General features: G+C 43.2%; 1 protein-coding gene, 1 long non-coding RNA gene, 1 other non-coding gene and 1 pseudogene across 6 annotated transcripts; 2 read left to right on the forward strand and 2 right to left on the reverse strand.

Moving 5' to 3' along the window:
- Positions 1-7,854: 7,854 nt before the first annotated feature.
- LOC126027705 (uncharacterized) lies at positions 7,855-43,821 on the reverse strand. Its single transcript, XR_007502313.1, has 3 exons — positions 43,735-43,821; positions 9,127-9,168; positions 7,855-7,946 (listed from the first exon to the last, which is right to left on the reverse strand). It is a non-coding gene; the product is annotated as an uncharacterized LOC126027705 (long non-coding RNA).
- Positions 43,822-53,827: 10,006 nt separating this feature from the next.
- Positions 53,828-111,508, forward strand: LSM14A (LSM14A mRNA processing body assembly factor). Of its 4 annotated transcripts, none has more exons than XM_049786606.1 (11): positions 53,828-54,000; positions 74,084-74,247; positions 76,377-76,506; positions 88,193-88,315; positions 92,432-92,608; positions 92,898-92,963; positions 96,877-96,975; positions 98,904-99,086; positions 99,191-99,362; positions 102,813-103,044; positions 109,620-111,508. In XM_049786606.1, the coding sequence occupies exons 1-11, from the start codon at positions 53,880-53,882 to the stop codon at positions 109,641-109,643; spliced, it is 1,491 nt and encodes a 496-aa protein (XP_049642563.1). In that variant the 5' UTR covers positions 53,828-53,879; the 3' UTR covers positions 109,644-111,508. The 4 variants fall into 4 exon arrangements, with proteins under 4 accessions (XP_049642563.1, XP_049642564.1, XP_049642565.1 ...); XM_049786607.1 differs by having other exon boundaries at positions 88,196-88,315; XM_049786608.1 differs by lacking the exon at positions 92,432-92,608.
- On the forward strand, positions 90,620-90,751 carry LOC126029334 (small nucleolar RNA SNORA9). The gene has a single exon (XR_007502949.1). It is a non-coding gene; the product is annotated as a small nucleolar RNA SNORA9 (small nucleolar RNA).
- Positions 97,010-97,172, reverse strand: LOC126028923 (uncharacterized; annotated as a pseudogene).
- Positions 111,509-144,179: the final 32,671 nt, after the last annotated feature.

Below are 144,179 nucleotides of genomic sequence, written 5' to 3' on the forward strand. Positions count from 1 at the left end.
ATCCCCCGGCGTCCCATATGGTCCCCCAAGCCAGGAGCGACTTCTGAGCGCATAGCCAGGAGTAACCCCTGAGCGTCACCGGGTGTGGCCCAAAAACCAAAAAAAAAAAAAAAAAAAAAAAAAAAATATATTTACAAAGTTTCTTTTGCTGCCTAACACAGACTTTATTTGCCACCTCTCTCTATTGTTAAATAAGTCCAAATTTCATTTCACTTAATCTTAGTTTAAGGGCCACAATCAGTTAGCGATGAGGCTACTCCCAGCTCTGTGTTTAGGTGCCCCTGTGGTGCTTTGAATTCAGCATCTATTCTAACCCCCTTGAGCTGTGTAACCTCAGATAAGTTCAAAATTTTAAATTTAAAGAATGACTATTTTTTATGTTAAAATGTACAGGTATTTGTTCTTTACTCTTCTCCAAGTTTTCTACATTGAGACATAATCACAGTATAGGATTTCTCTGTTACCTTGAAATATATATGTAATATTATATTATATATTTATATATTATATACCATATAATATATTTGTTTATTGTATATTTATTAAAAATCATATAATATATTTTCTTATTTATATAATTTACATATTAAACCGAATGTTTATTTATATTTATGTTAATATCATAAATATATTTATATTATAAATGTAATATTTATATAGTATATATATGATTGGGAGAGATAGTACAGGGATTAAGGCACTTGCCTTGCCTGTGGCTGACCCTAGTTTAATACACACACATACACACACACACACACACACACACCACGCAAATGCTGCACAAAGTTCAGCTGCAGAGAAAGTTGTTTTGCCAGGTTGAAGACAAACTCAAGAGCACCAATCAGAGCATCGCCTGTCTGGAACCTCTCAACCACCCCCTTTTACTCAGGCAAGCACTGCTTGGGATTCAAAACAGAATTTCTAAAACTAACTTTTTGTCATAGAAATTCCCCTTGAAATATACTTTGAAGCTAATTTGTCATTTGAAAAGCTGAAGGCACTTCCATGGTTTCTAGAAACCCAACTGTTTGAATAGGTGATTATAGACAAGCCTTGAACTGTCATTTTTGTCACTGAGCGTTGGATCAACTTAGATGTTGTTATTCATCAAATCATAAAAGCATCATGCTGTCTTTCTAAAGTTCCAAAACAGAGTAATGAGACCGATTACTGGGTAAGCTCAGCCCTCAGAGAACAAGTGTGTGGATATTCTCGGCAGCTGTCCAACACGGAGTCTGGAGGAACAGCAGCTGCTATACAAAAGCTCTTCATGCTTGGGAGCCTCAGCCAGGACGCTCAGAATGAGAGGCTTATCCTGGGAGGAAAACAAGGTGCTTCTTTTGGTTGGAAAGAAAAGAACTTGTTCGGGGCCGGTGAGGTGGTGCTAGAGGTAAGGTGTTTGTCTTGCAAGCGCTAGCGAAGGAAGGACCGCAGTTCAATCCCCCGGCATCCCATATGGTCCCCCCAAGCCAGGGGTAATTTCTGAGTGCTTAGCCAGGAGTAACCCCTGAGCATCAAACGGGTGTGGTAGAAAAGAAAGGAAGGAAGGAAGGAAGGAAGGAAGGAAGGAAGGAAGGAAGGAAGGAAGGAAGGAAGGAAGGAAGGAAGGAAGGAAGGAAGGAAGGAAGGAAGGAAGGAAGGAAGGAAGGAAGGAAGGAAGGAAGGAAGGAAGGAAGGAAGGAAGGAAGGAAGGAAGGAAGGAAGGAAGAAGAAGAAGAAAGAAGGAAAGAAAGAAAGAAAGAAAAGAAAGAAAGAAAGAAAGAAAGAAAGAAGAAAGAAAGAAAGAAAGAAAGAAAGAAAGAAAGAAAGAAAGAAAGAAAGAAAGAAAGAAAGAAAGAAAGAAAGAAAGAAAGAAAGAAAGAAAGAAAGAAAGAAAAAAGAAAGAAAGAAAGAAGAAAGAAAGAAAGAAAGAAAGAAAGAAAGAAAGAAAGAAAGAAAGAAAGAAAGAAAGAAAGGGGGCCGGGCGGTGGCGCTGGAGGTAAGGTGCCTGCCTTACCTGCGCTAGCCTAGGAGACGGACCGCGGTTCGATCCCCCGGCGTCCCATATGGTCCCCCAAGCCAGGAGCGACTTCTGAGCGCATAGCCAGGAGTAACCCCTGAGCGTCACGGGGTGTGGCCCAAAAAAACCAAAAAAAAAAAAAAAAAAGAAAGAAAGAAAGAAGAAAGAAAGAAGAAAGAAAGAAAGAAAGAAAGAAGAAAAGAAAGAAGAAAGAAAGAAAGAGAAAAGAAAGAGAAAGAAAGAAAAGAAAGAAAGAAAGAAAGAAAGAAAGAAAGAAGAAAGAAAAGAAGAAAGAAAGAAGAAAGAAAGAGAAAAGAGAAAGAAAGAAAGAAAGAAAGAAAGAAGAAAGAAAAGAAAGAAAGAAAGAAAGAAAGAAAGAAAGAAAGAAAGAAAGAAAGAAAGAGAAAAGAACTTGTTCAAAAAGAAAGGACATGGTTTTAAAGCTTTTGACAAATACAAAGCAATTTCCAACCCTTCAATAATTCTGAAAGTCATTAGCTCCCATTCTTTCAATAAATATTTATTGGGCATTATTTGAGCACTGAAGATACAGGAGGAGTGAGCTTGAAGTCCAGGGAGAGACACAGATATTGAGAGCTGAAAAATCCCTCAAATCATTACAAGACCATGACAAGTGCCCCAAAGGAAAAGTTCAACATAAATGTTAATGTGGAGAGTCAAAAAAAAAAAAAAAGATGCTATGAAGATTTTGTTATTGCTCTTATTATTTTAGTTTGGGGGCACATTCACTGATACTTAGAGGCTACTCCTGATTCAGTGCTCTGTATTTAGGGACCATGAAATGCCAGGGACCAAGCCAAGGGCTCCTGCATGCAATGCATGCATTCTAGACTGTTGTGCCAGCAACTCAGCCCTCATTTGTGAATTTTTGTTAGATCTGTGCATATTGCAAACTCCTGGTGCTGTTCCTTGCTCTCATGGTGCCTGACTTCAATGTTCCTACTCTGAGATCCAGAGAACTTTGGGATTTTGGCTTCCTTTGCCTTGTCTGTCTTAAGGGTCACTATTTGGGGGCGGGGTCACACCCGGCAGTGCTCAGAGGTTACTCCTGGCTCTGAGCTCAGAAATCACTCCTAGCTGGCTCAGGGGACCATATGGGATGCCGGAAATCGAACCACTGTCTGTCCTGGGTTGGCCGCGTACAAAGCAAACACCCTACCGCTATCTCTTCAGCCCCTGAAGGGTCACTCTTTACAGCTAGATGAAGACCAAAATTTGAGTAGGGCCCCCAAACAAAACAAAACAAAAACCATTATTTGTATCTTGGACCCTACCTCCTAGGGCTTTAGCCTGTAGGCAGATGTCACATTTGGAAGAATGTGAGGGCAGTTGCTCTGGTTTTTCTATTCTCCAAAGCACTAGGAACATAGTGTGTGCCTGTGAAGACTCTTCTGCTTCCATCAAAACTGTCTTCAAAACAACATTTTGGAAAATAAAGCTCAAAATATAACACCTCCCCATTCTGGGCTGGGCATCAAGCCACACACACACACACACACACACACACACACACACACACACACACACACACACCAGAAGAAAACCAGTAAAATATAACTCTAACATGTGTCCCAGGGGCACCTTCGTTTCACTAAATACTTTAAAGGGCCTAACAGTTAGTGACAAAGAAAGCTGCTCAAATATTATCGGCATTTCCTAATAGCTCCCAAAACAATTCTCTGGGAGAAAAGAAATGAATATTTTAGATGGCTTCTTATACACCAGGATCTCTTCTAAATAGTTGCCATTCACTGTCTTTAAACCAACCCTTTTAGGTGAGTACTGTCCACACTCTATACTAAGAAAACTACATCTGGGGCTGAAGAGATAGCACAGCGGTAGGACATTTGTCTTGCATGTGGCCAATCCAGGACAGATGGTGGTTCAAATCCTGGCATCCCATATGGTCCCCTGTGCCTTCCAGAAGCGATTTCTGAGCACAGAGCCAGGAGTAACCTCTGAGTGTCGCTGGGTATGGCCCAAAAACAAAAACAAAAAATTACAGTTAAAGGTCTTGTAAGGTGGCCCAGGTAACTGAGAATGTCCAAAGTGGAGCCAGGATTCAGACCAGCCCTATCTTTCTTGATCTACACAGCCCACTAGCCTCACAGGCTCTCAGCAATAGGCTAAACTACCTCTTCACTCTGGTCCATATTTATTGTTTTATTTTGTTTTGTTTTGTTTTGTTTTTTTGGGGTCACACCCAGCAACGCTCAGGAGTTACTCCTGGCTCTACACTCACTGATTTCAAAATCGAGCTTAAAATAAAATTCTGAAGGAAGGAAGGAAGGAAGGAAGGAAGGAAGGAAAGAAAGAAAGAAAGAAAGAAAGAAAGAAAGAAAGAAAGAAAGAAAGAAAGAGAGGGAGAAAGAGAGAGAAAGAAAGAAAGAAAGAAAGAAGAAAAAGAAAGAACAACAGAAAGAAAGTAAGAAAGAAAGAACGAAAGAACAAAGAAAGAAAGAAGAAAGAAAGAAAGAAAGAAAGAAAGAAAGAAAGAAGAAAGAGAGAAAGAAAGAAGAAAGAGAGAAAGAAAGAAAAAGAAAGAAAGAAGAAAAAGAAGAGAGAGAGAGAAGAGAGAAAGAAAGAAAGAAAGAAAGAAAGAAAGAAAGAAAGAAAGAAAAAGAAAGAAAAGAAAGAAAGAAAGAAAGAAAGAAAGAAAGAAAGAAAGAAAGAAAGAAAGAAAGAAAGAAAGAAAGAAAGAAAGAAAGAAAGAAAGAAAGAAAGAAAGAAAGAGAGAGAGAGAGAGAGAGAGAGAGAGAAAGAAAGAGAGAGAGAGAAAGAGAGAGAGAAAGAGAGAGAGAAAGAGAAAGAGAGAAGGAAGGAAGGAGGAAGAAAAGAAGGAAAGGAAGGAAGGAAGGAAGGAAGGAAGGAAGGAAGGAAGGAAGGAAGGAAGGAAGGAAGGAAGGAAGGAAGGAAGGAAGGAAGGAAGGAAGGAAGGAAGGAAGAGAAAGAAAGAAAGAAATCGCTCCTGGCAGGCTTGGGGGACCATATGCGATTCGAACCACTGTCCTTCTGCATGCAAGGCAAATGCCCTACCTCCGTGCTATCTCTCCAGCCCCCTGGTCCATATTTCTACATCTTTTCTTTCATTCAGCAAAGCTGCTCCTCCAATGTAAGTAATTACTTCTAAAAAGTAACATCACACACAAAAAAATCAATTGTCAGGAATTGACGAAGCTGAACTGACACATATTTTACAACCTAGCAAGTATAGTCTCAGGTAAATATCCAACAGAAATAGGTATTATGGCCATGACACTCCATGAGTGTCCCAAGCTTCCCACCCCAACACCAAACCTGTCCCCCTCCACAGGCACAAAATATTTTATTTCATATTGCTTGTTACAACATATATCTCAGGGGGGCGGAGATATAGCATGGACGAAAGGTGTTTCAGTGGTTCGAATCCCGGCATCCCATAAGGTCTCCCAAGCCTGCCAGGAGTGATTGCTGAGCATAGAGCCAGGAGTAACCCCTGAGCGCTGCCAGGTGTGACCCAAAAACACCAAACAAAAAAAAAAAAAACAAAACAAAAAAACATATTCACAATAGTGTTTCTAAGGCCATTTCCTGAGGATTTACTTATGCTAGTTGAGTCCACTGTGTTATTGGTTTTGCTCACTGAACTTAGCAGACTCCTGCACAACTTTCCAGTCTAATTTGCTGAGTTCCTACTAGGTTGTCAGTACTTCAAAGTTTGGAAGTGTCACTCCGGAAGCTGTGCTGTGGAACTGAGATGACTCTGCAGTCTGATATCTCTTTTAAATTACTCATGGAGCTATAGTGAGGGTAAGGATGAGGGGATGGGTTTGTTGAGCCTTCAGGTAGTGTGAGACTTGTCCCACTCCCAGTCAGAGAAAGCTCTAGAAATCTCATCCAGGAGGCCAGGCCTACCTGAAACAATTCAGGGCAGCATATCAGAGAGATTAGTCACAGACATTAATCACAGAGATTAGTCATGGTTGTTAGGCCATTTATATGCTAGAGGAGGTCATATCACCTTATTTCTAAAGACCTAGGCCAGCAGTATTATTGGATCTTTTCTAAAATTCTATCTAAATCTTCTCTGATATTCTGTCTGAAATTCTAGACCACCAAACTTCAAGAAAAAATTTAAATGAATATATTTGTTATTAATTTCTTCTTTTTTCTAATTGTCCCAGGGACTGAATCCAGGGCCTTATGCCTACAAGGCATGTGTGTGGTGTGCTACCATTGAGCTATGTCTCCAGCCACTGAAAAGTTTTATCTTTTTTTCTAGTTTTTATTGTAACACCATGATTTACCAAGTTGTTCATAATATAGTAATTTCAGGTACTAAATTTTTAAACACCAATCCCACCACCAGTGTGACCTTCCCTTAACCAGATTCCCAACCTCCCACTCACCACCCTAGCCTGTCCCTTCGCAGGTACAAACAAATTTACTTCATACTATTTGTTATAACACAAAAAAAATGAAATCATCAAAACTTACATCAAAAAGGGACCATTTGAAAATATTGTTGTATCTCTCCCTGGTGTTACTAAAATCAGTGTCTAAGGATTTACTGGGATGTACTTGGTGCTTGTTGAGTTACCACCATTGAACCTTCTGTGCTTCTGTTTAGGCTCACTGTGCTTGGTAGATTTCTCTGTAACTTTCCCATCCCATTTCCTGTGATCCTACTGAGCTGGCACGACTATAAAATATTGAAGCATGTAGTCATGCTATCTAGGATTCATAGATCTAAAACAAATTTGGTAGCTTTGCAGTTTGATATGGTTAAATTATAGAGCTGAGCCATTTCTGTCAGATTTAGGGGTTGGCATTGGGCTGCTGTAGTTTATGCAAAAAGGGGAATCTCCCCACACACCCCTCTCTGAGAAGGCCACAGTGGTATCAGCCCAGATTGAACTACCTGAGAAGTATTGGAGGCCATTATTTCCCTCTGAAGCTTGGTGGAAGAGCTAAGACTTTTTCTACTGGGGAGATGGTGGCTGGAGACATAGGAGAGGCTACTTAGTTTTCTGAGGGGGGTTGTGGGAGGAGTTCAACCCAATCCCCTTCCAAAAGTGATGACCCGGAGTTGAAAGAAATTACAGAATCCTCCATTCCACAAAACATATATTTCTAAACAAAGGAATCTGATGATACCTTTTATGTGTGTTTTGGGGTCAGACCCAGAAGTGCCCCAGGGTCAAATCCAGGCTTCCTACACACAGGGAAAGGAGAGCCTATTAAGCTATCTCCCTAGCTCTGATTATGCTTTCAGATATTTTTTTAATTATAGATATGAAGTAGATCTGAAGTAAAAATAAGCAGGTAGGACACTTTCCTTCATGATTCCTGAGTAAGAGAGGAGTAAGCCCTGAGCTCAGCTGGTGTGGCCAAAAATAAAAAAAGACAGTTCTTGTCTTCTGGGATCTTGTAATGAGAGATAAAATATAAAAAGAAAAAATAAGCTCCAAATAGTCCCAAGAATTAAAAAGTTAGATCTAGAAAAGTAGCTTAGTGGCAGAGCTGCATGTCTCATGTGGATTATATCCTAGATTTGATCTTTGTTCCCAAAAATAAAAGTAAAGATATACTTTGGGGGGGTAGGGGCCACACTTGGTGACTCTCAGGGGTTACTCCTGGCTATGCGCTCAGAAATCGTTCTTAGCTTGGGGGACCATATGGGACACCAGGGGATCAAACCGCGGTCCATCCTAAGCTAGCGCGGGCAAGGCAGATGCCTTACCACTTATGCCACCACTCCAGCCCCTACTTTTTTTTTTTATTACTAAGAAGCTGGAGAGATAATATGGTGGGTTAGGTGCTTACCTTACATGCAGCCAATCCAGATTTGATCCCCAAAACCCCTATACAATCCTCCAGGCTCAGCCAGAGTGATTGCTGAATGCAAAGCAGCACTGAGTGATCTCTATGCATTACTGGGTGTGGCCTAAAACCAAAATCAATCAATCAATCAATAAAAATTATAAAATAAAACTAAAAATGAGAACATTATCTCAGTGGCAGGGTATAAATGTACGCAGTGGCAGGAAAGTAGCCCGGGATGGATTCTGAGGTCAAGAAGTCCACTTCCGGGGCCGGCGAGGTGGTGCTAGAGGTAAGGTGTCTGCCTTGCAAGCGCTAGCCAAGGAAAGGACCACGGTTCGATCCCCCGGTGTCCCATATGGTCCCCCCCAAGCCAGGGGCAATTTCTGAGCACGTAGCCAGGAATAACCCCTGAGCATCAAAAGAGTGTGGCCTGAAAAACCAAAAAAAAAAAAAAAAAAAAAAAGGGGCCGGGCGGTGGCGCTAAAGGTAAGGTGCCTGCCTTACCTGCGCTAGCCTAGGACGGACCGCGGTTCGATCCCCTGGCGTCCCATATGGTCCCCCAAGCCAGGAGTGACTTCTGAGCGCATAGCCAGGAGTAACCCCTGAGCGTCACCGGGTGTGGCCCAAAAACCAAAAAAAAAAAAAAAAAAAGTCCACTTCCACAACTGCAAAGTCAGTTTCCTATATAATACTAGTGGCTAAAGGCCTTTCTTTTTTAAACACATTGATGCAGTATGTACCACCAGTGGCTCACACATGATATGGTTTAATGCAGACTGTAATATTAGTGTCAACTTGTTAAAGAAAAAAATGTTAGATGGGACACCAGGGAGATACTTCAGAAGTCATGGGCACATGCTTTATATGGACCAGAACCCAAGCAGGGTCCCTGGCTCTGCAGGGACCTCTGGACACTATCAGCTTGCCGAGGTGGCCCTTGGCAACACATGCGCTGAAAAGCATCACATCTTCAAACCTCGCACTGAACCACCAGGTTTAGCTGGCCAAGTATCATTGAAGTTGACCCAGCCTTTCTGAGTACTCTAGAGATCTACACACACACAAACATACACTCACACACACACACAACACACACACACACACACACACACACACACACACGAGGGAAGAGGGACCAGGGAGATGGCTAAAACACATGCTTTTCAAAAGTCCCAGTTTTGATCCCTGGCACCCACGTGATCACCTAAGTACCTCCAGAAAGTAGCCCCTAAGGACCACAGAATGTGTTTCCCTATCATTAACACCCCCCCCCAAAAAAAAGAACTATAAAAGATACTTACTAAGCAGGGCTACTTGTTCTGGCTTCACAGAATGCCATGAGCCTGGAGGGATAGGTGACAGAGAATTCAAATGAAGCTGGATCCAAGATTCCCAAATACTGTTAAGAACGAAGAGTATTCAAATATCATGTTAATGTTCTGGCTGGGGTTTGCGAAAATCACCAACAAGAGGAAACACATCTCTAAAATTGAGCATCTCTTCCTCACAACACACACAATGAATACCAGAAAGTGAATAGATATAGACCCTCCAAGACTACCTAAAGCACTTTGACTAGGTAGAGAAATATTGTGGTACTGTTTGCAAGGAAAGTTTATGATCTGGTTTGTCCTCTATTGCAATTTTTCATTCTGGTCCTTCACATGTTCAACAAATGCCTGAGCAGTTAGCAACAGAGCTAGCATCGGGTGTACATTTGGAAACTTTCACTCCTGCAAATAATCTTGCAGGGCTGAAGAGATGGTTGAGCAGGCTGCTTTCCTTGCATTTAGCTGACCAGGATTTAATCCCCAGCACCTCTATGGTTCCCCACCAGGAATGATCCCTGAGCACTACCCCCATGTGACCCAACCCCTCCCTATTAAAATGAACCTCCTGTTTCCATCTAGAAATAAGTTTTTAAAAGCAGATCTACCATCATAAAAGTGTAGACAGTGACATAGGTATATTTTTGTTTTATTTGGGGGTTGGGGAAATTTTGTTCTTGATGTAAAAACAAATAATATAGATATGTGTTTGTGGGGGTACTCCTGGCAGTGCTCATTACTTACTCATGACTCAGAGCTCTGGGATCACTCGTAGTGGTGCCCAAAGAACCATATGCAGGAATGGGGAATCAATCATGTGCAAGGCAAAAGCCTTACACCCCTGTACACTACTGTCTCTCAGACTCCTAATTCTTTATGGGAGGAAAGGGCACTGAGCCACCCCCAGAGATGCTCAGAGATTACTCTGGCTCTATGCTCAGGGATTACTACTGTTAGATACAGGGGACCAAATATGTTATCAGGGATAGAACCTGGGTCAGCTGCTTGCAAGATAAGTGCCCTCCCTGCGCTCTGGCTCCTATTGACTCCTGGCTCTTTTGTTTTGTTTTGTTTGGGTTTGGGGCCACACGGGTGATGCTCAGAGGTTACTCCTGACTCTGTGCCAGAAATCGCTCCTGGCTTGGGGGATCATGTGGGACGCCAGGGATGGAACGGAGGTCTATCCTGGGTCAACCGCGAGCAAGGCAAACACCCTACTGCTGCGCCATTGCTCTGGACTCCTGGCTCCTGGTTCTTAAGCACTATTGTTCTATTCAGTTTCACTCGTGAAGATCCCTTTGCAGTATATTAAGTAAATCCTTATGTAATAGGAACCTGAAAGAGAAACTGAGCCAAGAGGAGGAAAGTTGCCTCCCAAAGATTTCACACCTGATAAGCAGCAAAGGAAAGATGTGGATCTCAACCTGTAGTTTAGCTTCAGAACTTCAGTTCTTTATTATTCAAGATCGCCTCCAGGCCAGTTTCTTATCAGGTTAGGTGCTGAAGGATTGAACCCATTTCAAGAGCTACCCACTATCCTATCTCTCCAATCTCTCTAGTCTAGGGCATTGATTTAATTTTTTAACAAGTTGTATTTCACTAGCCCATGTAGGAAGGACTGTACCGAAAATTTATTGCTCAGAAAGGAAAGCAAATCTGCTAGGGGCTGTTGTACCTCTGTAGCCTTCACTATTTGGGGATAACATGTAGTAATGGGAATGGAACACATATGGGCAGCTTGCAAGGCGAGCACCCCACTATCTCTCTGCCCCTTCCGAAAACCAGTTGCTCAGCAAATAACCCAAGGCAAATGGAACACACCTGCCTACTTACCGGGTACTCTGAAATATTTGTTTTATTTTGGGTCACACATCCCAAAGTGCCCAGAAGTTCTGACTGCGCTCAGAACTCCTGGTGGGCTCAAGGAACCAAATGGGATGCCTAGGGATCAAACCCTAGGTGGCTACCCGCTGTTGATTGCTTTCGCCCGGGTTCACAACTATTGGGACCAAGTGCCTCTTAGAACCCTTGGGCAGAGAGTGGGACATATGTGTGGCCTTGGGAGGGGCCAGATATGTGACTCCGCCCACCAACGCTTGAGCACGCCCCTTTCCAGTCCACTTCACTGCTTCTTACCTGTTAAGTGGGTTTGCTGCTTTGGCATTTACAGAAGTTTCGGCCTGGCATCTCGCTACTGCTTCTATTTCGTCCCTCTCTAAATTTCCCAGGCTTTGCCATGCCCACCGGGGCGGGGTGTATAAATTTGGAACAAGGAGGTTATTCTCAGTAGGGGGGAAAAAAAAAAAATATATATATATACATATATATATATGTAATCAGTTAAAGAAACAAAGAACTTGTTTTAACTACATATATAGTTATATATGATATATAATCATTTAAAGAAAACAATTTAATATAAATATAATAATAAGGGCCGGGAAGGTGGCGCTAGAGGTAAGGTGTCTGCCTTGCAAGCGCTAGCCAAGGAAGGACCGCGGTTCGATCCCCCGGTGTCCCATATGGTCCCCCCAAGCCAGGGACGATTTCTGAGCGCATAGCCAGGAGTAACCCCTGAGCGTCAAACGGGTGTGGCCCAAAAACCAAAAAATATATATATAATAATAAAATAAAAATAATAAATACAAATAAAATAATGAAATAAAAAAATTTTTTTTGGTTTTTGGGCCACACCCAGCATTGCTCAGGGGTTACTCCTGGCTGTCTGCTCAGAAATAGCTCCTGGCAGGCACGGGGGACCATATGGGACACTGAGATTCCAACCAACCACCTTTGATCCTGGATCGGCTGCTTGCAAGGCAAACGCTGCTGTGCTATCTCTCCGGGCCTTAAATAAAAATAATTTAAAGAAAACAATAATCATTTAAAGAAACAAAGAATTTGTTTTGTTTTAACTATATGGAGAAATTTTCTGCTGGCCAGGCAGGGTAAGGGAATGATCCCTTGAATTCAGGACACAGCAGATGTAGGGTAGGGGTCAGGAAATGCAAACTGAGAAATGAAATTCAAAATGAGACAAAGCTCAGAAGGTTTTGTTTGTTTTAGGTGGTTGGGTGGTTCCTACAGGGTGTTACTGCAGGAGGTGTGGGGGGAGCCAGCAACTGCAGGAAGTCCCCCACCCAAATCCTGCAGCCCTAATCACAGTTCTTCCAAGCCTTTTGAAGAGTTGAGTACATCCACCTATAGCAGACAGTGTAGATAAGTAGTAATCTACACCAGATGACAATTGTCACAATGTAGTGAGGAATGGGTTACATTTTCAAGGTTAGCTAGTAATCAGAAAAATCCTATCTTTAGCCTTGATTGGTTATTTGCTCTGTTACAATTTTAATTGACACTTGGGGGTGGTGCCAATCACTGGTCACTTACAGTTTTTTTAAGGAGTTTGTTTCAAGGAAAACAAACAGCAAAATGGGTACGAGGTGCCTCCAGGGCTATGTCCACTGGTGATCAGGAAGTCAGGCAACAACAGTAATCCCTGTTGTCGATTCTTTAGATTCTTTAGATACCTCTGAAGCAATCATCACAATCAAAGAAATTAACTTGTTACTCCCTCAAAATTTCCTTCCGTCCACTTCTAATTTCTCCAATCATAATCTACTATAAATAATCAAAATAATTATAACTTTGAGTCACTACCAATTAGTTTGCATTTTATGAAAAGACACACACGTGTGTGTGTATGTGTGTGCTCGCGTGTGTGTATAAAGTTTAGGGCCACATCTGGCAGTGCTCAGAGCTCACTCCTTTACTCCTGGATCTGGACTCAAAGCCCCCATGGGACTCAGGAGTCCATATGAGCCTGCTTTGGGTTGAACCCGGGTAGATCACATACAAGGCAAGTGCCCTTTTCTCTGTACTCTCTCTCCAGCCTCCTATAAACATATATAAATGAAATAATGTGACATGTGTTTGGGGGTGCATTCAGACGCAATTATTTTGAGATTCATTCATTCATATTGCATAATTTACCAGTAATCCATTTCTTTTGTTTCTAAGAGTTAGTTTATTTACACCTATACCACAATTTATTTACACAATAGCACCTGTTGGGCTTTTGGGTCTCCAGTGTCTTGCTATTATAACTCTATGAACATGGGTATACAAATTTTATATATTCATGATATATTTTGGTTACTACTAGGAGTTAAATGACTATATCATATGAAAGGCTTAACATTTTAATAAATTGCTGGACTGGACTGGGAACATAGCTCAGAAGTCAGGGGCATATGCTTCAAGTCCTATAGGATCAGAGTTCAAGCGCTGGCACTGCATTACTCATCAACACTCAAACCTCCTTCCCTAGGACATCCTGATTAATCAAGAACCACCAGGGGTGGCCTGGGGACCTGCTGAACTCTGCTTGGAAGCCCAAATCTCCCAAAATAGAAATTATCTGTTTTTCAGTCATTCTTTTATTTTACATCCCTACTAGCAATGAATGAGAGTTCTAAATCTCCATATCTCTATATTGTTTGTTGGTTTGGGGGTCACAAAAACTGTGCTCAGAGTTTACTCTTGGCTCACACTCAGGGATCACTCCTGTTGGGTTTTAGAGGACCATATAGAATGCTTGGGATCAGGGATCCAACCCAGGTTAATTGCATGCAAAGCAAGTGCCCTGTCTGCTGTACTATCTTTCCAGACCCTAGATTTAGATAATTTTAAACACTTGTCAAATATTCCCAAGTGCCTACAGTACTATCTCACTGTGAGTTTATTTTGCCTTAACCTAATGACTAATCCTGTTGACTATCCTTTCATGAATTTATTTTCTGTTCATATATCTTTCTGGTGAACTCATAATTCAAATATTTTCCCATCATTTATTGTTCTGTTTTGATTTTAGTTTTGCAATGCTGGGAATGATCCCAGGATTTTCACCCATGTGAGTTATGTGTTCTGTCATTTCCTCATCTTTCAAAAATAGGTCCCTCATGCTTGAGTAGAAGAATTCAGTTTTACTGGATTTTTCCAGTTTGTTTCAGAGTTTTCTGTTGACTATTTTATTTGGGGGCTACAGGACACTCCTGGAAATAATCAGACCAGCTGTGCAAGCCTGACAATTAAATATTCAGGCCCTAAAATTCTGAGGGTGATCCAAGGCTGTGTCTACCATCTGAGCTACCATTCAGCTTTTGAGAGTTTTTCACATAATGTGGATGTCCTATTAAATATGTGGTTCATGAATATTCTGCCATATTTTCCCTTTTATTCTCTAACACATGATTCTACAGCAAACATTTTTTGTTTTGGTTTTTGTTTTTTGGGCCACACCTAGCAGCGCTCAGGCGTTACTCCTGGCTCTGTGCTCAGAAATCATCCCTGGCAGTTTTGGGGGACCATGTGGGATGCTAGGAACCCAGGTCTGTCTAGGGTTAGGCGCATGCAAGGCAAACGTCCTACCACTGGGCTCTCTCTTCTGCCCCTCATAGCAAAACATTTTAAACTATAACTTTTACTGGCAGGCAGTGCTTTAGGATTCATATCTGGGAAGGGCACTTGCCTTGCACACAGCCAATGTGGATTTGATCCTCAACATCCCTTATGGTCATGCACCCCCCGAGCACTACTAGAAGCAGAAAGCCCAGAGTAACCCTGAGCATAGTCAGGTGTGGCCCACAAACAAAATCAAACAAAAAATAAACCTCTGCCTAGCCCAAGGCCTCAATGACTTTGTCTATATTTTCCTCTAGATGGTGTAGAGTACTGCATTTAAAAATGCCAGGTATTATGCTACATTGATTTTTATATGAAGTTCAAGATATGGGTTATTTTTTTATTATAACAACTTGATTTGCCAAGTTATTCATAATACAGTTGTTTCAGGCATTCAATGTTCAAACACTAATCCCACCACCAGTGTGACCTTTCCTTCACCAACGTCCCCAGTTTCCCATTCAATAAATACCCTAGCCTGCCCCTTTGCAGGCACAAACTAATTTACTGCATATTGTTTGTTACAGCAAAAAGGCAAATGGGATAATCAAAGCTTAGGTCAATAATGGTCAATTTGAAATAATTATATCACACAGTGGTGTTACTAAAGTCATTGTCCAAGGATTTACTGGGCTGTGGTTAGTACTACTGAGTCTTCTGTGTTACTGTTTAGATTCAGTGGGCTTGGTGATCTTCTATGTAATCTTCCCATCAGATTTGTCATGATCCTATTGAGCTGACACCACTATGAAATTTTGAGGTATCATGCACAAATTTAGTAACTTGGCAGTTTGATAAGGTTAAGTTGTGGAGCTGAGCCATTTCTGTCAGAGGATGTAGGATATGGCACAGGGCTGCTATGGCTTCAGGCAGAAAGGGGAATCTGCCCAACCCCATTCTAAGAAAACAACAGAATTTTCAGCCCAAGCAGACTTTCAGGAAAGAGTCAGTGTCCGTCATTTATTTTGGAGCATGATAGAGAAACTGGGCCATTTTTTAAATAGGAAGATGGTGGGTATGGGTGGGGGCTGTTGGCATTTTTTGTGGGGAAGTGGGATCGACTTGGTCTACCCCCCCCCATTCCTAGAATATCCTCAGTTTTCTTTTTTTTTTTTTTTTTTTTTTTTTTTTTTTTTTTTGGTTTTTGGGTCACACCCAGCAGTGCTCAGGGGTTACTCATGGCTCCACGCTCAGAAATCACTCCTGGCAGGCTCAGAAGACCATATGGGATGCCAGGATTCGAACCAATGACCTGCATGAAAGGCAAACGCCTTACCTCCACGCTATCTCTCCGGCCCCATCCTCAGAGTTTTCAACCTGTACTCTGGTTCCACCAGAGAAATTTAAGTTGCTCATATTATTTGAGTTCAGCTATGGAGCTGGGACATTTCTGTCTAATATAGATATAGACATATGCATACATATATACATATACACACATATATGTATATATAGCTATTCAATCCTTTTGTTTGTTTGTTTGTTTGTGGGTCACAGCCAGCAATACTCATAGGTTACTCCTAGCTCTGCACTCAGAAATCGCTCCTAGGCTGAGTGATGGCGCAGAGGTAGTGTGTTTGCCTTGCATGCGGCTGATCCAGGACAGACCTCAGTTCTATCCCTGGCGTCCCATATGGTCCCCCAAGCCAGGAGCAATTTCTGAGCACATAGCCAGGAGTAACCCTTGAGCATCACCTGGTGTGACCCAAAAGCAAAAAAAAAATCGCTTCTGGCAGGCTTGGGGGACCATATGGAATGCTAGGGATTGAACCCAGGTCTGTCCCAGGTCAGCTGTGTGCAAAGCAAATGCCCTACTACTGTGCTATCTCTCTGGCCTCAGCTATCCAATTCTTTAAGCAATTTGTTGAACATATTATCCCTCACTGATCTGTAAGATCTTAACATCAAAACTTTAAAATTGAGTTCATAGAGAAAATATTAGATGCTGACAGAGGCAGGGGAAAGGGGAAAGGATGAAGAGTGAAATAAGTGAAGGAAATCCAAAGGTATTCATTAATAAATTAATAATTAATCAATAAATAAAGGCATTAATTTAATAAATAAGTCCTGATAATATAATACACAACACAGTGACTATCATTAATAGTAATGTGTTGTATATAAAAAACAAAAATTAAAATTAAAAATGTCCGGTGAGGTGGCGCTAGAGGTAAGGTGCCTGCCTTGCAAGTGCTAGCCAAGTAAGGACCACGGTTCGATCCCCCGGCATCCCATATGGTCCCCCCAAGCCAGGGGCAATATCTGAGCGCTTAGCCAGGAGTAACCCCTGACCATCAAGTGGGTGTGGCCAAATAAAACAAAAAAATTTAAAAAATGTGTTGTATATTTTAAAGTTGCTAAAATACCTGGTGTTCTACACACACACACACACACACACACACACACACACACACACACACACACCTTTTTCCCTCCCTGGGCAGTTGCAGTGGTCACTGTCTCATACACACACACTTGATTATTGGAAACAAAGTCTCAGATTCCCCTTGCCAGCTCCCATCCTACATTTTTTTTTTTTGGCTTGGGGTCCACATCCTGTGGAGCTCAGGGGTTACTCCTGGTTTTAGGTTTAGAAGATCCTGGCTGGCTCAAGGGATCATATGGGATGCAGGGAATTGAACCCACGTCTGTCCTGGGTTGGCTGCGTGAAAGGCAAATGCCCTACCACTGTACAATCTCTCCAGCCTTCTCATCTTACATTTTTAATACTTCTACCAAGTCTTGAGCTCTATCTTGTGAAGTAAATAGAAGCCTTTGAAATAGATCCCCTTTGTTTCTGTGTTCCCACTGTCTTTCTTCCAGCTTTTTTCCCCCTCTCCTCCCTGTGGGAGGAATTTTGGTTTTGGAGCTGAATAAAGAGGAGGCAGAAAAGCAGGTGGAGAGGGCTTTTCATCTGGGATTGGGGTTCCACGTGGTGAAGCGACTGGCTTGTGGGTGAACAGCTTCTGGTGTGAATTTTCTTGCCTGCTAAAACCTTCCTATCTGTGTGAATTATTTATCATGAAGTACTACAACCAGACCAACACCCCCTATTCTCCCTGAATAGGAGGTATGGGATTCCCCTTCCCTCCTTGGGGACAGTGGAACAAGCTATCTGTACCTCTTTACTCTCTAATGAATGAGAAGTTAACAATTCTCCAAGATCATAGATTCTGTCCCAGACTTTAGGCTTGGATAGACCAAGAGACAATACCAGGGACTAGAGCGATAGTAGAGCAGGTAGGGTTCTTGCCTTGCAAATATTTGATTGACCCAGGTTTGATCTCTGACATCTCATATGGTCTCCTGAACATCCTCAGGAGTAATTCCTGAGTGCAGAGCCAGAAGTAACCTCTGAGCACCACTGGTTGTGGCCCAAAAACACATACAAAAATTAGGATACAGCGAACCAACACAGAAACCCAATGTCTTGGCTCCCACAACATTATGTTGTTATGAATATAACATACTGTTATGAACAACATCATGTGTTGTTCACAGGATTGTTCACTTTACTTGCAGTGTTTGCACTCGCGGTCACCAAAGATCACACTTAGTTGTGCTCCTGCACATTTTAGTGACAGTGTTCACATTATTCACCAGAGCATACACTCCTGGCCACACTCTTGTTGTAGTACCAGGGTTCCAGACCCTCATTTAGTGCATATAGGCAGCTTTGAGATCAAATTCTTAGCCTCGGGGCTGGAGCAGTGGCACAGGCCATAAGGCATCTGCCTTGCATGCGCTAGCCTAGGACAGACTTGTGGTTAGATCCCTCGGCATCCTATATGGTCGCCCAAGCCAGGAGTGATTTCTGAGCGTATAGCCAGGAGTAACCCCTGAGTGTCACTGGGTGTGGCCCAAAAACAAAAACAAAAAATTCTTAGCCTCGTGCCTACACAGCGGGTGCTTTTCCATTGATTCTTCTTCCCTGGAGCCTGAAGAGTAAATCTTAAATTCTGTTGCCAGGGAAAAACAAACTGTGATTTTATATGATGATGAGTGTTACCTAGATTTATTGCAGTGATTATTTTGCAGTATACTACATATACATATAATCAGGATATTGTACTGCCTTAAACAAATATAAAATATGTCATTTAAAACTTAATTTTTAAAAGAGAATCAATTTCTAGAAGCAGCAGAAAGGGCAAAAGACTTGCACTAACCTTCACAGAGGGAATATCCTACAGGCCAATAAACAGTTGAAAAAACTTTAATTCCATTAGTCATTGAGGAAATACAAATTATCATCATAATTGAGGAGGCAAGAATTATAATACAGCAAGTAATGCACTTGTCTTGCTTGTGGCATCCCATACGGTCCCCCAGCCCAGTCAGAAATTATCCCAGAGCAATGAGTCAAGAGCACTGAGCCCTGAGCACAGATAAGTATGGTCCAAAAAGTAGAGAATCAAAGAAACAACTACAGTTAATAGACTTCTACAAACCAGGATCCCCACCACAGTGCAACCACCTTGGGAAAACTGGCAATGGCCACTAAAGCTCATGGTAGTGGTAGGGCATGGCCATGCTCTACTCAGTGCAAACTCAGCTCCATTTTAGGACATAGAATCCAAGATAAATGAGTGCCTGTGTCCACCAAAGATCATGTATATGAAGGTTCAGAGCAGCATAATTCATAACGAACAAAAGCTGGCAACAACCCCAGGCTCTATTCTATTAAATTCTTGTAACAGGTGGGATGCTCCAGCCAGGAAAAAGAGTCGAACATTGCTGCCAGCACATATAAGTTATAATCAGGGGATGGGGACTGAGGAGATAGTATAATGGGAATACCAGATTTGATCCCTGACACCCTCTGTGATCTCCTGAGTCCAGCCAAGAGTGATCCCTGAGTACAAAGTCAGAAGTAAGCCCTAAGGACCACCTGGCCCAAAACAGACAAAAAAAAAAAAAAAAGATATAGTCACCTTGTTATGTAAGTCATACCAACAAAGATAGCTAAAGAGTCTTGTTTAAATCTGATTACTCAACCTGCTGACTTGTTTTTAGTTTATTTCTGAGTCAAACCTACACCCTGAGATCCCTATGACTTCAATGAGGCTGATGTTCACAGAATAATTTCACCTCTTTTCTTTTTTCTTTCTTTCTGCCTTCTTTCTTTCTGCGTTCTTTCTCTGCCTTTCTTTCTGCTTGCCTTTTGAACCTGAGCTATCTGCAAATCAAATGCTGTAAAGGTCCCACAGCATTGGACGACCTGAGTGTGAGTTCAGAATAATTGGTTGAATGTCTCAGTGGGTATTGCAGGCTGGTAGCAGCAATGAGTTTCAAAGGTCAGACCCTAGATTCATTCCCTTTGCCTAATGGACTTAGAGATGGAGGAGGAAATGGTTGCAAGGTTCTCTGTACAGAAAGGTTCACTTCCCGTGCTCTGATGTGAAAAGCTCAGCAACAGAAGACAGACGACCTAGCATCAACCCTCCTGGGGCAAATGATCCCTGGAGCTCAACTTGATCTATTCTGAGAGGGAAAACCCCACTCAAACCCCAGAAACAGGAAGACTGCAGGAACAGATTCATATCGGCTTGACTGGAACAGCAAAAAAGGAGCCAAAGACTACAAATTGGAAGCGAGGGTGAAATTATGGGGTGGAATTGCCAGTTTTGCTTCCAATTCATCCAAACCTTAATCTGCTTGGAGGACCCCCAAAGAATCAAGAGCAAAAACATCGAAATGTCTGTATCCATTTGACAAGCAGGTCTAATCATGTCTATGTGTTAGCAGTTTAATAGGGTTGGGGACACTAGAAAGAAAGATTAAAGGGGGACGGAGTGATAGCACAGCGGTAGGGCATTGGCCTTACACGTGGTTGACCCAAAATGGATGTGGGTTGGATCCCTGACATCCCATATGGTCCCCCAAATCTGCCAGGAGCGATTTCTCAGCACAGAACTAGGAGAAACCCCTGAGGCCCACGGGATGTGGCCAAAAAAAAAAAGAAAAGAAAGAAGAGAAAAAAAGAGAAGAGAAAAGGAAAGGAAAGGAAAGGAAAGGAAAGGAAAAGGAAAGGAAAGGAAAAAGGAAAGGAAAAGGAAGGAAAGAAAGGAAAGGAAAGGAAAGGAAAGGAAAGGAAAGAAAGAAAGAAAGAAAAAGAAAAAGAAAAAAGGAAAAAAAAGGAAAGGAAAAGGAAAGGAAAGGAAAGAAAAAAGGAAAAAAAAAAAAAGAAAAAAAGGAAAAAAAAAGAAAAGAAAAGAAAAAAGAAAAGAAAAGAAGAAAGAAAAGAAAAGAAAAAAAAGAAAAGAAAAAGAAAAGAAAAGAAAGGTTAAAGAAAGATCTTTTGGGGGACCACCAGACAACATCCTAAGAATCTGACCAAATTTTAAAGGTTCCTGGAACCCGATATGCGTCCTCTGCTGTCATCTAGTGTGCATGAACGAGAATGCATGCACTTTCTACCGCCCACTGTTGGGTTGAGTTTGGGTTTTTTCACCCGCTTCTCCTTCCCTCTATCCACGCGATTGACATGAGAGAAGTCATCTACACTCATGGTTGTGGTGCTCCGGGGGGTCACACCTCAGAGGACACAGATTTCACACCCAATGTTCGCTCTTGCTCTGACTGTGGTGTCCCAGGGCTAATGGCACTGCACCCCTGGAGTTGTTTCTCGCACACAATACACCACACTGCAGGCAGAACCACTCAGCCACCAGGAACACGCAGCAGAGCTTCCAGGATCATGCTTGACCTAGCATTAGCACCGGATGCAACTTTGTGCTTTAAGTTTACAAAGCAAGAGCTTTAAACACTGATCAATCTCTCAGGCCCCAAGAAGATATCTTTTAACTAATAATGAGGGTCCTTCCAGAAACCCCAGGAGCCACAGCCACATCCCACAGCTGCCACCATGTCTCCTTTTCAGCCAACTTCATAGACTCAATTTATCCTCAAAAGAGAAGCAAGTTAAGTGGCTAAAATTAATGGGTGCATCTGTCTCACAGCTGAAAGCTCCAGAATAGTTTTGGGAAAAGAATGGGCCAGTCCTGCCCTGCCCAAACCCCTGCGGCCATATCTATGCCCCACAATTACTGCAACATCAATGGCCCAACTTCACTGCTTCACGCATAATCTCAGCAGAAACATCAAACCTACAACAATTCCCGGTACACCGGGTACTGAAAACTCTGGAGTCTTTTGGGGGGTGGAGGCTGATAGTCTCCTCCCACACCTCCAACTTCCAGAAGCCCCTGCAGTTTCAGACACGTTTCATAACCACCACTATGTCAGCTACTCAGCCAAGCCCAACAGATCCACAAATTCCTGGAGTTCAGTTACATATGCCCCAAATTTCTCAGCACTGACACCCCAGAAGGAACATTCTAAATTAAGTGTGAGTGTAGCACAGAAGCCACCTAAGCGCCACAAATGAAACCAATAATACCAAATATTTACCTAGCAACAAACAGCTAAATATACCTTCAATGTCTTAATGACCCTATTGTGAGATATAATAATTTCCACAAATTTTCTTTTGCTGACGTTTTATTATAAGCCTATTATTTTGTTATAACAAGCAATGTAAAATAAATTATTTTGTGTCTGCCAAGGGGTTGCAGGCTTGGAGGCGGTAACTGGGGACAATGGTGGAGGAAATGTTATAATGGTGATGGGATGGATGTTGGAACATTGAAGACCATAACCAACTGTGTTATGAGCAATTTTGTAAACCACTGTGCTTAAATAAAGTAATCATTTAAAAATCAGAATGGGGCAAGGGGCATCCAAGACTTTCAGCTGGCCTAGATTCAGTCCTCAGTATCTCATATGATCTCCTGAAACCCGCCAGGAGTGATCCCCTGGGTATAAAGTCAGAATTAAGTCCTGCACACTACTGGATGAAACTTTAGCAAGTTTAGCAAGAATTAATCTTTGACCATCTGTCTTTATATGCTCTTATACCCCTTTCATTTTTAGATGTCTTTCTACCCCTTTCATTCTGGGAACTCAAACGATCTTTTTTTTTTTTTTTTTTTTTTTTTTTAGATTTGTGGGGGGCCACACCCGGTGACTCTCAGGGGTTACTCCTGGCTGTGCGCTTAGAAATCACTCCTGGCTTGAGGGACCAGATGGGACATCGGGGGGAATTGAACTGTGGTCCATCCTAGGCTTGCGCCACCACTCCGGCCCCTCAAACCAATGCAAAATTAATTAATTGATTAATTAAAACCATAACTAGTTGCTTCAAAGTTCTAAACATTACTTTCAGATGCATAAAACCCTTGATTTACACGTGGTATATAGGGGAAAGATAACTTTTCTAAAAGGATCAAATCAATTTCACTGTCCTTGCTTGACTTATTACAAACTTACGTAATATCACTTGACTCAAGATGGTTTGAGTTCCCAGAATAAAAGGGGTAGAGACATCTAAAATGAGAGGGGTATGAGAGCATATAAAGACAGATAGTCAAAGATTAATTCTACTTGCTAGTTTCATCCTACTGGAATACAATTTCTGATTATTGGAAAATGTGCTAATTTTAACTTTTCCTGAATTAAAGTGTCATAAGGGTGAACTAGCAGCACCTCTGCTCTAGGTTTTCCTCCCAGAAAAAGTCCAGTGGCAACTATGTAGTCAGACAACTTGCTTTCAGCAAAGTAGCTCCCACCATGGGCAGACAAATAACTCCAGGTTCCAGGAAGCCAAGTTTGGTGGGTGAGTCTCTGGGAATCCGCTCTTGCTGCATCCTAGAGCTGTGCCTGCAAACTTGCTGGGATCAGCTCTGGTGAAGGTGAAGGCTTGTAAATCCGAGAAGCTCCTGTAAAAGACCCGTGTGAGTCTTCAGCAGGCACTTCCTGCAGTAAGAACATCCATTCAGGGGCCGGAGAGATAGCATGGAGGTAAGGCGTTTGCCTTTCATGCAGAAGGTCCATGGTTCAAATCCCGGTGTCCCATATGGTCCCCCGTGCCTGCCAGGAGCGATTTCTGAGCATAGAGCCAGGAGTAACCCCTGAGCACTGCCGGGTGTGACCCAAAAAAAGAACATCCATTCAGGGGCCAGAGTGATAGCACAGCAGTAGAGCATTTGACTTGCTCGTGATCGACCACGGATAGACTCAGGTTCAATTCACGGCATCCCATATGGTCCCCTGAGCCTGCCAGAAGCGATTTCTAAGCACAGAGCTAGGAGTAATTCCTGAGCGCAGCTGGTGTGGCCCAAAAGCAAGGGGTGGGGGGGAGAACATTCATTCACTCCTGGGTCCTGGGAGCTGCCTAATGCCCTGTGCTCCTGCTTTATGGCCCTCCAAAGACCAAGCACGGCCAGTGCCCCTCAGGGCATCTGAAGAGACCAACATAGACTATTGTAGCTCAATTGACATCTTTTTTGTTTTTGCCATCACTGTCCTCATTTCCCTTCTGTCATCATGTGTTAAGTTACTATGAGCCTGTACAGTAGTGAGGAGTAGGGAGAAGGGTGCAGTGGATAAAGGTGAGGAAGGCCTCATCCACATTTTTTTTTTGGTTTTGGGGCCACCACCGGTGACGTTCAGGGGGTTACTCGTGGCTATGTGCTCAGAAATCACTCCTGGCTAGGGGGACCATATGGGACACCGAGATTCAACCGGTGTCAGCCGCATGCAAGGCAAATGCCCTACCACTATGTTATCGCTCTGGTCCCACTCATCCACATCATTTTATGTTTTGGGTTTGAAGTCACACCGGCCATGCTCAGGATTTACTCCTGGCTCTGTGCTCAGGAATCATTCCTGCAGGCTCAGGGAACCATATGGGGTGTCAGAAATTGAACCCAGATTAAAGGCCTGCAAGGTAAGTGCCCTACCCATTGTACTGTAGTTTTTTTTTGTTTTTTTTTTGTTTTGTTTTTTGTTTTTGGGCCACACCCAGTAACGCTCAGGGGTTACTTCTGGCTATGCACTCAGAAGTTGCTCCTGGCTTGGGGGACCATATGAGACACCGGGGGATCGAACCGCGGTCCGTCCAAGGCTAGCGCAGGCAAGGCAGGCACCTTACCTTTAGCGCCACCGCCCGGCCCCCTGTACTGTAGTTTTTAATGAAATTATTTAAAGTAAAAGAAAGTTGTCATGAATATATTTATATAAAGTCCTAGAAAAGCATTCTAGAGATTCACCAATTGTTAATATTTTGTCACATTTACTTTATTTATTTTTATACATATTTTACTATTATTGCTATCATTATGATTATTATTACTTCAGAGTAAACTAAAGCCATACTATTCCTTTCTCCTGTATTTCCAAAAGCAAGATGTCAGTCTGCTTCTCAAATTGAGAATCCACTCTAACACAATGCTATTAATTAATAACCTACAAAAAAAATTCTCTATTATCCCAACATGGTTCTTTTTAGTGTATTTTTCCTGGTCCCAGATCAACTTTTAGTCATCTCATTGCTTTTAATTACATTCTTTTAGTATTCTTTGATAGAAAATAAGCTTTGTTTTGTTTTTGCAACTTGTCCTTCCTTGTGAATTTTTCTTTTTTTTTTTTTTCTTGTGAATTTTTCTGTTATTTCCTCCTAGTTAGATTGAGGTTGGAGCCCCAGTTTTCAGGGAGATTTCCTCTGGCTATCCTCAGCATGGTCCGTGCATTCCATGGACCAAAATATATATAAAAATATATTTTTAGTTGTGATGTTTGCTGAGGGTCACTTCCCTTTTGCTCATACATGCTCGGCTGCTATGTGATGGGAAGTGTCTTGTAGTCCCTGGGGATCACAGAGAATGGAGCCACCAGGATCAAACAACAGAGCAGATGTGGGACACCAAGGATTTGGGCTTGGGAACCATACACTGGCAGGTATCTACATTGCACTATTTCTGCCCACAAACATCTTCATTTGAACAAGAAGTTCCTGGGACCAAGTTAAAGCCCCTGTTGGTGACTTTGTCTCCCTTTTCATTCATTCAACACACCTTCACCCCCAATATCTGTTGCAGCCACTGCCCTGAGTCAGCACAGGTCCTGAGGCCCGTTCCTCATGCCCAGAGCATTCTAACTTATCATCACTGCTCATGTCTAAGACATTCTGTAACTCCACAAAACTATAGACCAGAAAATACAGATTTTGGAAGCAGGGAAATATGTCTGGATAGATAATTCTTTAAAAGGGGCTGTGATAGCATAGTGGTAGTGCATTTGCCTTGCATGTGACTAACCCAGGACAGACCAAGGTTTGATCCCCAGCATCCCATATGGTCCCCCAAGCCTCGTAGGTGCAATTTCTGAATGCAGAATTAGGAGTAACCTTTAAAAAAAAAAGAGTAACCCTTGAGCATCACCAAGTGTGGCCCAAAAACCAAAATAAAAATAAAATGCAATTCCATGAAATACATCTAACAATAATAATATTTTAGTATTAAATGCTGTGTATTACTCTAAATCTTATTTCCAATTGCATAAGGCATCCAAAACAGTCAAATTTAAAACTACTGCTATGTAATTTAAGCAATTGCTACAATGCAGTAACATATAATCTTCTATTATATAATTTACTTTTCACAAACATGCTCAGTTTTCAACTTCTGTCTACAAATTATTGAAGTCTAAAAGTGATCGCCTTTTAATTTTGTATATTTTCCTAATGTGGTGGATCTGAAGTCAAAGCAATTGTTATGAATTTTGCCATAACATATTATCAAGTTTATTGATAATTTTACTGATAATTGATAGCCACAATTACACCAATTACCTCTCATAGCCAATTTGTATACATCTCCACCAACTCAGGTCACCATCCAAATATATAATCTGTCAAGATGTGAAATAATAGGGCACAAGCAGGAATCTTGCTGGAACTGAATCCATCGTGGAGCAGATTATATTTTCTCCTTCCCTGCCCAGTAAGAGAGAAACGTGGGAACACTGCTTCTCCTCTCCACTGCGCAGCCGTATGAAGATCAAGTGATAAAACACCTTGTTAACCATGAAGTTAATGTGCCATTTATTAACTCACAGCTTGCAAGTTCTGATCATTGGATTACACTGTGGCTCACACTGCATGGATACTTTGTCCTTTGGCAGATGGTAGCTGGTCGTTTCCATGCAGGTAGCAGTGGGCTAAGGCAGTCTTGTCTGACTAGAATTATAGAGTAAGTGGATCCAGAAATGTGCTCTATTAGTGGCAAAGAGAATGTCTTGTATGCATAAGACCTGGATTCAGTCTCCAGCAACAACAACAACAGCAACAATAATAATAATATTTTGTTGTTTATTTGGGGGTGGGTCACACCCAGCAGTGCTCAGGGGTTACTCTTGACTCTGTGCTCAGAAATTGCTCCTGGTTGGCTCAGAGATTTGAACGACCATCCATCCTGAATCAGCTGCATGCAAGGCAAGCATCCTACCGCTGTGCTATCTCTACAACACCAATATTTTAGCAAATAAATTATGTGCCCTATTTTTAGGCACTAACCTTGCCTCATCCTGTCCCAACCCTGGTAATTTGGAGAAAGAAATTCTTCCATCACCTGCAGATTCAAAAAAAAACTTTTATAAGTTATAATTGTTTCCTCAGCTGATGGACTCCGATTGCAAAATTTCCATATTTCTCTGCAGTAGCCTGCAGAGAAGTCACTGAATTTTAACTGTGTGTTCAATCTGGTGGTTGTCAACAGAGATCAAGTCTCCCCTTTCTGAAACTTTATACCTGAACAGAAACTTCAGATAAAATTAACATGAGTTAACTTGAAGTTCTGCAGAAGATTCTCTTTTAAATTTTGAATGTGTGGTCTGATGCATCCTACCTAATTTGGGCACCTGAGACCAGGCCTTTGAAATAGTTTTTATTCTTTTGAGATGCCATATCACATCCATTAAACCACCTGATGTTGTCCTAAAGGTCTATGAGACACAGTTAATCTTGTGCCATTATTTTCTCCCGAAACCCCATTTCTCCCTAAACTTCCTTATACTGACCTGTCTTCAAATTGATGGTCTTTGGTTGTGTAGTTCTCATACAATAGTAAGTCTATCCCAGAGATGTTCTAATTTACTAATATTACTAATTTCATTAGTAGGATGTGTCCTTTGGGTTTTGATAGAAAGTTTTAGGATTTCACCAAGTCCCTCCTATGTATATGTCAGACTTAGACTCCAAACTTCTGCCTAATGTTCCAACTAAAACTGTCAGCTGGGCTCCCTGGGCTCCTGCCATCCACAGTTCTCATCAGCAGTCAGCCAGGAATTTGATTTGGACCTCCACTCTATGAGTCATTCTTCTCTAACATGTTTTCTGATTCCTCAATGTCTCATTATTTTCACAGCTCTAAAATCCAACCTGTTTCTTCTGCTTGTAAGACCACCACTGAATATTTTTAGCTCTAAAGCCAGAGACATGGAAGAAGAGATAAGCAGCTTGTTTTGCACACAGTCAACCTGGATTCAATCTCTGGCACCACACATGGTCCCCCAAACTCCATTGAGTAAAAGCCCTGAGCACCACTGGGAGTGACCCCAAAACAAAAACAAATTAGCGGGGCTGGAGCAGTGGTGCAAGCGGTAGGGCATTTGCCTTGCACGTGCTAACCTAGGATGACCACGGTTCGATTCCCTGGCATCCTATGTGGTTCTCCAAGGCAGGAGCGATTTCTGAGTGCATAGCCAGGAGTAGCACCTGAGCATCACCAGGTGTGGCCCAAAAACAAACAAACAAAAATTTAGCTCTATTCTGCTATGTGTCGTATTGCTGAGAAAGGAAAGCACCCTTAGAGGAAAAACCAGAGAGATGCCATTTCCTCCCTTCATACGAGGTGCATATTACCTTCAAATTCTGCCCACATTGGAATGCCTCTAGGCTTTCAAGCAACCGCATTAAAAAAATATTTTTGTCAGGGTTAATACTTGTTATCAACAGGCAAATGGTTTTAATTACAAGAAACTCTCACTTCCACAATTAAATCTCCAAGCCAAAAGAGTTACCGTATTTTCCAGCATATAAGACGACTTTTGGAACAAAAAAAGTCAACTGAAAATCGGGGGTCGTCTTATACGCTGAGTATATCCCGAAAAATGTTTCAATATGCCACTAAACGAAAATTGTCTGAATATTGCCACAAAACAAATTTTCCAACTCGACCCTACACCAATCACTGCCAGGCTGCTCAGACCGCCTAACTAAGCCAATCCAAATATGCATGCAAATTATACAGTGTTTTGTACCCGAATCTACACTGTAAAAAGCCTGCTCAGATTGGCCAGAGTCAGAGAGGACGTCTATTACAGTATAACCTCTGAACCTTTGCTTGTTGTGATTGACTCACTGTGGAAGATACAGTTGCAGCACAGGAACATTCTGTCTTATACAGCAAATATAGGCCTAAACCTATGTTTTAACTGTAAAATTAGGAGGTCGTCTTATACGCCGGGAAATACGGTACTTTTCCCTTAAACACTTAATTGTAGCCAAGCCATACTCAGTGAAGATAGAAATGTTAAATTTTACCTTTCCGGGCCCGGAGAGATAGCACAGCGGCGTTTGCCTTGCAAGCAGCCGATCCAGGACCAAAGGTGGTTGGTTCGAATCCTGGTGTCCCATATGGTCCCCCGTGCCTGCCAGGAGCTATTTCTGAGCAGATAGCCAGGAGTAACCCTGAGCACTGCCGGGTGTGGCCCAAAAACCAAAAAAAAAAAATTTTTTTTACCTTTCCTTCAGAAAAATTTAAATGTAGTAAGAGATACCACATCAAATAATTGAACAAGGAGCCACACTTAGCAGAGACTGAAGGGACAGGGATGTACCCTTAGAACACCCACATGTAAGGTATGTGCTCACCATATGAGCTGTCCCCTGGTTCTATCATTTTAATGTACTGTTCAGGGCATTAAGGACACTCACATTATATCTATTACCCACCCATCTCTAGAACATTTCCGTCTTCCTAAACTGAAGCTCTATACCTATGAAATACTAAAACTCCTTATTCCACAAACCACAGGTCCTGGCACAACATTTTTGTCTATGCCTTGACTCTCCCAGATGCTTCTTAGAGGTAGAAAAAAAACACAATTGTCCATCTGTTGCAATTTCCAAAAAGAGTAAGTGCTTGTGAAAGGTTTCATTGGAACTGTTATCACAATGCACTGCAATGAACTGTGGAAGCTCTGGACATCAGCACAATGAAATCAAGAAAGAAAGGGAGAAAGAAAGAGAGGAAGGAAGGAAGGAAGGAAGGAAGGAAGGAAGGAAGAGGAAGGAAGGAAGGAAGGAAGGAAGGAAGGAAGGGAGGGAGGGAGGGAGGGAGGGAGGGAGGGAGGGAGGGGAGGGAGAGAGAGGAGAGAGAGAGAGAGGAGAGAGAGAGAGAGAGAAAGAAAGAAAGAAAGAGAAGAAAGAAAGAGAAAAGAAAGAAAGAAAGAAAGAAAGAAGAAAGAAAGAAAGAAGAAAAAGAAAGAAAGAAAGAAAGAAAGAAAGAAAGAAAGAAAGAAAAGAAAGAAAGAAGAAAGAAAGAAAGAAGAAAGAAAGAAAGAAAGAAAGAAAGAAGAAAGAAAGAGAAGAAGAAAAGAAGGAAGAAAGAAGAAAGAAGAAAGAAAGAAAGAAAGGAAAGAAAGAAAGAAAGAAAAGAAGAAAGAAAGAAAGAAAGAAAGAAAGAAAGAAAAAAGAAAAGAAAAAAGAAAGAAGAAAGAAAGAAAGAAAGAAAGAAAAAAAGAAAGAAAAAAAGAAAGAAAGAAAAAAGAAAGAAAGAAAGAAAGAAAGAAAGAAAGAAAGAAAGAAAGAAAGAAAAAAAAGAAAAAAAGAAAGAAAAAGAAAGAAAGAGAAAGAAAGAAAGAAAGAAAGGTGCCTGCCTTACCTGCGCTAGCCTAGGAGACGGACCGCGGTTCGATCCCCCGGCGTCCCATATGGTCCCCCAAGCCAGGAGCGACTTCTGAGTGCATAGCCAGGAGTAACCCCTGAGCGTTACCGGGTGTGGCCCAAAAACCAAAAAAAAAATAAAAAAATAAAAAAAAATAAAAAAGAAAGAAAGAAAGAAAGAAAGAAAGAAAGAAAGAAAGAAAGAAAGAAAGAAAGAAAGAAAGAAAGAAAGAAAGAAAAGAAAGAAAAAAGAAAGAAAGAAAAAAGAAGAAAGAAAGAAAGAAAGAAAGAAAGAGAAAGAGAGAAAGGAAGGAGAAAAGAAAGAAGAGGGCGAAGGGAGAAAAAAGGGAGGAGCGAGGGAGGAAGGACAGAAGGAAAGGAGGGAGGGAGGAAAAGAGGGAAATTGAAAGGAAGGAAGGAAGGAAGGAAGGAAGGAAGGAAGGAAGGAAGGAAGGAAGGAAGGAAGGAAGGAAGGGAGGGAAGGAGAGGAAGGAAAGGGAAGGAAGAAAGGGAAAGAAGAGGTGAGGGAAAGAAAAAAAGAAAGGAAGGAAGCTCAAAGGAGGAAAGCACATGTTTTGCATTCAGGAGCCCACTCCTTCTCTGGCTTGGAGACAATACAGAATACCAGAGATCAAATTCAGGTGCCCCACCTAGGCTGTCTCCAGTCCCTAAAGTATCTTAAGGCACTGGAGTACAGGAACCTTGATATGAAAGTGGTTCAGTCCCAAGTATGACATAGGGTCCCCAAGCCCCACCAGAAGTAATCCCTGCCTGAGTAGAGACATATCCAGTAGTAAACCCAGATGTAGCCAATCTCCACCTTCAAAAGACAAAGTATCTTTCATAATCTGCCCTGTGAGGTACACTTTTACTCAAAAATGAAAATATAACAGCTATCTAAAATGCACAAACCAAAATCTGGTAGTGCAAGGGCATTCATTTGAGACAAGAACAATCACCATGGTGAGAGCAATAGTGCCTTGCATATGGCAGACCCAGGTTTGATCCCCAGCACCACATATAGTACCTTGAGCTCCACCGGAAGTGATTCCTGAGCACAGAGCCAGGAATAAGTCCAAGCACAACCAACTGTGGCCACTCACACATCTCAAAAAGAATCACCTCGGAGCTGGAGCGGTGGTGCAGCAATAGGGCGTTTGCCTTGCATGCAGCTGAACTAGGATGGACCACAGTCCTAGATCGCCCAGCATCCTATATGGTCCCCCAAGCCAGGAGCTATTTCTGAGCGCATAGCCAGGAGTAACCCCTGAGCATCATCAGGTGTGTCCACCCCTAAAAAAAGAACTACCTCTAGGAGAAAGAGCTGAAGAAATTTGTTTTTTGTTTTTTTTTGAGCCACACCCAGTGGTGCTCAGGGGTTACTCCTGGCTACCTGCTCAGAAATAGCTCCTGGAAGGCACAGGGGACCATATGGGACACGGGGATGTGAACCAACCATCTTAGGTCCTGGATCAGCTGCTTGCAAGGCAAATGCCACTGTGCTATCTCTCCGGCCCCACAGCTGAAGGAATTTAAAAGGATGATGATCTCTGGAGGACCAAACCAAGAGAGATCGAGCTGCGCCTCATAGGCCCTTCTATAAAACATGATAATATGTGGATTAGAAGTGGGGTTTTTTGTTTGTTTTTTTTTTGGCCACACCCGGCGGTGCTCAGGAGTTACTCCTGGCTGTCTACTCAAAAATAGCTCCTGGCAGGCACGGGGGACCATATGGGACACCAGGATTTGAACCAACCACCTTTGGTCCTGGATCGGCTGCTTGCAAGGCAAACACCACTGTGCTATCTCTCTGGGCCCAGAAGTAGATTTTTTTTAAATTTAATTAAAGAAAATACATTACATAGTTGACACAATTGATCATAATACATTTGTTTCAGGAAGAACAGAGGCAAAGTTATTAAAAGAAGTGGGAATTTTTTAAAACATTTTTCCCCCAGAGAAAATGACTAGAAGGGGCTCAGAGAGATAGCACAGCAGCGTTTGCCTTGCAAGCAGCCGATCCAGGACCAAAGGTGGTTGGTTCAAATCCCAGTGTCCCATATGGTCCCCCGTGCCTGCCTTCTGAGCAGACAGCCAGGAGTAGCCCCTGAGCATTGCCGGGTGTGGCCCAAAAACCAAAAAAAAAAAAGAAAATGACTAGAAGGTAAACCAGAGAGATACAGAGGTTATCATGTTTACTTTGAACATGCAGGCCAGACTCCGATCCCAAGCATCTCATAAGATCCCCTGAATCCACCAGGAATGATTCCTGAGTGCAGAGTCAAGAGTAAGCCCTGAGGGCCTGAGCGGTGGTGCAGGGCTGTAAGGCGTTTGCCTTGCGGGCACTAGCCTAGGACAGACCTCGGTTCGATCCCCCGGCATCCCATATGGTCCCCCAAGCCAGGGGCGATTTCTGAGCATATAGCCAGGAGTAACCCCTGAGCATTACAGAGTATGGACCAAAAAACAAACAAAACCAAAAGAGTAAATCCTAAATACTACAGGGTGTGGCTCTACCTCCCCCTACAAAATAAAGAAAGAAAACGACTGGAAGGTTGGTTGGTGGGGATTTTTTTCTTGTGTAGCTCTTTCATTCTGGAATTTTCCAATTAAGCTTTTGGCTAAACACACACATATGATAATGATTATTATTCAGGAATTGGGAGGTTTGTAAAAACATTGTGTGCCATTAGGGTAATCAAGCTCAGCACTAACACATCTTGGCTTTTCAGGATAATTAGACCACACTGGAGGCCCAGATGGGGTGAATGAGAAAGCCATGGGTGTCTGCCATATAGAAACAAAAAAAAAAAAAACATCGAACAGGCTCACTCAACTGGCAGTAGAAATTTGCATGTTAACTTAATACACAACAAGAAATGAATAAAAATGCTTGAGTTTGAGGGAAAACACTTCACTTTAGAATTCAAACATAGGCGTAGGTGCAATAATGAATGTCTTAGACAACATAAAGCCTTATATATAACCTTTAACGCTACAAGGACTTTATTTCTGTTTTTTTTTTTTACTTCGACAAAGGTAAGCTTCTATTTTGAATGCTTTTGTTTTAAATTCACACACACAAAACTCCATTCATTTATCTATTCATGCACCTGACAAAGATGTCTTGATGATCTCTGTGCATCCTGAGTCACTGTTAAGAATAGGGGAGTCTGGGGCCCGAGAGATAGCATAGAGGTAAGGCACTTGCCTTGCATACAGAAGGATGGTGGTTCAAATCCTGGCATCCCATATGGTCCCCCATGCCCCCCAGGAGCAATTTCTGAGTGTAGAGCCAGGAGTAACTGCTGAGCACTGCCAGGTGTGACCCAAAAAAAAAAAAAAAAAAAGAACAGAGGAGTGTGTACAGCCCTACGTGTGACACAATCTCAGGATAGCAGGTAAGTGGCTGAGACCGGCTGGTGGCAGTCCAGCCTCAGGTGATCAACTTGTCAGCAGAGTTTGGACAGGTTAGATGAGATCCAGCCTGTGATCAAACTCTCCCATATGGTCTCAGAACAGCAGAAATACAGCCAAGGCCTGGGCTGAGGTGTTTGTTTCCAAGACTCAACACAAGAAATATAGGGGAAATTTGGCTTGGCTTCTAGAAGGAAAGCTAAAACAAGGGAAGACTGAGAATGGGCAGCTTGGAGGGGAAATATCAAGAAGTGAGACCCTTTCACAGGATTTCATAAAGCACAGAGCCTGGATTAGTCAGAGAACATAGAGTCATGAGAAGGCACAGGAGGCTGTTGGTTTGGTTTGGATGTTTGAGATCTGTGGCATTATCGTATTTGCACTTCCAGTAGATTGTTCCTCAAATAAATCCATTATTAATTTCCAAATAATCTGTTTACTTTCCAATCACACAAACTTACTCTTTTCATTTCTATTGTTTGTTTAGATCATTGGACAGATATTTGAATACTGATAAAAATAACAAAACTAGTATGGAGGGCCATTGAAAGCATTTACCATCCATACCCTCATCACATAGATTTAGGGGGCAGTGGCATAGACAGACTTGGGTCTGGTTTCACTAGTTTTCTACCCTGTGTCCAAGGAAAATACTGAAAATTGACTATGATGTAAGGTCTAGTGCTCTCTTACACAACCTCAGAAAATTCCCTATGGGAATATAAGAACCAACACTAAAGTTTTGCTCTGCTACCCATGTACTCTTTTGAATTAAGAAATGGCTTATCTTAAAAAAAGAAAAAGAGGGGCCGGAGAGATAGCATGGAGGTAAGGCGTTTGCCTTTCATGCAAAAGGTCATCAGTTCGAATCCTGGCGTCCCATATGGTCCCCTGTGCTTGCTAGGAGCAATTTCTGAGCATGGAGCCAGGAGTAACCCCTGAGCACTGCCGGGTGAGACCCAAAAACCAAAAAAAAAAAAAAAGAAGAAAAAGAAGGGGCCGGCGAGGTGGCACTAGAGGTAAGGTGTCTGCCTTGCAAGCGCTAGCCAAGGAAAGAACCACGGTTCGATCCCCCAGCGTCCCATATGGTTCCCCCCAAGCCAGGGGCAATTTCTGAGCGCTTAGCCAGGAATAACCCCTGAGCATCAAACGGGTGTGGCCCGAAAAACCACAAAAAAAAAAAAAAAAAGAAAAAGAAAAGAAATGCCTTATCTTGATATATTGTTATAGTGGTGGGAAAGTTAAGCTCAGGTGAGCAGGGAGGCAGCCAGAGGAGGGAACTCTGGGAGCTGAACAGAGATGAATAGAGTATCAATTATAACACTGACCAGAGCAGAACAGAAGGACTCACACCAATCTGTTACCTAGGAGGGAAAGGAATTGGAGCCACTGAAACAATGAGAAGATTTAATAAATGTCTGTTCATGACCTAAAACAGAATTACCTACACAGATTCCCAGTAACAAGGCCCCCTTCAAGTCCCTTTTTATTCACCTCCTGCCTCCGTATACCTGTGTATTAATGATGAAGTGACCAATCATAAACCTCCATTCTTTGCTCTTCTTTTCTTTGTTTCATCATTGCTATGATTGTCAGAAAAACTCCTATAAAAAGTGCTCTATAGGGCCGGGAAGGTGGCGCTAGAGTTAAGGTGTCTGCCTTGCAAGCGCTAGCGTAGGACGGACCGCGGTTCGATCCCCCGGTGTCCCATATGGTCCCCCCAAGCCAGGAGCGATTTCTGAGCGCATAGCCAGGAGTAACCCCTGAGCGTCAAACGGGTGTGGCCCAAAAATCAAAAAAAAAAAAAAAAGTGCTCTATACCCCTGCTCTGAAACCATAGTTTCAGGTGGTTGCCTAGTTGCAGTCGCCTTGATGTTAAGTTACTGAATCTCCTTGCTTTCTCACCTAAAGATATTTTTGAAGTGATTAAGTGTGTGTTTCATTCCAAGCAATATCATCTATTTGAGTTGTTATTTGATGAGAACGTTTCTTTACCATCTGGAACGGTATAAGGCAAATACACTATGGAATCATACAGACATAACCTACATGAGTAATTTTTCCCATCTTATTGCTGAAACTAAGTAACTTCTCTAAGTCTATTTTATCAGTGGTGCTAGTGTGGTTGGTGTGTGTGTGTCTGTGTGTGTGTGTGTGTGTGTGTGCGTATGTAAATAAAGAGAGATGTAGGCAAATAGAGATCCGAGACCATTCCTAGCACTGTTCAACCTGTTGGTTCAAGTCTGAGGGTTCTATGCTGGTGGTGCTTAAGGATTCATGTGGTCTGGGGATCAAACTCAAGGTCTTGCATCTAATAGGTCCGTGTTCCATCACTGTGTGCTATCTTCCAGATCTCAGTTTCCTAATTTTTAAATTAATAATAGCTATTATAATTCATAAGATAATATTATTAATTAGTCAGCAGACAATGAAATGGTATTAACTATACATTTAAGTTTGTAACTTCAACAATTACTCACTGAATGGAGAGAAAGGCAGAAATCAGTAACAATAGGGGCCGGAGAGATAGCATGGAGGTAAGGTGTTTGCCTTGCAAGCAGAAGGACGGTGGTTCGAATCCCGGCATCCCAGATGGTCCCCCGAGCCTGTCAGGAGTGATTTCTGAGTGTAGAGCCAGGAGTAACCCCTGGGTGCTGCCAGGTGTGACCCCCCCCAAAAAAAAGAAACAAACAAAAAGAAATCAGTAACAATATTACTCAGTGTAAGTGCACACCAGAGAAAATGAAGAATGGAAAGAACATTTATGGAACCATTGATTAGTCTCAGTTTCAGTTCATCTCTAATAGAATTAAGGGGCTGAAGAGACAATAAGGGGCTGGAGAAACAATACAAGTGGAAGGGAACTTGTCTGGCATACAGTCAGCCAGATGCAGACTCCAGTACCCCATTTGGTACCCCAATCCCTGTGAGGAATGATCACTGAGCACAGAGCCCTGAGCATTGCTGGGTATGGACCTAAAAAAAACCACTCTCTATTGGATCATAGATATAACTGAATGGGCTGCATACAGGAGACCTAAGTTAAATTCCCAGCAGTATGTAGTTCCTGGAGCACTATCAGGAGCTATTTCCAAACATAGAACCAGGAGTAGCATTTAAGAAAAGCTTTAGGGCTAAATCTCTGCCATGCTGAAGCCACACCTACTGCATTCATCACCTACAACATAGCACTGGAAATACTTGCTATAGTGATTAGGCAAGAAAAAGATATCAAGGGAATCCAGATAGGAAAGGAAGAAGTCAAGCTCTCGCTGTTTGCAGATGACATGATACTCTACCTAGAAAACCCTAAAGTCTCTACAAAAAAGCTTCTAGAAATAATAGACTCATATAGCAAGGTGGCAGGCTACAAAATTAACTAAATTGCCTAATCACTATAGCAAGTATTTCCAGTGCTATGTTTAATAGGAGTGGTGAAAGAGGACAGCCTTGTCTTGTGCCAGAATTTAGAGGAAAGGCTTTCAGTTTTTCTCCATTGAGGACAATATTTGCCTCTGGCTTGTGGTAGATGGCCTTAACTATATTGAGAAAGGTTCCTTCTATTCCCATCTTGCTGAGAGTTTTGATCAATAATGGGTGTTGGACCTTATCAAATGCTTTCTCTGCATCTATTGATATGATCATGTGATTTTTATTTTTCTTGTTGTTGATGTTGTGTATTATGTTGATAGATTTACGGATGTTAAACCATTCTTGCATTCCTGGGATGAAACCTACTTGGTCGTAGTGGATAATCTTAATGAGGCACTGAATCCTATTTGCCAGGATTTTGTTGAGGATCTTTGCATCTGCATTCATCAGCGATATTGGTCTGTAATTTTCTTTTTTCGTAGCATCTCTGTCTGGTTTAGGTATCAAGGTGATGTTGGCTTCATAAAAGCTATTTGGAAGTGTTTCCGTTTGTTCAATTTCATGAAAGAGTCTTGCCAGTATTGGTAGTAGTTCCTCTTGGAAAGTTTGAAAGAATTCATTAGTGAATCCATCTGGGCCTGGGCTTTTGTTTTTGGGCAGACATTTGATTACCGTTTTAATTTCATCAATAGTGATGGAGGTGTTTAGATATGCTACATCCTCTTCCTTCAACCATGGAAGATTATAAGAGTCCAAGAATTTATTCATTTCTTCCAGGTTCTCATTTTTAGTGGCGTAGAGTTTCTCAAAGTAGTTTCTGATTACCCTTTGAATCTCTGCCATATCAGTAGTGATCTCTCCTTTTTCATTCCTAATACGAGATATCAAGTTTCTCTCTCTCTCTATTTCTTTGTTAGTTTTGCCAGTAGTCTATCAATCTTTATTTTAAACACAATTCATTTCTAATGTAAAATATATTTGCCTCCATGACTTTAGTTATTTTAAACACAATGTCCAAATATACAATAATAAATTTGATATACAAGGAAACAGGGAAATGTATTTCATATCCCAGAGAAAAACTAGTAATAAATACAGATTTTCATATACCCAGATGCTGGAATGAGAAGAAAAGAAATTTTAAAATGTATAATAACTATATTGAAGAAATCAGAGCATGAGATGAAAAGAGTGGGTAAGAGGGTGCAGATTTTCATTAAATAAAACTCCAAATTGGGGTTTTGGGTCAGATTTAGGGACTGGAACAAGGTGTTTGCATTTCAGTATCTGACCCAGGTTTGATCCCCAGGAATCCATATGTACCCAGAGCCTGCCAGGAGAAATCACTGAGCATAAATCCAGGAGTAGGCCCTAAGTACCACAGGTGTGACTTCCCACCCCACCCCAAAAAAAGTCAAGGCTTCTTTAAAAGACCAAGATCTGGAAACAAGATAAAAGAATCTTGGCACAGGAGCTGGAGAGAGATTTCAGTGGCTGAGCAAATATTTGCAGACAGGAGGCCCAAGTTCTAGCCTAGGCATAGCATGGTACCCTGAGCACCATCACAAATGATCCCTGACCACAGAAGTGACTTTGAATACTGAACCAGGAGCAATCTCTTAGTATCTCCAGGTATATCCAAAAAAGCAAACCAACAACAACAACAAAAACATCTCAAGAGGAGCCAGGGTGCATGCTAGGGTACATTCCTGTTAAAGCCTGACCCTGATCCCCAGTACCTCATGGCCTCCCAAAAGTCACCAGGTCCAGCCTGGCAGCCCATAGCATCACTGGGTATCACCCTCAAGCCTGCCAAGACTGCCAGGAAATCCCCAGCACCACAGGAGAAGAGAACAGCACCATATCCCAGGCCTTTGCACTCAAACAATCAGCAGTTAGCCAAGGTAGTGTGCCACAATGGCCCCACAAGCTTCCACAGCACCACCTGGGAGGACCCCTCCAGAATATGAATATGTTTCAGAATATGAAACTATGTGTAGGCACACAATGGAAAAGTACCCTGCTATGGAAAAAAAAAAGAAAGAAACCTTGCATTTTGCTCAACACAGACACAACCAGAGGTGTTATGTTAGGTGAAACAAGTCAGGAGAGAGAAAAAGCCAATGATCTCATTTAGATGCAATATCTAAAGAAAGCACAAAACTAGCTCAGGTCTGATGAAAATGAAACCTGAGACTCAGAGAACTTCAGTGAGCTTCTACCCTGAGAACTTCAGGGTAGGAGCACAGGAAGAGGCCTAGAGACAAAGGTATAGTGGCAGTTTGATATTGTGTGTGACATGCAACCATTAACACAAACATATATGCTTTGTGAACTATTTTACCAAAATTTGTACTTACTTTTGGGAAAATATAAAATATTTGGAAGATATTTATATTTTGGAAAGGTTTCTAAAGTTTGGAAAGTAGAAGGAAAAGGAAGAGAAATAGCTCAGCCAGGAGAAACTTAGTATTGGACTAAGTTCTATTGTTAGCTCAATTTTTTTAAAGAATGTTTTCTCTAAGAAAACAGTTTTTTTCCTTTTATTTTCTTCTCTCCCTCCTTCCCTCTCACCCTCCCTCCCTCCCTCTCCCTCTCTCCTCTCCTTGGCAGCTTCACCTGGCCCAGGACTGACTCCTGGCTCTGTACTCAAGATTCATTCCTGGCAGCACTCAGAAGGAAACAGGGTCAGCTCTGTGCCAGGCAAGCACTTTATCCTCTGTATTATCTCTGGCCCTGAATATAAAGTTTCTTAAATGACACACATCCAACTGGGTACCAAGTATCCTAACACTTGCTAACATGAGATGTGTTCTCAAAACTCTAATTTGGGGCTGAAGCAATAGTACAGTGGATAGGGCACTTGCCTTGCTCACAGCTGACCTAGGTTTGATCCCCAGTATCCTATAAGGTCCACTAAGCAATAATTCCTGAGTACAGAGCCAGGAATAAACTCTAAGCACTGCCAAGTGTAGCTGCACCCTTCCCCCACCCAAATAAAAAAGACTATAATTTTTATTACAAGAATTTGCCTTGTGAGGCCTGCGAGGTGGCGCTTGAGGTAAGGTGTCTGTCTTGCAAGCGCTAGCATAGGATGGACCTCGGTTCGATCCCCCAGCGTCCCATATGGTCCCCCCAAGCCAGGGGCAATTTCTGAGTGCTTAGCCAGGAGTAACCCCTGAGCATCAAACGGGTGTGGCCCCAAAAAAACACACACACAAAAAAGAATGTGCCTTGTGCTGTGAGCGGAATTAACTGACAGCTCTCAGTGGGATCTATTTTCTTTGTGGGTACCCCTGGCCCAAGAGAGCACTACCAGAGGTCTGAAGGCCTAGGAAGAGTCTGATGAGAGAAAAACCTCTGCTCCTCAGTTGAAGGGGCTGGCTGACCCTGAGTAATCTGTAATGTAGTTTGGTACATTCCTGCTCACCCCTGCTCTTTCCACCTCTTACTGGTCACAGGGAGGACTTCTTTTCATTCCTCTCTCTGTAGATGCTTTGAAAAGAGCCAACTGACATACACATAGAGCTTAGAATTAAACCCCAGGTCAGCATCAGAGGCCTGACCCAAATACCCACTACAAATCCACCTTCTGTAGATGCTGTCCTTGTTTTGCACCAGCTGGACAGTAACTGCTTCTACTGTGAGTCACAGTGCCACATAGGTTACATCCCTGAATGCAGGAGGTCAAGAAAAATGGTTTGAACTGGATGTATGATTTATAATCAGTAAATAAATTTATTTTATGCCCAAGTCTACATAAAAAATTCTCTGGGAAAAGCCACTAGATAAGGTCCAGGCATGCAGCTGCCCCTTTGTTTGATCTCCAGCACCCCGTATGGTTCCCCAAGCCTGTCATGAGTGATCCTTGAGTGTAGAAATAGGAACACAATGTGGTGTACCCCCTCTCAAATTTTATCTTTAGAAAAAGGGTTGAGAGTAGAAAAAGTTTAAGATTCCCTGATGTGCTTTAGCTGCCTGTAAAGAGCAAGACCACTGGCTCCCCCCAGAGACTCAGTCTCCGCCTCCCAGTGCCCCTGCCAGTTATGTGATGAAGCCAAGTGGATGTGCCACACAAGGTAAAGCGCTACCGAACAATCTCAGGGACACAACAGCTCCATTTGCCAAGCCTCGCTCAGCTCCCTGACTCATGAAACAGACAAATAAAAATAGGCCAGAATTATGACTCAGAATAGAACCAGCTTTTGACCAGATTGGACCTAATGAAAGGTCCAATCCCTGGTACTGTCAAGGAAAAAAATTGTAACGTGTACATAAAGATTAAATAAGTAATGATAAATTATTGAACTATTCACTATAACATCTTCTAATTAATAAAGAGAACATTTCCATGAAATCTTATTTCTTAGGACCAGGGAAGGGGCTCAGTGTAGTGCACCTATCTGGCAGATGTAAGGCCTCAAATTAAACCTAGGAGAGCCCCAATGTTACTAAATGTGATTAATTCCTAACGCACACTTAAACTTACACTGGGATCCTTGGAGTCATAACAAACATTCACTGCAATCAAATGGATGACCTTTAGACAGAACAACAACAAAGGAAGGTGGAAACATATGTTTCAAAGATCTTATATCTAAGAGGTTTGTCCAGTATGTGGCTGGCTTTTTCAACTCAGATGTGAGTACTGCCAGGAGTGTCCAAGCACAAACAAAATCTTCTTTGTAATAACTTGATACAGTAGCAACTGGATTTACTATTTTCACTTTTTGCTTCATTTTTTAAAATAGCTAGCTAAATACTACCCATTGAATATCCCTTTTGCTTTTTTCCCCTTTGGGTTTTGTTTTGTATGGGAACACACCTAGCTGATCCCAGGGTTTTTACTCCTAGGTCTGTGCCCAAGAGTTGCTCCTAGCTGGCTCAAGGGATCATATGGAATCCTAAGAACTGAACCTAAGTCTGCTACCTACCAAACAAATGCCCTACCCAGTGTACTCTCTCTCCAGTCCCAATTTTGTTTACCCAGTCTTCAGTGGATGGACATTTAGTTGTTATTTTCAGTTGGTACTTTATACCTTGGTAATTATGAACAATGCTGCTATAAATATCTATGTAGAGATTTTTATGGGGACATGTGATTTTAATTATCTCAGGAATGGAACCATTGCATTGTATGGTAACCTTATGTTAGACCTTTTTAAGGAAATGTCAACGTCTTTTCCAAAATAACTGCAGTATTACACATTGCTACCAGCAATATGTGTAGGTTTCAATATCTCCACTTCAAGGGGCCGAAGACATAATATAGCAGATAAAGCTATATCTTGTAAAAATATACCTATATTGCCTTGCATGTGGCCAAGCTAGGTTTGAAATCCAGCATCCCATATGGTCCCTTTAGCATTTCCAGGTGTAATTCCTGAGTGTAGAGCCAGAAGGAGCCAGAAGGAGCCCATTAGCATACCAGCTGATACCCAAAAACCACTATCTCCACTTCTTCAACACTTGTTATTATCTTTTTAATAATCGCCATTTTAGTAGATACAAAACAACATATCATAGTATGGATTTACACTTCAGATTTTAGTAATACTAACTAAAAGTCACTCTAATATTTTGTGAGTTTATTATTTTGGTTTTTGGGCCACACCCTGTGACGCTCAGGGGTTACTCCTGGCTATGCGCTCAGAAATCGCTCCTGCCTTGGGGAACATATGGTACACAGGGGATCGAACCCAGATCTGTCTTGGGTCAGCAGCTTGCAAGGCAAACACCCTACCACTGTGCTATCGCTCTGGCCCCTAAACTTTATTTATTTATTGATTTATTAATTGATTGATTGATTGGTTTCTGGGCCACACCCAGCAGAGCTCAGGATCACTCCTGGCTCTGCACTCAGAAATTGTGCTGGCAGGCTGAGCGACCATATGAGATGCCAAGAATCCAACCAGGTCCCTCCCAGGTCAGCTGCATGCAAGGCAAATGCCGTACCACGCTGTGCTATTTCTCTGGCCTAATTTTGTGAGTTTCATCATTTTACCTTTTATATTTAATTATGTATCTAATTTGAGCTAATTTTTATCTAAAGCGACTGAGTCTTGTCTATCAAATAGTGACTTTCATATCAAACAGAAGAAATGATCAGAGGAGAATGAGTATATGTCCTAGAAATAACCCAGTGTGTCTATGTGTGGAATGAAGAGAGTGTTTGAAGTTATGATGAATAACAGTGGTCAGGAAAAAAGGCAATGAAGGAGAGGAGCCTTGTTCATTCCATGTTCTCCATGAATCATACCCTAACCTCATCAAGGAAATATAAAAGTAAGAAAAATACAGTGTGTTAAATAAAAGCATAATTTTGGAGAAGTCTGCAATCTGTCCTGAGCCCCTTTTAATTAGTTTGTCACTTTTTTAACACTGCATTGTAGAAATTTCTGAGTATCGATTATAGCTGAAAATATACAGTGAAATATTTCTCCCTGTTGGAGAATGTGGGATTCATCAATGATTCTAGCAGGGAAATAGCCTGGGATCTATATTTGGCGGAAGTTATGGTAGTAAAGACTTCAGTTACCAACCTCTTTCTAGCATATGCATTGACGATTCATGTTCCTGAGGCACTAGTGGTTACCAAGCTGATGACTTCCATTTGTGCATAGTTCCTGGAACAGAAAACCATGAACTGTAATAATATAGAGGTATTTCAAAGGGTTAGGGCACAAAATTTGCATGTGAGAGGCCCAATTTCTTTGGGGGGGGCAGGGATTTGGAGCCATAACTAGTTCTTAGGAGGTATTCCTGACTATGCTCAATGATCATTCCTGAGGCACTCAGGAGACCATATGGAATGCTGGAATGGAACTTACATTAGCTATATGCAAGGCAAACACCCTACCCATATACTATCTTTCCAGCCCCCAAGAGGCACACGTTTGATTGCACTGCTGGGAATGAACCCTGAACATCAGACTAGGAGTAGCCCCTAAGCAATGACAGGTGTGGCCAAAATTCAAGAAACAAACATAAACTTATATATTATGTTCAGAGATATAGATCAGTAGGCTGAATGCATACTTTGCATACAGGAGATTTGGTTTAGTTCCTGGCATTGACTGGTCCCCAGAGTACTGCCAGAAGCAAATTGATCTTTCAGCTATAACCCAACAGTGGCCCCTGAGCAATACCAGATGTGGCACCAAAGCCCAAAAATAAAAAATAATGCCCCTGATTTTGTGTGCCACACCCAGTGAATTCAGGGATTACTTTAGTGCTGAACTCATGAATCACTGTTGGCAGTGCTCAGGGAACTATATGGGAGACCACAGTTTGAACCCACTTAGATCAGAGGCAAGGCAAGCACTCTACCTGTGATGCTTTTGCTCTGATCTCAAGCCCACTATTTTTGTGATTGGACTTCTAGTTTCAGGTTTGGATACTTGAGTAAACCCCGAGTGACAATGATGGGGAACTTGAATAAAGGAAGGTTTTTATCTTTGGGAGAGCAGGAAGTAAATTCAGACAGTTTTGAACATGTGAATAAGAAGTACCTTTGAACACTCAAGTAAATGGCCTCTAGTAAATATAGGGTGTGACCCTGAAAATCAGCATGTGGAATGAAGCTGTAAACTTGGTATTTTCAGCTTGTAGATGGAGACAGAATAACTCACCCCCAAGTATGAAGGAATGAGGAAGGAAAGAAGAAAAGAACTTAACTTCTTGGCAGGAAACTTGTCTTGAAAAAGGTTTAAAGGCCTCCTCAGAAGCCAGCAAACACTGGCCCCAGTACAGTTGCTTTCTAGCTTCCCTTTTCAAGATTGTCTGCTTTCTCACCATTTGTTCACTCCAATTACCAGACATCCTGTCTGCATGCTACTTTGATCTCTCTGTTCATCCAGCAGCGATTGACTCATTGAGCAGCTGCTGTGTGCCAGCTGTACCACTATGTCTCAACCACACAGTAGTGACCAAAACATTCCTGCCTCAGTGGATTCCTGTCTGTGCTAGTGAAGGAGCAAGACACAAATAAACAGACATATATGGAAAAGAGAAATGCTATGAAAGAAAAGCAATAAAGGGATGGTAAATGCTATGACGGAAAAGCAGTAAAGCAGTAGTGGGAGGCAGGTGTTAACCGGGACATTATGAAAAGTCATCCTGGAAGTGGCATTTTGTTGGGGACTGACTTGTTTGAGGACATTTTGCTGTTCTCTCTGCCATAGCCCAGCTTTTCACCTAAAAGCAATATGCAATCTTGCTGTAAATTTCTGAGCTAAGAGAAAAGAATGTAGCTGCAGGACTTAATTTAGCTATAAGCCCGGAGGAGAGAAAAAACTGCCTGGTCCAGTTATCAGAAACTAGGCCCCATTCCTTAAGACCACATTCCGGAGTAATTTAGGCTGTTATCAATAAGTATATGCTATATTGTCTGTTCAAGATCACTAGGCAAGCACATATTGCACCATTTCCTGATAGTCAAGCAATTAGGAATGCAGCTAGAAGGACACTAGAAGTTTCCATTGAAACAGCACGTTCAGTATAGCTTAAAGGTCATCCAGCCCTAGCCCACTGCCCACTTCCTTATGAGCCTTCGCGCCAAAAGTATGATTGACAACACCTTGTACTGCCCCTTCTCCTTCACTATAAAAGAAGGGGTTACACCTCAATAAATGTCTTTGAGCAGTGAGACGCTGCCTTGGATCTTTTATTATTAACCTCTCTCAGATTTTTTACAGGTGTGGTTGTTCTTCTACTCAGCAAAATAGGAGTGCAGTCGTCTGAGAAGCCTTCCCAGCTAATTCCTGCTGGCCGGGTCCCCCCTGGGGGGCTTCTGGACCCTGCATTTTGGCGCCCAACGCTGGGCTCGAAGATCACCGCCACACTCCGAACGACTACAGGTCGGCGAGTCTAGAGCTCCTTCGTAAATCGCGGAAATTACCTCATCAGGGTAAGCGTTGAAACGAGTTAGCCTTAATCAAATATTTAAACTGCAGTTTTTCCAGTCGTTCCGATCGCCGCCCCTGATTGGCTTTTGGGGCTTAACCCATAGGATACGCTACCATGGGTAATTCTTTGAGTACTGAACTTAAATTCATTAAATATATACAGTCTGAGTTGAAAGCCAGACATATAGAGGTTACCAAAAAAGATATTTGTAATTTCTTAATATTTGTTCATGATGTTTGCCAAAAATCTAGTGTTCCTGGGCTCCCTCTCGCTCTAACTCTGTCTCTCAGTTTCCTTCCTCTTCTGACCCTTCATCTTTACTTCTGCCGCTGCACCCTCTGTGCAAAATCCTAAACAGCCCTTCACTTCCCTAGCTTCAGCTCCGTCCCTGTTCCACCAACTCCCCTCCTTAACCAGCAATTGCAACAATACAAAGCCTTTAATTGGAAAAGCCTCACAGCTGTTTCAAGCCGTGTGACCCCAGCCCCTTACACGCTCTCCTGATTGAAATCTATTGGGGGCGGCGCTGTCTCCCCCGCTGAAAAGCTGAACTCTTGCAAAGTTAACTTTTTCTCCGCAGTAAAATCTTTCCTTCCAGCAAGCAAGCACACATTCTAATCTCTGAGCTCATCGCTGGCTTCACCTTAAAGGGACAGCGCCCATTTTCCAAATCCCAGCTTAAACCCGGTTCCACACGTGGCAACAAACTTTTGCTACTCCCCCCCCCTCTTGGCCATGCGGCAGCTTCAGCAAAATTCAGCGAGCAGGGCGAAAACCTCCCATCCCTTACTATACAAATGCCTATCTTCCCTCAGGCTTTTATAATTGTCTCTCTGGTGCTACAACTGTTCCCTTTTCCTGAGTTGGGATGCCTAAGTTGAAATGTTTTTCTAAGTATAAAGGCCACAGTTGGTAAATTAAAAAGTCCTTAAATGTGTTACAAAATGTCATAATAAGTTTATCCTACGCAAAGGTGACGTACCTGTTTTTAAAAAACTAAGTGTCCTATGTAGCTAAAATGCAAATAAAAAAAAAAAAAAAAAAAAAAAAAAAAAAAAGGCCGCCGTTTTATTTTTTTTTTTCTCTCTTATTTTTCTCCTGCGCTGTAAGGCTCGGGCCTCTAAGCCTTTAAATGCGCAGTGTACATTTTCCAAACCCTAGCTTGTCAGCTGCTCTGTGCCTTGAGTCACTCTCTCCAAAGTCTTGTGTCACAGCAACAGGAAATAACAGCAATAAACACACCCTTGTTCATGCCTCTCACAAATTTAAAGTAAGGGTCATAATTCAGTATTGTAATAACAAATTATCAGTAAACAAAAACCTTTCGTGCTTTAAAACTTAAACAAACACACAAATACTTTTAAAATTTAAGTCTTTTTTAAAATTATTTTTAATCTTAAAAGTATATGAAGGTTTGTAAAATAGTTCATGTCATGGGCATTTTTTAGTAGCTTAGGCTCCTTAATCTGCATTTAAATATTTCTTATATTTGTCTTTTTAATTGCCTCTTTCCTTCCCATGTTTGCCATTCAAATCTAATAGTTAAATAACATTTTGTAACATTTTTTAACTTTGTTTTTAAGAACCTCTGCATTTGGGAAAAAAAGCAAAACTCCTTTGTTAAAATTACTGCACATGTTTAGAAAGTTAATTTTTTAAGAACTAAAATAATACAAGTGAGCAAAATAAGTTGGTCAGCTTTCCCTTAACAATAATGTATAAACATTCAAAACTCTAAGCTAAAGCCTAAGCTCTTTGAATGCATATAAATATAGCAAAATAGCATTGCCATTTGAAAAACTTAAACAAATAATCTAAACCTTAAAAAGTGGTTAGGCAGTTCAAATAGTGGCATAAAAGCCATTTCAATAACAAAAACAATATGATAACTAGTTAAATAAATTTGTTCATAAATTATTGTTCATAAACTTAAACCTTAAGTAGCTTTATTTCTTTTCTTAATTTCAAGCTTAATTTTAAACTCAAAGGTAAAGTACAAAATAATTTTGCATTTTCCAAGTTTAAATCTTAAGTTGTCTCTGTTCATGTTGTGGTTAGCCCTTTTTAAAATATATTGTTACATTAGCTATCATAAAAGTAACTAAATTTTTATAAGCAAATTAAACAAGTATTAAAAATAATTTTGGTCTTAAGCTCTAGGTGTGTAAATGCATCAAATGTCTTTAACTATACTTTTATAATGTCTAAACATTTTGTCAATTTGGTATCTAATATTTTTTACAAATTATTCACTTTAAGTCTTCAAAGTAAAAACAGTTGTTTTTTAAAGTCAGTTTTTTTATACCTTTAATAATCATAGTTCATGCTCTTGTGTTTAATCATAAAAATTTTAACACTTTATTACAGCTGTCTTACTATTCTACTGTAAAACCAATTTATAACAAACCTGTTCCTTTACAGCAAATGATATCATACTTCAGAGTGCAGACTCCTTCTACAGTGCTCACTAAGCAATTTACTTAACAAAATTTTAACTGCTAACATTTTACTTTATGTTTTCAACTTTAAATTACAATTGTTTTAAAAATGTTTTGTGTTAAAGCTAAACCTTAAAATTTATTTTCAGCAGTTCCACTCCAGCTACGTTAACAATTTTTTTACAAACATGCCGGCTAAATATTTAAAAGCGCTTGTCAATTTTTCCAATGCAAATTTTGAATAAGTCCTCTTGTCTGTTCATGTGTGTGTGTTATGCGTGAAAGTGGCCACAATGTTGTGTTTCGTGTTTGTTCTGTCTGTCTATTTGTTATTTTTGCATTTCATATAAATACAATTTTTAAAGCCTTATCCATTTTTAAAATTTCAATTAATTTTTTACCTGGCTTAGTCTCGTCATCTATAAACTGTGAAATCCTGCCAAAAATCCTGTGCTCAGCTAGCTTTGTTCTATCAAGCAATGCAAAAAAAGGTAGGGGATGGTTAACCCCCAAAAATTTCTCAAATGGCCATCAGGAAATAACTTTTTCCTGGAGAATTTCTGGACTTTGCAATCCCCAGTTTTTCTGCTGTGTGTAGTTAAGGACCAATACTATAAGGCCAAATGTGGCTAGAAAAAAGAAGCATCTAGCTTTAAAATAATAACTAAGAAGTTTAAAAAAAAAAAAAAATCATTTAAGTTCAGTTTAAAGGCTTTTGAACAATTGGCTATCATTAATTATAAAATTTTTTAAAAGTGCTAAAGTCTGGCAAAAGTCAGAAGGCATTTCTGTGGCATTCAAAAATAATCATTTTACCTCCTGCAAGTTTTTTCTTATAGACCTCCTACAGAGCTTCCCTGCAGTCCTATCTTCACCCACTGCTAGCCCACCATTCCTACCGGACCTGTTTCTAACTGACTCTGCCTAAAGGAAATGCTGAATGGTACTCTGCCTGGCTGCCACCAACCACCCCCCTTCGAACCAAGGCTTCATTAATTTGTTTGCTCCACTTCACTCCCTTGCAAGACAATGGCAACACCTGCTGGTTCCTTCCCCTTCCCCTTTTATGGTGCCGCATACATAGCCCAAAACCCCTCCCACGCATCCCCTAACCCATCCTGGAAGTAGCCCTTTGTGCCCCTCCACCATGGGTGCTAAGGAAGAGTGAGCCACCCCCAATCAATTTGCCCACAACCTGGCCCCATTCACCCATTCCCCAGGACACACTGGCTATGTCAGCTCAACCTCTCCATGCCCTGAGCTCTTCAGGACTCTGCCGGCTTCCCCACCCTTCCAGCCCATGCTGTCCTCGGGACCCCCCCCTCCTCTTCTCAGCTCAATCCTTGTCATGATCAACGCTTCCGCCCTCCGCCCAGATGCAAACGCCTTCGGTACCTGCTATTCACCCACCTCAAACCTCATCCTACAGCTGGTCAACGCCTCCACCATCACCGACCCTGCCTGCTTTGGCACCTCCTGCCTGTCTCTGACCCCTTCGCTCTGCAATCCAGCCCCAAGCCTCACTTCAGCATCACCTTCAAACAGGTGGTGAAACTTGAACTTTGCCTTTTGGTACCCCAATATAATTCCCCCTATTGAAAATTGTAATCAAATTCTTGTCATTAATTCCTCCTTTCAGTTCATAATTTGCCCCCAATTTAACGTTTCTTGCCTGTTTTACTGGTTTATCTCCCCACATTGTTTCACATTTGTTTTTTTCAGTCCTAAAACTACTGTGTTTTCATTGTTTTAATGCCTAACTTACCTGTCAAACCTGCTCTCACACCCTAGCCCTTAATCATAGGCCTGGGTGCTACCGCTGTAAGCACAATAATTTATTCATTGGTTCCTACTCTAAAATCTGTCAATGCCTTAAGTATAACTGTTGTTAATAATGTTTACAAACTTAAACTAAGTTTACAACACTTAAAGCACATTGTTAAATCCCCTAGCAAAGATAGTGCAGCAAAACCACCATGCCTTAATTTGGTTCCTTTTTTTTTGAAGAAAGGGGGAGTCTGTGTAGCCCTTAAGGAACAATGTTGTATTTTTAAAGACAAAACAGGTTTAGTTAGAGATAGCGTTCAACATATTGTGATGGTATAAAAAGATTTTGAAAAACATTTCGATGAAGAACAAGGTTGGTACCAGGATTGGTTTTTTCTCTTCCCCTTGGCTCCACACAATCTTGTCCACCGTTGTGGGCCCTCTTATTAGCCTCATTGCTGCTCTTTTCTCTTGGCCCATGGATTTCCGCAAAATTACTGCCTTATTAAAAACCAGGTAGATGGAAAAGGCAAAAACCTCTATTCAGGTTAACTACCAGCGTCTAACCCTCCGCGGTGTACTCCTGTGAAAACTTGGCCTTTAGTCACCAAGCCGCCTTTCCAGCCACTAAGTTTCCAGGAGATAGAGCGCATAGCTAACAGACGGAGCTCGCTCCGGCACTTGAGCTCTCAACTGTGGTAGACACCTACGACGGGATTTGCAAGGTCCCAGTTAGGGCACGGCCCTAAAAGGCTACAACGCATAATTCGGATCTCTGCGCGCACACCCACGGCGCTTGTAGCCACCTGTTTAAATGCGGCTTTGGCCGTGTCCGACCCTGGTCAAAACCTTGTATGCCTAGACCACGGTTCTTCCACCCCGACTCACGACTTTCCTTCTTTTATTAGAAGAGAAAGGGGGAGATGTTGGGGACTGACTTGTTTGAGGACATTTTGCTGTTCTCTCTGCCCATAGCCCAGCTTTTCACCTAAAAGCAATATGCAATCTTGCTTGTAAATTTCTGAGCTAAGAGAAAAGAATGTAGCTGCAGGACTTAATTTAGCTATAAGCCCGGAGGAGAGAAAAAAACTGCCTGGTCCAGTTATCAGAAACTAGGCCCAATTCCTTAAGACCACATTCCGGAGTAATTTAGGCTGTTATCAATAAGTATATGCTATATTGTCTGTTCAAGATCACTAGGCAAGCACATATTGCACCATTTCCTGATAGTCAAGCAATTAGGAATGCAGCTAGAAGGACACTAGAAGTTTCCATTGAAACAGCACGTTCAGTATAGCTTAAAGGTCATCCAGCCCTAGCCCACTGCCCACTTCCTTATGAGCCTTCGCGCCAAAAGTATGATTGACAACACCTTGTACTGCCCCCTTCTCCTTCACTATAAAAGAAGGGGTTACACCTCAATAAATGTCTTTGAGCAGTGAGACGCTGCCTTGGATCTTTTATTATTAACCTCTCTCAGATTTTTTACAGGTGTGGTTGTTCTTCTACTCAGCAAAATAGGAGTGCAGTCGTCTGAGAAGCCTTCCCAGCTAATTCCTGCTGGCCGGGTCCCCCCTGGGGGGCTTCTGGACCCTGCAGCATTTGAGCCCAGACAGAATGAAGGGTCAAAGTTCGGGTTGAATGAAGAAGAATTCGGAAGGGAGGCGACAAGGAGCTAAAGTAAGGAGTATTGGAGTGGGGGTTGGAGTGATAGCACAGTGGTAGGGTGTTTGCCTTGCACGTGGCAGACCTGGACGGACCCCAGTTCAAATCCTGGCATCCCATATGGTCCCCCATGCCTACCAGACGTGATTTCTGAGTACAGAGCCAGGAGTAACCCCTAAGCTCCAGGTGTGGCCCTAAAATCAACTATAGGATAGTCGTGAGTAGAGGAGGCTATGAGCTTAGATCTTAATAAAGTCCTCTGGCTTCTGTGTTAAAAATAGTTACATAGCAAATTCAGGTTTAATCCCCAGAATCCATATATGGTCCCCAGAACCACTAGGAGCCATTCCTGTGTGGTGTCAGGAGTAAGTCCTGAGCACAGCTGTCTGTGGTCCAAAATCAAAGAAATAAATAAAATAGGGAGGGTGGGGTAGAGGAATAGCTCAAACTGTCCTGAGTTTGTCCTGTCTGGAGTTTAATCCCAGTCATCTCCTTTCTCCCTGCAGCACCATTGAGTGTGGCACTGATGAACTCCAGCACTATTGGGACCCAGCACCAAGCAGACAGACAGGCCTGCACTGCCTTATTGAATTATTGGAGAAGTGATCAAGGGACAGTGGAAGGACCTTCAAGAAGACTATTGCAATAATAGAGTTGCGTGCCCTTTAATCATCCCTCTGGTAAGCAGGTGTAGGAAGGTTGGAATCCACTGGATCTGTCGAATCGGTTACAAGGCCCTTGTGTGCACCAGTATGCAGGCCCAACACAATGGGCATGAATGAATGGTTGCAAACTCTGGCTTAGAGTAATGGTGTTTGTTGTAGAGGCGTCTCAGGATTTAGTCTATTAATGGAATGGACAGACACACTTTGCACTGGAGGGCTGAGAAGATTAGCCCAGGAGGACTCCAAGGAGTAGTAGTTGAATCAATAGTACCAAAGACCTCCGCGGGAGCAATGCCAAAAGATCCTGTTAAGAGGGGAAATATGGGGTCTGGCTTTAAGCACACATCACCCGTTGAGACATCCAACGGGGGAAAGATTTGCAGAATCCACAGAGCTGCATATCCTTTGGTCAATGCACAGCGCCCTTGAAAACTGCTGGGGAGACCACCTATTAGTGTTGAACAGAGTCCTGGCCAGAGAAGCAGGGAAGGGGAGAAAGACTCAGTGACAGACAGCTCAGTGTGAGATGCCATTCCCTTAACTGAGGGGGGTGGGACTATGGAAGGTAGATCTTTGTTTTATTTGGGGTTGGGAGGGGTGCAGTGGGCCACAGCCAAAAGTGAGGCTTGGGTGGGGATTCAAACCTAAGCCTGCAAAGCCTGCGCTCCATCCCGCCACGCTATCTTTTTAGGATCATCTTTTTCTTTCCTTTTAGGATCATAAAGGTGCTGAAGCAGGAGCTTGGAAGCCAGTGGGCGAGTTAACTTCCAGGGAAGAAAGATCCCTTGGAGGTGCGCAGAAAACAGCACGAATCTGGGGGGGGGGGGGGGGGTCCCGGAAGAGTAGCTAGGAAAACGAAGAGGCTCGTCTCCCAAACACGCCTCAGGAGCTGCGAGCGCCAGCGAGGTCAGAGCCGACTGAGGCCTCGCAGCGAGCGCCGCGGCGGGGCCACCCGCCGAGTCTCGCGAGAGTTGGGCCTCGCGCTCCCAGCATGCCCCGCGCTGCCGCCGCCGCCGCCGCCGCCGCTGCTGCTGCTGCTGCTGCCGCCGCCGCCGCCGCCGCCGCCGAGAGGGCGGGAGGCTGGGGGAGGGTAGCGGAGCCGGCGCCGCCGCCATGTTGGCTGTGAGGCGGCTGCTGTGAGGCGCCGGCGGAGCGAGCTTGCAGGCGCGGCGCGGCGACCACGCCGTGGGATCTCCGTATCTGCGAGCGGCCCGGAGCGGCGGCGGCGGCGGTGGCGGCGGCGCCATGAGCGGGGGCACCCCTTACATCGGCAGCAAGATCAGCCTCATCTCCAAGGCGGAGATCCGCTACGAGGGCATCCTCTACACCATCGACACCGAGAACTCCACAGTCGCCCTCGCCAAAGGTACGACGGGGGTCGGGGCCGAGGCCGTGGTGGGAAGAAGGGAGAGAGCAGAGCGGCCTGCGGCTCCCTCCCTTCGCGTCCCCGCCCGCCCGTCTGCCTGCTTCCTCCCCGTTCCGGTCTCAGCCGGTCGCGGCCGCCTCCGGGCGGCTTCCACCGGCTGCTCCTAGCGCTCTCCATCCGGGCACTTCTAGGACTGCGCCGGCCGGCTGGTCATCCGGGTACTTCCGAGACCCGGCCAGCCACCGGGCCACTTCCACCGTCGGGGTCTGCGCCTTCCTTTCATCCGGGCACTTCCAGAACCGGGCCAGTCATCCGGGTACTTCCACAACCAGTCCAAGCCAGCCCGGCGGGCAGGACGGCCTTCAAGCCCCAAAACACGGACGTCCAACTCGGAAATGCCTCATTTTCTGGCAGGGAGGCCTTTCTGGTCGCAAAAACAAAGCCCGAGCGAACCCCCCTTTCCCCCCCTTTCCCGAATGGGCTTGGCTGGCCCGGTGATGAGTTGGGGGCGCAGGCTCGGGGACTTCTCAGCAGCTTCCCCCCACCCCCGTTTTCTATTTTTTTATTTTCTCCCCCGCTTGGCGCCATTGATTCATTCCTCAGGTGATCTAAGGAGTCACGCGCCCCAACTTCGGGCGCTGCTCTCTGCCCTGCCCGGCCTGGTCCCGGGTGCCTCGTCCTTCGAGCACCCCGAAAGTGCGTGCCAGGCTCTATCTAAGAGGAGGCGATCCGGTTCCTGGGGAGCCCCGTGCGGGGTTGGGGGGTGCCCCAGGTTCGGGTCGGATCCAACGGGGTGGTGGGGTGGGCTCTCGGGCTCATCACGGCCCCCCCCCCCCCGGAATGGCCGACCATTCACAACGCTGTCTGGGCGTTTTGTCTGGGGTGCAGGCGGTTGGAGTTCCTTTGAGATTTTTAGAAGAAATCGGGGGTGGGGTGGGTGCGTCGATGACCGACACCCAGGGCCCGTCGCATCTCTTTTTCTTTTTGGGGGGGGAGGTTGGGTCACACCCGGCAGCGCTCAATTCGGGGTTCCTCCTGGCAGGCTCGGGCGACCCTAGGGATGCCGGGATTCGAACCGCCGCCCTTCTGCACGAAAGGCAAACGCCCTACCTCCACGCTCGCTCGCTCTCTGGCCCCTTCTCTTCTTTTCCCTTCGCCCCATTTTGAAAGCTCAGTCCCCCGTCGTCGTCCCCCCCAAGAATGCCAACCGTGAAAGCAGCCCACTCTCGAGTTGGTGACACTCTGGAGAGGGCAGAGGCTAAGGAAGGCCGTTTTCAGAGCTCGGCAAGGTAGTAGAGAGCTGTGAAATCCTTAGCGTGCTGGCTGGTCTGGTGGAAAGAAAATGCGCTACATCTGTAGCAAACAACAACAACAACAAAAATATATATATGTATACATATCAATCTGAACCGATACTTTGAATCTTTCACAGTATCCAATAATGTCTCTCTCTCTCTTTTTTTGGATGTTTCTGTTGTTAGTAGTCATCTTATTCCTTGGCTAGGGCGTGTTACATTATTTTGTTTTACTTTCCTTGAGGTCCCGCCCCTTTCTGGGTGTGTGGACCCACATGGCCTTCTCTGCTCAGGGCTTACTTTACTCACTCTTGGCTCTGTGTTCAGGGATCACTCCCGATGGGACTCGGGGTATTGGGGACTGAACCCTCCTCTGCCACATGCGTGCACGGCAAGCGGCTGTGCTCTCCTATTTTAAATAGAAATTAAAAGCTAGTGTTTTAGGTTGTTTTTTTTTTATGACTTTATGAAATTAAGATTCTTAACAATCTCCAGGCTGAACATAGTATTGCTCAGTCAAGTGGTTTGATACCTTTTTTAAAGAGCATTGTTTTGACCTAATCTGCATTTTTATTGGAACTTGTGTAGGTACTTCTATGTTGGCTCCGACTTCACTTCACGGTGCTCTTTCCGGGGTAGGGGACCCAGAACTATGGGGTGCTCAAGATTAATATCTGCGTGCAAAATGTGTACCCCAGCAAGCTCCCTCTCATTTTCTCGATCTCTCTCTTTTTTTTTTTTTTTTTTTTTGGTTTTTGGGCCACACCTGGCTATACGCTCAAAAATCACTTCTGACTTGGGGGATTATATGGGACGTGGGATCCAACCGACGTCTGTCCTAGGCTAGCGCGGGCAAGGCAGACGCCTTACAACTTGCGATACCGCTCTGGGGCCCCCCCCCCCCATTTTTGGACCATGCCCATCAGTGCTCAGAATCATTCCTGACAGGCTTGGAATTATATGGGATGCCAGGGTTGAACCAGTAGGCAACATCAAAGGCAAGCACCCTACCCACTGTACTATCTCTCTTGCCCATTGCCCTAGCTTGTTGACTTATCTCTCCTGCCCCAAATCCATACATTTCAAGATTTCTAAAATTTTAAGTGGTGGTTAAAAATCTAGGAATAAAAAACCCTTGAATATCACAGCCAGGCATGTGCAAAACCCTCCCCCTGCCCCATTGCTAACAAGGAAGGGAATTGGGATTGGAGAAATTTAAAAGACACTGAAATGAAAATCTCTATATATACATACCCTTTTGTGCAAGAATCTAGAAACATCTATATTTTAATGATTTACAATAAACATTTAGTCATTTATAGTAAATGTAGTTTAATTTGTATTCCAAATATAATTTGATCCCTTTGTCATCATTTGATAAATGTTTTATGAGTACAGCAATAAAGATTTTTATCTTTGAATTTTTCAACCATTGAAATTTTGTCATTTCGTACTTAACCCGCATAACCTTGTTCTTTATTCTCACATGATGCATTTTTTTCTTAAGTAGTATTAATAATGTTCAGTATTCAGGAATATCTCTGCAAAAACTAGAGTTATCAAATTGACATTTTACATAGCAATGTCTAAATTCAGGATACTTTATAATTGTCTGGTCAACACTAAGCACTTAATTCAAATTTCAGAAGTAAAAGTGGGTGTCTTAAAGTTGTTTTAGAATGTAAAATGCTGGAGAGAGAGCACAGAAGTTAAGGCACTTACCTTGGGGCTGGAGAGATAGCATGGAGGTAAGGCATTTGCCTTTCATGCAGAAGGTCATCAAACCCGGCGTCTGCCAGGAGCAACTTTTGAGCATGTAACCCCTGAGCACTGCCGGGTGTGACCCAAAAACCACAAAAAAAAAAAAGAAAAGAAAAGAAAAAAAAAAGGCACTTACCTTGCACTGGGTTCAGTCCCCTGAACCACATTCAGTTCTCTGAGCACCACTAGAACTAAGCCCTGAGCCCAGTGAATGTGGCTCCCAAAACAAATAAAAATTTCCCTTTCCTTGCTTTTGCTGCTGCTGTGATAACCAGGAGTGGTCCACAGTTGGTGGTTTTGTTTGCAGAGGCTGCATGCTTTGGTTGTGGTGCCAGCAGTCACCCTTGAGTGTGGTTCGGGGTTGTGCAGGAATCAACTCCAGGCCTCTAGCCTACAACTAGGCCTTCTGTCATTGATCTTTCCCCTTCTCCCTAAATGAAATCTTTTTCAAGAAAGAACCTGTAGCTATATTCCTAGTAGCTTCCCACATCTGCATCTTTCCATCATTACTACTCTCTTAGGCTAGAAAAAAATGTTATTTTAAGGAGTTGAAGAGAAAGTTTAGTGGTTAGAGTGATGCCTTAGATACAGCCAACCTGGTTTACTTCCTAGTACCACATTTTTCCCCAAGCACCTCCAGATCCCTGAGCACTGCTGGGAATGACCCAAAAACAGAAAACAAATTAAAAAATGTGTGTGTTATATATAATTTTGGCATTTGTAGGAGTGGCTTGGGTTTTATGGTGTTACAGTGTTTTTTGTTTGTTTTTAATCTTTGGGGGGGCCATGCCTTGGTTAGGCATTACTCCTGTCTTGGTATTCAGATAAATTCTTTCTCTTTTTCTTTTTTTTTTTTTTTTTTTTTTTTTTTTTTTGGTTTTTTTGGGTCACACCCGGCAGCTTACGGGTTACTCCTGGCTCCAGGCTCAGAAATCGCCCCTGGCAGGCTGGGGGGACCATATGGGACATCGGGATTTGAACCAATGACCTTCTGCATGAAAGGCAAACACCTTACCTCCATGCGATCTCTCCGACCCCTGGTAATCAAATAAATTCTGGTGGTATTGGGTTGTGGAGGGAAGGCCCTTTAGAAAATACTGGGCATTAAATCAGAATTTATTATTTGCAAGGTAGCATCTTAACTCCTGTACTACCTCTCTAAACCCCTTGGTTTTACTTTTTTGTTTGGTTTGGTTTGGTTTGGTTTTTTAGTTTCTCTTTTTATTTTCCACTTTTGGACACATCTCGCATGATCAGAGTTATTTCCTGCCCCTCACCCCTAGTGCTCAAGGGATCTTGAGCCATACCTCTAGCATGCACAGTATGTACCCAAGTCTGTTGAGCTATCTCTGTAACACTGATGTTTCCATTTCGGTTACTTACGTTTTTCTTTTTCTTTTATTTATTTATTTATTTATTTATTTATTGTATTTTTTCTTTGTTTTTGGGTCACATCCGGCAGCACTCAGGGGTTACTCCTGGCTCTACACTCAGAAATCGCTCCTGAAAGGCTCGGGGGACCATATGAGATGGCGGGATCCAAACCACTGTCCTTCTACATGCAAGGCAAATGCCTTGCCTACGTGCTAGCTCTCTGCCCCCCCCCCCCCGTTTCAGTTACTTACATTTTTATAACTAGATAAATAATAGTTTGAGTTTTTTTTGTTTTGTTTTGTTTTTTTTTTTGTTTTTGGGTCTCACCCGGCAGTGCTCAGGAGTTACTCCTGGCTCCATGCTCAGAAGTCGCTCCTGGCGAGCACGGGGGACCATATGGGACGCCGGGATTCGAACCGATGACCTTTTGCATGAGAGGCAAACGCCTTACCTCCATGCTATCTCTCCGGCCCCAAGTTTGAGTTTTTTTATTCACTTTATATTATGTATATATTTTGCTTTTAGCTTTTGTTGCATTATGTTGCAGCATCCCATTATGAATATAACTTCCTGCAGTTGATATTTAAATTGTTTACAATTTCTCGCTCTGATGAACTTTATGACTATGGTGTCTATAAGCATTTGTATTTAAGAGCACAAAATGCAGGGGCCGGGCGGTGGCGCTAAAGGTAAGGTGCCTGCCTTGCCTGCGCTAGCCTTGGACGGACGGCGGTTCGATCCCCCGGTGTCCCATATGGTCCCCCAAGCCAGGAGCAACTTCTGAGCACATAGCCAGGAGTAACCCCTGAGCGTTACCGGGTGTGGCCCAAAAAAAAAAAAAAAAAAAAAAAGAGCACAAAATGCAAATTTATGAAATTTTCTAAGAGCATTTCTAGAATTTGAATTGCAAGATCTTAGGAATACATCCTTGTTAGGGTAAAACGAAATTTTCCAAAGTAATTTTTCAGTTACTAACATTTGAGAGTTTTAGTTTCATATCCCTCACCAACAATTTTAGTATGAGATATTTTGATTCTGGCCAGTCTATTGAGTTTGTAGTTGTATGCATTTTTATTTTTTTTAGATTACTAAGGAGCTGAAAATTTCTCTTTTCTGTTTTGTTGAGCTACATATCTGATGATGCTCAGGAGTTACTCTTGGTATTGTAGGGAGGGGTACCATCTGGAATGCCAAGGATTTAACTTAGGTCAGCCACATTCAAGGCAAGTGCCCTACTGTCTGTACTCTGGTTCTACTTTCCCCTTTCTTGGTCATTTGCATTTCCTCTTTCATGAAATGCCACTGGTGGTACCCAGGGCTTACTCGGGACTCTGCACTCAGGGATCATTCTTGGCAGATTTGGGGAGACCAAATAGGATGCCAGGGATCAAACCCAGGTAAGGCAAGCACCCTACCCACTATTTGAGATCTTTTGCCTATTTTCCTGTTAAAATGCTTGCTTGTTTTTCTATTTAAGAGTTTTGGAATTCTGAATATGAGCTCTTTTTAAACATGGATATTGCAAAATGGCTTTTGCTATTTAGTGGGTTTTGGGGGAAGTGCGTTGGGCCTTAGCCACACCTGCAAGACCTGCCTAATTTCTGTACTGTCTTTCCAGCCCTGATTTCTTTTGGCAAACAGAAATTCTTTGTTTTAAGTTAGACAGAAGTGTGTATAGATCTTTACTTTTATGGCTTGTTTTCAGGAATTTTTTTCACTCCCTCAAGGTTATAGAGATACTTATCTTTCGAAACATAATGCTTTCTCTTTTCACATTTTGGTCTCTACTCACCTGATACTGATTTGCTTAGTGTGAAATATTTAAAATCTTAAATTTAGTATGGAATTGACTTGGTTTATATGGTTCAGACTATAATTTATGTTCTTTACTTGTATATAACTTATAATTTAAATCCGTGTGGAACTATAAAATACTCTTGAAATTTTGGACTAGTTACATTTGATGTGGTATATAATTAGGGAGACCATGTGGTCTGGTTAACCCTAGTGGAAAATTCTTGCTTGTGCCTGTTCTGGCAAAATTATTAAAACAACCCTTTTCTCTTGAAAAAAAATTCAGTTTAGGAATGGGGAAATAATTCAGAGGTATTGGAATATTGCATATTGGAACCCTAGACTAGTCACTGTTGGATGTGGTCAAAACCAAGAAAGAAAAAGACAGGAAAGATGTTCAGTTAATAAATTATATGTAGTTAGATTTAATCCCAGAGGACTCCTAAATGGATGATGCCCTTTTTGTCACATTTCACAGACTTCTAATAGTTTGATGAGATTTGATAATCTTCTGTAACCTAGCTTCTTCCCTTTTTTTGTTTGTTTGTGGGTTTTTTTGGTTTTTTGGGCCATATCCGCTTACTCGGGTTCTCCTGACTGCACTCAGAAATTGCTCCTGACTTGGGGGACCATATGGGACAACGGGGGATCAAACCGTCCTGGGTTCGTCCTGGGTCAACTGCATGCAAGACAAACACCCTACTGCTGCGGCACCACTCTGGTTTCTGTAGCAATGTGAGGGTAGAGGATGTAAAAGAAAGCTTTGCATTTATGATTATTTGTGTTTGGTTTACATGCTTATTCTATATACCTAGAGTTGCAGAAAACATCTTGAACAAAAGGGTTTTTGCATAAATGGAAAATGTTCAAGAAACCTGTATGTCAGAACATACTTCTGCAGCATACAAAGACCATGAAGCAGGTCTGTTAGATTGTAGCTTGCTTTTTGTAGCTCTTGAGTTTTTTCCTGGTATTGATCAAAACCTACATGTCTTTGCTTATCTACACATAATTATTGTCTTTTACACATTCCCCCCAACTCCCTCTAGAACCTGAGTTTCTAAGTAAATGAATGTTTAATTTATAATTGACTAAATGGAAATTATTCAACATGTTAACTTAATTTGTTGTTTGATTTTAGTTTGGTGCCCTTACTCAGTGCCCTACTCTCTGAACTCTTATCACCTTAACTTATTATTAAAATGGTTTAATATAATGACTTTACAAATGGTTGGTTTTGTCTTTAATGTTCTGGTGTTATTGTTGCCAATCTGATTCTGTCACTTTTCTCTGTGAGTTTTGTTCTCGGAGTTGAAATTTTACTGCACTGATAGGGTCATTGGGTGGGAGTAGTTGAGGTTCACTGTGAGTCTTGTTAATTTGAAGACTCAAAACTTTTTAACCAAATCAGTGTTTTCAACCTTTTTTCCCTCCCTCCCTTCTTTTCTCCCTTCCTCCTTCTCTCCCTCCTTCCCTCCTTCTTTTCTCCCTCCCTTCTTAAAGCTCTTTAACCATATCAGTGTATTCATTCACTGTCTACCTTGTTTCCCTCCCTCTCTCTTTCTCTTCCTTCCTGTTACTCCTGACTCTGTGTTCAGAAATTACTCCTAACTGGCTCAGGGGACCATGTGGGATGCCAAGTCTCATGCATTACAAACACTCTACCCACTGTACTATTGCTCCAGTCTTGTCTACCTTGTTTCTGTACCTCCTCTTCCTGCTTCTTTTTCTCCTTGTTCTTGAATCTGATTGGATGCAATTATTCTTTTTTTTTTGTTGGTTTTTGGTTTTTGGTTTTTGGGCCACACCCAGCGGTGCTCAGGGGTTACTCCTGGCTGTCTGCTCAGAAATAGCTCCTGGCAGGCACGGGGGACCATATGGGACACCAGGATTCGAACTAACCACCTTTGGTCCTGGATCGGCTGCTTGCAAGGCAAACGCCACTGTCCTATCTCTCTGGGCCCAAGGATGTATTTATTCTTATATTAAATATTTTTATCTATGTCTCAGCTTCATAATTGCGAGATTAATATATAAAACTAAACTGAGTACCCAAGTGAAAACAGCTTAAAGAGTCAAAATTAAGGGGTTGTAGTGATAGCACAGTGGGTAGGGCATTTGCCTTGCACGTGGCTGACCTGGATTTAATTCCCAGCATTGCATATGGTTCCCAAGCCTGCCAGGAGTAGTTTCTGAGCTCAGAGCCAGGAGTAACCCTTGAGTGCCATTGGATATGGCCCAAAAACAAAACAAAAAGTCAAGATTAAATTGAGCCTGCCTGCCTGTTAGATTTTCTTATTATTAAATCATACTATAACTCTGAGGCTCTTTTTTTTTTTTAATAAGGAAGTATTACCATTCTAAACTCAAACACATTCAATGTTTAGTATAATACATCAAAGGTATATCTTGTTCTTTACAATAAGTTCTCTGAAAACATTATAACATACACACAAAATTAAATATATCAGCATGATGCAACTATTCAGTACTGCATACAGTGCATTATTTATAAGACACCACAAGGACACAATTCTTATAAATTAACATGGATTCTTGTTTTCAGGTTTGTGCTATTTATACCTGTTAGTGATAGTGACCATCAACTTTTTTTAAGATTTGAGTCAGGGCCCGGAGAGATAGCACAGCGGCGTTTGCCTTGCAAGCAGCCGATCCAGGACCAAAGGTGGTTGGTTCGAATCCCGGTGTCCCATATGATCCCCCGTGCCTGCCAGGAGCTATTTCTGAGCAGACAGCCAGGAGTAACCCCTGAGCACCGCCAGGTGTGACCCAAAAACCAAAAAAAAAAGATTTGAGTCAAAGAAGCACTGTAAAAGCAATGTTAGTGTGGCAATTATCGTTTGCATGGGCCCACCAAAGTATGGGGGTCATGGAAAGGAAAAACTTTGGCCTAAGTACAAGGAGACCCTATCCCTGAAGTTTCCTGACAGAAGACCATTTCTAGGCTCCAGGCAAACCAGTTTGTCTAATCCCGGTCATTGTCTGCAGTGCCCACACAGTTATATCTTTCACAGTCTCTGTTGTTGATCTCACACCTCTGCATTAAAGGTCCTGGAATCTGTACATCCCACATTGAAGTCAGGATGGTGCGGAGCAGCATCTAATTTCATCTTACAATTAACGAGCAATGCAGAAAGCCCTGTCCAGTACGCAAGTCGTTGTTGTTGTTGTTTAAATCTTCTCAGTGTTAAGGGAAGACTCTTTTGAGTAAATCGATGTCAGAGCAGCAGTAGGGTCTTCCCTGGTAGAGGATTGCATGAGGCTCTTTTTTTTTAATAGACACAAATTATATAGGGCAAAGTAAATTTGAAAAGGAAGCAACAACAAAATTTTCTAGGCTAAAAAATTTTTATTTAACAAAATCAATAAAGCTGGACCCTAATAGATAGTATGCAATTTAATTTGAACCCAAATTTCTAAACGAAATTAGTCTAAAAAGATACAGTGAAAATTAGAAAAAATATGAAGTTATTAACAGTAAAGCTGGAGCTAAAAATAAAGACTAACCAGACTTTTTCAACAGAGATCAATTTCCAAGACCCTATGTGTATGTCATACAATTGGATAACTAATCTCTAATCCTGATACTCTGTGAAGTTCTGCAGAGACCTAGACACAGTTCAGAACAGAGGTGCTGGAGTCAAATAGAGCTGGGAGAAACTTGAACTTCTGCCTGGTGCTTGTTATTTAATAAGCTGTTCATGTAAGAGAATTACTTTCTATGACTGTGTGCTAGGTACTATATTAGGTTTTGGAAACAGAAGAAAACAATACAGAACATCTTAAGGACAGATTTTTTTAAGCTTTAGGCCCTAATAGATAAAGTCATAACCAAACCATTATGAAGAATATCTTGGAAAAGGTTTATGGTGTGCCATGCCCTGGAGGTTTTGCTCTCTGTCGAGAGGGCAAGTACACAAACAAGTACAAAGTCTGAAACAATAGCAGTACCCTTAAGGTGGAGATCTACCAGCTGGATTTAAATCTCAAGGACAGTTCCTGATATAGAAATGTGGTCTCTTGAATTGGAATGTTCTTCCCCTACTGTCCTTACATGACAGTTTTTGAGGAAATGCAACAGTTTGAAGAAGTAACCCCAAAAAGGGGAAGAACTAATGGCTCTGGAAGTCTTATGGGCAATGAAAATTTGTCAAAACAGGGCTCCTTCTTAACAATTCAGCCACACTTTTTAAAAAAGAAATTCATTTTGTCTTTTGAATATTAGCTGTCAGCTAACAAATCATGACCAATTTAGGGAACATTTTTAGCCTTTAACGTGACTTGCCAGTTCAGCTTTAGAACATGTATGCTGATAGCGTTATATAAAAGTTGATTGGGTAGAGGAAAGAGATTAACTGACAGTGAAATTAGATGAACTGGAGTTCAGGAAAGTATTGAAGAGATAGTATAAGGCATTTGCCTTGCATGCAGCCAACCCAAGTCTCATCTCCAGTACTACCAGGTATAATCTCAAAACAAAAATAAGATTTGGAGAATAGAAAATGTAGGTATTAGCAGGTTAGTGAGGAACAATCCTGAGAAATAGGAAAATGGGATGGCCTTTTTCAAATGGGCTCTAGAGGGCCCAGAGGAATACTACAGTAACTTAGAATTCTTGCCTTACCCCCTGGGGGCACAACTGTGCTGAGCAGAATTTCTGTCAGCTCCTTCCTGGCACCACAAATAACTTCCAGCTGCACACTACATCCCAATTGTTTACAAACACCATGAAAGGATACAAGTCCCAGTGGCCCCAGTGAGCACCACAACTAGAAAGATCTATAAGTGCTCCAAACCAAGAAGTACAACTCAAATTTGGGAAGCAACTTCTAAGCATTTATGAATGAGACCTTAAACAAAAAGTAAGCATTGCATTAATGTATAAATATCAGAGAAAAAGATACTTAGAGCAACATCTCCCCACTATTTATCTTTCCTGATATGATCGTTTTTATATACACTAGATTTGAACTTCTGTTTTTCTGTTTCACCATCCTGTTGATAACGAGTTATTGATATTTGCTGTAGTCGATTTCTTTTTATCCTGAGTAGGTTTATATAATTTAACTCAATTCCCATGATAATAAACTGCTTTCAGTAATTTTAGAAATAGCTTTCTTAGTAGCTTTTTCCACTGTGTAAGTTATTCATGAAATATTCATATTCAGCAATATGTAGGCCACTGGGTTAGATAACTGGGTGTTGTAAAGATGATTTAGATACAGACCTTTCTCCTGATGGTATAATGTGCTGTAATTTTTGAGATTTTTTTTCAGCTGAGAATATTAATGGTGGACTTGTGCAATCGTTAATTTGTGTCAACTGAATTGCAATACCCAGCTATTGTTGAGCATCCTGAATGCTTTTGGGAGGAATGAAATTAATATTTAAGCCAGTGGACTTTGAGTAAGCAAGTTACACTCTACAGCAGGAGTCTCAAACTCAATTTACCTGGGGGCCACAGGAGGCAAAGCCGGGGTGATCCTTGAGTGCAAAGTCAGTAGTAAGCCTTGAACCCAAACAACTAAAACAAAACAAAAAAGGAGAGATAGCATGGAGGTAAAGCGTTTGCCTTTCATGCAGGAGGTCATCGGTTCGAATCCCATCGTCCCATATGGTCCCCCGTGCCTGCCAGGTACAATTTCTGAGCGTGAAGTCAGGAATAACCCCTGAGCACTGCTGGGTGTGACCCAAAAACCACAAAAAAAAAAAAAAGATTGCTCTAGGGCAGGGCCACAAAATGTTGTACTGAGGGCCACAAACGGCCCGCAGGCCGCAAGTTTGAGACCCCTACTCTACAGTGTGCCTCAGAATCAGTTGAAGACCTTAATAGAACACTAATATCTGGACAAGGAAAAACTTCCAGGAAGAAACTGCAACTCTTTCCTAGATCTCTAGCCTCTGTAGACATTGGATTTTTACACACGTCAATTCTTTTAATAAATCAGGAAAAAGTGTAGGATGAGCCAGGCATCTCTAATGGTTCTCTTTCTTTGGAGAACCCTGAGGAATACTAGCCTGAAACTAACCTGAAATTGAGGATGGATTGAGTGTGACTAGGCCCTTTGGTTAGAAGCCTGTCAGCTTACTTTCTGTATTAATGAGTTTTAGCCTTAGTGTTACTGCATAAATCTTATTCTAGATTCCCATTTTCTTTAGCCTTAGTTTCCAAATTGACTTTGAGCATTTGTTGACTGATACCATCTTTCATTTATGAAATCATGTTTTGACATTCAACAGACTTGTGTTTTGCCTCCTTATCAATAGATATGAGAGCATAATTGTTGCAAAAGGTTAAGGAAAGGGCTGCCAGAGTGATAGTGCAGTGGGTAGGGCATGCCTTACAAGTGATCTGCCCAGGTTCAAGGCCCAACACCCCATATGGTCCCCAGAGTTTGCCAAGACTGATCCCCAAACACAGAGCCAGGAGTTGCTGAAACAAAACAAAAAATTAGTTAAGGCTTTGGATCAGAGATTGTACAGGTGCTTGCCTTAAAGCTAATTTGGTTCAATCCTGCCATCACTAGATTCCCCTAAGGAATCTTTAGCACCAGGTATGGGCCACTTTTACATGTACACAAACCCCCAAAGTAGGATTGCTTTGGGAAGCTGTTAATTACATTGCTTTGGTTATTTTACTTGGAAAGCACTGGTAATTTATAATGCAGATGTATTGGGAAGTTAAGTCAGCACAGCTTTTTTTCTTTTGTATTATGTACAGTGACTATTAATGTGATGTTTGAACTGACTTTGATCTGCAGGCTTTAGTCTGTGTGGTAGTGGACATGGTGTAGTAGCAATGCCAGGGATTGAACTCAGCTTCATACATGCAGACCTATTGGATATATCCCCAGACCTATTGGATTTTTCAGGTTAATGATTTTGCCAGGTAATTTGTCCTATTTTTTAAGATAATTATGGAATGCAGGGCCGGGGCAGTGGCACAAGCATTAAGGCTTCTGTCTTGCCCACGCTAGCGTAGGATGGATCGTGGACCGTGGTTTGATTCCCGGCGTCCCATGTGGTCCCCCAAGCCAGGAGCAATTTCTGAGTGCATAGACAGGAGTAACCCCGAGCATCACCCAAAAACAACCTGCTAATCTTTACTATTTATAGCCAGAAATATGGACTCATAGTCTTTACTACAAATATAATTTTTTTTTGGGTTTTTTTGTGTTTTTGGGCTACACCCAGTGACACTTGGGGTTACTCCTGGCTATGAGCTCAGAAATCGCTCCTGACTTGGGGGACCATGTGGAATGCCAGGGATCGAACCAAGGTCCGTCCTGGGTCAGACTTGTGTAAGGCAAATGCCCTACCACTGTGCTATCGCTCCGGCCCCATAATTATTTTTCTATTTCTCACTTTCTTTTAAACTTCAAAAAGATGTTTATAAACATTTTTAAAATACATTTTCTAATTTAGGGAATGAAAAAAACCTTGAATACTTATTAAAGCAATGTGACAACATAGTGGCATTTATAATATAGAGAACAATCACCCTTAGTTTCAACACTCACCTCTTTATTATCATTTTGTGTATTTTTTTCCAGACTGTATTTGGGAGCATATAGTTTATTGAAGTGAAATTTCTATAACATACAATTAACAATTATAAGTTGTGTGAGTCAGAGGCATTTAGAGTTGTACAAATGTTGTGAAACCACTGCCTCTTCTTAATATGAAAAAAAAGTTTTCATTGCTCTAGCATTCCCTTACCATTAAGCAGTCCTTCCTGTTTCTTCCTCCAGGACCCTGCCACGCACATACTACTTTCTGTTTTTATGACTTTTCCCAAAGGGAGCACATACTATGTGATATTTTATGTCTAATTTTTTTTTGGCTATCCATGCATTTTCTTTCTTTTAACACAGGTACAAAGTTGTATTGTGATTACAGTGAATTTTTCCCCAAAAAGTCTATCACCTGGGGTGACTTAAGTCTTTAGGTAGTTTTTAATTTCAGCAATGTTTTATAAATGTTATGTGTAAGTCTTGTACTTTCTTGGTTACATTTTTTTTCAGGGGGGTGGGGTCACACCTGGCCATGCTTAGGGGTTACTCCTGACTATGTGCTCTGGAATTACTCCTGGTAGGCTTGAGGACTTATATGGCATGCTGGAAATCAAACCCAGGTTGGCCACATGCAAGGCAGACAACCTGCCTTCTGTGCTATTACTCTATTTCTCTGGCCTAGTTATGTTTATTCTTAGAGAGCCTAGAGAGATTTCAATGGTAAAAAACAAGCATAGTATACATGAAGTACTGAGTTTTAGTCTCTTAACACTGCATGGTGGACTCTTGAGGGAGACACTCACAGTTCTTGATCACTAACTATCAGGAATAGTTGCTTGCCCGCAACCACAAGCTGGCCACATCTAATGCATCTTTCCTACATAATTTATTCGTATAGAGTTTCTTTGATGTTTTATTCTGGTGTATGCTTCAGGGACCATATGGGCAATCGCCCTACCCATTATACTGTTGGTCCTCTGTAATTTTCTTAAGGTTATTCAGTATCAAGGTAAAACTCTCCTTTTAAAATGTATTAGAAAATGTCCCCATCTGTTATTTGGAGAACTTGATTGTAAGTGATGCTAATTCTTTCATTTTCAATAGAATTTACCAGTAAAACCATCTTGCTCTAGAGTTTTATTTTGAAGTTTTAAATTTTGATTGTTTGTTCCAGATCTGATCTATTGAGATCTTTTTGTTTCTTTGAGTCAGTTTTGATAATGTACTTGCTTTCATTTCTGCTTATAGTTTTTTTTTATATCTTCTTACCCTTTTCCTTAAGGGGATTGCCATTTTTGTTGATCTTTTCAAAGAATTGTTGATTTTTTTTTCTCCTCTCTATTCTATTTTGTTCTAAGCATTGTTTTCATTTATTGGTTTTGTTTTGTTTTTGTTTTAAATTAGTTTACATATTTTTCTAGTTTCTTAAAGTACAAAGTTGATTTGACTTCGTTTTGTTACAATTAGAGTCATGAATTCCCTCTTGAAGATGACATTCCCCGAATCTTTTGTTTTGGTTTGGTTTGGTTTGGTTTTGGTTTTTGGGTCACACCTGGCAGTGCTCAGGGGTTACTCCTGGCTCTACGCTCAGAAATCACTCCTGGCTGGCTCGGGAGACCATATGGGATGCCAGATTCGAACCACCTTCTGTCCTAGATCAGCTGCGTGCCGGCAAACTCCCTATCACTGTGCTCTCTCTCTCCAACCCCATCCCTACATCTTATTAGTTTAATGTGTTGTACTTGCTTTTTCGTTTACCTCAAATTATTTAAATTTGATTTCTTTGAATTACTGGTTTCAGAGTATTTATAATTTCCATGTACTTGAGAATTTTCTACTTTGATTTTATTTCTAGGTTCATTTCATTGGGATATAGAGAAGGGGTTTATGAAATTCAATCTTAATTTATTGAATGGTTTTGCAGCTAGCCAATTCATTCTGTAGACTGTTCATGAACAATTGAGAATAATGTATACTTTGCTTTTGGGTGAGAATAATCTCTTTTTTTTTCCCCTTCCCGTCCCTCGAGAATAGTCTCTTAAATGTCTTTTCCTACACTGCTGAGGAAAGTAGGAAGACTAGAAAAATAGGCAGCCTCTGTGCTGGCTCCTCAGTGAAGTTCCAGGCAGCTCAAATCATACAACTCCAAGTTTTGAAGGACAAGGTTCTTATTGTCTACCTGGTACTTGCAAGCTGTGCCAGAAACACTGCCTCACTCCCTCTTGGCTTTCATGACACGGATAATTAAGAATAGGGGGGGGCGGGCGGTGGCGCTGGAGGTAAGGTGCCTGCCTTGCCTGCGCTAGCCTAGGACGGACCTCGGTTCGATCCCCCGGCGCCCCATATGGTCCCCCAAGAAGCCAGGAGCAACTTCTGAGCGCATAGCCAGGAGTAGCCCCTGAGCGTCACAGGGTGTGGCCCAAAAACCAAAAAAAAAAAAAAGAATAGGGGCAGCCAGTCCTATGTAGAACAGCAATTCACCAAAAGCTACCAGCCTTTTTGTTCATCAGATGTTCCCAAGGATGCTGCAGATGTTAAACTAGGTACTCATACTTCCAGAATGGTATATTCAGACTTGTGTGTCAGCTAGTTGTTTCACTGGAAGGACTTTCCTGGATCTTCTTACTCTACCGTATTTCATGATGTCACTTTAATATTTGGGGGTAGCGTTCTTATTGGGTCACACTTGGCAGTGCTCAGGGTTACTCCTAACTCTACTCATGGATCACCCAATGCGAGGCTCTGAGGGCCCTGTTTTGCTGTTTGCAAGGCAAGCACTCCATTCTCTAGCTCTTCCAGCTTCTAGTCTGTTGTTAGTTAACTGTCGTCTTTTGAAAATAACACTTATAATCTTGTACATGTTTAATAATGTTGAATGTATATTGAGCTTCTTATGTTATAGGTGCGAGACTATTTGGGAAGAAAGGTGGCCAGAATTATAGAGTTCTAAGAAATTGTATTAGATAAGTATGGATTTTGGGCCGGGAAGGTTTGGGTCATACCTAGGATCACTCCTGGTGGTGCTCAAAGAGCCATATACAGTGATAACACAAGGCATGAGCCTTCCTCACTGTGCCCTCTCTTCTGATTCCAAAATGTCTTATTTTTTTGAGCTCAGAATTCTTTAAAATGGATCTTTTATTTATTTTATTTTTTTTAGTATCTTTAAGCACCATGATAGCAAACATGTTTGTAGTTGGAATTCAGTTATAAAAAAAGAACACCCCCCCCTTGATCTCGGTGTAATCTTCCCACTACCAGTACCTCCCATTGCCCTCCCCCCTGCCTGTCTTTGAGACAGGCATTTTATTTCTCTCATCACTACCATTGTTGTGATAGTTTAATGTAGTTATTTCTCTAACTGCACTCACCACTCTTTGTGGTAAGCTTCATATTGTGGGCTGTCCTTCAAGCCCTCATTTCTATTATTTCTGGATATTACTAACAATACTCTTATTGTTCTTAACTCCCACAGATGAGTGAGACTATTCTGTGTCTATCTGACTTATTTCACTCAGCATAATAGTTTCCATGTCCATCCATGTGTAGAGGAAAGTTTCATACCTTTACTTTTCCTGGTGGCTACATAGTATTTCATTGTGTTTGTATATGTACCAAAGTTTCTTTAGCTACTCATCTGTTGTCAGGCGTCTAGGTTGTTTCCAGATTATGGCTATTGTAAATAGCACTGCAATGAATATTGGTGTGCAGAAGGCATAAAATGGACCCTTTAATTTTAGTACCACTTGATCATCAGCGCCCATTTCTTCCAAACTGATTTTTGATTTCCATTTTCCTTTTATTTTTCACAGTAATCAAAGGACAAATAACTAAAATGATGGGAAGGAAATGAATAACTCAATTGTATTGAATCATAGTAAACTTCCAGAGCTCTGCTGTATAATATTTTGCTTATAGTTAACAATCCTATACATTCTAATATGTTTAAGATACTAGCTCTCATAATCTTACTGCTTTGGGGGTGATACACAAAAGTAGTACCAGCTACATCTGGTAGAACCAGACTCACACACAAAGCAAACACTGCCACTGAGCTACATCCATCCATTTTAGTTTATTAAAAATGGAAATAAGAGGGGTTGGAGTAATAGCATAGCAGGAGAGTGTTTGTTTGCCTTAAAGCCAACCCAGGTTCAATTTCCAACATCCCATATGGTCGGTCCCCTTAGCACTGATGGTGTGGCCCAAAACCAAAAGAGAAAAAATTGAAATAAGGTTGGGGCCAGATAAATGGTACAGTGGGTAAAGTGCTTACTTATCTTGTACTTAGCTGATCTAGGTTCTATCCTCAGCACCACATATAATCCCCGTGCATAGCTATATACGTCCCCAAACCCAAGTTTTTGAAATAAGGTGCTGGAGAGATAGTATGTGCCTTGTACGTAACTGATCCTGGTTTGATCCCTGACATGACATTGATCTCCCAGGCACCACCAGGAGTGACCTCTCATTACAGAGTAAACCCTAAGCACTGTTGGGTATAGGACCAAACAATAACAAAAAAAAAAAAAAAAAAAAAGTCATGGATAACTGTGCAATGGGCATTTTAAGTGTAACCAAGTAGAGCTACAAGGAAACCTGGAATATGTGGCATCATAGACTATTTGCGTGGAACTATTATTTAAAAAGTGTTACAAAATAAAGATGCAAGCTAAGCCACTAAAATTCACAGCTATATTGGTCTTTGGACGGGGAAACTTGTGGTTTAAAAAGGGGCCCAAACTGAGTCCCTATCCTGCCAAAACCCCTCAGATTCAACCATAACTACCACTATGCAGACCATATAAACAGCCCAACTTCACTGCTCCACAACTAATGTCTGCAGAAACACCAAGCTGGTTTAAATTCTAGTTATATTGGATTTTGATCAGAATTTAGGGTCTTCTCAGCCACTACCATATAAACTTGAAGGACACAGCTTCACCATTAGTCTTGGAAGAGATGCAAACCAAGCTAAGCTGCTGAAATTTACAGGCCCAGTTCTACAGATCCTGGAAATTCCTTTTTTTTTTTTTTTTTTTTTTTTTTTTTGGTTTTTGGGCCACACCCTGTGACGCTCAGGGGTTACTCCTGGCTATGAGCTCAGAAGTTGCTCCTGGCTTCTTGGGGGACCATATGGGAGCCGGGGGATCGAACCGCGGTCCGTCCTAGGCTAGCGCAGGCAAGGCAGGCACCTTACCTCCAGCGCCACCGCCCGGCCCCTGGAAATTCCTATATTGTTTGAAAACTCCAAATTCAATAGCACTGACAGCCTCAACAGGAGCACACAAAATTGGACAAGGATTAAGCATAGAAGCCAACTAAGCTTAACAAACAAAAGCAGTATCACAGAAGTCTCAGCTAGTAAGAAAACAGTGTATTTAATCCTTATACAAGGGGGCTGGAGCAATAGCACAATGGTAGGGCATTTGCCTTGCACGCAGCTGACCTGGGACAGACCCGGGTTCGATCCCCACCGTCCCATATGGTCTCCTGATCCTGCCAGGAACGGTTTCTGAGCACAGAGCCAGGAGTAACCCCTGAGCGCCACTGTGTGTGACCCAAAAACAAAACACACCCCTCAAACAATAACCTTAACAACCGTATTTGAGATTTAACAGTTTTCTTTCATGGGAGTTTTTTTTATTTTTAATTTCATTAGCCATTTTGTTTTAACAAGCACTATAAAATAAATAATTTTGGGACCGAAGAGATAGCATGGAGGTAAGGCATTTGCCTTGCATGCAGAAGGACCATGGTTCGAATCCCGGCATCCCATATGGTCCCCTGAGCCTGCCGGGGGCGATTTCTGAGCGTAGAGCCAGGAGTAGCCCCTGAGCGCTGCCGGGTGTGACCCAAAAACCAAAAAAATAAATAAATAAATAAAATAAATAATTTTGTGCCTTTTAAGAAATGGGGGAAAACATAAGGAGTGGGTGGGAAACTAGGGACAGTGGTACATAGAATGTTACACTGGTGGTGGACATGGTGTTGGAACATTGAGTGCCCAAAACAACTACATTGTGGACAACTTCAACCACAGTGTTTAAATAAAGTGTAAAAAAAAAAAAAAAGTCTGGAGCAATAGAACCAGAGCTTGGAAGGCTTGTAGGAAGTACGACCCTACTACAATAGAGACAGTCCCAGGGGTAAGGCTGTGTCATACATACAAATCAATCTGTTTCCAACCCTGGCACCATAAGATCTCCCAAGCATTGATAGATCTAATTGATAGGTCTTGCTCTGGTGGCTCATCAAGCTTGAGCAACAACAGTACATAGTGATGAATGCACAAATATCACATGTTCTCTGTTCTCTCACCAGTTCGATCATTTGGTACAGAAGACAGACCAACAGATCGCCCAATACCACCTAGAGATGAAGTCTTTGAATACATTATATTCCGTGGAAGTGATATTAAAGACCTCACTGTTTGTGAGCCACCAAAACCACAATGTTCTTTGCCTCAGGACCCAGCTATCGTTCAGGTAACTAACAGATAGTATAAATTTGTCTTAGGCTCTGAATCAGTTTCATCCCAGCTCTTGCGTTGGTTTTTCACCTTCTGAATTTTTCTTATTTCCTCACTTGGAGTATTGATAGAACTTAACATATCTTAGTTATTTGGATACATAAAACACCTGGATAATATTTTTCCCCAAAAAGGGATGGGTGGGTGTGGGGGGGGTGTGTGTGTGCGCACCCGTACTTGCTTTTTGGATTAGAAGTTAGGATTAAGGTCAGAAGTAGCTGAGGAATTTGTTTTTGTTTTGTGTTATTCTTGGTTCTGCCTCAGAAGCCACTCCTGGCAGACTCAGGGAACCATATGAGATGTTGGGGATGGAACCCAGATTGGCCACTTCAAGGCAAATGCCCTACCTGCTGTGCTATTGCTCTGGTCCCAGAATTTTGTTTTTGTTTAAAATATTTTCAGGGCTATAGCAATAGCACTGCAGGTAGGTGTGCCTTGCACACTGCCAGCCTGGGTTCAATCCCTGGCATCCCATATGGTTCCCTGAGCCTGCCAGGAGTAATTTCTGACCAGAGTCAGGAGTAGCCCCTGACTGAGTGTGGCATAAAAACATATATAAGCATATATACATATACTTATACATATGTATGTATGTATGTATTTTCAGAAGGCGTGGGAGATATCACAGCGGTAGGGCGTTTGCCTTGCATGCAGACAACCTGGGATGGACCCAGCTTCGATTCCTGGCATCCCATATGGTCCCCTGTACCTGCCAGGAACGACTTCTGAGCACAAAGCTAGGAGCGCCACCTGAGCACCACCGGGTGTACCCCAAAAAAAAAATGTATTTTCAGGGGCCAGAGAGAGTACATGAGATAAAGCACTTGCTTTGCATACAGCCAACCCAGGTTTGATCCTTAGAACCTTATATGGTTCACTGAGCACTGCCAGAAATTATCTCTGAGTGCTGAGCCAGGAATAAACCCTAAGCACTGCCAGGTCTGGTGTCCATCCCTTCCCCTAGAATTAATTCAGAATTAATGGCATAAGAAGCACTATTCAACCAAAGCTGTGTACGCATGTAATAAGTCAATCCTCACAATACTCTGAGCTTAATACCATTATATGAGTCAGATTTTTTCCCCCCTTTTTGGGCCATACTCGGTGAGGCTCAGGAGTTACTCCTGGCTATGCGCTCAGAAATCACTTCTGGCAGGGCCGGAGAGATAGCATTGAGGCATGGAGGTAAGGCGTTTGCCTTTCATGCAGAAGGACAGTGGTTTGAATCCTGGCATCCTATATGATCCCCTGAGCCTGCCAGGAGCGATTTCTGAGCATAGAGCCAGGAGTAAACCCTGAACGCAGCCAGGTGTGACCAAAAAAAAGAAAGAAAAGAAATCACTTCTGGCAAAGGGGACCATATGGGACGCAGGGGGATTGAACCACGGTCCGTCCTAGGTTAGCACATGGAAGGCAAACACTTTACCGCTTGTACCACTGCTCCAGCCCCATCTACCTATAAACTTTTTTAAGCAGAGTTACTTAACCAAATAATTTACCCAAGAGTTACCCAGGGGCCGAAACAATAGCACAGCAGTAGAGCATTTGTCTTGCCTGACCCAGGACAGACCTTGGTTCCATCACCAGCATCCCATATGGTCCCCCAAGCCAGGAGTGATTTCTGAACGCATAGCCAGCATCACTGAGTGTGACCCAAAAACAAAACAAAAAGAATTACCCAGGAAATCTTCCTAAATCTTATGTAACATGGGGCCAGAGCAGTGGCGCAAGCAGTAGGGCATTTGCCTTGCATGCCTGGTTCAAATCCCAGCATCCCATATGGTTCCCAGAGCCTGCCAGGAGCCATCTCTGAGCATAGAGCCCTGAGCGTTGATGGGTGTGATTCAAAAAAAAAGAAAAGAAAAGAAAAATAGCATTAATTACATTGAATATAATTGGCACATACATACAAATATTTTAAACTCAGAAAGTTACTTAACTATTTCACACTGAACGAGGTGTTAAAATTGCTTTTTGTGTCTAGTCATTGTGTGCTATAGTTAACTGGAAATTTAGATAACCAAATTTTTTTATTATGTTTATGTTGTTCATAGTCTGGGAAAATAACCTATGACCTTTCTTTAGTCTTCACTAGGCTCATCTACTTCTTCATTCCAGTCAGTGGGATCCTACGGACCTTTTGGCAGGATGCCAACATACAGTCAGTTTAGTCCCAGTTCATTAGTTGGGCAGCAGTTTGGTGCTGTTGGTGTTGGTATGTTGCTCTTTTTTCATTTCTTCCCATTTACAGTAATTTCCTAGTTTTGAGCATTAAGATATATAAAACTGGTGCGGGTGGGGTGGGGGGAAAAAGATATATAAAACTTACGTCAAATATTCAGACATAATGATTGGTTTTACTTTTGTAACTTACTCCTTTAAGGGCCTTATTTAATATTCTGAATCACTGTTGGTTTGGTAAAGATTATTTCTTAAAATAGTCACTTGAGAATAAAACAACCTAAATAAATCATTGAATGTTATTTTAAATTTGTGTATAAAATGTATCACTTAAAGAAAGCATTTATGTTTTTCAACAGTACCTTTTCAAAGGTGATTGAAGATACTATTAATTATTACTAAGAAATATTAATGCGGGGCTGAGGAGATAGCACAGTGTTTTAGGGTGTTTGCCTTGCATGCAGCCGACCTGGGCATTACCCGATTCAATTCCCGGTATCCCATTTGATCCCCCAGTCTGCTGGGATGATTTCTGAGTGCAGAGCCAGGAGGACCCCTGAGAGCTCTGCTGGGTGTGGCCCAGAAACCACTCATTCAATGAAGCAATCAATAAAAAGTTAAAAAAAGAAATACTATCAGGGCCAGAGAGTTGGTGCTAGAGGTAAGGTGTCTGCCTTGCAAGCCCTAGCCTAGGATGGACCTCAGTTCGTTCCCCCGGTGTCCCATATGGTCCCTTAAGCCAGGAGCGATTTCTGAGCACATAGCCAGGAGTAACCCCTCTTACATCAAATGGATGTGGCCAAAAATAAACAAAAACAAATACTGTTGCGAGTAGTATTTATATTATATGAAATATGTCTTACTCAGTATTTAATACACCTTTGATAAATACATTTAGCACATTTGAGATCTTGGTGTTTAATATATAAAAGTTCTTAGAGGGGACTGAAGCAGTGGTGCAAGCGGTAAGGTGTCTGCCTTGCACGCACTAGCCTAGGACAGACCGTGGTTTGATCCCTCAGCATCCATATGGTCCCCCAAGTCAGGAGTGTTTTTTGAGTGCATAGCCAGGAGTAACCCCTAAGCATCACCGGGTGTGGTCCAAAAATAAAAAAAAGAGAGTTTTTAGAACATAGCACTAAAGTGAATGTGTAAATGAACTAAGCTAAGAACAGTCCTTTCAAAAGGACAAAGCTATCATTATTTCTTCGCTAAGGTTATGTGTAGTCAGATCATACCAGTGTTAGTTTTATAGCTCTGAATTTTAACCCTTTAGTTCATGTGTATTGAAATTTTCAAAAGACAGTGATTACTTTTTATATCTCAAGTTTTAGCCCTTGATCTTTTTTGATTATATTAAATTAATCATTTGGGGGCCTCAGATGGTAAAGCGGGTAATGAATGCACTTGCCTTGCAAGTAGCTGACCTGTGATAGATCCTCAGCACTCTATATGATCCCCATGTCCCCAAGAGGGATTCCTTAGCACAAAATCATGGTGACCCAAAAACCAGGAAAATAGAATAAAATAATCATTTACCAATTTATGTTGTTTCACTAAATCATATATATTTCATGTATATCTTAAAACTCATTAGTTAACAAGTTTAATTAAAATTAATTTCTTTGGGGCCGGTGAGGTGGTGCTAGAAGTAAGGTGACTGCCTTGCAAGTGCTAGCCAAGGAAGGACCTCGATTCGAACCCCCAGCCTCCCATATGCCCCCCCCCCACCAAGCCAAGGGCAATTTCTGAGCGCTTAGCCAGGAGTAACCCCTGAGCATCAAATGGGTGTGGCAAAAAAATTAATTCTTTGAAAATACGTTTTTGTGCGTTTGGGCCTCTCAAAAATGTAAATGTTCTGCCTATGTATAAAATTGAAAGAGTGCTGGAGAGATAACTCAATAGTTGGAGTTCATGTATCGTATGCAAGGAAGCCTAGGTTCAATCCCCAACACTGCATATGGTCTCTCCAATGCCTCCAAAAAAAATACCTGAAGCACTTCCAGGTATAGCTTCAAAACAAGAAATAAAGGATTGGGAAAGAATAAGTTCCTTAAATTTACAAATTTGTCAAAAACCATTTTTTCTCACTACTAAGAATTTTGTATATTCTACTCAGCTTGTGTTGATTACTCTAGATTTACAATTAAAGCCCTTCCTGTGGCATCATTTAAAAATGTGGCCTTTTAGGGCCAGAACAGGTGTCGAGACCAGAGCGATAGCACAGCAGATAGGACATCTGGCTTGCATGCAGCTGATTTGGGTTCAATCAACCCCTAGTTGCCTGTATGGTCCCAAAGTATTGCCAGGAATGACCTTTGAGCTCAGAGCCAGGAGTAATTAACCCCTGAGACCAAAAATTTAAATTAAAAAGAGTATGATGTAAACTTGACATAAATTTAGGGGACTATCTCAAGTATTAGGGATGACTAAAGATATTGAAGATTTTGGTAAAAATATAGGTGAATTAAGCATTTATTATAACACACAGATAGTTAAACTTACATAAAACTTGAGTTTATAAGAATGCGCTAAAAGAAAAGTAATTTAAAGCAGGTAGACCATAAAAGTAATAATAAGTAAAACCTTTAAATAAGTTATATCAGAAAAAAATAAATAAGTTATAACAAAGATGGGGCTGGAGTGATAGCACAGCAGTAGATCATTTGCCTTGCACGCGACCAATACTGGACAGACCCAATTCAATTCCTGACATCCCAATTCAATTCCTGACATCCTACATGATCCCCTGAGCACCACCGGGTATGATCCCAAAAGCCAAAAAACAAAATTATATCAAAGAAGATATAAAGATCAGGAATATTGCAAGAGGTAGACAGATTGTTCAGAAGAGACCTCATAAGTGGTTATAACAATACTATGTATTTGAGTTTGGTTTGGAGTTGTTTGGGGACTTTTTGTTTTGCTTTTGTGTTTTGACCACACCTGGCAGTGCTTAGGGATTACTCCTGGCTCAATGCTCAGGAATTGCTCCTTGTGGTGCTTAGAGGACCTTATGGGAATCAAACTTAGCACCTTACCTGCTGTATGACCTCTCTGACCCCAGAGGTTTTTATTCTTGTTTTTAAGCGCACACAAATCACTCAGTAGAATAGATAAAATAAATTTGTCCCTTAAAACAAATTCTATTAAATTTGTTTTTTCTTTTTTTTTTTAAATTTGTTTTTTCTATTTTTTTAATTCTATTAAATTTGAAAGATTAAGACCAAAGAAGTAAAATCAGCAGTATTGTGCATAATGTATACTTTGCGTGGGTGAGGCCCTGAGTTTTTGATAGTTGACACACACAAAAAAAAATAGTTCGGCCCAAAAACACCAAAAAAAATTAACTAGTGTTGTAAAATTTGACATATACAGGGGCCAGAGTGCTAGCACAGCAGGTTAGATGCTTCCCTTGTACCCAGACGACCCGGGTTCCATCCCCAGCATCCAATATGCACCCCCAAAACCCACCCCCAAGCCCACTAATTACTAAGGAGTAATTTCTGAGTTCAAAGCTAGTAGTAACCCCTGAACACTGCCAGGGTGACCCAAAAGAAAAGGGCGGGACATGACATATCCAAGCCAGGGATGTAGTTAAAATGGTAAAGCAAATACCTTGCATACAATTCCTTGAAAACAGGTCTCCTTGAGCGTTGCTATCTGTAGCCCTGCTGATCACTATCCCAGCACTGAACCATGAAGCATAGTATTACCAGGTGCTAGATCCCCAACGCTATTAGGTGTGACCTGTATTTTTAAACACAGAGTAAATAAAAATCTAAGTGGAGCTTATGCATAGCTTTGAAAATGTCATAGTTTTAGGGGGTAGAGAGATAGCACAGTGGTAGGGCATTTGCCTTGCAAGTAGCCAACCCAGGACCAACAGTGGTTCAAATCCAGCATCCCATATAGTCTCTGTCCCCGATTTCTGAGCAGAAAACCAGGAGTAGCCCCTGGGCGCCGCCAGGTATAGCCCAAAAACCAAAGAAAAAGAAAGAAAAGAAAATGTTATAGTTTTAAATAATATAATTGAAGGGCCTAAAGCAATAAAAATAACTCAGTAGCTTAGAATGCCTGCCACACAAATATGGTCACATGTTTGATCCCTAAGCTATCACAAGCACCAAGCACAATCTTAACAGCTTTCCTTTCTCTGTTCCTTGGTGCCAATGATGATCTCCTGCCACAGCTGCAACCAAATATGTGTAAGCACCAGTAGAAATGGGTGTGACATCTCTCACCCTTTCTACAAACACCATAACTTCTTTTAAAAAGAAGGTACTGGGGCCAGAGAGATAGCATGGAGGTAGGGTGTTTGCCTCACATGCATGCAGAAGGACAGTGGTTTGAATCCTGTCATACCATATGATGCCCCGAGCCTGCCAGGAGTGATTTCTGAGCGTAGAGCCAAGAGTAACCAATTCCTGAGTGCTGCCAGGGACCAAAAATAAATAAAAAGCAGGTACTGTCATGAAGTTCAGCCCTTGTGGGAGTATGATAGCACTGCAGCAATCACCAGTGAGCATTCTGCAAAAACTATGTATGCTTCAGCTAAAGTCAAGCAAACTCAATGAACACCACGGCCAACTGTTCCAGCAGCTCATGAGTAAAGGGAAGAAGGGAGTGAAAATACATACATAGGCATGTATATATGCCAAACAAGAATATCTTCTCATCAGTGCCCCAACCAGCTAGCTTAGTAACCTAGAAAGAAAGTAGAAGAAAGTTCAAAGTAATAGAAGAAAGTTTTCCAAAGCAAAAATCTGGATCAAGAAATAGCACAAAGGGCTCTTATGCATGCTCTACATGCAGAAGGTCTGATTTTATCCCTGGCTTTGTGTAGTCCTTTCCTTCAAGCACAACCAAGAAGACTACTAAGCAGCTAGCCCCTAAGTGTGTTCCCACCCTGAAAAAAGAACTTCAAACTAGGGATACAGATTAGTTGAAAGCTCTTGCCTTGCAAAATACTAGGTTTGATCCTCAGTGCCCCAATATATGCAAACCAAACTGAATATCAAAGCCAGGACTTGCTTGTTTGAGATTTTTTTTTTAAAAAAATACTTAAAGGGGGCTGGAGAGATAGCATGGAGATAGGGCGTTTGCCTTGCATGCAGAAGGACGGTGGTTCAAATCCTGGCGTCCCATATGATCCCCCAAGCCTGCCAGGAACAATTTCTGAGCCAGGAGGAACCCTTGAGTGCTGCCTGGTGTGACCCAAAAACCAAAAAATAAAAAATAAAATATCTAGATAATCTGAGTGCATAGTGAACAACTCTGCCAACCAACTTCATATCTTAAATAGACTGATTTTTTTTAATGTGTTTTTTTTGTTGTTTTTTTTTTGTTTTTTTTTGTTTTGTTTTTTTTTTTGGTTTTTGGGCCACACCCAGCGGTGCTCAGGGGTTACTCCTGGCTGTCTGCTCAGAAATAGCTCCTGGCAGGCACGGGGGACCATATGGGACACCGGGATTTGAACCAATCACCTTTGGTCCTGGATCGGCTGCTTGCAAGGCAAACACCGCTGTGCTATCTCTCCGGGCCCAATAGACTGATTTTTAAAAATGTGTAACTTGATTAACTCAGCCAAGATAAGAGGAAATTAAATTTTAGTCTCCCTGCATGTTATAAGATGAAACTGGGCCAAAGAGATAGTACAGCGGGCTTGGTACTTGGTTTGCAACAACTAACACGGGTTTGGTTCCTGGCACCACTTATGGTCCCTGTGCACTATCAGATACAGCCCAAAAACAAGCAAGTTAAAACTTCTAGGTGTCAATGAGGTTGCCTTGGTTATCCCCAGCAATGCTGGGTTCAGGTATATTGCCTAGTTGGTCGGAATCTATGGGAGTGGCTCCTGGGCACTGCTTGGAAGCTTACCACCCAGCTTTAAAAAAAAAAAAAAAAAAAAAAAGGAAGGGGAAACTACACTTAAAATCTGCATTGTGGAGGCCGGAGAGAGCATGGCGGTAAGGCATTTGCCTGCATGCAGAAGGATGGGGCTTGAATCCCAGCATCCCATATGGTTCCCCAAGCCTACCAGGAATGATTTCTGAGCGTAGAGCCAGAAGTAACCCCTGAGCACTTCCGGGTGTGACCCAAAAAAGAAAAAAAAATCTGCATTGTGGGACCCAGAATAAAATAGCACAGTAGGTAGGCTTTTGCCTTGCACACAGCCAGCTGAGGTTCATTCCTGGCATCGCATATAGTTCCTCCAAGCCTGCCAAGAGTGATTTCTGAGCACAGAGCCAAGAGTAACTCCTGAGCACTGCCAGGTATGGCCCCAAAACATCAACAAAAATCTGCATTGTAATAAGTGTGATTAAGATGAGTCATTTAGGGGCCGGGAAGGTGGCGCTAGAGGTAAGGTGTCTGCCTTACAAGCGCTAGACAAGGAACGGACAGCGGTTCGATCCCCTGGCGTCCCATATGGTCCCCCCAAGCCAGGGGTGATTTCTGAGCACATAGCCAGGAGTAACCCCTGAGCATCAAACGGGTGTGGCCCAAAAACCAAAAAAAAAAAAAAAAAAGATGAGTCATTTATAAAGGAGCCCCAATGCTACATGAATGAATGTCAGTGGCTTTTAGACATAGCACAACAGAGTGGCCAGGGTGCTTGCTTTGTACACGGCTGACCCAGGTTTGTGCCCTGCCACTCTAACCTTGCCATGAGTGCTGCCTTCACCCAAAGCCAGGAATAAGTCCTGAACAATGCCAAGTGCGGTTCAAAAAACAAAAGATATATAAAATAAAAATTCAAGAAGATAGTTATTTCTCTTTTTAAATCTCTGGGGGCCAGGGACATAGTTTAAATGGTATAATATACCTTGTGGAGCCAGAAAGATAGTACAGAGCATACAAGGCATTTGCCTTGCATGCAACCACGCCTGGTTTGATCCCATATTGTCCCCCCAAATACCACCAAGAGTAATTCCTGAGTGCATAGCTCAGATTCCTGAGCATGTCTGGATGTGACCCAAAAACAAAACAAACAAAAATAACCTACCATTTAAGGGGGTGGGGCTATTGCCAACCCTACACAGACATTCAAAGAATGGAAGAAAGGGAGCCTGAGAGATTTCAGCAGACTAGAGCACATTTGCATGACGGCAGACTAAGTTCAACCTCTGTGGCACCACATGGTCTCTTAAGGACTGCCAGGAGTCACCAATCCCCACAGCACTGAACTAGGAGTAGCCCCTTGAAAACCACCAGGTGCAAGCCAGAGCAGTGTCGTAGTGTTAGGGTGTTTGCCTTGCATTCGGCTGACCTAGGATGGATATCGATTCAATCCCTTGGCGTTCCATATGGTCCCCCGAGCCAGGAGCGATTTCTGAGTGCATAGCCAGGAGTAACCCTTGAGTGTCACTAGTTGTGGCCCAAAAACAAAAACAAACCAAAATAAAAAAACACCAGATGTAGCTCCAAAACAAAAAGAATAAAGAAAGAACCTCACTAACCTGGTATTCATAGCCAGATGACTGACATACCAAAAATCTAGGAAGTCATTACAAGAAAAGTACAGCTCACTATCTCCTGTGTACATGAATGTAAAATTCCTACAGTATTAACAGTGGAACCCAGAAAATCATAAATGATAGTACGTAATAACAATAAGGTTTACCTCAGGAATGCTACGATAATTTTACACAGTTGAAATGTATGAACAAAGGCATATAGGAGAAGGAAAACTGCAATTTTGGGAGATACTAAAAAGACATTTGATAAAAAATTTAATACCTATGAACAAGTAATGAATAGAAGAGAATTTAAGTTTGATCAATGAAAATGAATGCTTATAGGGCTGGAAAGATGGAGTTGCCTTACATGTGGCTAGCCCAGATTCAGTACACAGCACTGTATATGGTCCCTTGAGTACTATCAGGAATGATACCTGAGCACAGAATCTGGGGTAATCCTGAGCACAACCAGATGTGACCATAAGACCAAAAAGAAAAAGATATATAATAGTGAAAAAAATGCTTTCTCTTGAGGTAAAGAATAAGAAGAAAGGCAAAATTGTCTTTTTCATTTAGTATTGTTCTAGAGGTACTAGTTAAATAAGACCAAGGGGGAAATAAAGATTTACAGATTGGAAAAAAGACTATGTATGCAGCCCACCTTGGTTCTATCTTAACTACCCCATATGGCCCTCCAAAACAAAAAAGATTGGAAGGAGGAATGCAAGTTCCTTTAGGACCTCATTGAACCCACAGAGATTAGCTTGTTTGCCTTGTACACAGCTGACCCAGGTTTGATCCCTGGCACCACATATGACTTCTATGACACACACAAAATAGTCTTTATAGGGCCCGGAGAGATAGCACAACAGCGTTTGCCTTGCAAGCAGCCGATCCAGGACCTAAGGTGGTTGGTTCAAATCCCGGTGTCTCATATGGTCCCCCATGCCTGCCAGGAGCTGTTTCTGAGCAGACAGCTAGGAGTAACCCCTGAGCACCACCGGGTGTGGCCCAAAAACCAAAAATAATAATATAATAATAATCTTTATATAGAAGCTGGTGATTTGATTCAGCAGTAGAACTCTTGCCCTGTATGTGCCAGCTTTTGGGTTCAGTCTTGGCACCACCCAAAAAATACAGATGCAGATCTAGATCAGATGTGGTAGAATTAGTGAGGATTTTTTTAAACTTCAACAGTAGTAATTCTTAGCAGAAGGTGGATAAATTTATCCCCCCCCCAGGGTACATTTGGTCATTGAAATGAAAACAATTGGTTGTTACAGCTGGTGGAAATTAAGTATTAAAATATACTTAAATATAAAGTGACATGCTGATTCTATTGTTTATGTAGAACAACAAAAGATAAACCAAGAATAGTAAAATTTGAGGGTTTTGACTATTTTCAAGATTTACTATACAAAGTGTTAAAATATACTTAAATATAAAGTGACATGCTGATTCTATTGTTTATGTAGAACAACAAAAGATAAACCAAGAATAGTAAAATTTGAGGGTTTTGACTATTTTCAAGATTTACTATACAAAGTTACAATACAAGACAGTGAGTTACTGATAGCTTAGGAGTAAAGAGTATAGGAATGAAACCATTTAAATACAGGGTTTAAATGAAGATATAAGTGTAGTTCACTGAAGAAAGGAATTGTCAGTGCTGTAGCAGCTGGGTATATATTTGGAAAACCCTGGGACCAGTGGAGTGCATTAGCAAAGCCCCAGCTAAATTCATTCTGTCTCAGGGCCGGAGAAATAGCACAGCGTTAGGGCATTTGCCTTGCATGCAGCCGACCTAGGACTGATGGTGGTTCGAAATCAGCATCCCATATGGTTCCCCCGTGCATGCCAGTGGCAATTTTTGAGCACAGAACCAGGAGTGACCCCTGAGCCCACCGGTTGTGGCAAAAGAAAAAATTTCATTCTGTCTCTCTCTCGCCCCCCCCCCCTCATTCCCTCTACCCTACTAATAGTCTCAGCTTTGCTGGGCCCAAGCTGTATAGACCCACAGAACTAGACTACAAATCATCAGAAGTAGGTCCTGGGCCCCTGAGTATTGCTAAGGAGAATCCTTCCCCCCAATTTATCTTTGATCCTTGCTTCACACCATAGCAAAAATAAAATAAAAATTTTTTCCGCTAAATTCAATAGAATCAGGATGAAGTAGTTAAGGTGGTTTGGCCAGGAACTGAGAGATAAAAGTAAGAGCAGGCAACCAGGTCAGGTGAGGTAACAGCAGCATGGTTATAGGTCTCTTGGCCTTTGTCCTGAAATACTAAAGATAATGGAATATTTTAATTTCCTATAAAAAAAAATTTTGTTTGTTTTTTGTGCCAGACTCAGTGATGCTCAGGGGTTACTCCTGGCTATGCACTCAGAAATCACTCCTGGCTTGGGGGACCATATGGGACGCCAGTGGATATAACCGTCCTAGGCTAGCATGTGCAAGGCAGACGCCTTATCGCTTGTGCCACCGCTTTGGCCCCCTATAGATTTTTTTGGTTTATTTTTTTGGGGGGGTCATTCCTCCGGCCCCTCCCATAACAGTTTTTAGAACATTAGTTCCAACATTCTAAGGGATATGGTAGGAGATTGTTAGGGCTCTCCAGAACAGGCTGGAGCTGCATACTGATGATATTGTCTCACCATGGTCTTCCCAATGATTCTGTGCTACATTTTACATTGTAACAGGACTAGAAATGCATTGATTTAGAAGTCACCCTAAGGGCCAGAGATCTAGCATGGAAGTAAGGTATTTGCCTTGCATGCAGAAGGACAGTGGTTCAAATCCCGGCATTCCATATGGTCCCCTGAACCTGCCAGAAGTAACCCCTGAGCGTTGCCGTGTGTGACCAAAAAAAAAAAAAGTCACCCAAAAAGACCATGGGGAGAGGGAGGTAAGGGATGATAGAACTGGAGTTATTAGCCTAGAAATGAGAATATTGCACCCTTGCCACCATGATCATAATCTTCACTATTTCAAAACAAGTAAACAACTTGTTCTGCCGTAATTGGAATAGACAGGTGGAAATAAGGACACTGATGACAGAAAAGGAGGTCTTAGAAACTTGAGTTTAGTAACAAGAATTTTGACTAAGAGCAGTGAAAGCTATTTAGGCATTGAAAACTAATAGATACTGAAATTTCCTGCTAGAAAAGACTTGTGTTGATTAAATATTAAGTCAGCATAGTATGTGGAAAGTGAATGGTGCCTAAATACTATAGAATCTCAAGAAAGATTAAGGTGACCAGCTTAGCAGAGCAAAGAATCGGGCCTTTTCTAGGGATTTTGTAATTCAAAACTAATAGACCATTTCTAATTCCTTGAACAGAATGCAACTCACATTATGATTCTGAGAGGAAGCATGTGAAGTGCAGGACTAAAACCTTCATACATTTCTCAACTGATTGGCTATTTGTGTAGATATTTGTTATTAAAATAATTGTCCTTGGTAGAAAGAAAGTACATGCATTCACATGCATGCCTTGCATGCAACTAACCTGGGTTCAATTCTTGGTTCATACATGGTCCCCAAGCTCTACCTGGAGTGACCTCTGAGCACAGAATCATGAGTAAGTCCTAAGTAGCCTAAAAACAAAACAAGGAATTGACCTTAATATTGACAGAGAATGTGTTATGTTTTGGAACTGAGGGTAGAAATAGCATCTCAAATATGTGAAGTTAACAGTCTACCACTGAACCACATCCCCTGCTCAAGAATGTACTATTTTTGCATCTTATCTGACAAGAATCCTTGCCATTCCCTTTGCAGACTGCCCAGCAGTATCGCATATTTTACACAAATTGTTGGCATTAAAGGATATTGGATAGATAAGTATGTAATGAATGGCTTGCTTTTATATTTAATGATAACAAAATTTTAAACAATTTTTTATTTTCACTTTTTTTTTTTTTTTTTTTTTTTTTTGGTTTTTGGGCCACACCCGGCAGTGCTCAGGGGTTACTCCTGGCTGTCTGCTCAGAAATAGCTCCTGGCAGGCACGGGGGACCATATGGGACACCGGGATTCGAACCAACCACCTTTTGGTCCTGGATCGGCTGCTTGCAAGGCAAACGCCGCTGTGCTATCTCTCCGGGCCCTATTTTCACATTTTTAATTTCCATCTTAGTAATTGTGCAAGTATTAGAAGCAACAGTACTTTTAGCATTAAAGTAACATGTTACTTTACATAGTAGTTTTTTTAGAAGTTTATTTTAATTTTCTCTCATAAAAAAATAATTTCTTGAAGCAGGAAGTTCCTTGACATCCTTTGGGACAGACACATCAAACAGCGGTGCTCTATCCCAGAGTAGTGCAGTTGGTTCTGCGTTCACACAGGACACAAGATCCATAAAAACACAGTTATCTCAAGGTAAGTTTAGCTTTTTTCCTTCAAATACATCCATTCTCAATTTCTGTAGTGAGTTGTTGCTTCTCTGAATGTATACAAGCTTTTGTAACTTGCAGACCATGTCTATAACTTATATTTGATTCTTTTGATATTTTATTCCTAATTGCCATTGCAGTAAGTTTATTATTAAATGACTTTAAACATTTTTATATTACTTTATAGACTTTATAATTTAGATTTTTACAATTCTTACACATATTTTTAAAATGCCACTATGACACTTGGCAAAACAATACTGAAATTTGTATTTAATGTTTTTATAGATTTAATGAGTCTGAATACAACACTGAAAATAAAATAAGGTTTGGGGTTTTTTTTTGGGGGGGTTGGGTTGTTTTTTTTTTTTTTTTTTGGCGGGGGGTTTGAGCCATATTCAACAGCCCTCGGGAGTTACTCAGGCTCAAGGGACCATATGGGATGCTGTGGATTGAACCTGGGTCTACTACATACCAGGCAAATTCCCTACCTGTTGTGCTATATCACTTTGGCCCCAATTGAATTATTCCTTTTTTTTTTTTTTTTTTTTTTTTTTTTTTTGGTTTTTGGGCCACACCCAGCAGTGCTCAGGGGTTACTCCTGGCTGTCTGCTCAGAAATAGCTCCTGGCAGGCACGGGGACCATATGGGACACCGGGATTCGAACCAACCACCTTTGGTCCTGGATCAGCTGCTTGCAAGGCAAACACTGCTGTGCTATCTCTCCGGGCCTAATTGAATTATTCTTGATGAATTTGATACACCAACACCAACTGAAAAAATTAAACTGCATACCATCAATCCAGGTTCAATTCTTAGTATCCCGTATGATCCTGAAAGCCCCTCCAGGAGTGGCCCCAAGCACAGTTTGAAGTGGCCCCAAAATAAAATAAACTTACTTTTGGTACTATATATTTTGGTATTTATTTATTTGGGGTTTGTGTGTATAGATAGATATATTTGGTATAGTAGAGTATTTTGGATAATATAGCAGGTAGGGCACAATCCTTGGCACCTTGTATGGTCCCCAGAGCACCAACTGGTGTGGAAAAAATTAAAATAAAGAGTGATTCCTGGAAAGCCCCACAACTAAACTATGTGATCACCATTGAACATCACAATCTATATAGAAGGCAAGGACTCTGCGTTTACATTATTTACGTTTTACCAACTTCACCAAAGTGTGGAGCTCATGCTTTGCATGCAGAAGGCCAGAACACCACCAGCAAATAACTTTCAACTTCAAGCACACAATCTGGAATAAACCCATATTACTGCTTTAAAAAAAAAAAGAAAGAAAGAGGGCCCGGAGAGATAGCACAGCGGTGTTTCCCTTGCAAGCAGCCGATCCAGGACCAAAGGTGGTTGGTTCGAATCCCAGTGTCCCATATGGTCCGCCCCTGAGCACCACCGGATGTGGCCCAAAAATGAGAAAGGGGGGGGTGAGAGGGGGAGGGGAGAGAGGGAGAGAAGGAAGGAAGGAGAGAGAGAAAGAGAGGAAGGAAAGAAAGAAGGAAAGGAAGGAAGGAAAAGAAAAGAAAGAAATTTCATCAGCCAAAGGCTGGGAATTTGGCTCAGAAATAGAGCACTTGAATGAATGAGGCCCAGGATTCAGTTCCTAACATTGCAAAGAAAGTGAAAAGCACTCTCTGGAGTGGAGAGATAACTTGAGGGGTGAGTGCATGATTGCATACTAGAGGCCTGGGATCCTGGTACCACATGGTCCCCATGCATTGCCCAAAGTAGCTCCCAAGCACCACTGAGCATGACTCAAACTCCCCTTCAACATTAGTTTCAGCAACTAAATTCTATCTAAATTTTTACAAAACTAAAACTACTGAAATTTTCTTTAAACTTAGTAAGAATATCAGCTATCTAAATTATATTCTTACTGTGCTGTAATAATTCTTGGGATTGTTCCGAATGTCTCCTGTATATCATAGTTATAAAAACAGTGCCATTCTGACTAAAAGACTTTGCTAAAAAGGATTGTCAAGTACAGTAACATGAGTTCTTGCTGTGATTGCTATATTCTGGTTCTGTAATACTTGTGACACAGGATCTTTTCTTCAGACAAACAAATTGAAGTTTTACAAGATCCTTTCATGCATATTGTAAAATTAGCAATAGATCTTTTGAAGAAACTTTGAACTCAGAAAGCTAGTACAGCAATTAAGGCATTTGCCTTGGACATGACAGGCCCTATCCAAGCCCTAGAAGCACTTATGTTCCCCTGAACACCACCATAATTAATTCTGTAAACCATCGGATGTGACCCCCTAAAAATAAAGTGCAAGCTTCCAGCATGCTTGGGTCTGGGGTGACCCTGTGCATTCCAACAGTGCTTGCGAGAACAAGATGAAATGGTTTGAGGCCTTGCCCTGCTTCCTCCAGAGCAAGATTATAGAAATTTCAAATAATTAAAACATTAATTATGTATTTATTTTATAAACCTATCACTTTGCAGAGTGATTTGTCATTACAGTACATCTTCCCGTAAGCCAAAGCTTCTGTAACCAACCTCGGTTTTTTATTATAATTAGTGGGAAGATTCCAGTATTTCTATTAATAGCCCAGTTAACTTTGGCTAGAGATAGTGTGATACACATTAACAGATGCCTCCTTTTGGTGAGTGGTTTGTTTTGTTTTGGGTTTTTTGTTTTATGTTTTGGTGAGTAGTTTTAATCTTTTTATACTTTCACACTGGCACTGATCTGTTCACTAGCTGTTGAAAACTATGGTTTTTGGAAACCTTAAATTGGGTATGGTAGGACTGGACTAATAGTTCAGCAGGTACAGCTACCTTGCACATAGCTGACTCGGGTTCAGTCTTTGGCACCCCGTGTGGTCCTTCAAGCTCACCAGAAGTAACTCTTGAGAGCAAAGCCAGGAGTAAGCCCCAAGCACTGCTGGGGCCCAGATCCCCCACCCCTAAGCTGTAGAACTATTACTAATAAGTGGTTCTGCGCAGGGGTCCTCAAACTTTTTAAACGGGGCCAGTTCACTGTCCCTCAGACCATTGGAGGGTCTGACTATAGTAAAAACAAAACTTATGAACGAATTCTTACGCACACTGCATATATCTTATTTTGCAATGAAGAAACAAAACAGATACAAATACAATATGTGGCCCGCGGGCCATAGTTTGAGGACCATTTCTCTAAGACATCTGGTGTCCTGCCACATTGTCAGCACTTAGCCATTAACCACTTGTGCACAGATGAGATACTTAAAAAGTGAAAACTAGGGCCGGAGAGATAGCATGGAGGTAAGGCGTTTACCTTTCATGCAGGAGGTCATCGGTTCGAATCCCGGCGCCCCATATGGTCCCCTGTGCCTGCCAGGAGCGATTTCTGAGCCTGGAGCCAGGAATAACCCCTGAGCACTGCCGGGTGTGGCCCAAAAACCACAAAACAAAAACAAAAACAAAAAGTGAAAACTAGATAGTCAGCAAAAACTTGCCCAATAAGCTCTCAAGTGGCAAGAAATGAGTGTGTCCGCTGTGTAATTAATTATCCTAAAGTTTTGTTTGTTGCTGACCTTTTTAATAGCTATGTTTACCAAAGCCCCTAAGGTACTAAAAAACATTACCTAGCTTTGTAGTTATTTCTTGTAGAAATTCAGTTGAGGTAATTCCTGTAAATATAAAGGTATCCCATGAAGCATATCTTCAGAAAGAGGGGGTTTATTTTGGTTTTTGTTGAAACCTTGGAAATAATAGCTAAAATTTCACTACAATCTGTGGTTGTTGCTGGGGAAGTCTGTACCTGACCTACCTATAGGATCTTGAGTATGATCTAGGAAATCTTTATCAGGAACCAATATTTGAAAACTTGGTTACACCTATCCAGGCCAAAATATAGTTGCATTTTTATTGGTTAGTTGGTTTTTGTTTTTGTTTTGTTTTCATTTAATCATTACTGACTAGTGACAGCCCATTGAAGATGTTCGGGTATAAACTCTATTCTTGTAAGCAGGTTAATTCAGATATGTGCTTAGGTTTTGAATTGGTGGAAATAAAATTCTAGGCTATTTTTAGGGTTTGGATTATTTTTCAATCCCCAAGGTTAGTGTAGTTTCTTATCTTTTGGTTACGTTTTAGGTCGTTCAAGCCCTCAGTTAGATCCTTTGAGAAAAAGCCCAACCATGGAACAAGCAGTACAGACCGCCTCGGCCCACTTACCTGCTCCAGCACCTGTTGGGAGAAGGAGCCCTGTATCAACCAGGCCTTTACCATCTACCAGCCAAAAAGCAATAGAGAACCAAGAGCACAGGCGAGGTAGCACTTTAGCTCTTTACTATTCCTTAATCGACTTATCAACATTTTCCATCCACCTTTTTCCATTTAGAAGACTTACTTTGTTAATGATCCTAGAAAGTCGAAACTGAACTTGATAGAGTCAATGTTCAGTCTTTTCAGATTTGATAAAGTAGTGATGGTTTGATGAAGTCATGATAGTGGTGGGGCGTAGATTTATTGCATTTTGTTTGGGTTGTTTTTATTTCTACCCTGCAGAAAGTTTTTTTATGTTCTGAGTCAATGGTCACTTTTATATCTTCTTTTACAGCTGAAGTACACAAAGTTTCAAGACCAGAAAGTGAGCAACTCAGAAGTGATAATAAGAGACAAATAGGTAAGTTTTATGGATCTTAAAGCAATATCTGATATTGAACTTGAGTCGGATGAGGCGAGTCTGGTTTTAAAATGGAGGTGAAACTGCTGCCCAGTCACCCCCACCCTGCTCTGAGTGTCACCACTGCTGCCTGGGGGAGAAGGGCTATATCCAAAGGAACCAGAGTAGTTGAGAAAACTGCTTATTGGAGGTTTGAGTTTTGAAACTCAAAACTCAATGATTATTAGAGATGCTCATTTAAGAGAATATTTTGAGAAATGGGTCACACTTACAGATTGTGGAATGAGCAACCTTCAAACAAAACCTACCAAAGGCCTTGGTTTTGTGACTTACTTATGAGTTGAAGAGATGAATATATGCTCAGCCACATTAGGTCAATAGGCACGTAGTAGAAGGGCCCCGGGGGGGGGGGGGGGAAGCCTGGTACTGACCAATCGTAAAGAAACTTTTTGTTGGTGGTATTAAAGGTAATGCAGAATATACTTTGAGAGATTACTTTGAAGAAATGCAACAAAAATTGAAACCATAGAAGTTATAGAAGACAGGAAAACTGGAAAAAAGAGGATTTGCTTTTTTTTTTTTTTTTTTTTGGTTTTTGGTTTTTGGGCCACACCCGGCATTGCTCAGGGGTTACTCCTGGCTGTCTGCTCAGAAATAGCTCCTGGCAGGCACGGGGTACCATATAAGACACCGGGATTTGAACCAACCACCTTTGGTCCTGGATCAGCTGCTTGCAAGGCAAACACCGCTGTGCTATCTCTCCGGGCCGAGGATTTGCTTTTATAACTTTTTTTGATCATGATACAATTGATAAATTGTTCAGAAATACGACTATTGGTTAACATTATTGTGAAGTGAAAAGAAATGCAGTCTGTGGATCTGACAATCGGTCATGGAGGCAATTTTGGCCATGGTGCAAACTTCGGTAGAAGAGGAGGCTGTGGTGGTAGAAGTGGCAGCAGAGGTGGTTATTAGGAGATGATGATGAAAACTATAACAGAGGATCTGATCATAGTAATAGAAGAGGATGTGGTAGAGGACCAGGATATGGAAACGAAGGTGGTGGAAGATCTGATGGTTAGAATGAAAGAGGAAATTTTAGTGATGGGAACCGTAATGATTTTGGTAATTATAGTAGACAATTGCAATCAAATTATGGGCCCATGAAAGGGTAGTTTTGGTGGCAGAAGCTCAGGCAGTGCATATGGTGATAGTTATGGATCTGGTGGTGGAAGTAGTGGCTGTGCAGGAAGTTCTAAAAACTCAGCAGAAAAGGGCTACAGTTCTTAGCAGGAGAGAGACCGAGGAGTTGTCAGGACAGCTGTAGGTTACTTGGAGATAGATGTCCAAAATCCATTTGAGTAGCTAAAAATCTGCCACAGGAGAGATTATCCGTAGTCAGAAAAGTTACTGCAACTTAAACAAGGAAAATCCTTCTTGTTTAGGACTCATAGACACAATTTGCAAAAGTGCAGCTATTGGTTAATGCAGTGTAGTGTCAATTAGATATACATTCTCGAGGATTTTTGTAGCTTTATCTTTTTCTTTCTCTTTTCATTATATCATGTATAATTGTGGTAATCATAGGTAAATTATCAGATAAACTTTGTAAATTGATACCAGGAATGAAAGAAGTAAAAGAATTTTTATTTTTTTAAAAAGAAAATAATAATAAATGGCTATCGTTTATTCTAATAGAGCTATTTTATAAATATGATTTATAGTTGATATTTTTAAAAATTGAGTGGTGGTTCAAAGAGATAGGACTGAAGTAAAATGCTTGTTTTGCATACAACCAACTCAGGTTTGATACCTTGCACCAGTGTGGTCCTCTAACCCTCCCAGGACTAAGGTCTTGAACAACATAGTTAAGTTTGGCACATACACACACACACACATACATGCACCAACCACACCACATACACACACACACACACACACACACACACACACACACACACACGCGCGCGCAGGATGTTCAACCCACTCAAGTTCCATACCTTTTCATCCCTGTATCTTCCCCACTCCCCAAAACTGGTAGGGGTAATTCCTAAATGCAGAATCAGAAGTAACACCTTACCATCACCAGATGTAGCCCAGAATAAAAATTAAAAATAAAAATAGCAGGAGATACTGGGGAGATAACTCAAGTGGTAGAGTTCATGTGCTTAAGTACATGTACACACATGCCCAAAAAAAAGTGGAAACTAGGAATATTACTGTGGTAGAAGATTAACTTATTTATGATGATAGTTATCGGGATCTATTTCAGTGGCATGATGTCCCCCAAAAACCCACAAATAAACATACCAGAAATAAATTATTTAAATATGAATAGACCTGTAGTGGAATATTATACTAATGTTGTATCTAGATTATAATAAAATACACTTGCTTTGTTTTGTTTTGTTTTGGGGCCATACCCAGTGGCAATAAGAGGTTTGCTTCTGGCTGTGTCCTCAGAAATCACTCCTGGCAGGCTCAGGGGATCATATGGAATGCTGGGGTTTGAACCGGGGTCAATCCCAGGTAGGACGCATGCAAGGCAAATGCCCTACCCCTATGCTATCGCTCTGGCCCAAAATACACTTGCTAAATAAGGTGTTGTATTAGAAGGGAAGCTGAATGATGGTACATCAGACTACTATGTGATATGTTTCCCTTATTTTCCTCTAATTTTTAATAGAGGTTTTGTTGGGGGGGGGTCACTCCCAGTGCAGAGCCCAAACACCCATGTGGTACCCCAGATCAGATCCACAGCTCTGGAATGCAAAACATAGTTCAGACCTTTGAGCTGTCTTCTGTTGATCAGAACAAGTAAATTGTTTAAAGAAGGGCCTGGAGCAATAACAGCAGATAGGGTGTTTGCCTTGTAGGTGGCTGACCCGGGCTTGAACCCCAGCATCCTCTATAGTCCCCCGAGCCTGTCAGGAGTAATTTCTGAGCAGAGCCAAGAGTAACCCCTGAGTGCTGCCGGTGTGGCCCAAAAACAGAAAAGAAAATTGCTTAAGGAGAACCTTGATTATAACTTAATAGTGTATATTTTCTGTTTTAAAACCTATAAAATGTTTCCCAAATGTGTTTAATTGATATATTCAAATAAACTGTGTTACAATTTAGAAGTCTTCCAGATTTAAAATCAAAAAATAATGATTGGAAAGTATTCTTTCCCTTAATTTTAGACCTTGAGTTTGTTTTTTTTTTTCTTTGTACATATTAACACTTTGGGGAATGCAGATACTGAAGGTATATTCCCTAATCTCCTTTGTGGTTTTGTATGTATAATAGCTTAGAAATTTTATTTTGACTTCCTATTTAACTTTTTTTGTTTTTGTTTCTGTCATATCCGATGGTGCTCAGGAGCTACCCTATCACTCCAGCCCTGGTTTACTTTTTTTAGTTTGTTTAAAAAGAGAGTTCCTGGGCCAGAGAGATAGCATGGAGGTAAGGCGATTGTCTTTCATGCACAAGGATCGTGGTTCGAATCCCGGCATCCCATATGGTGCCCTGAGCCTGCCAGGAGTGACTTCTGAGCATAGAGCCAGGAGTAACCCCTGAGCGCTGTCGCATGTGAAAGAAATACTTACCATCATTTTTAATAAAAGATAATGGTACTTTAGCGATAGCATAGTGGGTCCTGTTTGCCTTGCACACAACCACTCAGATTCGATCTCTGGCACCCCACATGCATGGATCCCCATGCACCTCCAGAAGTACTTCTTGAGCACAGAGCCAGTAGTAAGCCCTGAGCACCAGCCAATGTGAACCCAAAACCAAAAAGGGGAATGGGTTAAAATGTTAGTACATGTTTTATTACTATACTTCAAAATTTATCTCCCAGCAGTTCTGTATAAGGATATTATTTTGCATTTGTTTTCCTTACAATTTCTCATACTATTTTTTTTCCATATAGGGGCCACACCTGGTGGTACACTGGGACCACCAGGTTTAAGACCAGGGAAAGGGCGGCCTACAATGATGGAAGTTGAACTTAGGACCTCTCTCAGGACAGGTATATGCTATGACCCAGCCCCCCCAAAAGATATTTTTAATACTAAAATTAAATATTTAGATGTGCTACTATAGATTTTTGTGGATTATTTTCTCGATGTGGGCAATTTGCCAGGCCTTAATAAAAATTGAATGCAAAACTGTCAATAACTATAGTCACTTCTACACTTGATCTTAGCCAAAAGGCTGAGAAGCGATGACTACAGTCACTTCTTAGTCTTGTAATTACATATTATTTTTCACATAGTCATGATAATTAAAATCATGTTTTATATTCTTTTTGTTAACTCACATTAAATGCCAATTTGTATTCTTATTTTTTTTTATTCCTCTTTTGGGTGTTCTTTTTGTTTGTGGGGGGGGTTGGTTTTTGGGTCACACCCGGCGGTGCTCAGGGGTTACTCCTGGCTGTCTGCTCAGAAACAGCTCTTGGCAGGCACGGGGGACCATATGGGACACCAGGATTCGAACCAACCACCTTAGGTCCTGGATCGGCTGCTTGCAAGGCAAACGCTGCTGTGCTATCTCTCCAGGCCTGGGTGTTTTATTCATACATTTTCCCTGTGATTTTGCTGTTGTAGTGTTTTTGTTTTGTCATACCACATAAATCCTGTTGGGTTTTATTTCTTGTTAATTACATCTATTAGAGATAGATACAGAAAATCCTGCCTATTGGAGGTAGATAAAACTAGATTGACAAACTGTAAAGGTGAGGAGAAATAGGAAGATACCTAGTGATTTTCTTTTTTATTACCAGGTAACAGATAAGTGGAAATGATGCCTCTCCCATTATAATTTGTATTCATTGGGTTTTTGTTTTACTCTCTTGGCTTCTGGAATCCTTCCCATAAAAGGTTTCCTGAAATATCAGAACTCAGTATATTTTGGCCCAAAAATGTATGTGTATTCCTTCCCAATCAGTAACTTTCTTGTGTGTCTTCCTAAGCTGTGTTGTAGATGTTAGTAAAATTGTGTTTTGCCTGAAGTTTAGTTTCAGTTTTTGGGCCACACCTGGCAGTACTCAGCGACTTCTTAGCTCACTGTGTGCCAGCATCACTTCTAGCAGTACTTGGGGGCCCATGCAGTACCAGGACTGAAATCCAAGCCTTTTACATGCACCAAAGTGCCCTGAAACTTTTGTTTTCTTTCTTTTTTTATATTAGAAATAAAATCTATAAGAAGGGCTAGAGAACTAAAAATGCTGGGCTGAAGCAATAGTACAGTGGGTAAGACACATGCCTTGCTTCTGCTGACCTGGTTTGATCCCCACCATCTCGTATGGTGCTTCAAGCATCTCCAGGAGTAATTCATGAGTATAGAGGAGGAATAACCACTGAGCACCACTGAGTGTGCCCTCCAAAAAATATACATATAAATAAAAGTAAGGGGCCGGAGCGATGGCTCAGCGGTAGGGCATTTGCCTTGCACACGGCCGATATAGGACGAACCTCAGTTTGATCCACCAGCATCCCATATGGTCCCCAAACCAGGAGCAATATCTGAGCACATAGCTAGGAGTAACCCCTAAGCGTCACTGGGTGTGGCCCAAATACATAAATTAATTAATTAATTAATTAATGTAAAGTGTGATGGCAAGACCATGGGCAGCGGGGGTGGAAGGATGAGTGGCTACATGATTTGATTGAAAAAGTGTCAGGTTCAATCCCTGTCACTGTATTTATGGGTCCACCAGCATAACTGGGAGCAACTCCCAAACACAGCAGTGAGTGTGACCCCGCAAAAAAATTAAATATATTTTTTATACACACACACACATACACAGTACATGATTTGCATTGTTAGGACTCTGAGTTCAATACCTGGTGCTGAAAAAGTGAGTAGATGAATAGAGTACTAGATGGAAATTCTTGTTGGCTAAAAGAAAAACAATAACATGTCCTGAACTAGTTTTTCCTGTTTTTGACATAGCACCAGGTGCACCTTCAGCTCCAAGGAGAGGGCGTGGGGCTCATCGAGGAGGCAGGGGAAGGTTTGGTATTCGACGAGATGGTCCAATGAAATTTGAGAAAGACTTTGACTTTGAAAGTGCTAATGCACAGTTTAACAAGGAAGAAATCGACAGAGAGTTTCATAATAAACTGAAATTGAAAGGTGGGTTTTCATTTTCCTACTTAGAAAATAACCTTGACTTGTGAATTGCAGGTGTTTAATACAAGCATTGACTTGTATGGTATGTGCTTGTTTTTTTTTATTAGAAGATAAACTTGAGAAACAAGAGAAGCCTGTAAATGGTGAAGATAAAGGAGATTCAGGAGTTGATACCCAAAATAGTGAAGGCAATGCTGACGAAGAAGATCCACTTGGACCCAATTGCTATTACGACAAAACTAAATCCTTCTTCGATAATATTTCTTGTGATGATAACAGGTACAGTCGTTTAATGTGCTAACTCTATTGAAGTAGAAGTTACCGCATTAGCTCATGAGGTTTAATGAATACAAACAATTTGGCTGTAATTTCTAATATTTTATTTTGCTGAAAGAAAAAAATAATCTTTTTTCTGTTTTTTGGGCCACACCTGGCGGCGCTTAGGGGTTACTCCTGACTCTGGACTCAGAAATCACTCCTTGCAGGCTCGGGACCATATGGGAATTGAACCTGAGTCTGTCCTGGGTTGGTTGCTTGCAAGGCAAATGCTCTACCCTACCACTGTGTTGTCTCTCCGGCTTCAGAAAGAAAAATTTTTTTATTTATTTTTTTTTTTTTTTTGGTTTTTGGGCCACACCCGGTAACGCTCAGGGGTTACTCCTGGCTATGTGCTCAGAAGTTGCTCCTGGTTTGGGGGACCATATGGGACGCCGGGGGATCGAACTGTGGTCCGTCCAAGGCTAGCGCAGGCAAGGCAGGCACCTTACCTCTTGCGCCACCACCCGGCCCCAAGAAAAATATTTTTATTAAAATTTTAAATAATACTTCTTGTAAAGGAATGGCTGTGTGTGTTTTTGTTTGATTGGGCCATACCTGATGATGCTCAGTGTTTGGTCTTGGCTCTGCATTTATGGTCACTCATGGTGGGCTTAGGGGATCATATGGGATATCAGGGATTGAACTAGGGTTGGCTGCATGCAAAGCAAAATGCCTTATCTACTGTAAATGCCTTATCCAGCCCTTAAATAGCTGTGTGCTTTTAAAGGATTCTATCACATTTGAAAAGTAATGACTAAAATAAACATTTCTGGGCTAGAGAGATAGTATGGGGTTAAGATTCTTGGAAAAAATAAAAAACTGTAGAGATATAAAGATCCAAGAAAAATCTCCTAAAGTATATTCTAATTGAAGAGCTTGATTCTAAGTAAAAGTGTGGAGTTTTTTTGTTTTTGTTTTAGAAAAGAACCTAATTCATGGGGCCGGAGAGATAGCATGGAGGTAAGGCATTTGCCTTTTGTGCAGAAGGTCTGTGGTTCGAATCCCAGCATCCCATATGGTCCCCTGAGCTCTGCCAGGTGTGACCCAAAAACCAAAAAAAAAAAGAACCTAATTCATTGTGAAGCATTACCCAGTAGTGCTTGGGCTCCTCCCAGGTCTATCTATGCTCTTGACTATTAGGTGCTCAAGGGACCATGAGACACTGGAGATCAGATTGAAGGTTCCTATGCAAGATTCACATGCAAGGCATGTGACCAAATTCAAGGGGGAATACAAATACAAGGGGAAAATGTGAACAAAACCAAGTTAATCACACAGACTCAAGAAATTACTTTTTGTCTGTGAACAGAAGCAGAAATGTTCTCAGTAACTGGGATAGAGTTCTGGTTTGTCACTGCTCTGGTTTCTGGGCTAGATAGTAGGTTCACAGTCATATTCTTAGGAGTCATATTCTTTTGCACATATCAAATGTGGAAAGAGAAATTGATAAAGGAAACAATTAAAAAACTGGTTTGGGCCAGAGCGATAGCACAGTGTTTGCCTTGCACGCAGCCAACCCAGGACAGACCTGGGTTCAATTCCCAGCATTCCATATGGTCCCCCAAGCCTGCCAGGAGCGATTTCTGAGCACAGAGCCAGAAGTAACCCCTGAGAACTGCCGGGTGTGGCCAAAACAGAAAAATGGTTTGTGGGTCAGAAAAATAATGCTGGGTTGAGGTGCTATGCACACGACCAACCACAGTTCAGTCCCCCACATTGACATATATGGTCCCCCATCACTGCCAGAAGTGATCTTTGAACACAGAGTCAGAAATGAGCAAGTCCTAAGTACAAGCAGGGTGTGGCCCAAAAACCAAACAAACAAAAATTTGGGGGAATGGACTGCAGAGATGACACAAAGGTACAAAACATATATTCTTTGGGAGTGAGAGCAATAGCACACACAGCCTTTGCCTTAAACGAGGACAACCCTGGATGGACCTTGGGTTGATTCCCTATGTCCCATGAGCCTGCCAGGAGTGATTTCTGATTGAAGATCCAGGAGTAACCCCTGAACATTGCCAAGTATGACCCAAAAATCCAAAAAAAATTTTAAAGAAAACATATTCTTTGCATGCAGAATAAAGTCCAGGCTCAATTACTGGTGTCACTTTGTTCATTCAGGTTGCTGGGTATGGCTCAAAAGGGCTTTTTTGAATAAAAATGTTTGAAAGCACTAATACTTCAATTTTAATATTTAAAGACCTAATATTTAAGACCATTTACATCTAAACAGTCAAATTCAGATGAAACCTGAATCAGATGTGTGGAGGTTACTTTAAAATTTTCTGGAATTCCTGTATTGTAGTAGTCATGGGTCTAGAAAATTGTCAAGATTGTCAAGTTAGTTTAAATCAGTGCTTCTCAATTATTTTATGTCATGCCCCCCTAGGAAGAAGAAAACATTTTTCAAGCCCCCCCCCCTCGCGACTGTAAATAGACATACAGAGACATAAACAGGGGGCTTAGCTTGTTATGACAGTGTTTGCAGAGGTCAAACGCGCCCTAAGAAGCACTGGTTTAAAGTTCTTAGTTTCTGGGGCCGGGCGGTGGCGCTAAAGGTAAGGTGCCTGCCTTGCCTGCGCTAGCCTTGGACGAACCGCGGTTCGATCCCCCGGCGTCCCATATGGTCCCCCAAGCCAGGAGCAACTTCTGAGCACATAGCCAGGAGTAACCCCTGAGCGTTACCGGGTGTGGCCCAAAAACCAAAAAAATAAATAAATAAATAAAGTTCTTAGTTTCTGCTGACCAATTAAAATTGTCTCTTGTCTGACTATAGTTTGGTGCCACCTTGTGGCAATTGTTTACTACTACTGCACTATTTTAGCTTGGGGGCACAGGCAGGTTGGAAGGCACATCCTGCTATGGGATTGAACCCTACCCTCCAGCAATAGACATGAATGAGGAGCCAGGAAGATCTCTCAAAGGGCCAGAACAGGTGTATGCTTCACATGCAGAGGCCCCAAGTTCAGGCCTTAGCGCTGCTTGGGAGGCTCAAAATGTAAATAAGCATGAATGATAGCAAGTAGTTTGGGCACTAGCTTCAGGCATCAGATCCAGACATTTTGTTGAAAGTATAGTATAAGAACTTACTTAGAGGCACACTCCCCATGTCCTCTTGCCTTCTCTTCCACTGGAACTGAGTGGAGCTTCATCCCCAGCCCAGTGCTCCTGGACATGCGATGCCAGTACTGAACCCAGATGGGTTCTAGCATGCAAAACCTGCATAACAACTCTCTGAGATACCTCCCCAGGCCTGACAATATTTCTGTAATATGTTGTCATGAACAGTTTGTGACCAATGAAAAACGATACTTATTTGAACATAGCTTTAAGTTGAGAATTAACTCTAGTTTCCTGGATTAATTCTTTAAAACCCAATCTACTAAATATTATTTGTCCTTAAAATAGAGAAAGAAGACCAACCTGGGCTGAAGAAAGAAGATTGAATGCTGAAACATTCGGAATCCCGCTTCGTCCAAACCGTGGCCGAGGGGGTTACAGAGGCAGAGGAGGTCTTGGCTTCCGTGGCGGTCGAGGACGTGGCAGCGGCAGAGGTGGTACTTTCACCACCCCTCGGGGATTTCGTGGGGGATTCAGAGGAGGTCGTGGTGGCAGGGAGTTTGCGGATTTTGAATATAGGGTAAGTACTATGTGCTTTGGTGCTGACATACAGATTTAAGAAACTTAGTGCAGGAGGACAGTGCCAGAATCAAATCGTAGGCTTTACTACTGAGCCATGTCCTGAACCCTTTTGACCCTTTTTTCTTTTTTTGGTTGGTGCTAGGAGGATATTCCTGTCTCTGTACTCAGGAATTACTTCTAGCGATGCTCAGGGGACCTTTTGGGATGCCGGGGATCAAACCCAGGTCAGCCATGTGCAAAGCAAACACTGTACCTGCGGTACTATGACAGGTACGCAGGTACAGCCCTTTTTTATTTTGCGAGTTGGGCCATTTGTATTTGTGCTCAGGACTTACTATCTCTCAGGACACAGAAACATGGCTTTAGATTTTCTGAATTGATAAAATTTCACCAAAAATACTGGGCCCAGAGAGATAGCACAGAGCTGTTTGCCTTGCAAGCAGCTCATCCAGGACCAAAGGTGGTTGGTTCAAATCCCGGTGTCCCATATGGTCCTCCGTGCCTGCCAGGAGCTATTTCTGAGCAGACAGCCAGGAGTAACCCCTGAGCACTGCCGGGTGTGACCCAAAAACAAACAAACAAAAAAAATACTATGAGAAACTCACTTAGAATTATTTATTTTGTCTGTTGCTTTCTTTTAACATCTTTTGATTTTGTTGATGTTGTTGTTATTGGAAGCACATGGCATTACTAAAGACTTTTTTTTTTTTTTTGGTTTTTGGGCCACGCTCAGTGACACTCAGGGCTTACTCCTGGGTTGGGGGACCATATGGGATGCCAGGGGATCGAACCACAGTTCGTCCTAGGCTAGTGTGTGCAAGGTAGATGCCTTACACCCTGTGCCACTCTGGCCCCTACTAAAGACATTTTTTATGTTGTTTTTTTCTTTGTGGAGTGGGAAGCTAGAGGCTGTACTTGGTGGTTCTCAGGGCTTCTGCCTCTCTGCTCAGGGGTCTCCTGGCAGGCTCACAGGCCTATATGTGGTTCCAACTATTGAACCAAGGTCAACTATGGTGTAACTATCAACTATGGCAATGCAGTACTATCTCTATTCCCTAAAAACACGTTCTTTTACAAGGTATGATTTATTAACAAAAGATTCTAAAGAGACCATATTGAGAATGAAACATAAGCTTATGCCTTCAGTACCAAATAACATTAGCATATTACTTGTATGAAATTAACATTTTCTGAATATCTTCACATAATAAATCTCTTAAACCTCATAGTAACTTTTATAAAACAGGTTTGGACTAGAGCAATAGTATAACAAGTAGGCTGCTTGCTTTACACTCAGCCAATCCAGCTTTAATCCCCAGCATCCCGCATGGTTTTCCTTAGCACTACTGAATGTGGACCCCCCCCAAAAATATACTTCAGGTTCTATTTTTATCTTCATTTTTCTTTCTTTTTTGTTTTGTTTTGTTTTGTTTTGTTTTGTTTTGTTTTTTAGGTTTTTGGGCCACACCCGTTGACGCTCAGGGGTTGGTTACTCCTGGCTATGTGCTCAGAAGTCGCTCCTGGCTTGGGAGACCATACGGGACGCCGGGGAATCGAACCTCGGTCCATCCTAGGCTAGCTCTGGCAAAGCAGACACCTTACCTCTAGCACCACCACACCGGTCCCTTTATCTTTATTTTTCAAGTTAGAAAATAGGTATAGGGCCAGAGCGATGGTGCAAGCAGTAGAACATTTGCCTTGCACGTGCTAACCTAGGATGGACTGTGGTTTGAATCCCCAGCATCCCATATGGTCCCCGAAGCCAGGAACAATTTCTGAGCACATAACCAGAAGTAACCCGGGTGTGGCCCAATAAATAAAAAAATAACTTTCCCAAGTTCACACAGCTAGCAAATGATAATGCTGAGCTTAAATTTAGTAATTACTAAGTTCCTAAATTGGAGCTTGGAGCTTTTAATTTACCGTATAAGACGACTTTTGAAACAAAAAGTCAACTGAAAATCGGGGGTTGTCTTATACGCCGTGTATATCCCGAAAAATGTTTCAATGTGCACTAAACGAAAATTGTCTGAATATTGCCACAAAACGAATTTTCTAACTCGATCCTGCACCAATCACTGCCAGGCTGCTCCGACCGCCTCTCTAACTCAGCCTATCCAAGCATGCTTTTTATGCATGCTAATTAGACAATGTTCTGGACTCGAATCTACACTGTAAAAAGCCTGCTCAGATTGGCCAGACTCAGAGAGGAAGTCTGTTACAGTATAACCTTTGAACCTTTGCTTGTTGTGATTGACTCACTGTGGTACATGAGTATAGGAACACATGCAGCACAGGAACGTTCTGTCCGATACAGCGAATATAGGCCTAAACCAGGGGTCTCAAATTCGCGGCCCGCGGGCCATTTGCGGCCCTCCGTACATTTTGTGGCCCACGGCCAGCCTTCAAATATTGCAGTATTCGCGATTATTTGCTTACCGAATAATCGCATTAAACATTCGCATACCCCAAGCAGTTCTGTTTGGGGTATGCAAATGTTTAATGTGATTTTTTTGCGATTTTTTTTTTTCTTACTAATGCTATTTTTTTATTGCGAATATTCGGGAAGCGAAATCCCTTATGCGGCCCTACCTCACCCCGACTTTGCCTACTGCGGCCCCCAGGTAAATTGAGTTTGAGACCCCTGGCCTAAACCTGTTTTAACTGCAAAATTAGGGGGTCGTCTTATACGCCCGCAAATACAGTAGTTTTGTAAAAACTCAACCATGTTTTCCCTTGTTTTCTTATTTACATCACATTGATATTTAGAAACTGATAGGAAATTCTATATAATATTGTACAATTTAGTATGGTTTGTATCTGGGTTTTTGTTTGTTTTATTTTTGTCTTGTTTGTTTTATTTTGGTCACACCCTGTGGCGCTCAGGGGTTACTCCTGGCTCTGCGCTCAGAAATCGATCCTGGTTGGCACGGGGGACCATATGGGATGCTGGGATTCAAACCACAGACCATTCTAAATTGGCTACATGAATGGCAAATGCCCTCCTGCTGTATACTCTCCAGCCTTCTTTTCTCATCTCTTTTTGTCCTCCCTCTTTATAAAGTAAATGTGTTTTTCTCACCTTCCAGCATGCTATGATGTGTGTGCTTCTCCAGGTCAGAAATCTAGTCCTGACGTTGGCCCTTTTAGCCAGCTAGCTGTACTTTTCTTTGTTTCCTCTGCTAATTTCTGGGCCTTCTTACCTTCTTAGCTTCAGACATATTCCTGTCTCAGTACATTTCTACCTCTTCCCTTCTTGCAGACATTCATGCTCATGTTTCTCTCTAGGTTGCTTTCCCTTTCTCTCCCATGCCCTTTGTGAGCTAGAGGACATCAGTATACAGCTTTTAATCATTTTTTCTACCTAGTCAATGTCTGTTTCAGCTTCATTTCTTTGTTTCCACTTGTTTTGTGACCTTCCTCACAATGACCTCATCATCATCTTGTCTGTCTCAGTTGGGATCCTCCCAGAATTCTCACCAGCTGTTTTCATTATTTCAAAACATCCCTTAGACCAGTGGTCGGCAACATGTGGCTCTTTACACTTTTAATTTGACTCTTCTGTGTGCCAGGCGGCCGCTCCAGGAGTCAGGACTCTGCTCCTAGCCTCTGCCAGTGTGCGCCCTGTGTGGCTCTCAAAATAAATTTCAATCGTGGTTTTGGCGAGATTTGGCTCAGTTGAAAAGAAAGGTTGGGGGCCGGGTGGTGGCGCTAGAGGTAAGTGCCTGCGCTAGCCTTGGATGGACCGCGGTTTCATCCCCCGGCGTCCCATATGGTCCCCCAAGCCAGGAGCAACTTCTGAGCGCGTAGCCAGGAGTAACCCCTGAGCGTCACCAGGTGTGACCCAAAAACCAAAAAAAAAAAAAAAAGAAAAGAAAAGTTGTCGACCACTGCTTTAGACAGTGGAGGTATCCATGATCATGGCCCATTCCCATATCGGCACGTACATTGTTTTGAGATGTCCCTGCCAGCCAGCCCCCACCATGAACCACTGATTTGTGTCCACTCCCTCAGTCTCCATCTATCTCACTTCAGGCAGTATCAGTGGCATGAACCTAGTCAGAACTTGTGGCCATATTTATTCACTCTTCAAAGTAGTCTTTGAAGACTACTTTCAGTCTGCTTGGGTTGGAGGAAAGTATGTTTTGATTTGATAGCGATCACATTCAGTCGTATCCATCCCTCAAAGTGCTATGCTGGGAACCAGTGGAACTACAACCAGTGCTTAGGGAAAGGGTTCTTTGATGGTGGGTATAGTATGGTAATGCTGTATTTCTGAATTACTTAGCGTTAGAAACAGCTGCCTAAAAGCAAAAGTCGGATGGGACCAGAGAGCCAGTCATAAACCCTAAGCACCATCAGGTGTAGCCCAAAAACCAAAATAAGTAAAACTTGTGCTATATAGACACCTCATGGAATACTTCTCAGCTATTTTAAAATTTGAGGCTGTGCCTTTCAAAACAACATGGATAATAAAACGTAGTGTTTCTATATACATACATGGTCCCCCAGGCTTGCCAGAAGTGATTTCTAAGTGCAGAACCAGGAGTATACCCAGAGCACTGCAGGTGTGACCAAAAAGCCAAAAGGAGGAAAAGACCCTACCAGTAACCCCTTTTCTCCAAATCTCCAAGGATCTGAAAATTCTCTTAAACTTGCATTAAGTTTGAAGTGAGGAGATGAGACGGGGTGGATTGAGCCCTTTTCTTTATATATGCTGCAGCTGATGAGGTTGAGTCACCAGCGTGGAGGAGACCGATTGTCTTCCATTTGAATCTGTATACAGCGTGTATCCAAGACATTGAGTATCTGGGAACCAGAGCTAAGACACCACTTCTTATGCTTGATCCCTGGCACCAAAAGACATAAAACCAAGTTTCTAAAATAAAACTACGCAATACTCTGTTTCTCTCCTTTCCACTTTTATTTTATATTTCCCTCTACAGTCTCTCTGTCTTGGTCTTTTACCTTTTCTTTTTAACCTTTCTGGTGGGGGGAGAATCAGCTTATTTAGACACTGCAAGATCTAAATTGATTTTACGTGAAAGATTAAAATACAATGGGGGTATGTGAAAGTTGACTTTGGTGGAGGCCAGAGATCAACTTCCTCTTCTTTGTGCACCAGCTTATACCATGCATGCATATTTTTATCTAATAACATTGTGTAAGTTGTTTGGTTTTGTACACACAACTCTTTACAAAGGAAACAGGTGCGTCTAACAGTTGGATGAACATCAATGAGGAGGTCATATGTGAGGGAACAGCAGGCCATCGGAAGTCAGAGCACCTGACTAATGCAGTGCACAGGCCTTCAGTTAAGGGTCATGTGACTGCACTAGCTTCTTAAGCTTCCGATTGCGTTATCTCTGCTTCCTTTTTGATTTTGTTTTGTTTTTGAATCATACTGGTAAGTGCTGGGGGCTACAACCCTGCCCTCCCTACATAGTCTTTTTCAGAACATTAACAATTTAAGGCTATTCTTGGAACAGGGCAGCAGGGAGTGTAGTTTATTCACAGATCAGGAACACATGCTTTGCATTATGGGAGACCTAGATGCAATTCCCAATACCACAAAAGTTCCCCAGCACCTCTTAGAATGACCCCCTAACTACAGTGTGCTCCCCTCCAAAAATATCCTCAAATTTGGGAAGTAACTGAAATGGTATAGATTACATGGTTAATATATATTTGCCCTGTGTTCTATTTTCAGCACCATAAGGTCTCCCAAACACCTCCAGGTGTGACCCCAGTGGCCCCAGTCACCATACTGTAGAGCTGGGCCTGAGCCACCATACCTGCAGAGCTGCACCATTTACAATAAAGTATTTTAATGCTATCTGTGATTTTTTTTTAATCACTTCACACGTGTACATGAGATGCCAGCCTCAAACCTGATTGGTCCACTTGGGCAGCTTGCTAGACAAGCGCTGTGGTGCTGGACTAGGGCTCCGGCCCCAATGCTATCGGATTTTAAAATACCGAAATACATAACAAATTATGGGGGGTGTCCCATAATTTAAGAAATCATTAGGGGCCAGGGAGATTGTACAAAGAAAAGCCTTGCCTTGCATATGACTAACCCTGGTTCAGTCCTTGGTACCATGTATGGTTCCCTGGTGTCATCAGAAGCAAGCCCTGAGCACTGCTGAGTGTGGCCAGACAAAATAAAGTGGAACCTGAGAGAGTATGCAACAGGTACAGCCTTGCCCACACCAATCCAGATTCAATTCTCAGTACCTCATATGGTCCCCAAATCCACCAGGAAATGATCCCAGGGTGAGAGCAAAGACAGACAAACCCCCTATAAAACTCCCAACAGCCAAAGATAATGGGCTACTGGGCTCCCACCTCATCTCAGTAGAGAAGCTTCTGAGACCAGCCCACAGCACTGTGGGTAATAAACTAAAGAGCTGTTCTCAATGTGTCTTCTGGAAATCAGGGCCATAGATTTGTTCATAAGCATACAAGAGTGTAAATATATAGAGGTAATTAATAAAAAAAATAGTTAAAGCAAATTAAGAATTATTGAAAGCCAAAATTTTGAAGCATGTGTTGATTTTTTCCCCTTTTTAGAAAGACAACAAAGTTGCTGCGTAGTCTACAAACAAGTCTTTGAAAATAGGTGAATAGCTCTTCATGGTCCTAAGAATTGGTTTCAGTCTTTGTGAAGAACGAAGAAGTGAATTGAAGAAGTGAATCGCTGTATATTTGTCACCAGCACTGGGTTTTTTTTGTTTGTTATTTCTCTGCTTAATTTCAAAGATATGATGCAGTTACTTTTAGGGGCAGGGCGGGGGGGGGGGGAGCTCATCTTTTAAAAAAAAATGAGCATTAAATATATTTGGAATAGCAGAAGGTTAAGTAATTTCTTATGTATAGTTAACTAAAGCAGTACTTCAGTGGGACTTATAAGTATTTTTTCATTACTGAAAGGATTTTTCTTATTACTGAGTCGTATTTGGCAATTACTGCAAGTTGCCTGCAGCTAGGGCCGTGAGACTGTGTTTTGAGCCCCAGAAGCGTCGTGTGTATCTGTGTGTGGGTGTGTGCGGGTGACTGTCTTTCTTTTTGGAAATCTTGTAATATCCCTTTTGAGGTAGCTTATTTCGTCACTTAATTAGGGTGCTGGATGGTAGAGAATTTTGTCAGTCCGCTATGTACACAACAGTAAATACTGTTTCTTAGGCAAAGGTAACTTTTTTATATAGTTGTAAAATTCCATTATATTCCATTGCCAAAGAAACATTAAGAACTTTGTATAGCTGTATAAAAAGCAACTAATTTTTTAAAGAATAAACATTTTAAAGTCAGCAAACATACTGTGTCCTTGCAGAAATTGATGACTGAGGAGCAGAGATATGGGTGGGTCTTTTTTTATTTTTCCTTTTCAGAGTTTTCCAGGCTTAAGATTTTTATTTTATTTCATTTTTAATGTTTGGAGCATAAATGTAAATTTGTTACCTTCTTCCATTATAAAAAGGATATAAATTATTCAAGCTTATTGTAAGAAGCTTATTTTGTATTTGTCCAAATAGTAAATACTTTCAGTATATGAATGTAAATAATCACAGATTAAAATGTACTTAGCTGTATTTTCAAATAAGGAACTTCCCTCTTTTTTTTTAAGACATTGAAACTACGCTTCAGTTAACTTATTACTCTCTTACATGCCTGGAAATTTTTTTTGTGACACCTGGCTCATTCCATTATATTTCTAGAGGCTTCAGAATCTTAGTGAATATTTTGACTACCTTCAATATATCAGAACACTAGTCCTCGTGCCTGTGACCCACTGATAACTTAGTGTCGACTTCATTGCTGATTCTAAATTACTAGCAAATGTTTTTGATATTTTCAACTAGAGTGAACAAAATCTGGCCACTTTTGTGTTTTATGAAGGCCATGGAATAAAGGGATCCAAAGATTTAAATACTTTATTCTATTTTGGTTTTGTTAACTTTCTCAATAAAGTAGTAGTCATAAATATGTGGAAAGCTGCACTGTAGGACAATTGGAATATTTAAAGATGATTGATATTTTTAATTTTAATTTTATATCTTTTGTATAGCTTTACAAGGAACTGTTTTGTAATTCGGTTTCATTATTAAGGTCCAGTATTTGGCAGCCATAGTTTCGATAATATTGTTTAATACTGTTTGCTTGCATGTTAACAACAAAACCTTTCGGAGGACCCCCCAAATCATGATACTGAACACATTTTTGAGGCATTCTGAACAGCAGAGTAAGTGCCATGGTGAATACTGGGATGTCTCGGGCCTATTTCAAGAAGAAAAACTGTAAATACCAATTCCACCTGCCCTAAAAGTATGAATTCATGCATTTTCCCCAGCCTTCTGGGTCTCTGACTACAGCATATGGTGCCCCAATAACTGGCAGCATGGCACACCTGCAGTGCACCTTACAATATTAAATCAAAATTTTTATTCTGGGGCTGGAGAGATAGCATGGAGGTAAAGCGTTTGCCTTTCATGCAAGAGGTCATCGGTTCGAATCCCAGCGTCCCATATGGTCCCCTGTGCCTGCCAGGAGCAATTTCTGAGCATGGAGCCAGGAGTAACCCCTGAGCACTGCCGGGTGTGACCCAAAAACCACAAAAAAAAAAAAAAAAAAAAAAAAAAAAAAAAAAAAAAAAAAAAAAATTTTTATTCTACGGCAGAATAAAACTATTCAGTAAAAAATGTTTGTCAAACATTTTTCTTTTTCTTTAAATAGCATTGTTCTCTTAACAGAAGCATAATGAAAAGCATCTATAAAATGTAAGAGTGGGGGGCCGGGCGGTGGCGCTCGAGGTAAGGTGCCTGCCTTACCTGTGCTAGCCTAGGAGACGGACCGCGGTTCGATCCCCCGGCGTCCCATATGGTCCCCCAAGCCAGGAGGGACTTCTGAGCGCATAGCCAGGAGTAACCCCTGAGCGTCACCGGGTGTGGCCCAAAAACCAAAAAAAAAAAAAAAAAAAAAATGTAAGAGTGGAATTATGGTCATGGTTATATTCCCTAAAATACCTAAATCAATTACTTTTTTTAATTAAAAACTTGATTTAAAAATTTTTTTAAAGATTAATTTTGGGAGCCCGGAGAGATAGCACAGCGGTGTTTGCCTTGCAAGCAGCCGATCCAGGACCAAAGGTGGTTGGTTTGAATCCCGGTATCCCATATGGTTCCCCTGTGCATGCCAGGAGCTATTTCTGAGCAAACAGCCAGGAGTAAGCCCTGAGCCCATATTGAGTGCAGCATCACAAGTTCCCTACCTGTTGTACTCTCTCTCCAGCTTCTGTTTTATCTGTGTCGAGGACCTCAGCTGGCATGAGGGGAAGGGCTAAGAATGGTTGCCGTCCTGCACTTTGCTAGGCATGGATCTGACCAGAGTGCATCAATGGCCCCTTCACTAGGAGAAAGGCCGGCTAGGCAATGGGAAGAAACTTAATGGGGTTGACCTTTAAAATATCTTCTAGAGGGGCTGGCGAGGTGGCGCTAGAGGTAAGGTGTCTGCCTTGCAAGCGCTAGCCAAGGAAGGACCAGGGTTCGATCCCCCGGCGTCCCATGTGGTCCCCACAAGCCAGGGGCAATTTCTGAGCGCTTAGCCAGGAGTAACCCCTGAGCATCAAACAGGTGTGGCCCAGAAAACAAAAAAAAAAAAAAAATAGGTGTGTGTGTGTGTGTGTGTATATATATATATCTTCTAGAGGCTGGAGCAATAGCACAGCAGCAGTAAGGTGTTTGCCTGGTACGTGGCCAACACAGGAGAGATCCTGGTTCAATTCCCGGCACCCCATATGGTCCCCCAAGCCTGCCAGGAGCGATTTCTGAGTGCCACCAGATGTGACCAAAAAAAAAAAAATCTTCTAATGTCTTTACATAACATATCAAAGGTCCATTAGAAGGGTCAGAGTGAAGGGAAGTGGGGAAGGAAGGGAGGGAGGGAGGGAGAGAAACACAAAAAAAGGAGAAAAAAATAAAGAAGGGTCAGAGTGATAGTACAACAGGTAAGATGCTTGCTTTGCACCATGCTGATCTGGGTTCAATCCTCTGGATCCCTTATATTCCCTGATGCCCACCTGGAATCCTTGAGTGCAGAGCCAGGAGTAGCCTAAGTACTATGTAGTACATGACCAAAACAGGACAGAGTTTAAAAGGGACAGTAGCACCATCAGCAATTTGGAAATTCATTATCACATGACATCCTATTCTCAAATCTTGTGTCAGAATCAACTGGGGAACTTTTTTTTCTCACAATGTGGAGATTGCACTTAAGGCATCATACCTGTTGTATTGCCTAGTTACATCCTTAACACCAGTTGAGGTACATATTTTTTAAAGTTCAAAAAAAAGAATCTCAAGGGGCCGGGCGGTGGCGCTAGAGGTAAGGTGTCTGCCTTGCCTGCGCTAGCCTTGGACGGACCGTGGTTCGATCCCCCGGCGTCCCATATGGTCCCCCAAGCCAGGAGCGACTTCTGAGAGCATAGCCAGGAGTAACCCCTGAGCGTTACCGGGTGTGGCCCAAAAACCAAAAATAAATAAATAAATAAATAAATAAATAAAATAAAGTTAAAATGCCTGGAATGGAAATGAGTAGAATAGAACACCCAGTGGTTCATCTAACCGTCCATTTCTTTAAAAGTCTGGGTGAAGTTTCCACAGTAGGATCATTCTTGTTTTGTATTGTTTTTGAGTATTTAGGCCACACCCTGCAATGTTGAGGAGTTACTCTTGACTCTGCACTCAGGAATCACTCCTGACAGGCTTTGGAGACCATAATTCTGGGATCAAACCCTAATTGGAGATGTGCAGGGCGAACGCCCAACCTACTATATATACTATTGATCCAGTCCCACAGCAGGATCATTCTTACTATTTCCTCATCTTTTTTTTTTTTTTTTTTTTTTTTGGCTTTTGGCTTTGGGGTCACACCCGGCAGTGCTCAGGGGTTACTCCTGGCTCTGTGCTCAGAAATCGCTCCTGTCAGGCTTTGGGGACCATATGGGATGCCTGTATTCAAACCACCGTCCTTCTGCATCTAAGGCAAACGCTTTACCGCTGTGCTATCTCTCTGCCCCCTATTTCCTCATCTTTTCCAAATATGTATATCCGGGTTGTGACTAGAGCATGATGAGAGGAAAGATGAGGGTGGGGAGTTACAGTGTGCATCTTTGCAGGATAGAATCTGGAGGGGAATTGGAAGTGTAGAGCCCAGATTATCTGCCTAGGAAGAAGCTGATCCTCAGATAATTTTGTCCAGACCACGTCAACAGAGACACCTTGTTGAAAGATGATAAGTTGGTCTACACTGGCAGAATCTTCAAGTAAATAACCAAGGGAATTTACTCGGGATTCTGAGATCACCCATCTGCTTCCTTTGCGTGTTTGATCGTTCCTTGTAGTTGACAAGTTTGGGGTACAATTGGAATCCATCCGACGGAATGGCGATATCCACATTCTTTGCAGCTAAGGCTGTCACATGAGATTTACAGGAATAACTCGGGAGAGGTCTCTCCTGAGCCAGTAGAACAAATAAGTTGGGTGAAGAAGAGCAAGACAGAACAGCAGAGCAAAAGAAAATAATTGCTGCGATGCTTCCCAGGTAGCCAGATCAGGTCTGATATCTCTGGCCTTCTCGGAAAGGGGGATGAACTTCAGCAGCCCAATACTATCCTCTATGCCCTCTGATAGAAACTGCCCTTTATGGACCGAAGTGGTAGGGTGTTTGTCTTGCGTGCAACCGACCCAAGGGACCCTGTTCGATTCCCAGCATCCCATATAATCCCCCAGCCTGCCAGAGGTGATTTCTGAGTGCAGAAACTAGGAGTGATCTCTGAGCACTGCTGGGTGTGGACCAAAAAACAACCAATAAATAAAGTTTAAAAATATTACCCTTATAGGGGCCGGAGAGATAGCATGGAGGTAAAGCGTTTGCCTTTCATGCAGGAGGTCATCGGTTCGAATCCCGGCGTCCCATATGGTCCCCCGTGCCTGCCAGGAGCAATTTCTGAGCCTGGAGCCAGGAGCACTGCCTGGTGTGACCCAAAAACCAAAAAAAAAAAAAAAAAAAATATTACCCTTATGACTTAACCTTATCAAACTTAGAAGCTACCAAAGTTGTTTAAGACACATAAATCCTGGGGCCAGAGGCAGGTCGTTTGCCTTGCAGATGGCCAACACAGGACAGGCACTGGTTCAGATCCCAGCATCCCATATAATCCTCCGAGTCTGCCAGGGGCGGTTTGTGATTACAGAACTAGGAGTAACCCCTGAGCGCCACCAGGTGTGGCGAAAAAAAATCTGGGCCAGAGCGATAGAACAGCGGCAAGACGTTTGCCTTGCACGTGGCTGTCCAGGATGAATTCAAGTTCAAATCCTAGCATCCTATATGGCCCCCTGAGCCTGCCAGGAATAACCCCTTAGTGCAGCTAGGTGTGATCCAAAAACCAGGAAAAAAAAAAGATACATAATTTCTGGACCGTGTGGCTGTGTGATGCCTCCAAATTCTAATGTGCTGTCAACCCAGTAGCATCACAGAAAATTTGATGAGAAAGTTCTATAGAAACCTGCCAAACTCGGGGAGCCTAAACTCACTGAAGTTTCAACTCGCACCAACCACAGCCCAATAAATCCTTAGACACTGACTAGTATCACTATGAAAGAGAGAAGATCATTCCAAATTGACCTTGTTGGCTTAAGTTTGGGTCATTCATTGGAGCATGCTAGAGGGGTGATAGGAGATTGGGGACTCTAGTGGAGAGAAGGTCACCCCAGAGGTGGAATTGGTGTTTGAACATTTAATAAAAGAATAAAAGTCTGGACACAGGGAGGACTGAGCACTCTTGAGTACACACTGCTGGTGTACACTGAGGCCTGCAGCTTCCAGCATCCTTTCTGGAACACTGGGGCTCCTATCATGTTGTTGTTGTTGTTGTTTTGTTTGTTTTTTTTTTGGTTTTTGGGCCACACCCTGTGACGCTCAGGGGTTACTCCTGGCTATGCGCTCAGTAGTTGCTCCTGGCTTCTTGGGGGACCATATGGGACGCCGGGGGATCGAACCGCAGTCCGTCCTAGGCTAGCGCAGGCAAGGCAGGCACCTTACCTCCAGCGCCACCGCCCGGCCCCCCTATCATGTTTTAATAAAAGTGGCCATGCAACATTTGCGACAACTTGCGGCCTTAAGACATTTACAATCCTGGTTCCACAAGCACAGAGTGAGTCTGAATGTAATACAGTTTCTCCTCAGTGAGGGGAAACTCAGATCAGTGGGATGGGATGTCCTGCCAAATTTTACCTGCCAAATTGACTGATTCAAGTGCTTGCAGGTTTAGCTCATAAATGTATCAAAATAGATCTGAATCTGATTGCAGTTCCCGCTGAAGTAATGAGTTTCCGGAAATTTCAGCGCCTTGAAATGCGCTGATGTCCGTGTTGTGGATTCTCAAGAGACAAAGCAGCTCTGTAAGACCAAAGCATATTTCAGTGCAGTAATAGGCTTTTCAGTGACTCATCACGTAGGTGCAGAGAAACAACTGAGCAGCCAGCAGGAGCTCATGGCCAGAAAGTGCTGCCTTTGCCTCTAGACTGGAACGATCTGGGAGAGGAAGGGAAGCACACAGGGGCGCTAGTCCAGAGGAGTTGGGGCCCAGGCAAAACTGTCATGAAGTCCAGGTATACGCACTAATGTCTGGAGGAACTCATCCTGCATCCTGAGAATCCTGAACATCCTCGTGTGCTGCCTCAAAGGGCTTATTGCTGAAAACACAAATCCCGTCATTGCAATGCATAACTTTGCTTGTGCAGAAATAGTTTTGTTAATTTTTTTCATTATGAGGTAGTTTCATGCTAAGTTACATGATTGTCCCTTGTTTCACCACTGATGTTGAATAATATTTCTTTGTTTCAACGTGGAACCTTGCAGCTTTGCAGTTCCAGAAAGGGAGTTGGGAGTGGTAGAGCAGTCTGACTGACCATTGGCCCACTGAGAGCCAGGGTGGAGTCCATTGGAAACTTGTGGCCCTTAGTCAGAAAGGCCTTTCCCAAACAGCAGAACTAGTCTTTTTTGTTTTCTTTTGGTTTGTTTTTGGGTTACACCCAGTGACGCTCAGGGGTTACTCCTGGTTCTGCGCTCAGAAATCACTCCTGTCTCAGGGGACCATATGGGATGCTGGGGAATCGAACTGTGGTCCGTCCTGGGTCAGCCACATGCAAGGCAAATGCCCTACTGCTGCACCATTGCTCCCGCCCAGAACTAGTCGTAAGTTGACCAAGGATAGATGGGTAGCCCTGCTCACTGCCAGACCCACTACACAGGCTCTAGAGATCCATTCATAGACAAGCACTGGGTGGCTATACCTTCAACACCCCCATATCCAAATGAAGTGCTGTGAGCTATGTGGCAGCCTGCCTTTCAAGAAAAATATTAGAGGCCAGAACCATAGTTTAGCAGGTTCAATTGATTGAATTGAGCCCAGGTTCAATCCTAGGCACACCATATGATGTCCTAAGTCTGCCAGGAGTGATCCCTGAGCATCACCAGGTGTGGCACCTAAAAAGGGGAAAATATAATTTAAAAATTTATAGGAAATTGGGGCTGGAGAGATAGCATGCAGGTAGGGCATTTGCCTTGCATGCAGAAGGATGGTGGTTCGAATCCCGACATCCCAGATGGTCTCCCAAGCCTACCAGGAGCAATTTAGAAATTTATAGGAAATTGGGGCTGGAGAGATAGCATGCAGGTAGGGCGTTTGCCTTGCATGCAGAAGGATGGTGGTTCGAATCCCGACATCCCAGATGGTCTCCCAAGCCTACCAGGAGCAATTTCTGAGTGTAGAGCCAGGAGTAACTCCTGAGTGCTGCCAGGTGTGACCCAAAAACAAAACAAAAATTTTATAGGAAATTAAATTTGGAGAACTGGGTTATGACTCTGGTAGAAAAATCTCTTGTAAGGTCCTGAATTCAGAAGTCTCCAGCATCCCAAAATATACCTGAGCATTACTGGGTGTGGCCAAAAGAAAAACATTATGAAAGAAATATATTAAAGTGTTTTGCCTTTGTAAAATTAAACCTGTTAGAGTTGGAGGGAGAACTTGGCTGGCATGGACCATCCACATGTTTCATATGCAGAAGGCCCTCTGTTCAGGCCTGAGCATGGGGACTGAAGCAATGGTACAGCGGGAAAGGAATTCCATCTTGCATGCAACCAACTCAGGTTTGATCCCTGAATCCCAATATGGTCTCCTGAGCACCAGGAGGAGTGATTCATGAGTGCAAAACAAAGAATAATCTACAAACATTGCCAATGTAGCAAAAAAAAAAAAATTACTGGGTATGGCCCCCCCCCAAAAAAAACTGATAAGAATATGAATGGTAGGGGTCGGTGAGGTGGCGGTAGAGGTAAGGTATCTGCTTTGCAAGTGCTAGCCAAGGAAGGACCGCGGTTCAATCCCCCGGCGTCCCATATGGTTCCCCCAAGCCAGGAGCAATTTCTGAGCACTTAGCCAGGAGTAACCCCTGAGCATCAAACGGGTGTGGCCTGAAGAACAAAAAAAAGAATATGAATGGTGTGGAAAATTGGTTTTAAAACTACAGAGGGCCAGGAAAAGAGCTTAGTGTACTGACCATATTCTCTGGCTACTAGGTCCAAGTTTGATCCTCAGTCCCTGGGCTTCCTGAGCACTGCAGAGTGTGGCAGAAAGCAAAAAATTAGATAAAGAAGAGCTGGGGATATAATTCAACAATAGAACATCTGCCTTACATGTGTGATACCTGGATCTGACCCTACTTCCTCAGCTTATGCACATGCACACACACACACACACACATACAGATGGATCAGAGAGATGGAACACTGGTGGACCACTTGCCTCACACCAACCTAGTCTTCAATTCTTGGCATGTGCCACCTATGGTTTCCCACGTACCACCAGATGTGATCTCTGAGCACAGAGCCAAGAGTAATCCCTGAGGACAATCACTTTGTTAACACTTGGTATATATTTGGCCCGGTATTGTCTGTATAGGTATATGCTTTTCATAGTCTATGTACAATTGCTCTGTTGACTTAAATTGAGTAGTACTGTTTTGCTTTGAGGTATAGTCCAGCACAGAAAAGTCTACACATAGCTGCCAATGTAACCAGCATCCAGATTGGTGATCAGAATGACACAGCACCAAGAGGAGCTTCACTATTCAGATAAATGGAAAAACACCGTATATGCCGTTTGGTGCTTTGCTGAGCATTTTATTTCTAGTGTTCATCCCCATTGTTGCTATGGGCTATGGATTCTTTGTTTTCTTTAAAACGTGGTCTCCAATTGCGTGCCACAAATTATCCAGTCTATTCTTCAAACACATTTGGTAGTTTTTGTTTCATGTTTTGCAGTGTTAGTTCAAAACCTGGATCTCAAGCACAGGGCACATGCTGGTGCCCTGCCATTGAGTTCCATTTCTGGCCAGTGCCCATCTGAGCAGTTAAAAGAATGCTGGCACATTTTCCTTCTACTGGATAAACTACACCTAGAGTGGGTGTGAGGAGTAGGGCAGGGATACCTCTTAATGGTGTAGAGTTTGATGAAAAAGTATTAGCATGCTACTTTGGGGCATTTGGAACTATGTATTTAGATGAAAATGATGACTATAGAAACAGACCTAAGAAGCACAGATTTAGAGGCTGAGAATGTGGCTCCATGGTGGAGCACATGCCTCATGGTGGATCTCAGTTATGGAGCTCACATATAACATTGAAACTCAAAGTCTGGAGCACAAGGTTTGCAGGGCAGGAACCCTAGTTTCAGTCCTTGCACTACCTGATTCCCTGGCATCCCTGAGCTCTGCCTAGTGTAGCCCCAAATGGAAGCAGAAAAGAAAAGTTTAATCCAAAGTGAGTCTTTGTGCCCAACTTGTATGCTGAGCCCCAGTGCCACCCTTCCAGAGGTGGCAGTGGACCTTTTCTTAAGCTCCTTAGTTGAGAACGTAGATCTGGTATCCTTTGCTTTTGCCCCTCCTTAGTCTGCTGAGGCTTCTAGAAGTCCTTGTCCTGGCCAGGGTCATCTACTGATCACTAGAAAAACTGCCACCTCCTGCTTTTCTTTCACTTCTCTTCCTGATGACCTGTGCTCTTGTGTGGCTTATATACCTCTACTAGGAGTTCCCAAGACAACTCTTACTTGTGACTCATTTCAGCCAAAGGATAACAAAGCAGAATTAGCAAACGCTGAAAAGATATACCTGGGCAAGTCTGGAGGAAGCCAGACTCCCAATTTCCGGAGGGGACTTAGAAGAGTCACACCGGATCGACTTCATTCCCCCAGCAGCAAGTGGTTACGACACAATGTGGAATGTTGTCTACCAAGGAAGCTCCTTAGAGACTCAGTGCCAGGGTTTTTCGTCAGGGTCTAGTTATGGAGGCCCCTCTGCCTGGCACATCCCCAGCCCCCGCACTCCCAGAAGCACAAGTAAGCCACACTGTGCAGTTTCAAGCATGGGCAGCCTCTCTTCCTAGTCCGGGGGTGGTGGAAACCTGCTGGGAATTCAAGCATTCAGGTGCCAGCCAAGAGCCAAGCTGAGAACAGACCTCTTAAAGGCATTGCTGCATCCCTTGCTGCGTCTAATTCCTGCATACCAGCACCAACTCATACCTGGTTCCTGTTCTTTGTCCTGCTGCTTATGCCCCCCACTTAGCCTCTGCTCAACTAGTTCTTTTGGAAAAGGGACACTGGCTGTGCTCAGTGCTCAACTGTACTATTCCTGCTGTACTATTGCTTCCCACTGTACTATTGCTCCATTTCCTCACCCGGTTTTTGTCCTTGTGCGTCAGCTGCCTCAGCACCTGTGAACTGGATCAAGACACTGCAGACAGATATGCCAACAAACTTGCTCAAGAAATAACCTAAAATGGGCCAGAGTGGTAACACATCCCGGTAGGGCATTGTCCTTGCATGTGGCCAATCCAGGTTCGATCCCCCCAGCATCCCATATGGTTCCCAAAGCCTGCCAGGAATAATTTTTGAGGACAGAGCCAAGAATAACCCCTGAGCGTTGCTAGGTGTGCCCCCCCCCAATAAAAAAAAAACTTAAGCTAATTAGGGCTGATTCTCCACCTTGATTTGCCTGCATCTCAATCAATTTTCTGTCAAATTTTTAGTTCCTGGGGGCCGGAGTGATAGCACAGTGGTTAGGGCATTTGCCTTGCATGTTGCTGATCCGGGACTGTCCCAAATTTAATCCATGACATCCCATATGGTCCCGCCGAGCCTGCCAGGAGTGACCCCTGAGCGCCATCAAGTATGGCTCAAACACCCCCAAATATAGCAAAGAAATCTGGTTTTAAATTTTTTATTTTCCTTAAACAATAATTCTGAAGGCAGTGACCTATATTTGCTTGTTTTGTCTTTTTTTTCTGGCTTAGTATTTATCTTCACATCAGGCATTTTTCTGCTTTGGATTCATTAGCTTTCTATTTCCCACTGCAGTCTCCAACCAACCTAGACCCTCCAATCTATCGTTTATCTTACCGATACCCTGAACTCTCTTGATTTTTAAGCTCTTGCCTAAAGATATTTCAGAAAGCATCCGCCCACTCACAGGCTCAGTATTCATCCAGGACTGAGTTCTGAGAAAGAGTCCCAATTATGGGGCCTGAAGCTGTGGCTCAGTGGTCAAGTATCTGCCTTGTGGGCATGAGGCCACTTTTGATCTCCAGCCCCACCTCACATGCCTAGAGCAGTTCCCAGCAACCTAATGCCTGCCTAGTATCACCATCAAAAGGCAAGGGCAGTAGGGGAAGTCATAAGTAGATCAGTACCTCTGTAAGTCAGATATTGCGAACCTTAACTGGTACCCCACTGGTGCCCTCAATTTTGCTAGCAAAGCAGTAGTTTTCCTAACCACCCCGGCATCCCATATGGTCTCCAGAGCACCTCCAGGAGTGATTCCTGACTGCAGAGCCAAAAATAAGCCCTGAGCACTTTTGGCCTGCATATTAAAAAATATTTTTTATTTTATTTATTTGGGGGTTTTTGGCCACACCCAGCAGCACACAGGGTTTACTCCTGGCTCTGCGCTCAGAAATCGCTCCTGGTAGGATTGGGAGACCATATGGGATGCTACGGATCAAACCTGGGTCAGTCCTGGGTAGGCCACATAAAAGGTAAAGGCCCTACCTGCTGTGCTATTGCTCGCCCCCCCAAAAATTTTACATGAAAGAATTCTGCTGCTAAGCTACAGAGAGAGAGAGAGAGAGAGAGAGAGAGAGAGAGAGAGAGAGAGAGAGAGAGAGAGAGAGAGAGGAGAGAGAGAGAGAGGAGAGAGAGAGAGAGAAAGTGCAGGTGATAGGTGTTTGCTTTGCAGCACACCAACCTGAATCAAATCCCCAGCACCACATAGTGGTCCCTAAGCACCACCTGGAGTGATCCCTGAGTGCAGAGATAGAGGAAGCCCTCAACACTGAAAAGGGGCCCCAAAACCAAAAAAAAAAAAAAATTGAAATTTAAAAGTAGGTGTCAGGCCCGGAGAGATAGCACAGCAGCGTTTGCCTTGCAAACAGCCGATCCAGGTGGTTGGTTCGAATCCCGGTGTCCCATATGGTCCCCCGTGCCTGCCAGGAGCGATTTCTGAGCAAATGGCCAGGAGTAACCCCTGAGCAACGCCGGGTGTGGCCCAAAAAACAAAAACAAAAAATAAAATAAATAAAAGTAGGTATCTGGGGCCAGGAGAGATAGCACAGCAGCGTTTGCCTTGCAAGCAGCCGATCCAGGACCAAAGGTGGTTGGTTCGAATCCCGGTGTCCCATATGGTCCCCCGTGCCTGCCAGGAGCTATTTCTGAGCAAATGGCCAGGAGTAACCCCTGAGCAACGCCGGGTGTGGCCCAAAAAACAAAAACAAAAAACAAAACAAAAATAAAATAAATAAAAGTAGGTATCTGGGGCCAGGAGAGATAGCACAGCAGCGTTTGCCTTGCAAGCAGCCGATCCAGGACCAAAGGTGGTTGGTTCAAATCCCGGTGTCGCATATGGTCCCCCGTACCTGCCAGGAGCTATTTTTGAGCAGACAGCCAGGAGTAACCCCTGAGCAACGCCGGGTGTGGCCCAAAAAACTAAAAAAAAAAAAAAAAAAAAGTAGGTATCTGGAGAGTTAGTATGCTTGCCTTGCATGTGGTTAACTCAGATTCTATCCCTGGCATGACCTATGGTCCCCCGAGCCTTTTGAGTGCAGAGGCAGAAGTTACCTGTGAGCATCGCTAGGTAAGGAAGGAAGGAAGGAAGAGAGGGAGGGAGGGAAGGAGGGAGAAGAAAGAGAAAGAAAGAGATGTCTTCCCCTACTATCACCCTACCCTGCAGAAGTTTTATTTCTTCTAATTACTGTTATTAAGAAAAAATAGTTTGGGTAGGAGTGATAGCACAGAGAATAGGGCATTTCTCTTGCACGCAGCTAACCCAGACAGAAACAACTCAGTTTTGATCTCTGGCATCCTATATGATCCCAGAGCCTGCTAGAAGTGAGCACAGAGCCAGAGTAACCCTTGTGCACTGCTGGGTGTGGCCCAAGACTAAAAATAAAGGTGGGGGGAAGTTGGAGGACTAGGGATATGTTTCAGTGGTAGAGCATTTTGTGTTTTTGCGGGGGTGGTTTTTGGGTCACACCTGTGATGGTGATGCTCGGGTTACTCCTGGCTATGCGCTAAGAAATCACTCCTGGCTTGGGGGACCATCAAACCAGGTCTGCCCTGAGTCATGACCATAGGTCATGCCAGGGATAGAATCTGAGTTAACCACATGTAAGGCAAATGCCGTACCGCTGAGCTATCATTCCGGCCCCAGTGGTAGAGCATCTATCTTGCAGGTGTGAGGCCATAAGTTTCCCAGCACCACATGGTCCCCTGAGCATATCTGGAGGAACAATGTATGCAGGTTGTTGCAAACTAGAAAGAAAGAAGAGGGGGCTGGAGAGATAGCATGGAGGTAGGGCGTTTGCCTTACATGCAGAAGGACGGTGATTCAAATCCCGGCATCCCATATGGTCCCCTGAGCCTGCCAGGGGATTTCTGAGCGTAAAGCCAGGAGTAACCCCTGAGCGCTGCCGGGTGTGACCCAAAAACCAAAACAAGAAAGGAAGAAAGGGGGTCAGAGCAGTGGTGCAAGTGGTAAGGTTTTGCCTTGCAGGCAGCTAACCTAGGATAGACTGTGGTTCAATCCCCCAGTGTTCGGCATCCCATATGTACTATCCCACTGGCCCCAAAGCTGGTATAATAGTAAGGCATTTTGAACAACTATGCTTAAGTGAGCTTCCACTCCACAGGCATGTTCACTTTCACTCTCACATCCAATGAAGTACATGAGACAGTCAACGTTTGATTCTGAATTGTGATTTGTGTTCAAATTATTTTTTATGTGGATCGTAGGGGGGCTGGGCCACTCCTAGCAGTGGTCAGGAATTACTCTGAGCTCTATGCTGAGAGATATCCCTGGAGGTGCTCAGGGGACAGTAGGTGATGATGGGGATTGAACCATAAGCCATTGCAAGGCAAAAGCCTTACTGTACTATCCTAAGAGCTGTCGAATGGATCCCTTCATGTCTTGGATTTTTCTCCCTCAACTTTTCTTCCCTTATCCTGATCATGGTCTCCTGGGGCCAGAGCAATAGTACAGCAGTAAGGCATTTGCCTTGCACTTGGCCAACAGAGGACAGACCCTGGTTTGAATCCCGGCAACCCTTAGGGTCCCCCATACCTGCCAGGAGCAACTTCTGAGTGCAGAGCTAAGAGTAACCCCTGAACACTGCTGCAGGGTGTGACACAAAAACAAAAACAAAAAATAATAGTCATGGTCTCCTTCAATTGTATTCCAATATCTGAGGGTTTGAGTCCCTCTTATTAGAAGGAGGGAAGAGTGGCTAGTGCTGGATGGGTTCTCTTGTAACAGAGAGAGAGAGAGAGAGAGAGAGAGAGAGAGAGAGAGAGAGAGAGAGAGAGAGAGAGAGAGAGAGAGAGAGAAGTGGATGGCTAGGCCAGTTTTCTGGAGGGTTCTCTGGGTAGTAGTGACTCTGGAGCTTTCTGTAACTCCAGTGGGCTTTGTTGGGGTGGGGGGGGCACACATATCCAGATCCTGTTCCCCATTTGCTTTTCTAAGAGGATGTTACCTGCAGTGAGGCAGCTCCTTGCCCTGGCCAGCCTGGAGGGACTGTGCACTGCTTGTTGGGCAGACAGCACATGGGTTACTTTTCCAGTTTCCAGCCTCCTTCTCACTTCTCTGCCTTGGCTGCTGCCCCAGATGCTAAACTGGTCAGAGTTCCAGGCAAGCAGCTCTGCTACACCTGGGCATACTCCCCCTGGGCATGCTCCTGGCAGTAGCACCCTCTGTTCAGTCCTGGGTCACGTCACATCTACCATCTGCTCTAATAATTCTAGAAATTGGTTGAGAAATATCTCAACTTCCTGCCTGTCCAAATCTACTGATGATGTAAATATAATTTTACTCACTGGTTAATGATGTGATGTAATCTTTTTTTTTTTTTTTGGTTTTTGGGCCACACCCGTTTGACGCTCAGGGGTTACTCCTGGCTATGTGCTCAGAAATCGCCCCTGGCTTGGGGGGACCATATGGGACGCCGGGGGATCGAACCGCGGTCGTTCCTTGGCTAGCGCTTGTAAGGCAGACACCTTACCTCTAGCGCCACCTTCCCGGCCCCGATGTGATGTAATCTTAAAGGAAAATAAATCTTTGGGTCAAGGAGAGTGTGGTGGTTAAGACACTTGCCTTGCACAAAGGCACACGGTTGGCCTACTTCAATCCCTGGCACAAGACATGCTCCTCCAACCCCTGTCAGGAGTAAAACTTGACCACCACTGGGTGTGACGCCCCAAAAAAACAGAAAAAAAGAAGCCTTAGAACAGGAGTTAAGTTAGTTTTCTTGCATTCCTCAGATCCTGATTCTTTTTTTCCTTTTATCCCCCCCCCCTTTTTTTTTTTTTGGACCACACCCAGTGATGCTCAGGGGTTACTCTTGGCTATGTGCTCAGAAATCTTTCCTAGTTTAGGGGACCATATGGGACGTCAGCAGATCGAACCAAGGTCCATCTTGGGTCAGCTGCATCAAGGCAAATGCCCTACCACTGCACCACCGCTCTGGCCCCTCAGATCCTGATTCTAATCCCATTCTCCCCTTATAGTTCCCCTGAGTATTGTCAGGGGTCATTCCTGAGCACAGAGTTAGAAATGGCCCCTTAGTCACCACCCCTGAAAAGGAAGCTTTTGGACTTGACTTCCCCATCCTGGGTCAGTAGCCTGCCTTTTCTCAGACCTGAAACCACTGGTCGCTGCCCATACCACAAGCACTCCTTTCTCTGTAGCAGCATGGACTTGGGGCCCACACATTTGATTGTCAAATGCTATCATGCATGTTAGAGAAGGCAGCTAACGTGGGCCCTCCAGGGATGTGCCCTGCTCTGCTAGGGACTGTTCCCTGCAGAGCAGCCATGGTCAGATCATGATGTCAAGCAGGCCAAATCCAGGCTGCTCCCAAGAACCAACCCAGGTTGGTTGGTTGGTTGATCCAGGCCCCTTCTCTCCCTCGAGGCCTTAGTCTAGTCCAGGTTTCTGAGTCAACGGATCTAAAAATAATCCACAGAGCTGTGATCACCCAGGGCAGCCACACACCTCTGTCCTGAGGCAGCTGGTAATCAGTGGCCATGGTGTCCCACCCCTGCTTCTGCTCAGGACAGAAGCCATGCCGGGTGTTAGGAGTGAATGATCTCATCCTCAGGCCTCTGCTCTGCCAGTCTCTGAAGGGCTCCCTGATAAAGCAAGGAAGGCCAAGCCAGCCCTACACACTGGTCGCGCCCCTGCACCAGCTGCTTCTCCAAAGCAGATTTCCAGACAGCCGATGGAGTTTACTACTCAGTCCCCGTTAGAACTCAGCTCACACATAAGAGCCAGGGTCAGTTTACTGCTCTCTCTCCCAGCAGCTGTTGGTTTAATTTTGGACATTCTAGAGTCTTCAGACTTCCAGGGAATTGAACTCCAGGGGCCTCAGTCCTGGAGTTCACACATAGCACCGTCAGAAAAACCACTTTTCCTTTTCCAGGACCTGGAAAGGAGCTGTAAGGCTCACTATTTTGCATTTTCCCAGCTTCCATTTACCTGGTGCTGGCTTTCAGGAGCAGAAAGTGTAGAATCAAATATTCACAGATACAAGTTTAGTCTGTCACAGCCAAGTGCAGCTACATATGAGCTGGCAATGATGGGAGGGCTGATGAAAGATGGGTGGTATCATCACAGGTGCTGACATGGGCCCTATGGTACCTTCTTGAAAGGGTTGGCATGGTTTTATTTTCTGGGTTTTTTTTGTTTGTTTGTTTGTTTTTTGGTTTTTGGGTCACAGCTGATGGTGATCAGGAGTTACTTCAAGCTCTGCATTCAGAAATTGGTCCTGGCGGGTATGGGGACCATATAAGATGCCTGGGATCGAATCAGGGTCTGTCCTGTGTCAGCCGCGTGCAAGGCAAACACCCTACCGCTGTGCTATCTCTTCTGTCTGGGTTGGCATTGTTTTACCTTTGAGACACTCCTGCCCATCCCCCTCACATTGAGCAAACTGGGTATGCACACTGTCTTGAGCCTTTCCAGAAGAAAAAAACAAAGACTAAGGAGGTGACCCATGTTGCTTTGCTAATTTAGGAAGTCACACCCAGAGGTGCTTTGGGGTTACTCCTGGCCCTATACTCAGAAATCTCTCCTGGCACACTCAGGGGACCATATTGGATGCTTGGAATCAAAACTGGGTTGACTGCATGCAAGGCAAATACCCTACCCACTGTGCTATGACTTTAGGTTGCTTTGCAAACATGCAGAAACCCCAGGTTCATCCCTGGAACTTCATGTTCGCCTGAATATCAAGCAAGGAATAGACCTGAGCACTGTAGGGTGTGTCCCTCCAAAAATACAAAAACAGATAAGGCCAAATATGTAACTTGTTGACAGAGTGCCTGCCTTACCTACTTGCATGATGTCAAAAGTTTAATTTTTCCCAGAAGTTTGATCACCCCACACAGTGGAGTGTGGTCCCTGATGCTGGGCTGCAGAGTAATTTCCAAAACCACATGTGTGACTGCCAATGCACCCTACCCAGTGATAACCTTGGACATTGAAGCAACAGCAAAGGAAAGGGAAGGGAGGATTTAGAAAAGTAATTCTCATCGGGCCCGGAGAGATAGCACAGCAGCGTTTGCCTTGCAAGCAGCTGATCCAGGACCAAAGGTGGTTGGTTCGAATCCCGGTGTCACATATGGTCCCCCGTGCCTGCCAGGAGCTATTTCTGAGCAAACAGCCAGGAGTGACCCCTGAGCACTGCTGGGTGTGGCCCAAAAACCAAAAAAAAAAAGAAAAAGAAAAGAAAAGAAAAGTAATTCTCATCATAGTAGAAAAAAAACGGAGACTTCTTTCACCTAAGAGTTACAGCCAATGTAACAGCCAAATGTAAAATGTATAGTCAATGTAGCAAAAGGTTATGAATTATTGAACTTTTTCTCTTGAAACTGATAAGCATGCCCATTCTCACTACTGATACAACATATGTTTTAGCTGCTGAAGCCAGTATAAGAAGAAATAAAAGAAGATATGGAGCCGGAGAGATAGCACAGCGGCGTTTGCCTTGCAAGCAGGCAACCCAGGACCTAAGGTGATTGATTCGAATCCTGGCGTCCCATATGGTCCCCTGTGCCTGCCAGGAGCTATTTCTGACCAGATAGCCAGGAGTAACCCCTGAGCATCGCCGGGTATGCCCCCCTCCCCAAAAAAAAAGAAAGAAAAGAAGAGATAAAGATATAAAGTGGAGAAGGAAACTGGAAAGGTAGGGTGTTTGCCTTGCACCAGGTCAATCGAGGTTTGGTCTCCTAAGCCTGGCCAGGGTGATTCCTGAGGACAGAGCCAGAAGTACATTCTGGAAGGAAGGAAGGAAGGAAGGAAGGAAGGAAGGAAGGAAGGAAGGAAGGAAGGAAGGAAGGAAGGAAGGAAGGAAGGAAGGAAGGAAGGCAGGCAGGCAGGCAGGCAGGCAGGCAGGCAGGCAGGCAGGCAGGCAGGAAGGAAGGAAGGAAGGAAGGAAGGAAGGAAGGAAGGAAGGAAGGAAGGCAGGCAGGGAGGAAGGGAGGCAGGGAGGAAGGGAGGCAGGGAGGAAGGAAGGAAGGGAGGAAGGAAGGAAGGAAGGAAGGAAGGAAGGAAGGAAGGAAGGAAGGAAGGAAGAAGGAAGGAAGGAAGGAAGGAAGGAAGGAAGGAAGGAAGGAAGGAAGGAAGGAAGGAAGGAAGGAAGGAAGGAAGGAAGGAAGGAAGGAAGGCAGGCAGGCAGGCAGGGAGGAAGGGAGGCAGGGAGGAAGGGAGGAAGGAAGGAAGGGAGGAAGGAAGGAAGGAAGGAAGGAAGGAAGGAAGGAAGGAAGGAAGGAAGAAGGAAGGAAGGAAGGAAGGAAGGAAGGAAGGAAGGAAGGAAGGAAGGAAGGAAGGAAGGAAGGAAGGAAGGGAGGCAGGGAGGAAGGGAGGAAGGGAGGAAGGAAGGAAGGGAGGAAGGAAGGAAGGAAGGAAGGAAGGAAGGAAGGAAGGAAGGAAGGAAGGAAGGAAGGAAGGAAGGAAGGAAGGAAGGAAGGAAGTCTTGCATGCAGAAAGACAGTGGTTTGAACCCTGGCATCCTATATGGTCCCCTGAGCCTGCCAGGAGCAATTTCTGAGCGTAGAGCCAGGAGTAACCCCTGAGCGCTCCAGGTGTGACCCAAAAACCAAAACCAAAAAAAAAAAAAAAAAACCCAAAAAACAAATAAACAAAACAAAAGAAGTAAGGCTATGGGGCTGGAATGATAGCACAGCAAATAGGGTATTTGTCTTGCATGCAGCCAACTTGGGTTCAATCTCCAGCACCCCATATGGTCCTCCAAGCACTACTAGGAGTAACCCCTGAGCATCACTGGGTGTGGCTCCAAAACAATAACATACAAAGGTTTTTTTAGGGGCCGGAGAGATAGCACAGAGGTAAGGCGTTTGCCGGTTCGAATCCTGGCGTCCCATATGGTCCCCCGAGGCTGCCAGGAGTGATTTTTGAGCATGGAGCCAGGAGTAACCCCTGAGCACTGCCGGGTGAGACCCAAAAACCACACAAAAAAACCAAAACCAAAAACAAACAAACAAAAAGGTTTTTTTAAAAGACAATAAGTGACGATATTCAGATATCTAGTGAATAAAAAAAAATTCTTGACATGTTTGTGTCATCAAAAGAAATGCTATGGGCTGGAGTGATAGTACAGAGGTTAGAGTGTTTGCCTTATACTCAGCCAAGAGTGCAGAGCCAGGAGTAACCCCTGAGCATCTCCGGGTGTGGCTCAAAAACAAAACAAAAGAAGGAAAGAGTATCTGGCAGTTGTAAGAATTCAATGAGGCTCAGTTTAGGCCCAGTCCATGACAATACCCTGAGGGGCCCTGTAATTATGGGGTGAGCAGAGGGGTGGACTCATCCCCACCATAGACACAATGCTCTGTGGTGGTAGTAGGACCTCACATTTCCAAGTCATGCCCAGTCTGGAGCTATATCCCTGGCCCATGTGCATGGTACCTTTGGGCCATGTCCCCAGCTCAGTGCTCTGCTCCCACACTCCCAGGGCTGGGCAGCTGTTAGCTGGCAGGACTGTGCTGAGCGGCCCTGACACCCTCCACCACCTCATGGGCCAGGGCGTCTGTCAGGACTGTCGCTATGCCAGTGGGAGCAAGCTCTGTTGCTCCCCGGCTGGAGCGCTGCCAAGGACAGGCGTTCTTGCTGCCACAGAGTCCTTTTGTCAGGGCTAATGAATCCTCTCTTGTTTGGGCCACGAGGATCTCGCTTATTCCATTTTGATAACCAAGAGACGGGTCCCCACATTCAAGACAGGGACAGGGTTCTGGTTTCTCCAGGCAAAGGAACTTGAAAAGAACTTTCACACTCCTCAGAATGGGCCCAGATAGACTGACAAACCACAGCCTAAGAATTGGATTATTTTTGTTGGGGAGGGTCCAGGGACAGTGGGGATCCACATCCGGCTGTGCTCAGGGGCTTAGTCCTGACTCTGCTCAAGGGTCACTCCTGGGACTTGGGGAACCATATATAGTACTGAGGATTGAATTGGGATCTGTCTTGGACAAGACAAACTCCTTAAGCCCTGGACTGTCTCTCAGTTCATTGTTTAGAACCATCAACAACCACTCAAGTCTGAGTTCTTTGAAGGCCACAGAATCAACTATGCAAACTCTCAGGAAACCGGATGTGGTATTAGGATTTGATCCAGATCATCAGCTACATGCATGGTAGTGTCAGACCCACCCTACTATCTTCCAGACTCCCCAAGACATGCCTCTTGTCAGACCAAGAGCACAGTATAGACCTTCTGAGCCTATGTTGTACCCACGGGCCTGTGCCCATTCCTAGGCCTACTTCCTTGGCTGTGTAATGGTGTGGAAACATGCATACACACACACACACACACACACACACACACACACACACACACACACACACACACACACACACACCGTACTCTCCCCTTACCCCATGCTCTCCCTCCTCCCAGTCCCTTGGCTCTCCCTCCTCCCAGTCCCTGTGGCTCTGCTCACACCACAGCTTTGTCTGGTTCCTTCCCTGACACGCCTTTCCTTCCTTTCCTGGTCCTGAGCCCTGCAGCTCTGGCAGTCAGGGGCCTGGAAACTATGTCTCTCTCCTCTGCAGACCTTCCCAGCATGTAACCTGGGCAGAGCCTACAGGATGTGTCAGTCTCACTGGAACTCTCCTTGCTCCACCACAGACGGGCGCCTAGAAGAGCCCTGGAATGTTCCTATGGTCTGAATCTTGGTGAACCCAAAGGTGGTGTCAGGTCCCCTTCCCGGAGAAGGGGAGAAGGGCCTGGATCCCTCCCTATAGGGATCAGAGCTTCAGACTGGCTCTAGCCCTGAGAAGTGCTCCAGGTAAAGGGAACCTAAGAGGCAAAGGCCTCTCTGTGACATGAAGCTGAAGAGACTGTGCAGTAGGGCACATGCCATGTATGAGGCCAACCCAGATTTGATCCTGGCATCCCCTATAGTTCCCTAAGCACCACCATGAACTCAGAGCCAAGAGTCAATCAGCTCTGAACACCACTGGTTATGTCTGAAAGAAAAAAAGAGCTATAAACAAATTTTTTCCGGTGGTTTTGGGCCACACCCAGTAGCACTCAGGGGTTACTCCTGACTCTGAGCTCAGAAATCGCTCCTGGCAGTCTCAGGGGACTATATTGGATGCTAGGGATTGAAGCTGGGTAGGCTATGTGCAAGGCAAATGCCCTACCATCTATGCTACTGCTCTAGCCCCAAAATATTTTTGTTGTTGTTGTTGTGGGGTCACACAAAGGAGTTACTCCTGGCTCTGTGCTCAGGAATATCTCCTGACAGGTTCAGGGGATCATATGGGATCCCAGGGATCAAACCTGGGTCAGTTGAATGCAAGGCAAATGCCCTATCCTCTGTGTTATCACTCTGGCCCCTAAAAACAAATTTTTTTTTTTTTTTTGGTTTTTCAGGCCACACCTGTTTGATGCTCAGGGGTTATTCCTGGCTAAGCGCTCAGAAATTGCCCCTGGCTTGGGGGGACCATATGGGATGCTGGGGGATGAAACCATGGTCCTTCCTTGGCTAGCGCTGGCAAGGCAGACACCTTGCCTCTAGCGCCACCTCGCCAGCCCCTAAAAACAATTTTCTAAAGGAACTTTTGGTACCAAGAAAGCCAAGGAAGATGGAGTAGATGGAGTAGAGAGAGGAATAAAAGGAGGGAAGGGCAGTTAGAAAGACTTCCTCTGGGAGACATTGGCCACTAAGGTGAGAAGTATCCCCTTTACCCCCCCCCCTGTTTTGCTGCCTGAGGCGGCGCCCAAGTGGGCCTGGCCCTCTCTCTCAACCTCTCTCTCTCTGTCCTCCCAGACAAACAGTTGCTCTGCCCAGAATGTCTGGCCAGCCCTTCTAGACTCCGTCCCGGCTCCTATGGCTTCTGGAAAGCAGCTGTGTTTCCTGGGGCTTACCACATAACTATGCCCCCCCCACTACTTCCCACATCCACCTACCCCCACACCCATAGCTTTGACCTAGCACCACAGAGAGCAAGTGAGGTAAAGGAGAAAAGTCACTCTCTCCACACTCCACTCCAGGGCCCCTGCTTTCCTCCCACCCTCACTGGGAACCCTGTGAAGTTTCTAGACTCATTCCCACCCCCACCCCAGCTCACCCAGAAAAGCTCAGCTCTGAGGCCCCAGTTTCTCCTGCCAGGAATTGTGCCCAGGCACATGGAAAGAACTTCATCATCCTCAACACAGGGCCCTTACCACTGCCCTGTCTGCGGTCAAGGTGCTGCCTCAGTCTTAGGGTGCCTCTCACCCCTCCTCTGTTTACTTCTCACCAGTACCCTAACTTCAGAGAACTCACCCATTTTTCTTCTTCTGGCTCCCCTTCTGCCTCTACCCCTAGGGGCCTGTGGCATCAAGAGAGACCCAATGACTGGTATTTTTTTGTCCCTCAACTGGCACTCTGAGATGTTGGTCTGATGGTCTTGGCAGAATGTGGTGGCGTCAGTCCAGACCCGTCTGCCAAGTGGCAAGTCTTTGCCGAATCGGCTTCTGTCTGAGGCTTGGGTGGCCTCAGGCCTCGGAGACTTCCTCCACTTTTCTAACCTTTCTTTCAAAAAAATTCTCATCCCCAAGTGTAGATCCCCTTTGTAGATAATGATGAAGGTCAAACAAGGGCTTTATTATGGTACTCACTGGGGATCGCAAACATTCTGGTTAGGGGATGCGATGCGGAAAAGATGGCCCTGCTGGGGGCTGAAGTGAGAGCACAGCGGTAGGCATTTGCCTGGCATGACCCAAGACAGACCTAGGTTCGATCCCTGGCATCCCATTTGTTCCCTTGAGCCTGCCAGAACCGATTTCTGAGAGCAGAGCCAGGAGTAACCCCGAGTGCTGCTGGATGTAACCCCAAACCAAAAGAAAACCAACCAAAAAAGATGGCCCTGGGCCCGGAGAGATAGCACAGCGGCGTTTGCCTTGCAAGCAGCCGATCCAGGACCAAAGGTGGTTGGTTCGAATCCCGGTGTCCCATATGGTCCCCCGTACCTGCCAGGAGCTATTTCTAAGCAGACAGCCAGGAGTAACCCCTGAGCACCACCGGGTGTGGCCCCCCAAAACAAAACAAAACAAAACAAAAGATGGTCCTGCTGGCCATGGTGCTCTCACATCTTCTTTTTAAACTACCCTGCTTAAAAGAAGTTGCAGAGCCAAAGAGATGGCACAGCAGGTAGGCACTTTTCTTGCATGCAGTCAATTTGGATTCAATCCCAGAACCCCAAAGGTCCCTCATGCACCTTGAGGAGTGGTCTTTGAGCACAAAGCCAAGAGGAAGCTCTGAGCACCTGCTGCGATCTCAAAACAAAACAAAGCAAAACCCAGAAAACTCCAAACAAATTAAAAAACCCAACTATCAGCTAACCATGCACAGTTTTTGAGAATAAGAGATAGCAGAATCTTTCCAGTGCTCTTATTGGCTCAAACCCCAGCCCAACAGCCAGTCTCTGTGACATAAAGACTCACCACAGAGGCTCTTTCTCCTCTGCCTGGCCCTCCACATTCATGCACACTTATGCACCATCCATCTGTACTATATTCTTTCCCACTGACACAATGATCTGGGAATGTTCTCAAACTAAGGGTCACATTCATACAGTATGACAGTTGCTTACAGGAAGTACTGTACAGGAAGAAATCTTAGCACTTCTGTAGTCCTGCCTACTTTCTCTGCATATTTCACAATTTAAACAATATATTATTATTATTATTATTATCATTGGTTTTTGAGTCACATCCGGCAGTGCTCAGGGGTTACTCCTGGCTCTACACTCAGAAATCACTCCTGGCAGGCTCAGGGGACCATATGGGGTCCGGGGATTGAACCTCAGTCTGTCCTAGGTTAGCCACTTGCAAGGCAAACGCCCTACTGCTGTACTATTACTCTGGCCCCAATTTCTTTCTTCTTATACATGTTTGCAAACTAAAAAAATGCATAACATGGGGCCGGAGCAGTGGTGCAAGTGGCAGGACATTTGCCTTGCATGCGGCTAACCTAGGACGGACCTCAGTTCGATCCCCTGGGGTCCCATATGATCCCCCAAGCCAGGAGTGACTTCTGAGCACAGAGCCAGGAGTAACCCCTGAGCATCACTGGATGTGACCCCACCAAAAAAAAATTGCATCAACATCACTTTTCCCTTGAATATTTGAAACTGCCTCCTAACTAGTCTCTATATCTATTTACTTTGATAAAAAATAGCCATAATGGTTATCACCTGAGAGCTGGGAGATAGTACAGTGGTTGAGGAACATGATTAACTTATGCATGACCTGGGTTCAATACCCAGCACTACACTGTCCCCCAAGTATTGCTGGGTGCAGCCCTAGAGTTGCCAGAGCACCAGGAGGGTGACTCAGGTAAGCTCCAGTACTACAGGGCCCAAACAACATCACAACCTCAGGCCTTTGCATTAAATGACCAGCCTGGTTGGCTTGAGAATTGTCAATGGGGCAATTCCAACAAAACCAAAACCAAATAGTTTGAACCGCTGGTGAGCACTGAAACCAGATGTGCAAACCTGTTAGACCATGATCCATGTGCCCAGTTGCTCATAAAAAAGAGTTTAGGGCAGTAAGCTCCTTCACATCATCACCATTTCTGGGGGGCCAGTGTGATAGATAGCACAGTGGTAGGGTGTTTGCTTTGCATGCTGTTGACCCGGGTTCAATCCCCAGCATCCCATATGGTCCCCCGAGCCTGCCAGGAGCAACTTCTGAGTGCAGAGCCAGGAGTAACCCCTGAGCACTGCCAGGTGTGGCCCAAAAACAAAAACAAAAAAAACCCAAACTATCACCATTTCTGACTCTACTTTTTCATCTTCCCAAACAAAAACTCAGTCCCCCCTGAACACAAACTCCCCAACTCCTTCTGCTCCCTCCCTGGCAATTACCCTACTGTCTGACAACTTCCTTTAAGTGGCATTTTAGGATGCCTGTACTTAGAGGACTGCTTGGTTCTCTTCATGTAATGTCTTCATGAAGCTTCTGTATCAGACACTTGGGAGACTTTGATATTAAAATCATTTAAATTTGTACTCCTTCCCATCTCCCGTTAGTTTTATTGTCGCAATGACTGGATGTCGTTCACACTTGGTTGTGGTGCTCATGGGGTCACCCCCTCTAGCTGTGCTTATGCACACCTGGTGAGGAGAGATAGTATGAGAAGAGATGGTGTGCATGGAGATTGTATGCTTTCTTGTTACCCGGATTCAATGGGGTGGGTGGGGGCCAGAAGGATAGTACAGGGGTAAGGCATTTGCCTTGCATGCAGCCTACCTATATTCCATGCCTGCATTGCTTTGATCTCTTGAACACTGCCAGGAGTGATCCTGAGCAAAGAGCCAGGCGTAATCCCTGAGCACTCTGGGTGTGCCCTCACCCAAATACAAAGGGTGGCGAGGAAGGACAAATGTTGCACGTTGTAGCTGAGTCCTCTCAAATCCCCTTTCTTTTTTTTTTTTTTTTTTTTTTTTTTTTGGTTTTTGGGTCACACCCGGCACCGCTCAGGGGTTACTCCTGGCTCTACGCTCAGAAATCGCTCCTGGCAGGCTCGGGGGACCATATGGGACGCCGGGATTCGAACCGATGACCTTCTGCATGAAAGGCAAACTCCTTACCCTCCATGCTATCTCTCCGGCCCCTCAAATCCCCTTTCATCTCTCTGACTATTACGAAGAATCCAACTCTCACCTCCCCTTCTGCACCCCTTCACCACAACATAGCCTTGGCTAATCCCTTTAAGCCCACAAGTCTGGTGAGAAAAAAAAAATCATCTCTTGCTTTTCAAGCTCATTCCTTCCCCAATGCCTCTTCCCACCCTTATTTCTTGAACAATCACGGGAAACACCTGCTTCTAGCTAGGATCCGGAGGTCTTTTCTTTCCCGCTGGTCCAAATTAAATAATCCTTCTCCTCTCCTAATTTTAGGAACCCAACTGAGGGGCTCACTTCCTGGGCAGAAAGAACCGGGTGATCACCCCTCTCATTCACTAGGTTAGGAAACTCTCCTATTTCCACTCTTCCCTGCTACCATTTGTCACAATTGGCACTAGATCAGGTCGCCTATGCCTATTTTGCTTCCACCACTGGAGAATAAATCTGGGCCCAACCAAGGCTGAGGGAGGGCAATAGCCCGTTTTCCCCAGAGCCTGACAAGAGTCCAGGAAGCCTGACTGAGCTAAGCCTGACAGGGTCCAGATTCCCCCCAGAACCTGACAGGGTCCATGTTCCTCAGAGCCTGACAGGATGGTCCAGCAAGAGGTGGGTGGATAGATATAGCTCAGTGAGCAAGTTCCAGAAAAACAACAACAACAACAACAAAACCTGTGAAGAAACAGGTGAAGCCTTCCCTGCAGCATGTCAGCTAAAGTAGGGCACGGTTTGGAAGGATTAGAGTAGCCGTGTGTGTGTGTGTGTGTGTGTGTGTGTGTGTGTTCGACCCCCTACAGTAGGCCCTGAGGAGGTCACAGGTAGGGTTGTGTGTGTGTGTGTTCAACCCCCTACAGTAAGCCCTATGAGGAGGTCACAGGTAGGGGTGTGTGTGTGTGTGTGTGTGTGTGTGTGTGTGTTCGACCCCCTACAGTAGGCCCTATGAGGAGGTCACAGGTAGGGGTGTGTGTGTGTGTGTTCGACCCCCTACAGTAGGCCCTATGAGGAGGTCACAGGTAGGTGTGTGTGTGTGTGTGTGTGTGTGTGTGTGTGTGTTCGACCCCCTACAGTAGGCCCTATGAGGAGGTCACAGGTAGGGGTGTGTGTGTGTGTTCGACCCCCTACAGTAGGCCCTATGAGGAGGTCACAGGTAGGTGTGTGTGTGTGTGTGTGTGTGTGTGGGTGTGTGTGTGTGTGTGTTCGACCCCCTACAGTAGGCCCTATGAGGAGGTCACAGGTAGGGGTGTGTGTGTGTGTTCGACCCCCTACAGTAGGCCCTATGAGGAGGTCACAGGTAGGGGTGTGTGTGTGTTCGACCCCCTACAGTAGCAGGCCCCATGAGGAGGTCACAGGTCGTCGTCCGGGGTCTAGGGGAAGCGGGACCGGCTAAAGTAGAGCGCGCGGGGGGCGTGGCCAGCAGCTCCCGCGGCCGCCCCAAGGTCCGCAGAGCCAGCCGGGCGTCCGCCTCGGGCGGGGGGCGTGGCCGGACCGCGACGTCACTTCCGGTGTCCACAGCCGGAGCCGGGCGGTGCGCTGGGTGCCGCGGCGCGTCGCGTCTGGTCGCGTCGCCTCGCCTCGCCTCGCAGGTGAGGAATGGGCGTGAGCGGGGATCCCCGCGGGGCGCGAGGGGTTGCGGAGGAAGAACCGGGGCTGGCTGAGGAGTGGGGTGGGGGGGCCGCGGCAGGTTCAAGCCCGACGGAGCCGGCGACGCGTTGAGCCCGCTGAGGAGCCGCGCTTCACGTGAGGCCCGTGGGCGCCCTCCCTCCTCGCCTCCCTCCCAGTCCGCTGTGGAGGAGGACGCGCCGGTCTTGTCTGTGGAGGCGCTGGCCGGCGGACGGAAGCCCGGAGGGGCCACGCGGCGCAGCGCGAAGCGTTGCGTTGCGTTGCGGCGCGTGCCTGTCTGTCTGTGTCTGTCTGTCATTCCCAGGGGAGGGAAGGGAGGTCGGCGGGTCCTGCCCTGGCTGCCTGCTGGCTTGCTCCCGGAAGCCGGCGGCCTGTGCAGGTCCAGGTCGGGCCCGCTGTGCTGGCGCAGTCAGGCCCAGGGAGAAGAAGGAGTAGGATGATGATGATCAAGGGGGGACCCCAGGCTCTTAGTGTGAGCGCCAAGTCAGGGGTGTGTCCTCCCACCGCATGCCTGCTCTGCGCGATAAGAACATTGTTGATACACTCATAAGCAGGAAAGGTGGCGGCTTGGCACTCTGTGCGGTGAGGTGGGGAGACCTTGTTCTCCCCCCCCCTCTTTTTTTTTCTTCCCAAAGCGAGTTTCTTGCACCTCTTTTCACAGCCAAGACGACACCCACCAAGTATCGCTCTCTCATCTGGCCATCCTTCTGGAAAATTGACAGTCATTCACATCCATCCACCTGCCTCTTGCAACACCCGTGGTTCAGGGTATGGCCGCTCACAGTATATAAAAGAGATAAGACAAGAGTGTCTTCATTCATCATCCCTGTTATGAAACAGAATGGATGGACTAGTTGTTTGTTTTCTTTTTTTTCCCTCCCCACTTAATCCAAACCCCGATTATCAGGCTGCTTGGTGGCCATCAAGTCACTGGCCACGCAGTTCTGCTGAAATGACTCGGCTGCTGGGTGTAGAGATTTGGTATCAGTTTTGCAAATGAGGTCAAAGGTAGCATTCATTTTTTCTTTTAAAGAAAAACAAAACATTTTTTATGCCCCTCTGTTGACACGCTTGAAAATTTCCTGTGTTATAAAAAAAATTCCATTTGTTTGCTGCTCGTTGTATGTTTTATTTTTAGCTATTGACTTACCACTTGGTTTGAGACATGCAATTTAAAAAAAATGTCTTTATGTGAGCACCATGATTACAAGCATGTTTGTAGTGTAGTTGGGTTTCAGTCATTGGAATATTTTTTCTTTTTGGGGGGTTTTTCGGTCACACCAGCAGCGCTCAGGGGTCACTCCTGGCTCTGCACTCAGAAATCGCTCCTAGCAGGCTTGGGGGGACCATATGGGATGCTGGGATTTGAACCACCGACCTTCTGCATGCAAGGCATATGCCTTACCTCCAGGCTATCTCTCCGGCCCCCTCATTGGAATATTTTTAATAAATGATAATAGGTCAGTTTTCTTCATTTTTACCGAGTCAGCTATAGTTGCCATTTCATGCCGTGTGTTAGACATGAGCATCTAAGTCTATGTTTATAAAGGACTACATGACAGGGTATCGTCAATATAGATTTTATATATTGTTTTCTAAAATTCCGCAGTAACTTTTTAAATAAGTGATTTTCCAAACATGAAGATCATTTTCTTTGACAAGTCAGGGAACTGTTTCATGGGATTCCCCACTTGTATCATTTACAGTAAAATGTTTAATTTATTGCTTTGCCCTGACAAGATAACGAATACCATATGAAGAGTTCAGGTTTGTTGTGGCAACTTTTCAGCCTGGCATTTGAGATTCTAATCTTCCTCTATTTTTGCACATGAATACGTAGGTTAGGATTGGAGACCAAGATAGAAAAGTTCTCAGATTCCCTTGGCAAGCCTAGATTTTTCGATCTAAAATTATCTCTGGATTTTTGGAAGACAGCATTTTTAAGCATCCTTAAAAATGTTTTTAAATAAATAGCAGATTACACTGAATGTTTATTCTGCTGGAAACTTGAACCCTTATACAGCAGAAACTTTATGTTAAGCAGGGCTTTCATTCTGAAGGGCAAAAAGAATCAGAGTGAGTCTTTTTGGGGGTACCGACCAGTTTAGGTCATCTGCTCTTCCTTTTCCTGTGATTTTATCTATCAAGGAAAATACAGACTTTCCTTGGTGAGCAGGAATGTTGGCTTCATGTGGAATTGTTTTATTTTAAGTTACAGAAAGAGGAAATACTTCTCTCTCTCTCTCTGAATTTTTGTTTTGTCTTGGGGTTTGTTTGTTTGTTTTTGTTTTGTTTGGGGCCACTCCTAGCAGTGCTTTAAGGGACTTCTGCAAGTGATACCCAGGAACCTTCCATTGCCAGAATCCACCCCTTTGAACTAGTTCCCTGGCTGATGGGGGTTGTGCTTCAAAAGCCTATCTCTCCCGAGACTGTCCTTTTGAGGATCCTCTAATTGAAACATGCAGTGGCATTTACTGTTCCCCTGGGATGTAAATGTCCATTTTGGGTATGGTCAGCTATACTTTCTTGCTTTTGTAAATCTCCTCTTGTGAGATGTTCTTGGTTTGGAGCTATTGTCATTTTTTTTTTTATTCTGTAACTGTGCCTTTTCACTTGTCTTTACTACTTCTCTTCTTCCCACTTCTGCCTGGGATCATTTTTTTAGACTAGTTTTATGGCTCCGTCCTCTCTTCCTCATCTTCCTTCTCACTCCTCTAGTATGTGACTTCTAGGTACAGACCCACTTTATCCCCTCAGTCACCCCAGCAGTAAAGGACACTGTTGCAGGTCATTTATCTCCCTCTCACTGACTTCCTCATATTGTTCTTGAGTTCATACTTACTCTACACGATGGAGCTTCACATCATTTACCAAGGTAGCCTGTCCTCTATGACTCAGCCCACCTCAAGTGACAAAAATGAGATCAATGTATTTAATCATATTAATAGAGTACTTACAGTACAAACTAACACTACTCTGTTGGAAGGTTAGAATACAGAACAGGAAAAAAAAAAGAATACAGAACTGAAAGGCTCAGTACTTCATTGGAGCAGAAAACCAATAAGTAGTTGTCTTAAAGTATCCGTATAGCCTAGAAGTGGAAGGTACTTACTAAACCCCAAAGGTTTCAGAGATATTGCCAGTTTTGCTCACCCCTATTAACACACAGTTTTCTGGGAACAGTTATGTATTTGGAAATGAATGAATGATTATCTGAAAATGAAATATAAGTTCAGCACAAATCAGCTACCTATCAAAAAGGATTCATATCAAAAGACATTTTGTAAATGTAGGGTAAAGAATTTCGGGGAAAACTTTTAAGTTCACCAAACTGACCCAGCTATAACCTTAGAAAGGCATGATTGGAATGTGTTTGTAGCCTGAATGCTTAAAACTGCATTTTGTATCCTGAGAGGAGAAGCTGCATTTCTAAAAGGAAAGAGTTGGGATGTTCTATATGGAAATTGGGGTGGTGTGCCTGTCACCCTGACCAGAGAGCTGTATGTGCAGACATCCCCTGAACCTCTGCTCCACCAAACACCTAAGAACCTTCCAGGTGCTGCCAGTAGCTTGCTTTGCTTACTTGCTCCCTGTTACCCTTTGATTAAAACACAACCCCACATAGAGATTTCTTGACAGTGATTGAGTTCATTCATTTCTTCTGTAAGTCCCTATACTGACCGTGGACTGCTGGCTTGTATCTCTGTTTTCCCATCTCTAAATGGGATAATAGTCGCTCTTTCCTTATAGCTACCTTACACTTTTTAAGTGCGGGGTAAGTGTAGGTCTTGTCAGTAATTACAGACTTATTGACTCACCTCTGGTTTTTACATCAGTCATCTTTGAGCAGAGATAGTCCAAATGTCTCTCCACCCCCGCCCCCAACCTGTTGCTCCTGGATCTTGACAAATCTGAAAACCAGAAGGGGGAATTCATGATACTTAGACTCTTCCCAAATTAGAGAATTCAGCTGCAGTTGTCAGGGAAGCACTGTACAGCTGTGGGGAAATGTGAGTGCACCCAGCACCACAGAAAGGGGAGAGAATGGTTCATGCGGCAGTTCTCAGTGGCTACTCTTGGCTTTGCACTCACTCCTGGCAGTTCTCAGGGGGACCATATGGGATGCTGGGGATCAAATCCAGGTCAGCCTGAGATGAGGCAATGCAAGAGGCAAACACTTTACCCTCTCTATTACTGCTCAGACCCCTCCAGGGGACTATTACACAGAGACCATAGGTACAAGGTTGTAGAGGCAAGTACATTTGAGGTATGTAAATTGCAGGAGAGTTAGGCTAAAAGATGAACAGGGATGCAAGAAAGAGGGAAATTAGTTTAGAGAAGAACACGGAGCCAGCTCAAAATAATTAATGATATTTATTTTACTGGCACTGACATTAATCCAGGGTGCTAAGACCCTTAACTGTGCTTAAGTGCTTTGTTGTATACTACCTTGTTGGGTTTTTTGTTTGTTTGCTTGTTCTTTGGGGTCAGGCACATCTGGCAGTGCTCAGGGGTTACTTTTGACTCTGTACTCAGAAATTATTCCTGAAGGTGCTGAGGAACCACTCTGACAAGGCTCAGGGCACCATTGGGATACTGGGGCTTGAACCTGAATCAGCTGCATGTCAGGCAAGTGTCTTTCTTACCTGCTGTTCTATGGCTCTGGTTCTACTTTCTGCCTCTTGCTCCTGCTTGCACATCACTACAAAGCTTGCCTGCCCCTTGTCTTTTTTTTTTTTTTTTTTTTTTTTTTTTCTGTTTTTGGGTCCACACTCAGTGGTGCTCAGGGTTTACTCCTGACTCTATGCTCAAAAATTGCTCCTGACAGGCTCAGGGGACAAAGTGGGATGCTGGGGATTAAGCCCAGATCAGCACATGTAAGACAAACGCCCTACCACTGTACTATTGCTTCGGCCCCATAGTTTCTTGTCTTTTATACGTTGAAAAGCCCTTTGTGGCTCTTTTTTTCCTGAAGTCCAAACTTGGGTAAGGCGTCTGCTTTGCCTATGCTAGCCTAGGATAGACCGGGATTTGATCCCCTGGCATCCCATATGGTCCCCCAAGCCAGGAGCAATTTCTGAGCGCATAGCCAGGAGTGGCCCCTGAGCATCACCAGGTGTGGCCCCCAAAAAACAAAGAATTGAATATGAATAGCATGGGTACAGATATGCATCAGCTTAGAAAGACCATTTAGTAAAGAAGACAAGATATTTACATTGCATATATGTGCCCATTTATTTTAAAAAGTGAGGGGCTGAAGTGCATGCTTTGCCTGAATGAAGAAGGGAAGGCATGGTCCTCCATGTATCCCCAGGAACAACCCTTGAGAACCACTGTGGGCTGTGTATGGTCCAAAAATGAAACAGAAGCTTAAAAGTGTCAGACTTAAAGATAATAGTTTAAAATTGTGGGGAGGAGGGATTTGGAATGGTAAAAAAGACATAGTGGTTGCTTTTGGAATGAGGCTCCCAAAACCAAAATCTAATCTGTTATATTGACCTAGCTTTTTCTTTTCTTTTCTTTTCTTTTCTTTTCTTTTTTTTTTTTTTTGTTTTTTTTGTTTTTGGGTCGCACCTGGCTGCGCTCAGAGGTTACTTCTGGCTCACTGCTCAGAAATTGCCCCTGGCAGGCACAGGGGACCATATGGAATGCCGGATTCGAACCACCTTTGGTCCTGGATTGGCCGCTTGCAAGGCAAATGCCCTACCACTATGCTATCTCT

This window comes from Suncus etruscus, chromosome 14 (assembly GCF_024139225.1).
Source record: "Suncus etruscus isolate mSunEtr1 chromosome 14, mSunEtr1.pri.cur, whole genome shotgun sequence".
NCBI lineage: Eukaryota > Metazoa > Chordata > Mammalia > Eulipotyphla > Soricidae > Suncus > Suncus etruscus.

Bases quoted from the DNA above. Each gene is read 5' to 3' on its own strand.
- LSM14A (XM_049786606.1), top strand. From the start codon at position 53,880: ATGAGCGGGGGCACCCCTTACATCGGCAGCAAGATCAGCCTCATCTCC. The intron at 88,316-92,431 runs GTAAGTTTAGCT...GTTACGTTTTAG, and splicing joins AAAAACACAGTTATCTCAAG to GTCGTTCAAGCCCTCAGTTA. The intron at 99,363-102,812 runs GTACAGTCGTTT...TCCTTAAAATAG, and splicing joins ATTTCTTGTGATGATAACAG to AGAAAGAAGACCAACCTGGG.